This window comes from Perognathus longimembris, chromosome 14, assembly GCF_023159225.1.
Source record: "Perognathus longimembris pacificus isolate PPM17 chromosome 14, ASM2315922v1, whole genome shotgun sequence".
NCBI lineage: Eukaryota > Metazoa > Chordata > Mammalia > Rodentia > Heteromyidae > Perognathus > Perognathus longimembris.
In genome coordinates, this window is record NC_063174.1 from 21,490,137 (window position 1) to 21,634,315 (window position 144,179).

General features: G+C 42.4%; 1 protein-coding gene across 10 annotated transcripts; it reads right to left on the minus strand.

Moving 5' to 3' along the window:
• Positions 1–1,792: 1,792 nt before the first annotated feature.
• Nin (ninein) lies at positions 1,793–115,755 on the minus strand. Of its 10 annotated transcripts, none has more exons than XM_048361763.1 (32): positions 115,560–115,755; positions 115,086–115,139; positions 98,280–98,483; positions 80,323–80,404; positions 69,600–69,689; positions 67,212–67,381; positions 53,372–53,411; positions 51,193–51,383; positions 48,444–48,590; positions 47,268–47,435; positions 45,238–45,374; positions 44,755–44,895; positions 44,365–44,539; positions 41,011–41,121; positions 40,555–40,644; positions 39,332–39,470; positions 36,996–37,117; positions 34,768–35,273; positions 31,482–33,647; positions 29,258–29,383; positions 29,076–29,145; positions 27,432–27,647; positions 24,499–24,612; positions 21,880–22,002; positions 20,862–20,975; positions 19,853–19,999; positions 16,752–16,928; positions 14,822–14,968; positions 13,674–13,775; positions 8,458–8,655; positions 4,948–5,061; positions 1,793–2,652 (listed from the first exon to the last, which is right to left on the minus strand). In XM_048361763.1, exons 3-32 carry the CDS (start codon positions 98,460–98,462, stop codon positions 2,443–2,445), a joined length of 6,516 nt encoding a protein of 2,171 aa, XP_048217720.1. In that variant the 5' UTR covers positions 98,463–98,483; positions 115,086–115,139; positions 115,560–115,755; the 3' UTR covers positions 1,793–2,442. The 10 variants fall into 10 exon arrangements, with proteins under 10 accessions (XP_048217720.1, XP_048217724.1, XP_048217721.1 ...); XM_048361767.1 differs by lacking the exons at positions 115,086–115,139; positions 115,560–115,755 and adding exons at positions 99,152–99,224; positions 113,459–115,016; XM_048361764.1 differs by lacking the exon at positions 115,086–115,139.
• Between the last annotated feature and the right edge of the window lie 28,424 nt (positions 115,756–144,179).

Below are 144,179 nucleotides of genomic sequence, written 5' to 3' on the forward strand. Positions count from 1 at the left end.
TCCATGGATGCTTAGTATATTTTTGACCTTAGCCTAGGCTTAACTAGTTTAAAGTGAGGTTTTTCTGTGAAAGCTAGTGCCATACAAGTAGCTGAGTTTATACTAGCGAAACATTAGGAAAGGCATGAGAGCAGATGTCCAATATTTTGAAGCAGTTACAGAGAAGGATCAAAAGGAATTCTTCAGGGCAGAATTAGGATTCTATGATTAAAAACAAAACAACTGTGCCAAACTTTTAAGTGTGTGTCACCGGTGTGAACTCTCAGACCATAAATAGCAGTGTTTTGTCAGGGCCCTTAGAAAATGGATGGGCATCGAGGAAGTCTGTGGTTCCTTGATGGGAATTATTCTGTTGAGAATGACTTTCTGATATATGGACTTCTTAGGAAGTTTTCTTTATCTTTCATGCCTATTTGTAAAGCAGTGTTTGATTTTTGTTTCACCTCTTAAGAACTGAGGGTGTGGCCTTTCCAATCTATTACTGTTGCATGAAAACAAGCAGGCAACTGTAGTGAGCTTTGGAAGTGCCCCTCACCTTGTATGTACTCCACATAGCTGAAGTAGGCTAGAAACAGAGATTAAATGAGGTTGGCACAAGGCTTGGAGTGTTACTCAGTCTAACAGGTTTACTGTTCCATAAGTTCTGATCTTAAGACAGGACAGAAAGTCCTGTTGAGTACTTTACCTCAGCTGGCATGGCAATACTTATCTCAAATCTGATGATAAGAATTTCTTACTATAGAAAGGAGGAATAAGAAGCCATGGAAGAATTGATCTATAGTAAACAATCCATAGAAACTCTTCTGTAAATTAAAGGGTTAACTCTAAAATTGAGGCCCTTTCAAACAACTAAATGCATTAAAATATAGAAAAATTCTACAGCTGTATATATAGAAGACAAATAAATAAACTCATATGGTTTATACATTTCAAATCTGAGAGGCCTGACAGTAGTTCAGGAAGACAGTTTCTAAGATTGTTCCCTGGGTGGGAATATGGCCTAGTGGCAAGAGTGCTCCCTTCATATACATGAAGCCCTGGGTTCGATTCCCCAGCATCACATATATAGAAAATGTCCAGAGGTGGCGCTGTGGCTCAAGTGGCAGAGTGCTAGCCTTGAGCAAAAAGAAGCCAGGGACAGTGCTCAGGCCCTGAGTCCAAGGCCCAGAACTGGCCAAAAAAAAAAAAAAAAAGATTGTTCCCTGAGTTCTTGAGGCAACCTCAAAGGTAAGTTTGTGAACTTTAAGACTGCAGAGCTACAAAAACCCACTCTTCCAAGAGTGGCCATCTACTCCACAGTAGCTTGTTCTATGCCTTCGCTGTTGTCTAAAAGCTTTAAAAATGTGGCTTTAGTCGTCTTTTTAGATGACAAGGTCCGAAATGAAACTTCCAAGAGGAATAAAAAAGGCTGTTTAAAGAAAGTAATGCTTTGACATTAGTTATCAGGAGTAAATCAGTTCTATTGTATATATGCCTACCTGATCGAGGGAAGGGAAAGAAAAACGAGGGAGTAAGGTATCACAAGAAATGTACTCACTGCCTTATTATGTAACGGTACTCCATTTGCACAACACCTTGTCAATAAAATTTAATTAAAAAAAGAGTAAATCAGTTCTAAATCTAAAACCAAGAATAGTAATAGTGCTGGGTACGGGTGGCTCACACCTGTAATCCTAACTATGCATGAGACTGAGATCTTAGGATTTCAGTTCAAAGCCAGCCCAGCCAGGAAAGTCTAGGAGACACTTATCTGCAATTAACCACCAGAAAACCAGAAGTGGAGCTGTGGCCCAAAGTGGTAGAGCGCTAGCCTTGAGAAAAAATCTCAGGGACCATGCTGAGGCCCTGAGTTCAAACCCCACAACCACCACCAACAACAAAAATAGTAACAGTAGGTATAGGTTTTTGAAGGTAGAGTTCTTGGATATTTCTGACCTCCATGTTTACAGAGCTGAGCCTTCTTATCAAACAATTATAGTCCATCCATCAATTCAAAGAACCAAAACTATTACAAAAAGCATTTTTTTCAGTATTTAAATGTGTAACACCTAAATTTGATATAAAAATAAAGTACATAGTAACTATTCTAATTAGATCTCATACTTATCTCCACACATACATTTGTGTATAATGCAATTTTTTTTATAAAAGCAACAAGAACACAGAGTTTGACCTTCTTTGTAGCTATTACAATACTTATGAAATAAAATCTCAGCATATGAGTAACTTAGACAGTGAACTATATGATGTTTGTTTGGAACTTCCAAAAAGGTCTATTTAGAGAGACTGGTTCTGAAAGGAGACTCCAGTTCTGTTGCTGGTAGATTTTGGTTGTTTCACACCAAGTCATTAAAAGTTTGTAGAAAGAGGGTTAAGAGAATGTACTGAAATGTTCCATCCATCTCAGTAAAGTGCACAGACAGAAGAGAGGCTTTGGTGTGGCTATGATCTCAAAGGAGGTGTAGAAGTCAGGGGTGCTGGCGTCAGATTTCTGACTATAGTACTGAGGCTGGCAATCTTCTCTTCTAGGAGATAATTTTTCTTCTCTGCTGTTTTCTGTCGCTGTTCAGTCATTTCCAGAGCTTTCAACAACTGAGCATTTTCAACATACAAATCCTTCACCATTGCATCTGCTTTAGTGTTCTTGCAGAGCTAGAAACAACCAGAAACATCTTGATTCCATTTCTGTAAGGTCTGACAGGAGGCTGGTTATAAAGACAAGCCATTTCTACTATATATATTATTTTACAATACAACTTTAATATTGGATTTGCAATCACAGATGCAAGTGTAGCAAATCCACTTTTTTCCCAAGCTGTCTTTTATATATTTGTAGAAGTTACTAATAAAGCAGGGCACAGTGGTGCATACCTGTCATTCTGGTCACTTGGGAGGCTGAGACCTGAAGGATTAAGATTTTGGATCAGCCCAAAAGTTTTTGGGAAGTGTAACTAGGAGGGTTATGGTCCAGGTTAATCTAGGTAACAAGTGAGATACTAAAGTAATCAGGACAAAAAGGGCTGAAGGCCTGGCTCAAGAGCTAGAGCACCTAGCAAGTGAAAACCCCTGAGTCAAACTCCAGTATGACTCCCCCATAAGCACTTAAAATATCAAAATTATCTTATCACTTAAAATTTTAAGCATAAGGCATAAACTGTGTTACACTGCTCTTAAGTGCAAGTGCTTTCCAATTTTGGCAGTTACCTTTCTTCAATTCCTTTTCTGCACAGGGCCTTCTCTAGAAGGTATTCTAGTCTGTATGGTTAGAATATAGTCGAGTTTGGGGTGGGAAAACTTGCTAGCAAACTTGAGATACTTTTCATTTGTTAGGTAAAATCTTCAATCTCCTTTCCCACATTATACCATTAGTTCCTCATTTAAAAGCCAGTTTTGAGCAGGGAATCTTTTTTTTTTTTGGTTGTTATTGGCATAACAAGCTAAAAACCTTCCTTCTCCCTTCCTGCCTAGTCTCTTCTCCCAAGCCAGGATGAAATGGTGATGCCCACGTGTTTACAGATGCCTATAGTCTACCATATTCCCCAAGCCCAGAATGCCCTTCCCACAGTTCTTTACCCATTCAATTTCATTTAACTCTTGGTTCAAGAGGCCTTTGGGATGCTTTCTCTAAACCTCTGGCTTGTATTGTTTCTTCTCCTCTGTGCCCCTCTACAGAGAGTAGAATGGACACATATGTTTTTAAACCTGCCATCTGGCAAAATGCTTGGAACCCTGTCAATGTGTTACACTTTACATTCCACATGGGCAAGGACTTCATTTTGTTCAGTGCTTTATCTCCAGTGCCCAGAACAAGGCCTGCTATGTAGTAACTATGTGTTGAACAAATTACTATTTAAAAGATTGAATGGACAACTGCTCGTTAACAGGATTTTCTCTCTTCTTAGTTTATAAGATAAATAGATCGAAAGAAAGTTTCTATCTACAACTGCATGCTGACCTCTCTTGAAATTATTATTCTTGGATTTTATGTATTTAGAAGACTGGGTTGAACAATTTATGCCTTCCTTTCTACCAATGTGTCTTAGTCTGCTTCCTACTAGGCTGTATCTTTCCTAGGTGGCAGTCTTCCTCAGGTTCTCTTCCTTATGTTCTATTGTTTAGCTAACTCTAAACAAGAAGGCCATTGCTGCCACTGGCAGATGAAGAAAGGTCACATAGCTTACTAGTCTGAAATCTTGGGTCCCGACTCCATTCAAAGCATATCCTTTGGTTCTAGTCATGGAATTAAGGCACTTTGTGTTGTTGTTACTATTTGGAAGAAGAAAGCCAAAATTCCATTTATTACTCCCTGATATCTTACCAATATAATTGTGTGCATGTTGCATGCATGTGTGTGTGTACATGTGCACACACACATGCCAGTCCTGGGGCTTCAACTCAGGGCCTAAGAGCTGTCCCTAGACTTTGTTGCCACAGCTCCACTTCTGGCTTTTTGTGGGGGGGGGGGGGTTGGGGGGAATTATTGGAGATAAGTTTCATGGACTTTACTGCACTTTGAACCCCGAGCCTCAGGCCTCAGCCTCTAGAGTGGCTAGGATGGTAATCGTGAGCCACTGGCACCTGCCATAATTTTTGTTTTATAAAGTAGGCACATTCCTTGTCTTGGGCAGAAAAAGGAAATCTATAAAGTATTCAATTTATACCACTGAACCTCATTAGAATTCTTAAGATTTATGTGAATCTGTTGGCAAATGCAAAATTTAAAATTGTGGACAAACATATGTCTTAAAAGGGCTTTGGAAAAAATGTAAAATTTAGAATTCCTTATTTGGGGAGAGTGAGGAGGATAAATCCTAAGCTAGTCTAGAAGCAATAGCAAAATCTTCCTTCATCAACAGCGACAACAGGAGTTAGTGGTGACAGGAGGATATAAAACTGGAGTCAAAACTGGAATGTGAGGTGGGTGGACAGAGGTGGAGGGAGGCTCACTTGTTCTTTGAGCTGATTTACTTTCTCTTGAAGGAGCCTTTTCACCAGTTTCAGTTTCTGTTCAACTTCTATCATTCGTTCCTCCATGACAGTTACCAGTTGTTCCTGGCTTCCCTGAAGGGAAGGAAAAAAAAAAGTGTATAATCATTTGAAAATCATGCCACACTGAAGACACTAACAGTTTATTCTCCTCATAAGATACCTAGGGAAAGGACAGCCAATGTTTGGCTGGATGGAATTCTGATGAAATGGGAGCGTGTATAGGTTGGACATACTAGAAAAGTAGCCCTATTAGAGAAAGAATCAAAGATAAAACAAAGTATCTTACCTGTTTTACCACCATTCCCTGACATAAAACAAAACTCTTAAAGGCCATAATTGAGTGCCTGTACCTTCCATCGTGAATTAGGTCTCTGCAATATTGAGGACTTCTCAACAACAAAGCCAACTCTGTGGTTAGTCATCTGGCCTAATGTTTCCAGTGGGCTTGTTTTTCCTTTGAAATGACTATTGTGAGGGTGATAGTGTTTTCTTCAAAATAATCAGCCTTTTCCTGCCAGCTATTCTAATCAGCTGTTTCCCAATTTGACTTGTTAATATGAAACAAACATCTGGGATGCAGGATGCATTTATCATCAAAACAGATTTCTCTTCACAGACAACTCCTAGAAAAAACCACAGGGTAGGGAGAGAGCCCTGCCCTTCTTCCTTCTCTCATACAACAAAGATGGGTAAGGAGTATGTGGGTTCGCAAGGCAGAGTGACCTATAGAGAAATTAAGAGTGTGACCGCCTGCACTCTTCCCCTTCTTCTACTGAAACATTCATATAAGGGATTTCAGAAGGTGATTCAAGTCTTGAAACAGTTATCAGATGTTAATGACTGGATGATGGTCCAGTCATTCTTAAAAAGGCATAAGTTAAAACACATGAAGACCAATCAAACATGACTGAATGCTAACATTTGCTTAGAATTAAATAATAATAATCTTAAAAGAAACATATGCCTAATTTAAAGACAAAAACTGTAGTAGACAAAAGTCTAATGTAGAAAGTAACTTTCAATCAACTGAAACATTCCACTTTTAAAAAGGTCTCTATTTTAAAAGATAATGGTGTTTTAAATTTCAAATATAAGTGAAATTGTTTTCACTTGCCCCCCCCCAAATAAAGCAAACCACAATAAGAGATAATTCAAGAAACATGGAGTATACCAAAAGAAAAGAGAGGAAAAACAAAGGCAGTCATATATTTAAAAGTTATTTTATTGTTTCACCAAAATTGTTTTCCTGTCAAAAGTGTCATACATCTTATACAAAACAGTATAAATAACCCTGATTTTCTTCATCTTCCATATATAAAAGTAGTACCTTTCATTAAAAATAATTACAACATATGGAATGAGAAAATATATAGGAGACATCCTTTCAAAGATCTTAAATTCATATTCTTTAAATGGTATAAATAAAATGAGTTGTAACAAGCTGAAGTTTGTGAATTTGATTCACAAAAGCTGTCATTTCTACATCAATAAATAAGAGACATAATACTGCAAAGGCTTAACAGTAGAATAATTTAAGAGAGCACTTGATTCCAACATGTCTGTCATGTCTCTGTGTGGTGTGTATGCATGTGTGCATGTGTGTGTCTGAGAGTCTGCCATTGTAATAAGTGCCATCAATAGTAGCCCAGTTTTCAGAGGTGCCCAATCCTTCTGTAGGAATCTGCATGCACTGCTCGCTGCTCCGGTAGCAAGGCCTAGAGAGAGAAGGCAAGTGGTATACTTCACCCTGATGTCAAGATTATGTTTTCTTAGGGGATTCTAAATACACATATCTATAATGCAAACCATTTTTTTAAAAGCACACACATTAACATAACATATACACAAGCAAAGCAACACAAAGAAGAAATTACATCACTTCACACACAGAGACAGACAACATGCAGATTGCAATCATATTCTGTACTCTGAAAATTAGTGTCAACTCAGCAACTGGTAGTGGCAGTTGTAGTGACAGTGCGCAGTCTACCCTCCCATCAGGATTTTCTTTTCTTTTTGATAGAAGAATATTAATATTTTTATATTCCTGAAGTAATTGTAGTAGGAGAATTGTTTTAAATTTTTCTCAAATGCTGGTGAGTGGGTTGGGAAGAACATGGCTTGAAAATAGTGAGTATGGGCCAGCAATGAGTAGAATCTTAGTCAAACTGTTAGGCTGAGAAGGTCCGCAGATATCAAAGTTTCATATTGCAACCAGCTAAGGAAGAATTGACTCATCATCACTCTAATTCTCTATTCTGCCAATTTTAATAAAAAAAATTGATACTGAGAAATTGAAGTGGCATGTAGAAAGTTTCCAAAAACATGGATTTTAAAGCACATAGAGGCGCTTTCATTGTTAGGAAGAGTAGGTAGCAGAAGAGCTACACGTGAGAGCAAAGCATGAGATACACTAATAGGAGAGGACAACACAACAGGACTTGTGGATATTGCGCATGCAACTTTGCCAAGCCACTCTGAGGGAATGCAGAAAGAGCTAGCAAATTCCTTCTCAAATACTGGGACATATGGCACTTGGAGAAAGAAAGGCATCGAAACAAGAAAAGCATAAATTTAGAATTCCACAAAGAAGTAATTCTATTTTTTTATTCCTATTGATGAACTAAATGATCAAGACTAAAAAGAAACCTATGAAAAGTGATGGTTTTGATAGATGCACTAAAGAGAAATTTACTATTTGAAGACCTAGGTAATATAAGATTGTATGTGGCAGTGAGCCAGGAGACAATGCTAATACAAAGGCCCTGGGAAGATCTTTAATTTCTGACTGGGCTAATAACAAGGAGGATGAAGGAGGTTGAATATAGTCAGAATAGATTTGCAACTAGGAAAGTAAGAATGAAGCCCACTAAAGTAGTTCTGGGAAGGGAGAAGGGATACGGGGAGAGTGGTAGAGGGGAAGTCTGCATACATTGTAAATGTGTGGAAAGTTAACACTGAAACCCCCATATACCTAATATAAGTGAATAAATACTATTTCAAACTAAATTATGCAAAAACTCAGTTAAATGAATTATATAAACCAAAAATAGTTCACCAATTCTACTGTGTCCTCCATCTGTGAGATGTCCCTATTTGCAAATTCCACTGAACTTGGTGGGCCCCATGTTTTGTTACTGGTGCACACCTGGAGTTATGCTTGAGTTCCACTGAGTAAGTTACATCAATTATGCACTACATTTAAGTGGCCGATAGATACATCCTCATCTGCTACAAGTGTGCGAGGGAGACCCAGAACATGGAATTGCCTGGCTTAGAAGCTAAGAACTCAAAAGCAACACCACACAACCAACACCAGCACCGCAGTCCTGTCAGACAGGGAAGCTGTGACTCACAAGATTAGACTCCTTATCCTCACCTTTGAATGGTTTAAATTAAAACAAAGGTAAAATGACCCAAGTTTACTGTGATCAGAGTTTACCAGTTCAGGAAAAGAGTACTTCATACCTGTGGTGTGTTGGTTTCCAAGGTCCTGCTGTCAAGTTCCTCCAGCAGGTGCTGGTTTCTCCTTTCTGCCTGCAGCAGCTGGTGTTGAAGCTGCAGAAACTGCTCCCTGGGCACCATCAGACAGGCTTGCTGCTGGAGCAGCTGCAGATCCCAGTGGGGCGATGGGCTAAGCATCACAGTGGACCTCAGGTGCTGCCTCTACAGAACAAGGGCAAAGGCCTGCTCAGCTCAGCACCTTCACTCACAGAGCTGCCCTACAAGGTGTCAAGCAGGGAGCAAAAAGGCTATGGATTCCTTAATGGCCCCATCCCCCCTGATAACTTGGAAACAGGATAACATGTGAGCCTGAATGAGATGTGAATGAGAAGAGACATTCTGCAGAAGAGATAATATGAATAAGCAGGCTTTCTTACAACATTTAGACTTATAGTACTTAGTAATGGATTCATAAAGATTCTTAATGACTATGTAATTTTCTAAGTTAGCAAGTGATTTTGAAGAATCTTTTACTTAAAATTAGTTAAGCCATCTTATTTCATAAATATATATTCATATCTCTAAAAAGCAGAGTAAAACAGGTAATTCTGGAACATAAAGGGATATCCTTGAACATCTGGAAATTTGAGTACATGGGATAGAGAACTATTTGTTCAAGGCAATGAGGAAATAGTACATCAGCATGCCAATCAAATTTAGGGAGAGACAAAGGATAGTGCACTACATTTTGGCCAATGGAACATTCCACCTTGCATCCAGCACACTCAGCAGACACAAGGCAAAGGAAAGCTAGGCAACAAACACGAGCAAATTCTGAACTCAAGAAAAAGCACCTCCAAGTGTGTGGAAAAGAAAACAAAAACAACCTCTGGGACTCAACTATCAATGTTATGAGACTTCAGAGCCAGTATCCATTTCCTCAATCTAAAGCTGGGCCATAATCCATTTTGAAATACTTCTCATTGTGGATTTGAAACATTCCATTTGTTTTCATGAATAAAGAATATGGAGAATCATGATCTTATGACTAGGTATCAGTGGGATAATCTTATTCATATACAAGGCTTTAAATAGGAAGGAAAACCCCAAGGTAACTATAAATAGAGACATTCCACAGTTAAAATAAAGTGAAAATGAATACTGACTCTTTCCTTAAGTATTTCTTAATATGGTCAACAAAAATGCTTATGAACAAAGAACTGAATGAGATGTCCCCATGCTATGAAAGGTCATTGAAAGAGAATGTTCTACCTTCACACACTATCTCAGGCAGAGAACTGCACCCTTCTCTGCTACTTCCAACCACTGAGTTCTAGGTACAGGTTAGCAACAGACAGAACAAAAACAAGCAAAAGAAAATTACAGGAGTTATACAAAGAGGAAGAAAAGTGTGGATTATAAAAAGAGAAAGAACAGTACCATTTGAATACATTCTAAATATGAATAAGAGCATATTCAGAAACAATACAAACATTTTTCTGCATGTAAATTATATATTACAATGCTTTATAAGCTATAACTCTGCATGTGCATCCTTATCACCTGTTATTTGATTGGATTGTGAGCTTGCCCCCATTCTGAGATTATAGCGGATTCCAGGTTCAGGATGGAATGGATCTGGCACTAACAGCCCCCTGTTGGGGTTCAGCTTTGGCCTTGAGGGGGAAGGGCAATGGAGAGCGCTCCCGAGACCACTGCCCTTCTTCCCAGCCCTGGGGGAATGTGGAAGCAGGCCACAATTCTCTGGGTCCGGAACCAGAAGAACTAGCTTTGCAACCAGCCCCCCAACTTTCTCGCCAGCCCATGTGCCCCCCATTCTCGCGGGCTTTCCCCCTGGGGTGGTGCTAAGCAAGTGACGTTAGCTCATGAGGTGGTCCTATGACAAGCTCGCCAGCCTATCGGCAGCTCTTTGGTTGAGCACCCCTTCTCTTGTCGCCCCCTACTACATCAGCTGCTAGCCCCTCCCTTATTAAATCAGATTTGCTCTTGAAGCATCTCCGAGATCCGCATACGCCTGGCTTTCTTCAAGGGTAAGGAGGGAGGATAAGTGATCTCGTACGGCCACGTGCACCTGAGGTCTTTCCTGAGCCCCCCACTCCACTCTGGCCTTACCTGCGGGTTGGGTGACCAGGGTAGAGGGTGAGAAAGGGAGCGATTAGAGTAGAGCCTGACCCCCCGCGCCAGGGGAGGTGACCCGAGCCCAGCAGCCCCCCACCCCAATCCCTTGAAGATACAGAATATAAACCCTGAACCATTTTTATTCACCTGTCTAAGCTGGTGGCTCCCACAGAGATCCACAACAGGCTTGAGAACTGCTGACACAGTCTGTCTCTACTTTCATGCGTGTCCAAAATGATCTATTAACTGAATACTACTGCATATCGTCAAAAAGTCCTAAAGTGGGAGTCAAATTCCTATTTCCTAGTGTAGTAAATTTGAAATCTTTAGCTACACTGGAGAAGGACATGTAGAGCAGCGACTTTTAGACTATATCTATGAGAGATTCCTCCTCCCAAGGAAGCATGTGTATTAGGTCAAAATCCCCCAGAAAGCTTTTCTCAAATTTCCTGGTCTCAAAGATTCTGCTGTAGAAATATTTTCCTGCTTATTTCTTGCCTCTCACCTCTCTAGGTGAGAACCGCTGCAGAAGTAGGAATATACCTACCCCTCAGGCGACCAAAAGTACAAACGATGATCTGAAAACCACCGTACCTTCCCTGGAGCAGCTTAACCCCCAGACACCACATGAATTCAGTTTAAAAGGCTGATAGGGAGAATAGTTAACACTCAACATTTAGAAGTTCTTTTTAGAGTGCTAATGAATGTAATTAATGCCACTGAGTTGCAACCTTGAAAACATTTCAGTGGCACATCTTATGTGTATATGCACTGCAGTTAAAATGATAATGTAATATATCCCAAACCATGGAAGTGTACACTTTAAATATGTGAACCATGTGTAATGTATGAATTAATCTCAATAGAGCTGTGGAAACATCCAATTGCTATCAATCTACAATCTCTTTTTCTTTCTTTTTCTTTTTGTGCTAGAACTTAGGGTCTCATGCTCTTGTTTGGCTTTCTTGCACAGCAGGTGTTTTACCACTTAAGCTATGCCTTCAATCTGTCATTTTGCTGGTTAATTGGGGGTGGAGTCTCATCTATTTTTATTTATTTATTTATTGCCAGTCCTGGGGCTTGGACTCAGGGCCTGAGCACTGTTCCTGGCTTCTTTTTGCTCAAGGCTAGCATTCTGCCACTTGAGCCACAGTGTCACTTCTGGCCATTTTCTATATACGTGGTGCGAGGAATTAAACCTAGGGCTTCATGTATACGAGGTAAGCACTCTTGCCACTAGGCCATATTCCCAGCCCCTGGAGTCTCATCTATTAGGCCTGTTTTGAACCTCAATCCTCCAAGTCTCAACCCCTTAAGAAGATAGTAATACAGGTATGAGCTACTTTGACTGGTTGACCAGTCTTATTTCTTAATGAACACCTCATTAGAATAATGCATGAAGTATTTGTTCTTCCAGGGTTACCTATAATCTAATCATTGAGGTGGCTGAGGCAAGAGGATTATGAGTAGCCTAGGCTACATAGCAAGATTATATCTAAAAAAAAAAAGTGTACGAACTGTTCTTTTCAGTGTTTAAGTAGGAAATCCACACTTTCCCCTCGTTATTCAATTCCATTTATTTTTATTGTTCTGTTAGCAATTATTATTAGGACATGAGGAAAATGTGGGGAAATTGCTTATGATGACTAATAACATAAACTGGGGCTATGGAGAGCAGGTGAAGAGCCAGCTTGGTGGGAGAGTACTTGGCGAGGATCCAATGCTTGATTAAGTATATGCTGCTGCTTTTCAATTTGTTATTAGACACACTGGGCTTAGCTACAGATAGCTTACTCATTAGGGTACATAATTATTTCATCAGAAAAGCCTGTCTACAGCTAGGCACAGCCTGCAAGGTTCTGAAATGCATTTATTACATGCTGTCAGAACAAATGGTTTGGATTTCACTATTTATAGTTCCACTAATCTCCCCATTAGCAAAGAAAGGAGAGAAAATAAATTGCCAAAGTCTTGGTGGTCATTTAAATGTCAATGTAATGTTTGCCTATATTTCATATTTCAAAGCTAAGCACTAAAGTTAATTTGGAGTGTATCCTGCTTTATAAAAGAGAATATTTAAAACATTTCTCTTCCTATAATTTTGGCTTAAAAATATTTGAATAGGTAGTATTTTTAAGAACATTAAAAGACATTTTCCATTTGTATCTTCTGTAAATTCCAGGTTCATTAATTTTGGATTAATTAATATTTCATCTGCCCCAAGCAAATATCTCTATGAAAGTTATTTCATATCCTATAATAGTATTTGGTATGTAAAAGAAATTGAACTGGTATAAACTGGAGCCAAATGTATAACCTGACACATTTTCCAAATCAATTTTATGTTTATCACATGTGCCTTGTAAAAGACAGTGCTAAATTACAATGTACCATTAAACAATGGCAGTTTTGTTTTTCTATCCAGCACTGGGAATTGAACCCATAGCCTCACACATGCTAGACAAATGTGCTACCACTGAGCTTTAATGGCAGCTGCAGAAAAGCTTATAAATGTGAATGTGCCCAGATTCTTCACGAATTTTCTAACTGAAGAGGTTGCTAGTGAGCATGTGTACAAAGCACTCCAATATGGGAGGTCCTAGGAAACATGAAAGAAATAATGGTGCAAGAGCTCTGGGCCCCTTGGGAGAGACTCTGCCACCTGAATTTGATGAGGTACAGGTATTTTGCATTATTTCTTCAAAACAATATAACTGTGTAATTAAACAAAAATGTCTATTAAACTTGGAAATATAGACTAAAGAATGCAGTGTGTTGGGGCTGGGAATGTGGCTTAGTGGCAGAGTGCTTGCCTAGTATGCACGAAGCCCTGGGTTTGATTCCTCTGCACCACATAAACAGAAAAGGCCAGAAGTGTCACTGTGGCTCAAGAGGTAGAGTGTTAGCCTTGAGCAAAAAGAAGCCAGGGCCAGTGCTCAGGCCCTGAGTCCAAACCCTAGGACTGGAAAAAAAAAAAAAAAAGAATGCAGTGTGTAGATTTTCAAAAGAGGAATTCAATACCATGTCTAGTCACTCCCCAAAATGGCTTGCTTATGGATTAAAATCCTCTTCATAGTTAAGGTCATTTGCTTCAAACTTACCTCCATTAGCTGCTCATCCAGTTTCACTTGTTTCTTTTTCAGACCTTCATTTTCCAAATGAACTGTGTCTAATTCTCCTTCAAAAGAATTCATCTGACTGACCTGTTAAAAAAAAAAAAGGCAAAATTCCCTTTTAAAAAACCCAAGTTGCTCAATTTTATTTTGATAAACTTGTGTCAGAAATCTTGGTTCTTGGAAGAAAGTCAAAATAACTCAGCAACAAAAAACAGCAAACAATGCAACTCAGTGCAGTGCTGGAATCTAAGTAATCCATGTTGTTTTAATCACCACTTCTCAAATAGAACAGATTCTTAGGGCAGCTGATTTTTTAAAATTTGATGCCACACCCTGCTGTCTGTGTGCACACATACACACACACACACACACACACACACACACACACACACACAGAGTTATGTGCATATACAGTGGCAATGAAATGTTTTTTAAATAATACTTATCCTTACCATGAGCCATCTACTCTGATATTTCCTAGTACATTTTATCTACTTAGTCACTCAAAGTAACAAATGAAATGACATTTCAGCTTGGAGCATTACGATAATGTGAATGATTATAATTTCCACAAACTCATAAAGTTCATTTTTTTTAACTTAAAGGCTATGTTCTTCTTTCTTCCCAGATTTTTAATCCACATTTTTGAAAAGAGGAAAGTAGTAGTTAAAACTTTTTTCAGTTAAGGAAAAAAGGAAAACGGAAAGAACCACTTCCAGAATGAGACAGTCTTGAAATGTCACTCTATCAGACAAAGTTCAGAGAGCAAATGACGTTTGACCGTGGTGAAGTCAGCCTCCAGCATGGTCCCCAGCACTCCCACACTTCAGCAGGGTCAATCTGCATAGAGACTACAGCAGAAATGATGCTAAGCCATTCTGAGGTTGTTAGGCTACAGCTTCTGTCTTGATCTTTCAGTCTTAGTGTCTTGTCTAGATCTCATCACTACCTCTAAAAGACACCAATAGTCACATCCGAAGGCCAAGGTGGCAAAGAGCTGAAGTCTCAAGCCCTGATGCTCAAAAAGGTAGAGTGAATGCAACCCCCAGCACCACAAAAACAAAAGCCAAAAACATAGAAGAAACATACTATTCAGAACACAGATATATGGTACATATTTTCAAAAAACTCACCTTCCTACTAATAGGTCGTTCTATCTGAAATTGTTCACATTCTCTCTTTAAGTTCAACTTTTCTTGCTCTGCGAGTTTCACAGTACCTGATGGGTTTAGATGTTTTTGGTGCTTAGAGGGAAGAAGGCTGGATTCCAGTTGATGGACCTAAGAACAAAATGGAAGGAAAAACAATTGCTAGGAAAAACAACAAATAAGGCAAGTTTTCATTCAGCCCCTTCTATTCAATGATAGGACAACACTTTCATAAGAGCTTTGGTAACAGCAGTTAATCAACAGGGGTTGAGAGGGCTGGGATAGCTCTGTCCGGGGATGGCATCGAGTAGTGGTGAGGCTAACACGAAAGAGGAAAGAGGATAAATATGGTCATCGTAGATTGTTTGTATCTACAATAATAGAACAATGGCACCCACTGAGACTATGTGGGAAAGTAGGGAAGGGCCAGTCAAAGAGGAATGGCCCTGGAATATACTGGAAACATGGGGAATATAACAGTGACACCCCCCCCACTGCATAACTAATGTAATGTAGAAAGAAAAAACTTTTTTTAAGCTGGGCACAGTAGCGTATATCTATAGTTCCAGCTACCAGGGAGACTGAGGCAAGAAGAGCTCTTGAACTCAGAAGTTCAAGATTAGCCTGAGCAACAGAGTGAGATCCTCATAACCAACAACAATAACAATAAAACCTTCTTCAATCTAGCCTGTCAATTCTGTTTTTCCCTTGTCTTTCTTTTTTTAGGTACTCTGGATTGAACTTGGGGCTTCTCCCTTGCTAGGGAAGTGCTCTACCATTTGAGCCATGCCTCTAGCCCCTTTAGCCTTGATGATTGTTGAGGTAAGGCCCTGCTTTATTCCCCAGGCTAGCCTGGGAATTGATCCTCCCCCTGCAGATGACGGGTGTACACCACTGTGCCCAGCCACTGGCTGAGCGAGAATCTCACAAATTTTTATGCATGGGCTGGTCTTAACAGATGTGCCCTGATTTCTGTCTCCCATGTAGCTAGGATTACTGGTTGAGCTACTCTCCTCATATCACTCAGTTCTGGAATCCTATTTTTCTGCTTTCCAAAGATCTTTTCTAGGTAAATCTACTCACATCTACAAAATACAATCCCATAAGAACAAGACAGGGAAGTGGTTCTTCGGGGTCTACTAAGTCTCCAGGAGTCAAGGGTGTATATGATGTGACTACCAAGAAAGGGACATAGCAGTCCAAGGCCCTTTGGCTATGGCATGAGCCAAACTCTGAGGAGTGGCGGAAATGACAGCATCACTGACTTGCATTAGACCACTCCTAAACTCATGACAGGGACCTCTGTCTTGTTCCCCATGCAGATGCAGCTGTCACTAAGTTCCTGCCCAGAGCAGCTATTCTAGAGCAAACCCTGACTAATCTACAGAGCTCTTTCTCTGTTAAAGGTGCTGACACAGGTCAGTATGGCTGACGAGGCAGAAGAGTGAAGAATTCAAAAGTAACATTAAGACCTTAAGAACATCATTCTCAGTTTGAAATGCTGAGTCTCTACAAAGAGGCACCAAAGTTTTCTCTTATAAGGAGTTAGCTAAGCCCATGAGATCTAAGTCGAGTTTTGCCATTTTTTGTAATTGCTGGTCTGGGCAGCTAGCCAAATGGAATGAGAATATATGGTTAACACAATTTCCATGAGTCGATGTTTTTGATATGAGGATTACAAACCCAGACTTATTTTAATATGGAACTGCTTATATCAAATGAGAAATATTTTTTAAATATACCAGGATAAAATTATAGGCAAGTAAATGATAAATGATACATGATTGAAATAAGTCTGGTATGACAGGGTACTCTACTCCATACCTCAGAATCAACTTCAACCATAACAAACATCCATTTCTACCTCAAGCCGATCATTTACAAACAGGCCGCTATGGGCAGTCCTTGAAGTTACCTTCTCTCGGGAGTGCATGAGCTCTGCCTTGGTGTTCTGCACCACGGTCTGCAGTCTCTCATTTCCCTGCCGGAGCAGCTGCGGTTCCTCACTCAGATGATCTAACTGATCCCAAGACAACCTTTGCTGCTGGTTCTGGGGTCCTGATGGCAGGCTGGCTATTTCTGCAGCAAGGTTCTTAAGAGAGAGTTGCAGAGTTAAGCCTTAAAACAAACTGATGGGCAAAGAGAAAGCTGCCTTATTTATAACCTGATGATAACAGTTTATTATTATTATTATGTAACAATTTATTTTTACTATTATATATTTTGGCAGGACTGGGGTTTGAACTCAGGGCCTCATACCTGCTAGGCAGGCACTCCCATAGGAGGTGAGCCATGCCTCCTGCTTTGAAATAGGGTTTTGTTTCTTTCCCCATGTGGAAGCCTGTATTGCAGTGTTCCACTGTAACTGGAGTAACAGGCATGTGCCACTATACCCAGCTTCTTGTGCTGAGATGCAGTCTCACAAACTTCTTGCCCAGCTGGATATTCAGGTTGGCGGCAATTCTCCCAATCTCAGCCTCTCATCTAGCTGGGATCAAAGACAGGTGCCACTAAGCCCAGATTAGTAGAAAAGGGGTCTCTTGAAACAGGATTGTCACAATTTCTGCCTTCATGCCTTATAGGCATGAGCTACTGGCACCAGGTATGAAAATTCTTAACAAACATCTTTTAATTGTTGTCTTCTAATGTATAAATTTATAGAGACACGAATAAAATAATACTTAGGATTTGACTTTAAAATGTTGGAAATTCTGTTTTAAGTGGTCAATGGCCAAAGAGCCCAGTCAAGTTCAATGGCAAATGTGACCATAGGGAAAGCTCAAGCTCTCCACAGAAGTCATATGCTTGGAGGTTGGTGGCTTAAGCATTGCAGCATTCTTATCTTTGAATCCAGATAATACTCTCGATAAGGCATACCCAGCCTGTAAGCTTCACAAGGTGACCTCTACTCTTGCTTTCAACACATGCCATCATAACCCTCCTTAGGATCTAAAGGGAGTGCTGTCCACAGAATTGAGCCCCTAGTTCAGGAATATGGATTAATCTGCTAAAGGAAACATTTTTTAGTCTTAAAAATAACTCTAAAAAGTTAAAAAGGTAACACAACTGCCTGATGAAAGCTAAACAAAAAAAGAACAAAACTAATATTTTTTCATTGAGAAACATTTCAGCCCAGAGATAATTTTAAAAACAGAAATAAGTTTTTTAAAGTGTCATGAACCAAGAGAGAAAAATAACTGAATTAGGGCGTACTTTTATCATAAGACCAAATCTTAACATCTATTTCAAGACTCATGTGCATAACATTGTTCTTATCTTATTTGTGCAGGTTAAGCATTGTTATATTTTAAGATGAACCTTTTTTTTTTTAATGATGCTGTTTGTGCTCCAAAGGCTTGAATTGAGCATTGAGCTGGATCAGTCGGGACACGCCTACTGGAGCCATGTACACATCCCTTTTGCTTTATTTTTCTAATAAGATTTTGTGGTTTGCCTGGGCCATCCTGGACTGCAATCCTCCTATTTACACTTCCAGTATAAACTGGGATGACAAGTGTGCATCATCATGCCAAGCTTCTATGGAATGAGATGCAGGAACTCACAAACTTTGTGCCCAAGTCAGTTTTAAACTACTATTGTTCTATTTTTTGACTGGCAAGGAATGTGGATAACAGGCAGGAGACACACTTTCTAACTGCACCATGGAGTGGCAGTTAACTGCCTCAAGCAGCAAGCCCTAGACTTTGTAGTATCACAGCAACAACTCACTTGGCAGGATGAATTATGCTCCAAAAGTCAGCACTACTATTTTATGCCTTTTTTGGCTTCAGCTTTACTTTTTCCTCAGCTTCAGTATGTAAGTATGTGTTCTTAGATTCACTTCTTTCAACATTTTTATTGTATTAATTTTTGTTAGTGTCATAAGATTTTTATTGTTGTTGTCAGTCATGGGGCTTGAACTCTGGACCTGAGCACTGTCGCTGAGCTCTTTTGCTCAAGGCTAGCGCTCTACCACTTTTACTCCCAGCACCACCCCTGGTTTTCTGGTAGTTGGTGATAAGAATCTCACCAAATTTCCTGCATTCTGGCTTTGAGCCACAATCCTCAGATCTCAGCCTCCAGAGTAGCTAGAAAAATAGGTATAAGCCACCAACGCCCAGCTATAAGATCTTAATGATCTTATTATTTAGCATCTGAAAATGCTTTAGTTTTATTCTTACAAAACTCAACTATGCCATGGTATTTTGACTTGTTCAAAACAAAAGACTATTGTTTTTGGTATCACTAGAGTTCTGTTTATAAGAAGTTGGGGGGCTGGGAATATGGCCTAATGGCAAGAGTGCTTGCCTCGTATACGCGAAGCCCTGGGTTCGAATCCTCAGCACCACATATACAGAAAATGACCACAAGTGGCGCTGTGGCTCCAGGGACAGTGCTCAGGCCCTGAGTTCAAGGCCCAGGCCTGGCCCAAAAAAAAAAAAAAAAAAGAAGTTGGGAAGCATATATATCTGATTTAAAAAGTGAGTCCTGGGCTGGGAATGTGGCTTAGTGGTAGAGTACTTGCCTAGCATGCATGAAGCTCTGGGTTCCACTCCTCAGTACCACATAAACAGAAAAAGCCAGAAGTAGCACTGTGGCTCAAGTGGTAGAGCACTAGCCTTGAGCAAAAGGAAGCCAGGGACAGTGCTCAGGCCCTGAGTTCAAGCCCTATTACAGGATTACCAACTGGAGGGGACACAATAGCCAGCCAGAGAAAATGAGAGAAGAGGTGACACTGTTCAAAAAGAAATGTACTCATTACCTAACTTATATAACAGTAATCCCTCTGTACAGCATCTTTACAATAAAAATTAATTTTAAAAAAGCCAGGCAGACATTTTCTATACTCTGATCCAAGTTGTGGTTAAACCAAAAAAAAAAAAATGAGAAAACATACCTTTATGTAAAGCAACCTATATATGTATAGATAAATACATGTAAAAATGAGCTTATCAACTTAAAATGGATGTACTTTATATAATCTATGCCTCAATTTTTAAAAAATAGAGAAATCACCTTGTCACAAGCATTCTGAAGCTGTTTGTGTAAAGACATCACTTCTTGTTTTAAAGCTTCTTTTTCCTGCTGAGTCACTCGGAGGTCAGATTTGATCCGGGACATCTGAAGGTTCACATTCTGCAGGGCGTCTTCTAAATCCCGAACCTGCAGGGGAATGATCTTCCACTGCTACACAAGAATGCTACACAGCATTCCTTCACTGTATCTACTTTTCCATTAAGTAGCTCAGTGAAAATACTTAGGAAAACACTAAATTTGCCTGCCTTTATTGCTGATATAGTTATCTTGTGGACATCTAACCGACATTTCATGGAACCAGTGAGAGTGGGCTGGCACGACATAAGGTATTGTCATTGCATCTTGTAGAAACTATGTTTTGGCCCATGGCACTGGTGTGTAAAGGCCTTTAATTGAAAATAACAACATATTTGTGGACTTGCAAGTATATCTTGATTAAATTTAATTTGTAAAAGGAATGTGGATAGAAATCTTTAAGTATAATAGGGTATGAACCTACTTTAGAAATCTGGTTTCTAAATTGGTAATACCAGTCATTTTTATATATTATCCTCAAACTTCCATAGTAAGCACTCTCACAATTAATGAACTTGAAGGGCAATATCATTTAACTTATTCTTCAGTACTGTGAATGTGTCTCAGACTCAGTCCCAAAGAGTCAATCAGTGGGGCTGGGAATATGGCCTAGTGGCAAGAGTGCTTGCCTCCTCCACATGAAGCTCTCAGTTCGATTCCCCAGCACCACATATATGGAAAACAGCCAGAAGGGGCGCTGTGGCTCAGGTGGCAGAGTGCTAGCCTTGAGCGGGAAGAAGCCAGGGATGGTGCTCAGGCCCTGAGTCCAAGGCCCAGTACTGGCCAAAAAAAAAAAAAGAGTCAATCAGAGCCCTCTTGGGCCATTCTCATCTGGAACATTCCACTGGGATGTTGTTGGAAGAGAGTTAAAAACATTAACTACCATAAAAAGAGAGAAGAATTGCCTTCATACCTTCTCCTGTGAAGCCACCAGCTGTGACTTTAAGCTCTCACTTTGGTGCTCCCAAGACTGCTGCTCTTGCTTCATTGTAGCAATTCTGTTCTCCAAAAAGCTAGACTGTGCCAGCTGTTTCAAGAGGAGAAGAAAGGTCAGAACATATTTGCAGATGTATCTAGTCTCAACTCATAGGTCTTCACATATACAGTCAAGAAAAAGTGTCATCTGTTTTCGTGTGTGTGTGTGTGTGTGTGTGTGTGTGTGTGTGTGTGTAGGGAGAGCAGGGTAAATGAAAGGAGTTTTTCTAACTCTGTTCTACTTCTAATTTTGAGGACTCTCTTCTTTGTTTTCTCTTTTTTTTCTTACTATTTAATTTTATTTTGGTTAATCAATTTTGGCATTGGTACTAGGACTTAAACAAGGAGCCTTGCACTTTCCTTCAGCTTTTTCACTCAAGGCTCATACTCTATCACTTGAGCCACTGTTCTACTTCTGGGTAAGAGAAGCCACTGTTCTACTTCTGAAGATAAGAGTCTTACAGACTTTTCTGCTTGAGATGGCTTTGAACTGGGATCCTCAGAACTTAGCCTCCTGAGTAACTAGGATTACAGGTGTGAGTCACCTGTGCCTGGCTTCTATCTCATATTTTGAGGGTGAGAAGTGGTCTGGAAGGCAATTAGAAATCTCAAGAGAGTACCAGGACAATACAGGCTGCCCTTAAAGCAGATGGAGGGTGGGGGGAAACAGAAATGGTTTGGGATCTGCTAAGAAAATACAATGGGAAAAGCATGTAAGAAATAGATCTCCAATTATAAAAATGTTTACCCTACACAGAAAGTGTAACATATCATCTATGTTAAGTAGGAATCTTGGCTTCTGAAGATCCAAGGTCACGTTACACCTGCTCAAATGTGGCTGCAGCCAGCTCTGAAGCAGTCAGGCTAACACCAGAGACCTACAGGCCACTGTCTATATGGAAATGCTCGTGAGGGTACAGACTCTACAGTGAAGGTCAAGTCTAGTAGTTTTGTACCTTATCCACACAGTTCTTTAATTCTGCACTTAGCGCTTCTTTTTCTTTCTGCAGTGTTTCATTGTAGCTTAGCACACTAGAAAGCTTTTGCTGGAACTCGGAGACATCAGGACATCTGTGCAGCTGTAAGAGAGACAAATGAGCCCTCCTCTCCTTCTGGCTGTGTTTATAAAGAGGTATTTATAAGTGGCATTGTCATGGCACTCAGATTGCCTATTCGTTGCTGTTTCACAGGACGTATAAAATCTATCAGACTATAATTAACTTTAACAAACTGCTCCCCTGCTAGCATCTTTCCATGCATCAGTTGACTGTTGAAATGTGTTCAGAGGGACTCAGACAGATGTTGTTAAATAACCATCCTAGCTTTCCATTTTACCTTCACAATTAAATAACATACTACAATTTAGCCATCAATTTAATTTGTGCTCATGGAGCCATGGTACTTTTTGCTCGTGCTTTCTGAATGAGAAATTTAAAAAAAAATTGATCATCTCAGCACTTGGGAGGCTGAGACAGGAGGATTATGAGTTTGAGGCCAGCCTAGTGTACCAAAGGAGATCCAATCTCAAGAATAGTGATAATAAAAAGACCATAGAATGGTCATATGAGGTTTTGGTTATCAGCATAAGGTCAAAGTTAAGGCTAAAACAATGAGTAGCTTCCAGTTTGCTCCATGTGCCCCCCCGCCCCCGGAAGATGTCTAAGTTGAATTGCAGTAATACGTTGGTGTGGACATGCTGCCTCCTCATGCCTGCTTTTAGGAATCTAGGCAAAGAAGGCTAACTCCTCATTGTGGAGGACGGTCCTGCATGGATACTGGGGAATGTTTCATGGCAACTCTGGCACCACAAGATAACAGGTAATACTATCCCTCAATTCGTGAACAACAAATGTCCCAGAGTCAGGAGCCAATCCTGATCTCCAGCCCTCTTGACAACCACTGCTTGGAAGAGGCTGATGGGTCCTTTGATTCTTAACCCTTTTCCATCACCTTTCCATCACTTTTAACTGCTCTCTCTTATGTTTGACTTTTGGCCCTTTCCCTTTCTCTCCACCTTCCTTTTCCCTTTCCCTTTTTCTTTTCTTTGCCTTCCTCTTCCCTTTCCTTCTGGTGGTCCTGGTGACACATTTTAACTTTTATTATACTGAGACATGGCTGTTTTTCTACTTTTTACCTTTACTTAGCTCCTAAAACAGTTACCCAGAAATGAACCCGCAGAACTATGCCTACTTAATCTTTGATAAAGGGGCTAAAAAAATAGGATGGAAGAAAGATAGCCTCTTTAACAAATGGTGCTGGCAAAACTGGTTCAACACCTGCAACAAACTAAAACTAGATCCTTATATATCACCCTGCACCAAAATCAATTCCAAATGGATCAAAGACCTCAAAATTAAAACAGATACCCTGAAAACACTAAAAGAAGGAGTAGGAGAAACACTTGGGCTCCTCCATGTATCTGGGATGATGGTTGTGAACTACTATACCATCTAGATTGTTTAATCTTATTGTTATTGTAAAGGTGATGTACAGAGGGGTTACAGTTATGTAAGTCAGGTAATGAGCATATTTCTTTTTGAACAGTGTTGTCACCTCTTCCCTTTGTTGTCTTTCAGTTTGTTCCTCCGCCCTGCCCTCCGCCCAAGTTGTATAGTTCATGATCAACACAGTGTCTAATGTAGCTTGGTTTTTGACTGTGCTGGCCTCAAACTATAATCCTCTTATTCCTGCCACACAGATAGCCAAGATTAGAGATGTGGGCCGCCCCTATCCAACCTAAAATACTTGTTCTTACCAAACCTTGTTGAGCATCAGTATTATATCAACTATTACATAAGACACAAATACCCTGAAAGTTTCATAATCCTATTAGGTAAACAAGACTGATAATGAGTCAAAGATAAAAAATACAACACTACCTGGTATAGGCCTAGTATAAACCTAGTCTACACTCAATGATTCTACAGTCATAACTTACAGTCACAAGCTGAACTGACACAAGAAAGAATATTTCCTAATCTGATGGTGTCAAAATAAAGTAACCTGAGGGCAAAGTAAATGAAAAATGAAACTATCCTGCTATAAATCAGAATTATTCCAACTGAGAGACTTTTGTACAGAATAGAAAAGAAGAGTAAATAGGACATGAGTTATAAGGTGTGCCCTCTTTCATACTCTGGAAAGGGCTTCATAAGGGAGGATTCATCCCCAATGATGCTCGATTTTCCTGCTCACCAATGCTTCACCCTGGCCGCAAGCGAGCAAGCCCCATGGACAGGTAGCCTCACAAACCACAGTGAACCATCCTAAATGTTACAAGCAAGAAGGTCACTTTCTCATCTAGCCATGAGGAGAACAAAACAACAAATAGACTGAAATGGCTGGGTGTCATTATTAACAATAGGATTTCAAAGTCTACAACATAAATAAGTTATATAACTTACAAAACTAGGGGAATTAGCAATAGGTTTGCATATAAATAGACTTGTACTTCAAGTCCTTGGCGTCACTAAGCACTATACTGGTTGCCAGGATTTAGAGCAAAGAACATTTGGAGGCTGGAAACAACAGACCATCAGGGTTCCATGAACCCTCTCAGTAGCATGCAAACTTACTTGGTTCATTTGTTCCAGTTCATCTTTGAGAAGGAGATTTTCCTGTTCCATAATATGAGTCTGAATTTTAACTTCTGAAAGTTCTGCCTCCAGAGAAGACACTAATGTGGAGGACTAGGAGAAAAACAAAGTCAAACAACAGACATACCAGTTGAGTTCACTCAACTAGGTTCACATAGTCAGTGTTAAGGAAACACTATCAATTCAATGCCACATTGTTTTATAACCATTTGTCCTTATATCCAATGCAGCTAACCCAAAATATCTTCCATTTTTACTTGGTTGTTTGTCTAAGGATGATTTTTACTATTTTTTCCTATAATTTATTGATGAGAACTGTTGTTACTCTAATTAGTTTTTTTGTTACTAAGTACAGGTATCAATTGTCTTCAGCACTTTATAACTATTATGTTCTATACTAACTTAATTTTGTTGATGAAATTGTTCAAGCTTTTTTTTTTTTTGCAGCACTGAGTTCGAACTTGTACTTGCTAGGAAGACACTTTACCCCTGGAGCTACACCTTCAGATCATTTTGCTTTTTGCCTAGGGCCAGCCTGGACAGCAGTCCACCTCTTTATTCTATCTTACTAGCTAGGATGACAGGCATGCACCATTATGTCCAGATTTTATGGGGCAAGATGTGAGATCTTGAGAAATTTTGCCTAGGCTGGTTTGAAATTACATTCCTCAAGACCTCTTGATCTCCACCTCTCAAGTAGCTCAGATTATAGGCAAGGGCTACCATGCCCAGCATATTTGGAGCTTATTTGAAAACTCTGAAATAGGCCAGCGGGTATAGCTCAGTGGCAGAGTGCAAACCAGGGTTCAATTCTCAACACTGGGGGGAAGAAGAAAGAAAGAAAAAGACCTTGTGAACATTATTATTGTTCTATCTAATAAGAGCTGCAGGCAAAGATAAATTAAGACAAGTGTAACTCCCTAATCTCTTCTAGCACTCTTGTTCCGCTGTCTATCTTTTTCTTACTCTCATAACTATCCATCAAACCATCTGGCTACCATTTTAATTTCTAGTTTATTATCCTTGCATTTGTTTTACATAAATGAGAAGATACATGTGTGTTTCTTTTGTGTGTGTGCTGGTCCTAGGGCTTGAACTCAGGGCCTAGGCACTGTTGCTGAGCTTCATTTTGCTTGAGGGTAGTGCTCTACCACTGAAGCCACAGCTTTTACTGAGTAGTTTATTGGAGGTAAGAGTCTATAGACTTTCCTGCCTAGGCTGGCTTGAACAGAGATCCTCAGATCTCAGCTTCCTGAGTAGTTAGGATTACAGGCATTAGCAACCAGTGTCCCACTCATGTGTATTTTCTAAGAGCCCCCACCCCACCCTTAATCTTACATGTTTAGATACTCTTCTTTTCTTTTTTCACTTAACATTATATCCTGGGATTCATTTCATAAAAATAAGAGATCATTCTCATTGTTTTCTTCTGCTGTTTATCCATAGTATGCATGAACCCAAAACACTTATTCAACTGCTCTCAACTATTCTCATATATTCACATCTAGCTTGCTTCCATTACTTGGCAATTCTGAACAACTCTGTGCACATAAATCATATTATTGCAGTACATTTTTAGGGTAGATGTGTAGAAGTGAGACCTCTAGACAAAGGCAAGTAAATATGTGACTGTGTGAGGGAGCGCCAAATCCACTTTCACAAAGATGGTACCAGTATGTTATACATGGTCAACATGGTTTACAAATGCCTTTTCCCACAGCACTACCCAAAGAGCACATTGTTGTATGTATAAGTTACTGTTCATTTTTTTAGGTGAGAAACCATTTACCAATGTCAAATTTCCATTTCTGTAATTATGAGTGATTTTAAATATAGTTTTATAGGTTTGAGAGCCATTTTTATTTATTTATTTTTATGTATTAAAAAAATTTTTTTTGTCAGTGGTGGGGCTTGAACTCAGGGCTTGGGGGCTGTCCCTGAGCCTGTTTGTGCTCAAGGCTAGCGCTCTATCACTTGAGCCACAGTGCCACTTCCAGCTTTTTCTGAGTAGTGTATTAGAGATAAGAGTCTCACAGACTTTCTTGACTGGGCTGGCTTCAAACCATGGTCCTCAGATCTCAGCCTCCTGAGTAGCGAGGATTATAGGCATGAGCTACTAGTGCCTGCTGACATTTGTTTTATATCTCTAGAAATACCGATTATTTTCTCTGGTATATGTTATAAACATTTTCTTCTAGTTATTCAGTTGTCTTTTGACTTTTTTTAGTCATTTAAAAATTGTAATCAACTTTTTATTTTATTACCTCTTTTTTGAATCATTCTTTAGGCAAAGGTTAAAGACAGATTTGCTCATGTTTTCTTCTAGTATTTGTACAGTTTTTTTATATAGGTAATTTCCATTCTAATTATCTCAAAATGTCTATCCAGCTGTCTAGCTACCACTTGCTTAAAAGTCTATCTTTATTCTAGAAGTCTGAGAAGCTACCTGTGTCTACAAGTAGTCATCCTTTGGGATTCATGGGAGATTGTTCAAGTCTTTTATATACAAGGGCATTGTTCTACATATACTCATATTCTCTTACATACTCATCTCTAGATCACTTGCAATTCCTAGTAAATGTAAATGCTACAGTTATTTTACCATATTGTTTATGGAAAAATAGCAAGAAAAAGAAATCTACATGTTTAGCATCGATGCAATTAAAAAACTATTTTTTGATCAGTGGTTGGTTGAATCCACAAATAGGGAAATCACAGTTTCAATGTGTCTCTGGGCCAAACCAGACTTATTACATTCGTCTCTCCAGAATACATACTAGTAATGTGCCAGCACCATACTGTTTTAATTATGAAGACTTTATGTGTAAGAAATTTAGTACGAACATTTCTTCTATTTCTTAGGACTTCTTCAATAATAATAATAAAAGCAGTAGGGTGGCCATGGAGCATACCTGCATTTTATAGAGTTCCAGTTCTTTTTTCAGATCAGCCCTTTCTCGTTCCCATTCCTCAAATGAACTCTCCCCTGGCTCTTCTTCCTTCTGGCACAGCAGCTCTGCCAGACGCTCATTAAGGTCCTGCAGTTCTTCCTGGTTTTGAGAGTTCTTTTGGCGAAGTTCTATATTCTCTGAATCCAACTGTTGGTTTTTGATTTTTAAATCTGAAATCTAATTAAAATGGAAATAAGTTTTAAAAAACTTGCTATGCTACTTCAGTTAAAAAACATATTTAGAGACTAATTGTTGCTTCTTTCTCTATGAAAGTTTAAAAATACATATAAGTAGTAGCAGAAATAGACTCATCATTACAAAGTCAGTCACATCAGAGGAAGATGAAGAAGTGAGGCACAGTTGGCCCAATCCCACTTGACAGGGACCCACTGTGTATGTGGGGTACTAGAACACAAGACCATACACAGCACCCAGAAACATATTGCTTCTTCTTTCTTTCTTTTTTCTTTTTTCAAAGTGAAAGATGAGATCGTTTCATCTTTGGACAGCTGGCTTTTCCACTTATCATTGTATACATGCTTATCTTCCCAACTTAGTGTGCTCAGAAGCCATCATCTGCTAAACTTTCAGCGTCTGTAGGGTATTTCATATTGTAACATTTTCCATAATGCATTGACCTATAGCTGCATTCTAGGTTTGATATCAATACTTTATTTATGAACTAACAAAATGATATACGTGAGCATTTTAGGATCAATTTATAACAGCAGGATTTCTGGTTTAGAAGGAATGCATATACATTAATTTATTAGTTAAGTATCTCCCAGATGTCTATCCTCACAGTGATAAAAACTTATAAACCTATCAATAATGTATTTGTCATTCTTCACACCCCTTGTAATCCTCGACATTATCTATGCTTGTGTTAGTTAAATGGGTCAAAAAAAAGTTACTTAAACTTCTCTAGCTTTTATGAGGATAACCATCTTCTTACATGCTGTGTTAAAAATGATCATATCAATTTTCTGTTTTTTCAACTGAGTTTTTTGATTTATCTATAACAGTACAAGATACATTTTAGATGTTAGCACATGGCTATTTCAAGTACTAAAAAATATTATTTAATCAATATGTACTTGTTTTGGGACTGGTGCAGACATGGTCGTTGGTGCCCTTCCCAGGCTTTACATGCTTAACGATTACACAAAATGAGCACTGAATGGTACCAGCAATCTGCATAAATTGTAATCTCTGAAGTGATATGCTGATTAGCTGGCATCCTGTATCTGTGAGATTCTATCCTTAGCTCTCTGATTTTAATCATGGTGAGGAACAGGAAGGAGCTAAAATTAATCAAAAGGACACAAGGGCTAGAGCTAGTATTCACAGGTATCGCCTATATGTTCCTGCAATTCCTAAAGCTGGTATTGAGCTTTAAGATCTAAAATAGCATATACATTGTTTTCTTAAAACAAGGAACTTAGTTTAGAGTCATTATAAGGCAAATTTCCATTTTCAAACTCAGAATTCACAATCTTACTATCATTTATGATGTTATTTGAGTAAAACGTTCATTTATGCATTTATGTGTTGCAAATAAAAAAGATCTCAGAATCAAGCAACATTTGGAAATAGTCTCCTTACCTGTTTCTTTAAATTTTCAGCCATCGTTTGAATTGCAGCTTTTTCCTGTTCTACAGTTTCTATTTTTTGCCTAGAGGAACAATGAAAATATAATTTCAGAGGTAGGCTTTGACAGCTGAAGTTAAATAGTTCTTTAGTCTTTATAAACTGTCTACAGAAAATTTAAGTATACTATGCCTTACCACAATTCTTCCTGAGATCCATTTAATTTCTCTAATTTCAGGCTAGAAATGCTATCTTCTTCATTTAAGGTAGTAATTTCATTTCTCAAAATAGAGTTTTCCTCGTGAAGCTTTTCAGATTCATATCTGCAGTCCAGAGATTTAAAGGATGTTATAAGACTGTCATCAGAGTGTTGTTGGAAAAACTATCTAGGAACTTCCAGTAAGTTAAAAAAGTCCAAATTAGTAGTGTCTTAGTACTTGAAAATGAAGTCCTAGCATACTAATTCACTATGGGGGATGGGAAGAACATCACTAAAAGCTGTTAGGGAAGTCAGGCCTAAAAAGCAGGAACACGAACACAGAAATGGAGACACGATGCCAGTTCTGGTTGCTGGGTTTCTCAATGGCAGGCACACTGCTTCAAGCAAAGGATTCTATGGATCTCTGTCTCAATTTTTCCCTGCCCCAAAAAGACACAGGTCATGTTACTAAGTTGCATGAGCTTTGGTTTTAGACCACCCAATACCTACAGAAAGAAAATTTATTACATAAACCAAAAGGGCCCCAATTGAGATTTGTACTGTTGACTTTGTGATTTTATTCAGCTCATTATATTTTGATGTTATGAATAGAAAATGGCCTGAGGGAGAGAATCACACTCATATTATTTTGCTTTATATTAATAAAGTATATCAGACATGATACAGTATCTTTTATATTTTATTTATTTATTTTTGGTGGTACTAGAGTTTGAACTCACAAGCTAGTACTCTTACCACCAAGCCATGCTTCCAGACATGGTTCTACTGGTTACTTTTTGTTTGTTGCTATTTTGTTTTGCCAGTCCTGGCACTTGAACTCAGGGCCTAAGCACTGTCCCTGGCTTCTTTTTGCTCAAGGCTAGCACACTACCACTTGAGCCACAGTGCCACTTCTGGCTTTCTATATATGTGGTGCTGAGGAATCGAACCCTGGGCTTCATGTATACAAGGCAAGCACTTTACCACAAGGCCATATTCCCAGCCCCTACTGTTTTTTGTTTTGTTTTGTTTTGTTTTGCCAGTCCTGGGGCTTGAACTCAGGGCCTGAGCGCTGTCCCTGGCTTCTTTTTTTTTTTGCTCAAGGCCAGCATTCTATCACTTGAGCCACAGGGCCACTTCCAGCTTTTTCTATATATGTGGTGCTGAGGAATCGAACCCAGGGCTTCATGTACACCAGGTGAGCATTTTACCACTAGGCATATTCCCAGCCCCCCCTTATTTTCCATAGGCCATATTCCCAGCCCCCCTGGTTATTTTGTGAGACAAGATTTTGCTTTCTGCTCAGGAATACACTTGGACACAACCTGCCAATGTTAGGCTTCTAGTCTAGCTGAGATAACAGGTATGTGCCACTCTGTCCTTGTAAAAGGAATATAGTAGCATGTACCCCTTTTCCTCAAGAAGGGACCTCATGAACTTTTCTGCCCAGGCTGGCCTTGAACTAGGATCTCCCCAAACTCAGCTTCCTAAGTAGCTAGGATTACATGCTGGCAGCTCATGCTACCAGCTATATTATGTAGCTATCATGTAATATTTTTACTAGTTTTTAAAACCAATATCGCTAGAGGATTAATATAATTCTCTGTTATAAATTCAAGTGGACAGTCATTAAAATCAGTCGTCATTCTTTTGTCTTCATCCTTAAGCACATGTATTAGAATCTGGTAACTCCTTGGTAAAGACATGTTCTAAGCTAAATTCATCATATGTATAGGATATTAGCACACACTATGAATAATATCAGTGAAAACCTATCAGCCACAAACATTTTCCTATATTATTATGAGAAGAGAGTTCTTAGCTACCAAATGAGTTAAACAATACTCAAAGGCATCTGCTCTTGGATAGTGTGTTTCATCAAAATGAAGAAAGTAATGTTGAATGACACAGCATCTATCCATTCAAATGAAGAAAGTGCTAGAAAAGGACCTCTGTTGATGATGTGTATGGCTATGCAGCGAACACTGGCCATTCTGAACTTTCACACCCAAACGGGCATCATTTATTTGCTATGAGGAAGGGAGTGCCTACGAGGCAACGTTATTCTACTTGTTAATGTGATACAGAAGCAGAAGGAAGTCTAGGGTACGGCTCACTTCTTGGAGACAAGTTAGTTTCTCTAGGCAGGGCAAGCAGCAGGAAGTTAGATGGGCTCGGGTGCTCTGCGGGCTGCGGTGAAGTCTAGAAGGCACATACATTACCTCAACAGTTCAACTTTCTGTTGCATCTCACTGCATGTGACCTGCAGGTCATGCATCATGGCTTTCAGCTCTTCCTCCTTCTCTCCCTGAGAAGGGACACCTTTCTGCTTAACTAAAGTAGTGACTCGCTCCCTTAGCTTCCTAGTCAGCTCCTGTAGCTTCTGTTTCTCCAGTTCTAACTCTGCTAGTGTGGCCTGATGCTGAAACTGAGGGTCTTGAAGGCCTTGGAGGGCAGTGTTTTCCTCCAATGGAACTCGGTTTTGGACTCGAGGCTCTTCTTGGTGAGTCTGCACCAAGAAGAACTCTGGGCTTTTCTTGGTTCTGTGTAACCAGGCCATTTCATGGGCTTTTGCCAAGAGCTGTGTGCTCCCCTGCTCTTGGCACTGGGTTTCTTGTGTCCATTCTTCTACAAGACGGTGTATGCTTCTAACCTTGGGAATGCATTCTTCCAGCGACTGACTTAGTTCAAGCACCTTCTCATGGGGCTGGAGCTCCAAGTTATCTGACCTGGCTTCCCACAAAGAGAGGCTGCAGTCACTGTGCACCGCTGCTCTTTCCTGAAGCTCGTCAATCTGCCCTTGTAGTCTCACCACCAAAACGTTCAGCTCCTCATTTTCAGTCTTGACATCATGGTAACTCTTTTCTAGGCTAAGGAATGTTCTCGTCATTTCCTCCACTTTCTTTAACTCCGCCCGCAACCGGAAAACTTCAGCAGTGAGTTCTTTGCTGTTTTCTCGGGCCTTGTCATAGCGGGTCTCCATCACTCTCAGCTCTTCCTGAAGGCACTCGTTTTCTCGACTGGCATCCTCAAACAGCAGCCTATACTTGGGAGAAGCCTCAGGGACTCTCTCAAGCATCTTTAGTTTCTTTCTTAGCACCGAGATGTCAAAAAGCAGGTCCTGTTTCTTTTCAGAAGCCCGGTCGCAGTCAGCACGTAAGATCTCTAAGTGTTCTTGGAGCTGACAGATGTGGTTCTTCAAGTCCCAGGATTCAGTCCTGGTCTCATCACTATTTTCAAGCTCTGAGAAACACTCCACGGAAGTTTCCGACTCTTCCATCCTGACCCTGTGTCTCTGATGGGAGCTGGCCGCTGTACTCCTTGCATCCTGAGCCTCATTTTCCTGCAGGTCGCTCTGGATGTGCTGTGTAGTGACACTTGCAGCTTGCTTCATTCGGCTTTGCGATAAGAATGGCTGTGAATGTTCTGCAGAACTCCCCAAAAACTCTGTCGCTGGCTCTTCTAAACATGATGACATCACTAACCCAGGCTCTAATTTCTGCAGCCTCTGTTGCAATCTAGAAATCTGAGTAGCCATTTTCACATTCTCCTTCACTGCACGTTCATGAGCTTTCTGTAGACTGACAAGGACATCTCCATTTTCTTCCAACAGCTGCTCCCCTTGTTCAAGCAGGGACATGCCTCTATTTCCTTCTACCTCCTCCTCCCCTCCCACTGCCTGGCAGCCCCCGTGAAACCTGGATGGAGATGCTGCTTGCTGGATGGCCTTGATTTTATTCTGAAGCCTGGAGATCTCTGCGCTCATCTCAGCCCTGTCTCGATCGGCTGTCTCACGTGTCACCCTGTGGGCATTCTCTACGGCCAGAAGTTTGGCCATCATGTCCTGCCTCTCTTGGTCATGCTCCAGCTGCAACCTTTCAAGCTGCTGGCTGGCTAGCTGCTTGGAGGCCCCCGCCTGGCACAGGACCTGCTCTTGCTCCTTTAGTTCCTGTGCATGGGAGCTCTTCAGCTCGAGTATCTGGTTGGTCAGGAGGCTGTGCTGGCTCTCGGATGCACTGCGCAGGTCTTCCAGGTCTTGGAGCAGCTGTTCTCTCTCAATGACCATGCTATTCAAATGTTCTTTGTATGTCTTCTCCAGCATCTCCCTCTCCTGGGTCAGGACCAGGGAGGTCGCTTTCTCTCTCTGAAGAGTCTCCCCCAGTTTCTCCTGGGCCTCGGCACACTCCTGGGTGAGCTCGTCCTTCTCAAATTCCCACTGGGCTCTGTCCTCCAGCCGCTGCTCCATGAGCTCCTTTAGCTGTTGAAGGTGGTGCTCCTCCAGGCTTCGGAGAGTCTGTTCACAGCGCTCAGTGACTTGCTGACACGCAGCCTGACACTGGGCTTCTATTTCAGAGGTTCTTCTATTACACTCTGTTTCCAATTTTTCCCTAAATGTAGTCAACATACAGCATTACTGAAACTGTTGCCAACTCCAGAAGCAAGCACAAACATTTTCCCATGCACAAAGGAGGCTGCCAAATAAACAGTTGAAATACTTTCTAAAAATGTTGTTAGGTCCTACATGATTCATGTGAACTGGGATGGGATCTTTCCTTCCTTCCTCCCTTCTTTCCTTCCTTCCTTCCTTCCTTCCCTCCTTCCTTCCTTCCTTCCTTCCTTCTTGGCACTGAACTTAGGGCCTCCCTCTTGCTAGGCAAACACTCCACCATTTAAGCTATACTACCCAATTCTTTTGTTTTTAATCTGTTTTCAGATAGGATCCTGCTAACTTTGCTCAGGCTGAACACGGACCATGATCTTTATACCTCTGCCTTCTGAGAAGCTGGGATTTCAGGCCTGTGCCATCATACCTGCACCTAGAATTTCCTTTCTGAGTGCTAAAACTGGCAGCAATAATTAATTTGGAAGACTTACCTTTCTCTGAAGTTAGAGGGAAAATTATGAAATTCTTTGACATACTCCTAGATTTGAGAATATGTTTTGAACCAAAGGCTTAATTAAATTGGCATTTCACATTACATGGTCAAATGCTTAATAAGCTAACTTGTAATCTGGGAAATACATAACATTCTTTCATTTTAATTAATCAAGCATTGTAGGACATCAGTCACCTACATCACATATTAATACATTTATTTTGTTTTTGCTTCTTCGTTAATAAAGTAACATTAATCGGGATGTGAAGCAATGGAGCTCAAATGTAGCCGGGACTTCACCTGAAGAAAGCGAGTACAATGTGCTATTTCATAACTCCAGCAAGAAATGTAATTCTGCCCACAATCTATCTTCTTAATTGCTTTCATCAGAAAGCCATGGGACTCAACTTTGGAGAAAGGAACCATGTTTGGGATTATTCTCCCATCTAGACTCTTAGGAAGTAAAATCTCAGTATCGAGAGCACATTTCTTTTTCCAACAATAAAACCATTCCAGTGACTCGCAGGCTGACTTATGTGTAAAGCAGGGCAGAATTGGCTGAAATTTTTACAACAAATCTTCTGGTATCCAGAGGCCGCACCTAGTTGCTTCTACTCCCCTGGCTCCTTACCTTCCTTCTTGCAGTTCCCTTTGGTGCTTTTCCAGGAGCTCCTTCCTCAGCCCCTCTTTCTCAAGAGCACACTTCTCCACCAGGCTCCGCAGCTGCTCCTGGTGAGCCTGCTCTAGGTCCTGAGTCAGGCCTCTCACCTTCTCTTCCGTCCAGGCGCTACTCTGAGCCAGTCCTTCCCGCTCCCGGCTAAAGTCTTCCTCCACCTGTTCCAGCCTGGCCTTGAGCTCCCGCTCATGCTCCAGCCTCAGCTCCTCCTGCAGGTGAGTCTTTTCCTCCTCAAAGGCCACCTGCAGTTGTTTCTTCTCCTCCTGGTGCCTGCAGCTGGCCTCCGGGTGGGCCAACTTCAGCACCTCGGCCTGCCCCTGAAGGTCTGCCATTTCACTTTTCAATTCACTGATTTCTTTTTCCAAGGTGTGCACTTCATGCTCATACTGCTGCCTCGTGGTCTCCTGCTCCTTTTCACAGGAGACCCTGGTTTCATCCAGCTGCTTTTCATAATGATGCACCTAAAGTCAGACAAGGAGATCACAGCAGGTTACTCCATCTAAGTCCATGGGAAAGGAGGTAACAAGGGTGACAAGCATTTCCATCCTGAGACACTTCTCAGGTTGCTCATTTACTCTGAAAAAAACTTAAGACACTGAAAATCTGACCTGGTACCTGGTTGACTTTTATTAGTTTATGAAAATCTATGAAGCATTATGCAGACTTTCACATTGTTTCTAGCTGTAAATGTCGGGTCTCAAAATCATTAAATAAATTCAAATGTTTATTAATTCCTAGAAGGTTCTCTGCAGCTCCCAAGGGAACACACAGCCAGGTAAGACACAGCCCTGCAATCAAGGAGAAACTAGTCTAGAGACAGGTATGATGATGACGACGAGTACACTGCAGGGCAAAATGCAAAATATAAGAGGGACAGAAGAGAGAGTTAATAGAACCCAGGAAGACAGAAAATGTGCATTTTGTTGGAAAAGTCAGGGGTAGCCTCATAGATAGCATTTGGCACAAACTTCGAAAGGCCAGGAGACTTTGAGAGGTGGAAAGAAATAGTTCGTATTAGCATGAGCAAAAGAGGATGAGTTTGATGGGGAACAGCAAAAGAAAAGACTGGGAAGGTAAGATGCAAGGAGTTGGACACCAAGGATCAGAACGTGTACCTAATCTAGTAGGTAATGCTACATCAAAGTGCTTTTTTTGATGGCAGTGGTGGGTGCCTGGAATCCAGCTAGGTGAGAGGTGTAACGAGGATTACAGTTCTGGATCTACCTAGACAAAGTAAGACTTACCTGAAAAACAAATTGAAAGCAAAAGGATTCAAGAAGTAGCTCAAGTGGTAGAGTGCTTGCCTAGCAAGCGAGAGACTTGAAGTTCAATTTCAAGTACACACACACACACACACACACACACACACGAGAAAAAGGTTTTTTAATTATAATAGTCAAATAAAATTTTGTAACTGTATTTGCATAAACTGCATTTTCTTGAGGCTTGCAGAGTACCTTATGGGAGGTTCAATTAATACTTAATTTTTGTTGTAATGTTTTTTTTCAACATGCTGGAACTAATGCATGATGCTGTGAGCATCATGTTCCAGGCATGCAGGGAAGAGTGATTACATTGTGGAGAATCTCTCAAGAGGACAAGGCCTTGCTCCCAGACTGAGGAAGTGAGCTCCTATCATCCAACAGACACAAGAAGAAATGCACAAAGTACTGCTCTGTGAGAACTGAGAACTGAGAATGTGCCACATTTGAACAGCTATCAGAGTTCAAAGAAAGAGCACTGAGCCAGGAGCTCACACTTATAATCCAAACTACTTGGAAGGCAGAGATCTAAGGATCTTGGTTCAAAGCCAGCCTGGGCAGAAAAGTCTGTAAGACTCTTATTTCTAATTAATCAGCAAAAATGTCAGAAATGGAGGTATGGTTCAAAGTGGTAGAATGACAGCCAAGAGTGAAAAAGCTAAGGGCACAAGACCCAGAGTTCAAGTCCATACTAATACTGCCACAAAAAAAAGGAAGAAAGGAAGGAAGGAAGGAAGGAAGGAAGGAAGGAAGGAAGGAAGGAAGGAAGGAAGGAAGGAAGGAAGGAAGGAAGGGAGGGGGAGGAAGGAAGGAAAGAAAGAGAAGACAGGGCAGGAAAGGAGAGGGGAGGGGAGGGGAGAAGAGGGAGGGGAGGGGAGGTGGAGAGGAAAGAACTTGTTTGATCATGGTAATAGGACTTACTTTGTCTTCAAGCTCCAGTCTTAGGCGGCACATTTCCCTGTGGTGTTGCTCTTTCATCTGTTCGATGACCAGCTCTGCCTCAATACTCATGTTCAGTGGGTTACATTCTTCAGAACCAAGCCCTGAAATCATAGGAGACCCATTGATCATGCCTTAGCTTCTCTCAGTAGCACAATGTGGCATCTGAGGACAGGCAGCCAGTCTCTCAAGAAATAATTTCAGCCTCAGTTGCCACAGACATGAACTTTTATGAAACAATGGGAACTAAGAGAGATCTCTTTCCAAGAATTAGGGCAAATAAGAAATTAAGGTGAATAGATTCACCCATGTATAGGCAATATGCCAAACAATCTGGACAATGGATTGGAGGTAGATGAAAACAGTTGATCTCCTCTCAGTGAAAATGCTAACCGGTGAGGGGAGAGCTTGACAAATGAACCTGTCTCCATCCAACAACTACTTGGAATAATGAATCTGAATGACAAATTTGCAGAGGGGCAATGTGGTGGGGTGTGTGTCTGTGAATAAACCATCATATCTGCTGCTATGTCTTAATGTTTTAATTTCATACATCAAGATGTCTGTCTCACCACTCAGATTAAGACTGGCAGGAGTTGCAGGAGTTTCATGGAGAGAGGGTGTTTAAGCTATGAGAGGAAAACTAGGTCCTAGGTTAGGAACTTACACATAAACACTTTGTGGGAAGGGAAGGAGATTCTGAACTCATCTATATGAGTCTACCTCTCCATAGGGACTGAGAAAAATATTGAAAATGTGAAGCAGAGTTGAATTCCAGTGGCTCATGCCTATAATCAATCCTAGCTACTCAGGAGGCTAAGATCTGAGGATCACAATTAGAAGCCAGCCCAGGCAGGAAAATTCATGAAACTCCAATCCCCAGTGAAGCACCCCAAAAGCCAGAAATGCAGCTGTTACTCAAGTATTAGAGTGCTAGCCTTGAATACAAAAGCTCAAAAGCTCAGGGACAGTGCCTAGACCCTGAGTTCAAGCCCCAGGACTGGCACCAAAAAAAAAAGGGGGGGGGGGGGAAGAAAATGTGAAGCAGAAGTTGAGGTCTAAGGTAACACAAAACCAAAAGTTCATGCCAACTGTTTCATAGCTATCTCTTGAAGAAGAGTACCGAAGTGGTAGTGGTGTAATTTTTCTTTGTGGAGAAACAAGCAGATGGAGAAAGGGACACTTCTTTGGTCTAAGAGCTGAATGGAGTCTTGCCTTGGGCTTTCTCTTCATACATTAAGGCACCTTCCCAATTGAGAAGTAGTGCAAGGGTGTATGCTAGCCTCATGCATCCACAAGGAACACATCGGTGTCATCTAATCACATGGCTTCAGCCCCTCCCTACAGAACAATAAGGCAAGAATGAAGGTACTTAGAGCCCTTACCTTCTTGCTAGCTCCACTAATTCCACTAGAGCAGGTAAGTGAGATGAGAAATGAGCCACCTTGGTAGAACATTCTCTTACTAAGTAGCAACAGGGAAGCTGTTCCTGAAATTCTAACCCAACACACCCAAGGAAAGAGGTAGGCATCTGAAGGGAGGAAAAGTCAGCAGTGAAAGTAGAACCCAGGGCTGCTGGCTCACACCTGTAATCCTAACTCCTCAGGAAATTGAGATCTAGATGATCATGGTTTGAAGCCAGCCTTGGCAGAAGAGTTCAGTAGATTCCATCCCCCAAATAACTAGCTGGGCTGGAGGAATGGCCCAAGAAGTAGAGCACCAGTGAGAAAGCAAGCCTAGCAAGCTCAAGGCCCTGAGTGCAAACCCTGATAGTGCCAAAAAAAAAAATGGAGTGAATGTAGCAAAGTTCCCAAACAACTATGCCTCCAACCTTGCCCCTGCACAGATGACCAAAACTTACTCATTTGCTGTTGGCAGAGGCAATGCACACGTTTAGCTTGACCAGCACAAAAAAGTTATGAATTTTGTGGTTTGTGGCTCTGCCCATGGCATATCTCCGACCAGGCACTGGTAGAAAGGGAGGATTCAGCAAGTGCTCACTATCCAAATTCTAACTCTGTAGAAGCCTAGACTCTGAGATTTGCAACCATATGTTTGCTTATTTCAAGCCAAGAAAATACCCACATGGCTTGATCTTTTTTTTTCATTCCTTTGCTGATGCCTACAAAGATCACATGGAAAGTCTCAGAAGACTTCAAGGACAACTGAACACCACCCACACACGACATAGCTCAAGGAGAGAATATGTCTGGAGTCGTTGTTTACCCAGGTTTCCAGAGTTCTGGAATTCTGCCTTCAGCATGGTTCTAAACCAAAGGTCAAATACATCTGGAAAGATTATGTCTGGCCGTGCTCACCCTGGTCAGGCTCAACACCCCTGCTGCTCACATCCAGTTCTTCACACAGCGAGTTCTTCAAGGGAAGCCTGAACACTTTGCCTTGTGCACGATACTCTTCCAGCTCTGACTGGAGTTCATCCACTTGGTCTTGTAATACCTGATGTTGAAAATCCAACACAAGTCAGATATGTGACACCATAAGAATAAGCAACCACAAAAATTGGATGCTGGTCCTGAGGCTTGAACTCAGGGCCTAAGGGCTATCCCTGAGCTTTTTTTGCACAAAGCTAGTACTCTACCAGCTGAGCCACAGCTCCACTTTTGGCTTTTTTTGTAGTTAATTGGAGATAAGGGTCACATAGACTTTCCTGCCTGGGCAGGCTTTGAACTGCAATCCTCAGATCTCAGCCTTCTGAGTAGGGTTTACAGTCACCAGTGCCTGGCTTGATAGTGTCTTTCAAAGCACACACATGGCTGAGTGCCAGTGTTTTGTACACAATTTTTTACTTAAAAGAGAACTCAGTTCTACCTTATTACAATTTTTTTAAGTATTTTTGGCTTAAGAAAAAAACAAAACCCAAATTCCTAAGCTTAGGGGAGTTAATTGAAAAAAACAAGATTCCTGCTGGGACCAGGAATGTATGTATCTCTACTAGTAGGAATAGTTTCTAGTTAAAGACGAGTAGTCTCTAGTTAATCCACATGCTGTAAATAAAAGAATGTATCCGGAAGAAGGAAAACAAAGCCCAGCACAAGACAAAATTACATGACATTATATATAAGGTGTGCATAAAGAAAAAAGTTTAATAAAACTATATATAAGGTGTGCAATGGTTAATTGGGAAAGGCTAATTTTTGAACAAGTGCTTGAGCATGAACACATGTTTCTCCGCTCAGTATAAAAAAGCACTAGTGATTTCTGACCATGAAAAAGCAGATGTGAATAGTTTGGGTAACTGCCTTATGGTGCAGCATACTGAAGATTACTGATATTACTAACTAGCATTCATGTTGATGCTTACTACAGCCCTAACTCTTCTAAATATGTTGCACATATTTACTTGTTCCCTGAACCAATGGTACTTTCTTCATTGAACAAGTACCTGATTTTTGCATCTTAAAAAAGGGTAGTTATAAGCACAGATTTAGTGACTTCCTTATGATCATCCAGGCCGGAAGAGGCAAAGCTGGCAGTTGAACCCAGGTCTTTCTGGGTCACTAAGTTCTCTTCAGACACTTACCCGGCACTGTTGTTCATACTCATTTCTCATCTGTGTCAGCCTCTCTTCTTGTAGAAAGAATTCAGCACTGCTAGGATCAAGGTCGCCAAACTACAAGAGGGAAAAGACAAAGCTGACATTATTTTTTCTCCAAGTGCCCTCTAACCTATCACATACCAAAGTCCTCCAATTTTGGTGTCACCCAGGCTCTTGAATCTGAAAGGAATGTGGCATTAAAGGAGAAACACCACAAGCCCATTTGAGAATGATGTGTTCAATTCCGGCTGGGATCAATCCTTAGCACCAGGAAATGTTTTCCCTCATAACCACACCACTAAATGACATCCCTGCAAAGTAACAACTTCCTTTAGGCACCCAAATAATTCACTAATAAAAATGTCCTTGGCATTGCTTCTGTTCGCTTGAGTAAATGACATTTGGAGGACACACCAGGCAATTGGAGTTTAACAGATTTACCTTTTCGGCTAACACATTTTCCAAATTTCGCTGAAGTTTGTTTGTCAGATTCTCATACTCTGCCAACTTCTCTGCATTTTCCATAAGCTCATTTTCCAGGCGACTGTTTTCCTAAAGAAATTTGGGGAAATTAAATGTGGCTCAGATTAAGAAACAGGCAAACAGTTGCACCACCTTGTGTGAAGGTGCAACAGTGCTCTAGATTAAGAAAATGTGCCTACCTTGAAAGCTGCAGTACACTAGAAACAAAAGTAAAGAGGAAAATGTTGGTATCTATCCTAGAATTCCCAAGATTTCCTCTTTAAAAAAATGCCTGCACAAGTGTGTTATTCAATTGGCCAGCCACTAGCAGGCAATGTAGACACAGAACACTTGAAATATATCTAGAATAAACAGATGTGCTGAGTATAAAATACACACTAGATCTCTCAGAGTACAAATGTACATTTTAAAAAGTGCTTTCAGTATACTGATTACATTTCAACATAATGCCTTCTGCTACCAGGTTAGGTAAAATGACTTGAAATTAATTTCCCCTTTCACTATGGCTATATGTAAATTTGAAATCACAAATGTGGTTTATGTTGCATTTGTACTTGACAGCTCTAAAGTAGTGTATTTTACACGATAGGAAAATACTCTCAATATATTGTGCAAGGAAAGAAATCTGGTTGCAAAATGCCTTGACCAATTGTCAGCAAAAGAGAAAGCTCAGAAAAACTATAAAAAAGTAAAGGAGGGTGTTAGTGGCTTATGCCTGTAATCCTAGCTAGTCAGGAAACTGAGATCGGAGGGTCAAGATTCAAAGCCAACTTGGATAGACAAACCCAAGAGATTCTTATCTCCAATAAGACAAAAAAAAAAAAAAAAAAAAAAAAAAAAAAAAAACAAGCCAGAAGTGGAGGTATGGTTCCACTACATAGAGCACCAGCTTTAAAAGCTAAATGAGAGCATGAGGCCCAACTTCAAGACCTAGTAAAGGCACACACACAAAAAAAGGACTCTAAAATTGATTTTATTTACTGATATTCCACTTTAGTTCATATTTAATTTATAAATTTACTTTGGTTTAAGGAAGCAAAAACTATACATATAACTTATTTATAATTTATATATGTGTGAGCTATTATAATAAAGTAACACACCAACTGAAAGTCACAAAAGGTTTTGCTTTTTTTTGGCCAGTCCTGGGCCTTGGACTCAGGGCCTGAGCACTGTCCCTGGCTTCTTTTTGCTCAAGGCTAGCACTCTGCCACTTGAGCCACAGCGCCACTTCTGGCCATTTTCTGTATATGTGGTGCTGGGGAATCGAACCCAGGGCCTCATGTATCCGAGGCAAGCACTCTTGCCACTAGGCCATATTCCCAGCCCAGGTTTTGCTTTTTTCATTTAAAAGAATCCAGATATATATAACCTTTTGGGGATGATACTCACCCACATTAAAAAAACAAAACATATAGGCATGCCATTTGACATATTTCCTTCTCTTAAGTTAAAGGATGATTGAAAGAACATTATTTTCAAAGTGCATTTGCCAAAGGAATACAGAGCCAGGATCATTTTGATATGTTCTAGTTCACACTCTCATCCAGCAATATGGAGCGATAAAAAGATGTACTTCAAGCATATATATCTATATATATCTATATGGATCTATATATATCTATATATATCCTCCCTTCCTTAAAATGACACTTCTATTACTTTAGTTATCTAAAATCCCTCTAATGTTAGATGCTACAATAATGAGCAGTCTTGCAGTCTCTGTGTATCTGAGTCCATGCAGCTGTCTGACCCCAGGCTGCAGTTTGGACTACCAGGCAGGGGGCGAAGGTGGCTACAGTCAAAAGAGCAATAGAGTAAATGCACTATCTCTGGGCATCCGGAAAGTAGATGCGAAGGGAATGATCAATTCATCAGATCCACAGTGCGGGAATGGTGAAGGAACAGAGAGAGGCTGGAGTGGTGATCAGGAGTAGTTGGTCAAGCTGATGTTAGATAAGATGCCAGGCACTGTTGGCTCATGCCTGTAATCCATGCTACTCAAGAGACTGAGAGCTGGAGATTGCAGTTCAAAACCAGCCTGGGCAGAAAAGTCCATGAGACTCTTATCTCCAATTAACCACTAAAAAAGCTGGAAGTAGAGCTATGGCTCAAGTAATAGAACTCTAGCCTTGTGGAAAAAAAAAAAGTCCAGGGACAGCACCTAGGCCCTGAATCCAGGCCCCAAGCACAAGAAAGAGAGAGAGGAAAGAAAGAAAGAAAGAAAGAAAGAAAGAAAAAGAAAGAAAGAAAGAAAGAAAGAAGGAAGGAAGGAAGGAAGGAAGGAAGGAAGGAAGGAAGGAAGGAAGGAAGGAAGGAAGGAAGGAAGGAAGGAAGGAAAGAAAGAAATTCCAAGCTTGATCAGAAGGTGGGGAAATGCAGGGCAAGGGATAAGTCTGAAAGGTGTTTCAAGGCTTCAACACCACTGAGAGAGACTGATGAGTGAGGATGAAGCGAGACCACTGAGAATTTAAGTTCTGAGGCTTACAGAACATGGTGATGATGCTGATAAGGGAGAAAACTGAGGAGCTGACACAGATGCATGATTAGGAGCAGGTAAACAGGCTCAGTGTATCATGAGTAGTCTCAGGAACAATTCATAATAGCAACAGTAGCAAATACCTCATATGTACTTGTTATTTTCCAACTTGATACATATCATCTGATATGATACCCATGAGGTAGGTCATCTGATATGACACTCAGGCCAAGTCTAGACAGTATCCTTATACTACCCACCTGTACCTTATGGAACAGGTTTGAGTAACTTGATCAAAGGCTTTTCCCATACTCAATAGTACTGAGATCAGAGCCAGGCAATCTGCCTCTAGCACCCAGCATCCTATTTAATCTGGCGGGAGCATCCAGTAAGCAAAAGACCTCTTCCCTCACTGGGGCAAAGGAAAGAAGGGAACCTGTAGGTAGAAAGGCATGTTTGGAGGTTCAGAGAAACACTCTGTGGCAGGGAATGAGCCCATCTGTGCAAGCAGGGGGCCAGACAGAAAAGGGAACAAGAGAGCTGAGCAGGACAAGCCTCGAGGAGCGTTTGGAGAATGAGGGTGTCAGCCAGCTCCATACCACCCTGAGGACCCAGTACAACTTCAGGGCAGAACTAGCTACCCCAGTGAGCTTCATCAGCATAGCAGGAGGATGGATACCCCTGAAAGCCATGTCCTAGCAGGGTCCTCGCCACGTCTGTGTATGAATTGCTGGGGCCAACCACCAAGCGAGCCCTGTGCAGACTTGCTGTCTCACAAAGCCAGAGTTTTCCATGTGTATGCCCAGCAGGGACAGAACGAGTAGGAGGATTACCTTTAAAGAGAGGGCAAGGCGATCCCGGATGAAGTTCTCTTCTGTTTTTGCCTTTTCGATTTCCTGTTCCAGTTCTAAGCGCTGCTTGCCCACCTGCTGCAGAATCTGCTCTCTCTCTTTGCACAGTTCATTCTTTAATGCTGTGATTCGCTCCTTGTATTCCTCATCCAGTTTCCTGTGAGGAGGGGAAAAAAAATCAACAAGCAGCAGGGTCAGGTCCCTCTGGGGGCCCCTCTGTGGACCCACCACAAATGGAAACAGAGTTTCAGAGATGGAAAGTGCTGTGAGAAATGGCCTCTTGGGTCTTGCCTATGGCTTGGCCACACCGAAATCTCTCCAGCCAGATATAGCCAGGGCAGGCAGGTAGGCAACGCCCGCTGCCAGTCCCACCTGAGGTTGTACTCATTCCTCCGTTCTATGGCTGCGTGGTGATCATCCACCTCTGACGCCATCAGAGACTTGAGCTTCTCAGCCTTGTCCAGGTCTGATCGGAGTTTCTCTTTTTCTCTGACTACTTGATCGACCCGTTCCCTAGAATCAGAAATAAACCGAGTTAATGGGAGACTGTTCCTAAGCAACAAGTTTCTAACAAAAAACAACCTTCTTGTCTGGCTTGCTTCAATTCAAACTCCAAACCAAGACAACCAAAACCTTCCTAAAGCAAAAAGGGCAGGCCATGGTTTCTTTAGAAACTCAACAAGCCAAGTTCTGTTTTGTTTCCGCACAGTTTAAGGGAGATGTGTGCCGTGGTAGATACAGAGGAACAGCCACATTTGCACATGGGACGGAAGGGTACTCATAGAAGGCATCGCGACCGACACTTGTGGACGGTGGGAGAGGAAATGGAGCAGGCACAGCTTCTGCTCAACTCACAACAAATGCCGGATCTCAGCCTTGAAGCTGGCCAGAGCCGCCTGGTGAACGCCATTCTTGGTGACCAGAAGTTCATTTTCAAGAGCCAGTGTGAGTTCTGTCAAGTTAACACTTCCATCCAGGCTGAAATCCAAGGCCTAAAAATCAAACATGACAGAATAAGTTCCAGACAGATCACATATTCTAGCTTCTGAGAGCAGAAAATGTGAAGGTTATATAAACTCTGAGACCTGAGTGCTTACATTTCTTTAGTGATTGCTCAGGAAGACTCTTCAATCTAGAAGGTAACTATTTTTTTTTTCAAATTACATTAATGTTTTTTCAAATGCAAATTTTTTTTCAAAATTCAAATAACAGGAGTACTTGTATTTTCAAAAACAATATTTGGGAAGGTAGCTTAGTGGTAGCATGCTTGCTTAGTATGCATGAGGCCCTGGGTTTGATTCCTCAGTACCATGTACACAGAAAAAGGCAGAAGTGGTACTGTGACTCAAGTGGTAGAGTGGTAGCCTTGAGCAAAAAGAAGCTCAGGGACAGTGCCCAGGCCCTGAGTTCAAGCCAAGGACTGGCAAAAAATAAAATAAAATAGGACTGGGAATATGGTCTAGTGGCAAGAGTGCTTGCCTTGTATACGTGAAGCCCTAGGTTCGATTCCTCAGCACCACATACATAGAAAAGGCCAGAAGTGGTGCTGTGGTTCACGTGTAGAGTGCTAGTCTTGAGCAAAAAGAACCCAGGACAGTGCTTAGGCCCTGAGTTCAAGCCCCAGGACTGGCAAAATAAATAAATAAAATTAAAATAAAACAATACTATCTGAAGTTGAGCATGGTGGTACAAGCCTGCGATCCTAGCTGCTTGGGAAGCAGAAGAGGCCAAGTAATCAAGTTCAAGGCCACTCTGAACAAAAAGAAGTTCATGAAACTCCATCTCAACCCATTCCCAGATAAGGTGGTGGGGCTGATTATGCCAGCTACAGGGAAAGCACAATGGCAGGTGCCGTGGCCAGTACTGGCCATCCCTATAGACACAGGAAGCACAAGCAGGAGGGTCAAAACCCAGACTGGCCCAGTCATAGAGCAAGACCCTACCTCAAAAATAACCAACACAAAAAGGGGCTAGAGGTATGGCTCAAGTGGTCGAAGATCTGCCTGGCAAGCTTGAGGTGCAGAGTTTAATCTCTACTACTGGGGGAAAAAAATATCTGGGATTATAAATAAGCACATTGGTATAAACCTAATTCTTAACAACCAGTGCTTAGTTAAGAACATTTCTCATGTTAATAATTTGGGTTAAAGACATAGAATGTGGCCAACAGACCCCTGGAGAGACTAGGCAGTCACTTCTTTTTTTTTTTTTTGGCCAGTCCTGGGCCTTGGACTCAGGGCCTGAGCACTGTCCCTGGCTTCTTCCCGCTCAAGGCTAGCACTCTGCCACTTGAGCCACAGCGCCGCTTCTGGCCATTTTCTGTATATGTGGTGCTGGGGAATCGAACCTAGGGCCTCTTGTATCCGAGGCAGGCACTCTTGCCACTAGGCCATATCCCCAGCCCCTAGGCAGTCACTTCTTAATCTCTGAGATCTTATGAACAGAATAATCATTAAGGAGAAATGGAACTAAAAAGAATTAAAACAAAACAAAACAAACATATATATATATATATATATATATATATATATATATATATATATACTGGTATTAGAACTAATAAGGGAAGGGAAAGAGAATATCAAAATTGAGAGATAAAGGATAAAAAGACAAATGACTCCAAAAGCAATACTTACAAAACCATTTGGTGTAAACCAACTGAACAACTCATGGGGGGAGGGGGGAAGGGGGAGGGGAGGAAATGAGGGAGGAGGTAACAAATTGTACAAGAAATGTATCCACTGCCTTACATATGAAACTGTAAGCCCTCTGTACATCACCTTGACAATAAATAAGTAATTATTTAGAAAACAAAACAAAAAACAAACCAACAAAATTTTCAACCCTTCTCCAATTAGCTACTTGTCTCCCCTTGCGCAACTCACTTTTAGTATCTCCTGGCTGTTCTCAACGCCCTCTTCCTGCCAGCTGTCCAGTATCCTCTCCACAGACGCATGGCCCATCCCATCATCCAGGCAGGAGAAGACCCGAAAGCCAATGGTACCTGTCTTCACTGATGGGGTCATGGTACGACGCCCACTCTCATCAAAAGACTGGAGGAAGAAAGGTGAGCAAGCTTAGCTGGACTGCAGGCATTTCACCTAGATGCTGGTCAAGACTGAAATTGCTCAGTCCTGACCTCAGAAAACAAAGGGTGCCTTTGATGGATCCCTGTTTCCCAATGAGTCAAGCCTAGAAAGCTTATTAAAAAGAACTATTCTGGGCTGGGGATATGGCCTAGTGGCAAGAGTGCCTGCCTCATATACACGAGGCCCTAGGTTCGATTCCCCAGCACCACATATACAGAAAACGGCCAGAAGCGGCGCTGTGGCTCAAGTGGCAGAGTGCTAGCCTTGAGCGGGAAGAAGCCAGGGACAGTGCTCAGGCCCTGAGTCCAAGGCCCAGGACTGGCCAAAAAAAAAAAAAAAAAAAAAGAACTATTCTAATGAGAGTGCTTTTCCATAGAAAACAACATCAGGTTTCTTCTGACCCTGAGTTGATGTCAAGAAGCATAATTATAAACCAGAGATACAGTTCAAACTCAAGGCTACAAGTTCAAATTTTGATAAAGGCAATAAATAACAACAGCAGCAACAATCAGAAGTATTTGGCTGGGCACTGGTGGCTCACACCTGCAATCATAGTTACTCAGGAGGCTGAGAAGTGAGGATCTTGGTTCAAAGCCAGTCTGAGCAGGAAAGTCTATGAAACTCTTATCTCTAATTAACCACCAAAAAGCTGGAAATGGTGATGTGGATCAGGTGGTAGAACACCAGCCTTGGGAGAAAAGGCAAAGGGCCAGCATCCAGGTCCTGAGTTCAAGTCCGAGTATCAGCACACAGGCAAATACATGTAGACACAGCATAATTAGGGCTGTCCTACTCTAATTTATGGTAATTTCTTCAGCCCAATCTTTCTTTCCTCATGGGTTAGTCTCTCTTATTCTCCTTGCGTTTTGTTGTCTTACCTTGGAATTTTGTTCAGGCAACAACTGAATACATTAGCAATTATTAAATGGGTTGAATTTTTCTTTACAAAGAAAACCCCCACTGGCTTCTCACCTGCATGGAGAGATGTCTTTTCAGTTGTCTGTAAGGAGTAGATGCTGAAGGTGTAAGAGATTTTCCATTTTTGAACAAACCATAGAAAAAATCTTCAACACTCATTGTACCATCAGGATCAAGGTTGTGAAATACTTCTTCAAGCATCTAGAAAAACAGTAATCACATATTTTAAATACTTCACTCAAAATAACACATGTCCAAAGTATGTTTTGATCAACATAAATCAGAACCACTGTTGTTCCTAAGACTAAAAATTATGATTTGATGTCCTTTTATTCCCAGTACATTGAATTTATTTCCCTCTACACACAGTAAAGAAAATAATCCCTTGCTAACATCTCCAGAATCTTAATGCTAGGGATCATAAGCCAATAATACCCCTAGATACCTACAAGGACATTGGGAAGTGGTAAGAGGACCAGCAAGCTCAATACAAATGACCTAGCCACATCTCACTGCCTGACAGATGTAGCCAGATATAGGGATTTATTTTGCCAGTCCTGGGACTTGAACTTAGGGCCTGGGCACTGTCCCTGAGTTCATTTTGCTCAAAGCTAGTACTCTACCACTTTGAGCCACAGTACCACTTCTGGTTTTCTGAGTTGTTAATTGGAGATAAGAGTCTCACAGACTTTCCTGCTTGGATGGCTTCAAACCACAATCCTCAGATCTCAGCCTTATGAGTAGTAGAATTACAGGCATGGGCCACTAGTGCCTGGCTGGGGATTTTTAGAAAATTCTCCCATTTGAAAATCATGTGCCACAAAAATCCAATTTGTATGACATTGTGCCAATGTGTGTGACATTGGGGTAACAGTTTTCTCCTACAGCTCTTCAGCTGTCCTTACTTCTGGGAAGCAGAGCTGTGGTCCTAAGACAGTGATCCACCTCCTCCCAAGGAACCATGGTTACAGTGACCTAACTGAATCTACAAAATGAAGGGGGACAGAAATTTACACTGCTTTCACTTGTAAAATTCTTAGATCTCAAGTTCCATGCTAATGACATCATTTTGAACTCCCAGTCCCCTGGTTTACAGCTAATAATGAAAAGTTCTACAGCCTTATGATTTTTTTCTTGAAGACAAAACAACCACACAGAGTCAAAGGTATGCTCAATGAGCAATCCTTTATGCATATTTAAACCAGAGGAAAAGAACTAAATGTGCTACTTCTTACCCTAGGTTTTAGGGCAGCTCTCTTGTGTTTGGTTGCCATTTATTGCAAGAACTGTTTTTAGATAAATAATCTAAGTTTGTGGAATATTTCTTGGGAAAAAAAGATCTGTGATTCTGTGGACTTCCCAGGTTTATAAATTAGGAGAACAATTAATTTTGTGACTCAACAGCAACCACTGAAAAATAGTGGTTGCTGAGCCCTCCATTGCAAAAAGTAGTCACAAAATATATGATGGTCAACTATAATGTGAGAACAGGAAAGCTTAAAAATCTTTCCTTTCAGCCAGGCTACTTAGAAGCTTTTGAAGATAAAACTTTCTTAGTTAGGAAAATACTGCCCATTATCACCTGAGTAGGCAGACAGTGCAGTTTCAAATATCATTATAATCAAAGATCTCAGAGCTTCAACTGTATGTAGCCCCAATCTCTAACTCTTTCTGGCTTAGCTTTTTGAAAAACATACTTTAAAGTTAGTTGTTTTCCTTGGTTTTATGGCTATTCATACACTCATCCCTTAATTTTTCAGAAAATTTTAGCTGGCCACCAGTGGCTTATTCTTGTAATTTTAGCTACTCAGATTGAGATCTGAGGATAGAGGTTTGAAGCCAGCCTGGGTAGGAAAGTCTGTGAAACTCTTATCTTCAACTAACCACCAAAAAGCTGGAAATGGATAGAATACCAGCTTTGAGAGAAAAAGCTGAGGGACAGTTCCCAGGCCCTAAGTCAAATTCTAGTACCAACACTATGAAAGAGAGAGAGAGAGAGAGAGAGAGAGAGAGAGAAAGAGAGAGAGAGAGAGAGAGAGAAAGAGAGAGAGAGAGAGAGGAGAGAGAGAGACAGAGACAAAAAATATAAAGTGAATAAAACAAACAAAAAAAAAGGAAATGTAAAGCAGTGAGTTTCACCAAATAAAATTGTTTTGGGGGCTCTTCCAAGATTCTTTGTGTTTTCTAAACAACCAATCATCCTTTTCCATCTCTAAATGATCAGAAAATGAGATTTAGAGTGCCTGGCTGCTCTATATGTCCAAGGCTCTCTTCGGGTCATATATGAACAGCTTATTTAATCCTCAGTGAGGCAGATTGTTCTCTATGTCCCTCCATCTACCTAAGAACTAGAGATGACACTGATCTTTCCAAAAACCTAAACTTAGTAGCCTGGGCTTCAAAATATTCCAACTCAAATAAATGTATGGCATACCCTGCTTAATTCTTCCTCCGCATACGCCCACATCTTGCTTTGTGACTGATACCTCCATAAATACCTCTGATGTGGTAGATGTGCTGAGCTAGCATCTCCCGGCTTCTTGTAACATGTCAGCACAGCTGTGTGCTCCAAAAGGCTCAGCTATTCTAAACATTTATCTCCACAACACAACATGATTTTTTCAGAGACAAACTCCTTTAAGAGTGACTTCTTAGGAAAAAAGAAACTGGTCTCAGAAGCGACAGGAAGCCATGATATGGCCATTCCTAGCCTGTGGCCTGCTAAGCTTTCCTTGTTATCATCAGCCTGTTAAGCGTTCCTTCCTCATTGGTACTGCAGAATCAAACCCATAGTAGGCCTCACCTCTCTATCGACACTCTGTAAGCCATACTGCTCGCAGATGGAGACCAGCTTCTTCCGGTTCAAGTGGCCATCGCGGGTGATCCCTAGGTCTTCACAAACCTCTTGCAGTTTCTCTTCTATCCAGTCTTGAGGAGGGGAAGACCCACTCTGCGAAGCATTCAAATCATCTGGGTTCCAAAACCTTAGCTGGCCTGAAATAAAAACATACACTATGTGGTCTCCCAAGGAATTGCAAAGAGAGAGCTTATTTGCAAAAATAAAAAACGTTTGGATGAAAAAGAAAACCCACTATAAGGTTGATCTCATTTTGATTTGATCCTGAGGTCCCAATATCATGGAATCATTGGGGGTTTTTTTGGTGGTAGAGGGTACAGGCACTTTTTTGCTGAATGGTAATCATACCTGAATAAGAAGCACTTCCTATGCTAGGCACTGGTGGCTCATAATCCTAACTACTCAGGAGGCTGAGATCTGAGGATTGTGGTTCAAAGCCAGCCTGGGCAGGAAAGTCTGTGAGACTCTTATTTCCAATTAACCATCAGAAAACCAGAAGTGATGCTAGGGCTCAAGTGGTAGAGTGCTAGCCTTGAGCTGAAGAGCTTAGGGACAAAGCCCAGGCCCAGAGTTCAAGCCCCACAACTGACAAAAAAAAAAAAAAGAAAAGAAACATTTCCTCCTACAGAACAGCACACAGGGCACCTGAGAACAAAAGCTTAGGCTGCCGAGTGATTATCAGTTATCCTCAAGCTTTTTTGTGTGTGCATGTATATGTGTGCCAATACTAGGACTTGAACTCAGGGCCTAACTCTAGCATGGCTCTATCACTTGAGCCCATACCTCCACTTCTAGCTTTTTGCTGGTTAACTGGAGGTAAGAGTCTCATGGACTCTCCTGCCAGGGCTGGCTTTGAACCATGATTCTCATATCTCATCTCCTGAGTGGCTGGGATAGTAGGCATGAGCCACCAACTACTGATTATCCTCAAGACTTATATGCCCTGCCTCAAGTATAATTTGTAGGCTGTTTGATTTCTACTAGTGTTAAAACTAGACCTTTTTTTTTTTGATTGATTGATTAGTTGTGGGGCTTGAACTCAAGGTCTAGGTGCTGTCCCCGAGCTCTTCAGTTCAAGGCTAGCACTCTACCACTTTGCGCCACAGTGCCACTTCTGATTTTCTGGTGGTTAGTTGGAGATTAGAGTCTCACACACTTACCTGCCCAGGCTGGCTTTGAATTGTGATCCTCACATCTCAGCCTCCTGAGTAGCTAGGATTATAGGCGTGAGCCACCAGCACCTAGCATTAGAGCATTTTTTACTGGGAAATAAATAATTTCCTCATGAATGCCTCCAGATTTTCTCTCCCCAAATCTTTACATATGAACATTCTGACCTCCAGAAACCAAGCAATCCAACTTGAAAAAAGAATGAAAGATTACAAGCCGCAAATTCCCAATTTTATATGAGGAGTAAGTTTTGTATAGGAAAGCTCCTTATCTGTTTGTAGACAAGGATCAAACTATTTAAATGCCCTCATTTCCAAATTTTCTACTTACTTATAATGTTTGAGTAAGTCATCACTTAAGCATTAGTAAATTGCCAGCACAATTTTGTGTGCCTGGAAGAACTTTGAAGAGTTGAAGAGAATGCTTAGTGCCATTTCTGTTCTTTATAAGCAGAAATGAATCCCATTACTGCAGTGTCTTTCCACACTGGAGATATACAGACCATGTTGTAATCACACTTAAAGTGAATCGCAGCCAGGTAGGCAACAGTGGGCTGTGAGCTTGTTAGCTGAACCTCATCTCCCTCTAGTGGTCACAGAACAGACACGTTCTATTTCTTAAGTACAGTTGGTAACAACTTGCAAGGGACACATTTTAGTACACTGCCGCTAGGTTAGGATTACTTACAAATTCATTTGAAAGTCTATAGAGAGAAAATTTAGCCCATAAATGGAATGCTACGATGAAATTGCCACCTCTTATGTGGTGTTGATGGGTGGATTTTAAAACTATGAGTACTGATTGGGAGTGGATTTTGTGTTGTTGTGGATCCTAATGTTAATTCCTACCTAGTACCTAAGATAAGGTGCGGGAAGGAATCAGAGTGCCCTAGGAATGGTGGCCCCGCCTCCCCTCCCCACAGGTACCAAGGAATATCCTACAAGGAATATCCTACCTTCTGCCTCATACTCCTCACTGTGTTGTGTCTTCCAGCGCTAGAAGAGGCAAAAGAGGTGATTAGTATGCTTTTGACCTTCTTGAGAGGAAAGTCCTTGCAATTCTCACACCATTCTGTAGCTCTGAAATCATTTTGGTGAGGCATATGATTTTAGGACCCACCAGTGCTTTTATCCAGGTGGGTTCACATCAGTTACCCAGCCAATCAAGAGGGAATACCTACAAAACACACAGCCCTCTGCAGGACCTCACCGACACACCACAGTCTTATCGGGATCTCAGCAAATGCATGTCCTTCACATGTGTGAGGACATGTACCCCACAGAACAACCTGTTCACAACCTTATTCATGGCCCAAACCAAGAAGGATGCGAGCTGGGGTTCTTTTGGCCTCCTAATCACATCTCCTTTCTCCTCCACCTTCTCAGTACTCCTACAGCTCTTCACTTTACTTAGAAGATACTGAAGACAGCATAGATTCCCCTCCCTTGCACTGAAACTCCAATGAAGAACGAATGCTCAGATGACTCTAGCCACCAAGAAGGGGCCACAAGACTGTAACTCAGAAGTTTAAGTTCACCATCACATAAACAGATTAGAAATGCCAGTCACTAACATATATGGAGTCCTGAATCAACAGAGCCCAATGTGAACTTTATTTTCCATAGTTTTGGTTTTTCTGTGGCTACAATTTCATCAGTTCGCTCAGATTACATTTCTACACATTTCCTAGACTGGTGGACCAGGGAGGCTTGGGGGCAGGGAGGGCACAGTGGAGTCAACAGACACTTCTGGTCTCTTCAAATGATCAATTCTGGTCAACATCTGAGTACTTTGATACAAAACTTTCAGGCAAAGCTGGGCACTGGTGGCCCATTCTGTAATCCTGGCTACTCAGGAGACTAAGAGGTAATGATCACATTCCAATCCAGCCTAAACAGGAAAGTCCATAAGATTCTTATCTCCAATTACCCACCAAAAAGCCAGAAGTCGAGCGGTGGGGTCAAGTGGTAGTGTGCTAGCCTTGAGTAAAAAAACTAAGGAACAGTACCCAAGTTAAAGGCCCAGTCCCACTAATAAAAGCACTCTAACAGTGTGTCTGTCCATGTGTCTTTCTTTATCCAACAGAGCAAATGAAAAATGATTTAAATGTCTACCATAGTTTGACAATGAAAATTGTGAGAATTTAAATAATCTAGAGTTAAAGATACCAACAAGTAAAACAGTTTATTCACTAGACACTATGTTGAAAGTGAGCTACACAATAACCTGTAGGTAGGGACAGGAGGAAAAAACTGGGAGAGAGTGAAGAAAGGGATAACACTGTCTAAAAAGAAATATGCTCATTACCTAATTCATATAACTATAACCTCTCTATACATCACCCTTATAATAACAATAAAAAAGAGCTTAAAAAAGTAAATAAAAGACTCAATAGAGTTTATTATCTAACAACCATTGAATAAAATAAAATATATCAAACTACAAGCAGCGATGATGATGATGATGATGATGATGATGATGATGATGATGATGATGTGTGTGTGTGTGTGTGTGTGTGTGTGAAATCTGAGGCTTGAACTCAGGCCTAGGCACTGTCCCTGAGCTTTTGTGTTCAAGGCTAGTGTTCCACCACTTGGGCCCACCTTCACCTCCGTTGTTACTGTTTTTAGTGCTAAGTTGGAGGTAAGAGTCTCACAGACTTTTTGCTCACACTGGTATCTAACTGCAATCCTCAGAGCTCAGCCTCCTGTGCAGCTAGGATCACAGGCCTTTTAACTGGAGAAATAGGTAGGAAAAAATGGCAAGAACACAAACTTAAATCCTAACAATTCCTATGGCAAAGTCAAAGTTGACTGTTGTTTGCTCATTTATTTCTCAATATGGTTAAAGTAGTAAGGAGTGAGTTTGGAGAACCACAATTCCCTTAGAAACTATTTCCAGGGTCTGATGAGTCTGTGGAAATGGGCACACATTTCTGATTCACCGTCTAAGACAATCCATTCCTGCTTCTTTCTTTGCTCAGTTCTTACCCCTAAATAAGAGACGCAGTGTGGAGAATGGTGCTGAATCTTTGCTAACCTATCACCTTGGCCTTAGGCAAAAGTTTCTGACCTCTTTTGTCTCCATTTATTCATTTATAAAGTGGGAACAAAGTAGCACAAATTTAGTAGACAAAAGTAAAGTGTTTAGAGTTGTGTGCTTGGCACATAGGAAACATAAAATATTGTGATGTTTATTGGACATATGTGTATCTAATATAAACTAACTTTACAATTGCAGAATGTTTTTTCATTGCCGTTCTTAGACTTAAAGCATTTAATTGGTTAAGCCTGGAGAAAGTCTCTATTAGTCATAGAAATTTGTAAGAAAACCCACAATTCTCCAGCACAGAGGCAAATAAAAAGGATGTTATATGAGAGGTAACAAAATTAAAGCTGGTGGTATGGTCCAACAATAGAGCACGTCCCTAGTAAACATGAGGCCTAGAATTCAGATTCTGGAAGAGAGAGAGAGAGAGAGAGAGAGAGAGAGAGAGAGAGAGAGAGAGAGAGAGAGAGAGAGAGAGGAAGAAAAAGAAGGAAGGAAGGAGAAAGGTAGAAGAAAGGAAGGAAGGAAGAAGTAAGGAGAGACAGAGGGAGGGAAGGAGGGAGGGAGGGGAGAGGAGTGAAGGAAAAGTTAAGGGAAGGGGAAGGGGAAGGGAAAGGGGAAAGGGGAAAGGGGAAAGGGGAAGGGAAGGGAAGGGAAGGGAAGGGAAGGGAAGGGAAGGGAAGGGAAGGGAAGGGAGGGGAGAGGGGAGAGGGGGGAGGGGGGAGGGGAGAGGGGGAGAGGGGAGAGGGGAGAGGGGAGAGGGGAGAGGGGAGAGGGGAGGGAAGGGAAGGGAAGGGAAGGGAAGGGAAGGGAAGGGGGAAGGGAAGGGAAGGGAAGGGAAGGGAAGGGAAGGGAAGGGAAGGGAAGGGAAGGGAAGGGAAGGGAAGGAAAGGGAAGGGAGGAAAATGCAACAAATTTAGGGAATGGTTCATCTTAATACCAAAGTAAGGTAAATTGAAGCACCAAGGGAATCACAATTATTCTTATTAAATTAACAAAGTCTTTAGGATATAATTCCTACTATGATTACAAGTTTAAAATAGACCCATTTTTATGTGATGACTAGCAACATAAATGGATACTATACTTTTGGCAATGAAATGGCTTTATGTATCAAAAGCAACAGAAATCTTTCATTCATTAACTCCACTTGCTATCCAAAGACAAGAAAATTAAAGAAAGAAAAATGCCATATGCACAAATATGCACACAGCAACACTTTCTTAAACAATAAAGCATTGAAAACAACTTAGCTATTCAACAATGAATGGCACATAAAGCATAATGATACATCATAATGAAGTCATTAGAAGTATAATGAAAACATCATGTGGAACCATGGGAAAACATCCTAATAAATGAAAAGGCCATAACAAAACGTGATCTATGATTACCACTGGCAAAAATATTTATACAACCAGACAAAGACTGGAAGGAAATAGACTTAACAAAAATGGATACCTTTTCATTGAGGAACCTTGGGAGATATATTCCTTTCATTTCTTCTATAGTTATAAATGCTGTTTGTACAACACAAGTAGGCGTGGCTTTTACTAGTTCTTTTGCCTAATTGCTCTCAAAGCCTAACCTAATTCTTGTGATTTGGAGGTGAAAGGCGGGGGGGTGGGGTGGAGGCTCTCTCTCTCCCCTTGGGAAGCCCCATCCTCCAACACCTGCAACCTCCTCCTGTCCTGTGATGGATGGAGAAGCCAGGATGGGAAGCCCAAATGCGGCTCAGGTGGGCGAAGGGGGCCTGAAGCCAAGGTCTCCAAGAATAGTGGAGTGAGGCCAAACCAGAAATGATCACCCGAGACCTGCCTTGGGGACCACCTTGAGACAGTCCAACCCCACAATGCCAGGTATGGCACAGCCTTTTAACCTTCAATTAGCACTTTAAATTAAATTAATTCACACCAACGCTTAAGGCAAGTGGAAGTGGCCAGACACATGTTAATTAAATATATGCTAATGTCCAGCAGTAACAGTTTCCCAAACATTCCCTAGGACTGTAAGAAATACAGATCTATGCTGGGAATGTGGCTTAGCAGTAGAATGTTTGTCTAGCATGTAGGAAGCCCTGGATTTGATTCCTCAGCACCACATAAACAGAAAAAGCCGAAGTGGCACTGTGGCTCAAGAGGTAGAGTGCTAGCCTTGATCAAAAAGAAGCCAGGGACAGTGCTCAGGCCCGGAGTCCAAGCCCCAAGACAGGCAAAAAGAAAAGAAAAAGAAAAGAGAAACACAGGTCTAGTTAGGAGCATTCTGCTAGAAGCAGCAAGCTTATGTTAATGCCTCCATTTTCATTCCAAGACCACCCCAGTGGGATATGGAGGGTATCACCCAGATATGCTTTTTCCTTTTCCACTGAGGGTCTGTTCCTTTAATAATTGGGATTGGGGGAAGTGCATGGTGGCTAAAGGTTTATTATTAAATTGCTATTTCAGAGGAAGGGGGATGGGGAAGATTCAATTCATTCATGGCTCATTTATTTTCATTCTCACTGCCTGGAGCCCTCGGTTCCAATTAAAAAGCTGAGGGAGAAGGAGGGGAAGGCAGGTTAGGAGGCTGGAGGAGTTAGATCATTCGGCTACTGAAACAGTGCCAATGAAAGGAGGTGCCACTCTGGAATAGGCTCCTTTTGATTACCCATGTCTCCCCCACAGTGGGAAAAGCTGGCAGGTGGCCTTTAGACAGGGATCTGCCAGGAACCCTGGAAGGGATGCAATCATGAACATCTCAGAAAGAGTGGGTGCTAGGGTGCCCTCACAACGCTGAGTACAAAGAAAAGATTTTTCATTTCTTCCCTTAGACACAAATGCAGGTACATGTTACCCTGCCGACTAGCTTCTCTTGACTCTGGAGGAGAAATCATCAAGTAGCTGAGCACTGGGCATGCTGGAGTCTGGCTTAACCACTTCCTGGGATCTCCTTGGTTCCTAACTTCACCTGTGAGACAGGGATGGCATCTCCTAAATAGGACAGGGAGGTGCACTTGGCATTTAAGAGGCCAATTCTTGCTATTGGCTCAGCCATAGGAGGTACTTAGGGTTGGAACGCTATAGCTGGATTCCTTGGTCCATTTTCACCTTCATCTGTAATCAGCATGGAGACTGGGACAAGTAACTGAATCTCATGTGCTTCAGTGTCCCCGTGGGTAACAGGATAGCAATGCCAAAAGTGCACTTTGTATCTGGAAAGTACTTTGTATCTGGAATCATGCCTGCTATGACTTAAGTGCTAAGCATCTGTGAAGGAAGAAGCATTAGTTACTATTCCTGTTATAAGCATGTTAAAAAAAACAAAATGAGTTCAAAACCAGGATGAGGGCAACAGAAGGAAACAGCAGATAGTCCAGGGTCAGCCTGAGAACTGACCCAGAAGAGATTCTTTTAAAAAACTATAGCTTTGATACATTAATTGACTTGATTTAATCATTTCACATTGTACTTATTATCAAAAGCATCCTGTTGAAAGTTTCTGCTGTATGTATTTTTTTGTGTTATTGGCCTTAGCCCTGCTTTTTACATAGACATGGTCCACAAATTATTGGTGGCTTTCCTGGGAGTAAAAGTCCAAATTGTATTCATACGACTGGCATTCTAGAATCTTTTTTTTAATCCTGTTGTTGCCAGTGAAGATATACTTAATTATACTTTAGTAAATATACTTTGACATGGTGGAGATTATGAAGTGATCAACTCTGGAGGCCATGTAGGACTCTGCCTCCCCCGGGGACCATGCTCTCCATACAGACAGTGTTCCCTGGACAGCCACAGCTGGCAGGGGCTGCCCTGTGCCGTCTTATTACCAGGCCAGGTGGACTAGCTAACTGCCCCATTGAGGGCAACCCCAGCAGAGGGTCAGAGGTTGCCAAGCTCCAAAGTGGCTGCATCAGAAAGCAGCTCCCCTCCCCCTTAGGCAAACAAAGGGAGTTCCAGCATCCACCGCAAGGGTGGAGTCTCTGGGTGTCACACTGACCATTGGGGCCAGCTCTGGAGTTGACCTACAGCGGTCTGAGAGTGCCCTGCCACACACTAGCCACGCAGGCGACACTAGCTTTGGGAATACTTTCTTTGGAAGAACACCTGCTGTGGTGGACTTTGGAGCAGATGGCCCAAGTCTCTCCAGACCCCCAGCTTCCAGTACCGAGGCCAGGTCAGCATCTGCAGCCTTTGGACCTGGCACAGCCCTGGCCCACAATAGTCCAGCCGCTGCCTCCACAAGCCATCTGCTCCAGTGGAAACCTTTGTGTATCACAGAGTGTATGGCTAATTAAAATGATTATGAGGGCACAGGAGAGGCCATTCTTCCCCCAGCAGAAGTGGCTGAGCTGACCTCTGCAGCCCAGAAACCTGAAGCAGACTTTTTTTTTTTTTTCCTGAAAGGGCCTTGCAAGCCTGAAGAGAAGGAAATTTGCTAGAAAGACAAAGCTCCTCCTCACATGTACTGAGCTGGGGTGCTCCTTTTGAAAAGGGGAGTGCATTTTAGCAAAGAATAAAAAGTCTTTGGAAAAATAACTATGTTTCTGATGGAAACTGTAGGATTTTTAAAAACTGGACAACCACGATGTGTTTGGCTCACAGTGGAAAATACTGTGGAAACCCCCTCCCTGGGGGTGGAGGGGTGATGGGAGCTGAATTCACTCAGGAGGGCTGGCTATTGTTTCAGAAACACACTTCTCTGGGTAGGAACTCATTTACCACTCTGCTGCTTTTGAAGGCAAAGGCAAAGGAAGGCCGGTGGACCCAGCTCCCAGTCTCTCTATTCTGAACTCAGGAATGGCTGCTCCCCTGTGATGCAAATCAGTGCCTTTATCTTCTAAAGCAATTAAATGCTACAAGTGAGGGCTGGGCTGGGGATAACTGGAATTAAGGAATGATTTTTTAAATGCACATACATTTACATGAATCCTACTATACTGCCCCCAAACACTCCTCAAATCTGCAGGAATGGGGAATGTAGAATTTAAGTGGGAAATATCAAGTGGGAAAATGGGTCTGGGTTTACTGGTTTTTAAAGTTCTTAAAAGAAAGGGGCTTTTAATAATAACTTTAAATAATATTATATATTACACACACATATATGTGTATATATATATTTCTGCTCATTAGAGTTGCTAAATGGGTAGTTTATTTAAAAATTTTTTAATTGTTAGAAAAGTAATGTACAAAGGGGTTACAGTTATATAAGTTAGGTAGAGAGTACATTTCTTTCTGGACAGTGTCACCCCTTCCCTCACTGCTGAATCGACAGTTAATACTACTTTTCCATGCGGAACAAATTTTAATTGATGTCATTGCAAAATGTTATTATCATCATGAGAATAGCCAGTTAATGTTTGCTTTGCTGTCTTCATTTCTAGTTAGAAAATAAAGATGAGGAAGTTGTTTTGTCGATCCGGAAGGCAATGGGGGGTAGGGACCGGACAACCAGAAAATTCCCTCTGGGATCAGGCCAGGACACTATGGTGTGCAAGTCTTGTCAGAACAAGAGGCATCTTATTAGCTTTGAAGCAGTGTCTTAGATCACATCCAAGCCATCTACAATTGTATCTTGACTGAGTGCTTTCTCCCTGGGAGTAGCCAGATGATCTAATTAAGATTTTACAACTATAAAGAGAAAGACTGAAAAGTCATTAATAAAAACAGTGGAAACATGTACCAGTACTGCAACTGACTGCTTTATCAAAGACTGGGACAAAAAGAAATCAAATGGGGGGCTGGGGTATGGCCTAGTGGCAAGAGCGCTTGCCTCGTATACACGATTCCCCAGCACCACATATACAGAAAAAGGCCAGAAGTGGCGCTGCTGCTCAAGTGGCAGAGTGCTACTTGAGCAAAAAGAAGCCAGGAACAGTGCTCAGGCCCTGAGTCCAAGGCCCAGGACTGGCAAAAAAAAAAAAAAAGAGTCTCACAGAAAAAAAAAAAAAAAAGAAATCAAACAGGAGTAATGGAGGCATGGAGTGTATTCTAACTATAAATTATCTTAGCAGAACTCTCAGTTATTAAGAAGTTTGTTCTGGGGGATGGGAATATGGCCTAGTGGTAAAGTGCTTGCCTCATATACATGAAGCCGTGAGTTCGATTCCTCAGCACCACATATATAGAAAAAGCTGGAAGTGGCACTGTGGCTCAAGTAGTAGAGTGCTAGCCTTGAGCAAAAAGAAGCCAGGGACAGTGTTCAGGCCCTGAGTTCAAGCCCCAGGAATGGCAAAAAGCAAAACAAGAAGTTTGTTCTGGAATTGGCTCTTGACTCTACACAAGTGAATAATTCATAAGTTATGCACACATGGAAATGTAATAAGGCAACTTCACACCTCCTGGAGAAGTTTGATCTCATATAGGGGAACAAAAATCAGTTTATTTGGATTTTTTTAGGGGGAGGGGGACAAGACCACCCCATCCCTAGCCCCAGAGTCTCTATATAAGGCTTGGGTTTGCTTGTTCATCCTTGTCAAGTGTGGCAAATACTCCTCGTTTTTCTCTCAGGTTTTCAAAGCCAAGTGTTCAAGCCAATGGTTTTGACTTACACTCCTACTGTCTGTCCACAGCAGAAGAAATCATTGTTCAAAGCCCCTTGTTCTTGATAAAGATCTTACTAGTCCTGATTTAGTCCCTGTAGAAGAAAACAGTTAACAACGTGTTCCCTGTTTTCAACCAGGTCAGAAAGTAAAATGGCCCTGCCCCAATTGTATTAATTACACAGTCTTTCCTACCAGCTCTAAAGAATGGAGAACAGAACTGAAAAAAATGTGTTTGGTTTTCCCCTTCCATTTGAGGTCATTTCCATGGACACTGCGTATAGGAGAAGGAAGGAAAAATAGAAGCATCCAAAATTAAAGGCTCACCAACAAAAAAACCAGAGACAATGCCAACCTTCCCACCGATCACACCTTGGGTCAGAGCAAAGACTGTGTCCCTTTGTTGGCTTAATTCAGAATCGAATGTCTTGTTGAAAATGATCCCATGGGAAAAAAAAAAAAAAGAAAACTGGCCACTTTCCTCTCAATAGCACCTGAGAGGTGGGCCTCCCCAGGGAGCCATCGGCCAGATAAACACACCAGAGTGGACAGCGTGCACTGTGGCCCGCAGGTGTGGCTTCCCCTGCCTCCCCAGCCCGGTGAATTAGCACATTCTGCTGCAGGCTTTCCAGACAAAATTCTAAGTCATCACCCTTTTGTGCTGAAAAGTTCACAAGATTACTATAGCCTTCCCCCTTCCCAGTCCTGCCACAGCATGTCTTGTAAATTAAACCGGGGGCGGGGGGGGGGGGGGATGGGGGAGGGAAGGGGGGACAGATGACAAGCTTAATAGCTAGGGTAGATATTTTCTGTTTCAGCAGGAATGAATCAAATTGCCTGATGAAAGCTCTAGGGGTACAGAGGTGGGGAGAAGATGGGGGAATATTAAGATATTTGTAATTTATGGGGGGGCTCACAGGTAGATGGGCTGAAACGAAAGTCTCACATGACTGAAAACACTTTGTATCAAGGTTTATTTCTGTAGTGTCTCTGTGGGGGAAGAAACCTCATGGCAGGCCGTCAGCAACCTGCAGGGGCACCGGGCGGCCCTCAGTCACCGCATGAGCTCCAAGTGGCGCATGACTAATGAAGCCTGAAGCCTCACAGGACTTACATGAAATATGAATTGAGCTGCCTCAAAGCAATCTGCATAAGAGCCTTGTTGACCCTCATCTGCATTTTTAGATGTTTTCTAGAAAGGGAAAGAAGGAACGGAGCTCCAGAAAGGCTCCAGAAAACCACCAATCAACATTGTGGTGTTATAAAAGGAGAACTCTCAAGTAAGAATGCAGAAAACAGCACGCGCGCACACACACACACACACACACACACACACACACACACACACACACACACACACTTGTAAACCAGTCACCTAGGAAGGAGCCTGGGGATGATTTCCCATCCTATAGTAACTGCTACCATGGAGGGGAGGAATTATTACTTTGTCTTTCTAAACTGTTTGCTAACTTCCCTGAGAGAATGAGTTCCTAGCTGGAATCAAGCCATCTGGAGATGGCTCTGATAGGACCTCATGACAGTTTCATTCTACCTCCCACCCTCCTTAAAAGGTACTATTTGCAAAATTGAGCTCCCTGTTGGGTAGCAACTGCCAGATTTCCCTCTGTTTAACTCCTGACAGCAAATCTGGTCTTTTTATTGTCTTTACCAAGAAACTACAGGCTGGTGTGGTAGCACACACTTCTAATCCCAGACATTGGGAGGAAGAGTCAGGAACATCATACATTTGAGGCCAGCTGTGTTTTTTTCACATTACCTTTCTCAATTCGAGATGGACTGGGAATGTGGCTTGGTGGTAAAGTGCCTGCCTAGCATATATGAAGCCCTGGATTCGATTCCTCAACACCACAAACACAGAAAAAGCCAAAGTGGCGCTGTGGCTCAAGTGGCAGAGTGCTAGCCTTGAGCAAAAAGAAGCCAGGGACAGTGCTCACGCCCTGAGTCCAAGCCCCAGGACTGGCAAAAAAGAAAAGAAAAAGAAAGAACGAATTGAGATGTATGTGCATATGATCATATAAAATTATGCTTATTGAACTCCAAGAAATGGAAATAAGAGGGTTTTTTTAAAAATTTTATTTTACTTTCTGTGGTTCTTTTTTTCCTTTTTGTCACTGGTTTATATTTCTGTACCTTCTGTCTTGGATGTTAGTTTATCTGATTTGGGGAAGGGAAAGGGAAACAGAAACAGAAGGACAAAGGGTGAACTAATTCAGCAGTGATACTCACTAGACACTATGTTGGAAATGAACTATATAACTTGTGGGGGCTGGGAGGGGGAAAATCTAGGAGAAAATGAGGGAGGGGTGACATTGTTCAAAAAGAAATGTACTCAATACCTGACATACATAAATGTAATCCCTCTGCACACCACCTTTACAATAAAATATATATTTTTTAAGAATCAAGATGAGGGGCTCGCAATATGGCCTAGTGGTAGAGTGCAGGTCTAGCATGCATGAAGCCCTGGGTTCAATTCTTCAGCACCACATAAACAGAAAAAGCCAGAAGTGGTGCTGTGACTCAAGTGTTAAGAGTGCTAGTCTTGAGCAAAAGAAGCTCAGGGACAGTGCCCAGGCCCTGACTTAAAGCCCCAAGACTAGCCAAAACCAAAACAAAACAACAGCAATCAAACTACTAAGTAACTATGTCAGTTCTTAGCCTCAAATTATAAGAAAAACTAGAGAATTGACATTTTAGAATTCAAGTGATTTCCAAATAATAAAACTTACCTCTTAAAGTCTTGAGACATTATAATTTCTTTTTAGAAAGAAATTTTCTTGAATACCTTTCACACTACCTGGACTATGAAACAAACTTTATGTAAGAAAATGTCATCTTCCCTGACAGCTAGATAAACACGGTATTATGAATACTGCATGACCTGAAGTATGTAAAATACTTGGCTCACTGATATCTTGGGTTTAATTAATTTTTGTGCATGTGAGTGCAGTGTTTTCCTGAAAAAGGTTCCTGCTAGAATTTGTCCAAGGGACCCAAGAATGGAAGGGATTACTAAAAGTGACTGTGCCTAAGACGGAAGTAGGCCCTGTCCTCAACCAACCAGCCAAGGGCACTGGAGGATCCAGGCAGCCTTCTCCTCTTTTCTCACCCTCAGGGTTCTTTCAATCCCAGTCCCTGTGTTAGCAAGACCCAGGGGGCATTATGACTCACGCCTGTAATCCTAGCTATAAGAGGGGTAGAAATGGGAAGACCAAGGTCTCAGGCTATGCCTAGACAAAATCCACAAGACCTTACCTGAAAAAGAACTAAAGCAAAAAGGGCTGGGGCATAGTTCAAATGGTAGCAAAACTGCCTTGCAAGCTGAAGCCATAAGTTCAAACCCCAGTTCTGCCAACAAAAGAAAGAGTGGAGAAAGGAGAGAGAGAGAGAGAGACAGAGAGAGAGAGAAAAGAAAGAGGAGAGAGAAAATGTGGAGAGAGAGGAGAAAGGGGAGAGAGAAGGGAGAGGAGAGAGGAGATACACACACACACACACACACACACACACACACACACACACAGATCTGAGAACATGAGAACATCTGGAAAGTTGAGGATACCAGATATCTAATTGCAGGGAACATGATTGGTAGCAATCCTACAGATTTTAGTAAACTCATCATAGATGTTAGGTCATCGTAAACATAGGTGCACACACTTGTACACACACACACACACACACACATACACATATGACCTCACACACGCAACAGCCTGTAATCTAAAGATCACTTTTAGAAAGTTGAAGTGGTTTGTCTCCTTTCCAGTTAATGTCAAATATCTGACATAAACATATTTGCAGCCCCAGTCTGAGCTGGGATTTACAAGGAATATTTACAGCTTGCTCAGCAGGGTATTTTTAATCATGTTCTATAAATAGGATGCTGTTAAATGAGCTATCAAGAAAACAAAGAAAATTTTACTGCTTGGTCTTTATTGGTAGATGATGATGGTGTGTATAGAAGGGCATGGAGCTGGGTATGGTGGCTCATGCCTGTAATCCTAGCTACTGCGGAGGCTGACTTCTTAAGATTGCAATTCAAGCCCCAGCTGAAAAGTCACTGTCAGAGTTTTTAATTAACCACCAGAAAACTGGAAGTGGTGCTGTGGTTCAAAGTGGTACAGTGCTAACCTTGAGCAAAAGAGTGCCCAGGCCCTGAGCTCAAGCCCCCCAACTGACCAAAAGAAAAGGAAAGAAGAAGGGCATGGAAAGAGGCAGGTTGACCTGCCATTCGGGGTCCATGGTGGATGGTGAGCTGCGCCTGGGTGTGGAGGCCTAGTAAAAAATGGGCACTCCTGTTTGGTAGTCTGAGGCAAGAGCCATCATGCAGGCACTCACAATGCTTGAACACATGGCTTTCATTTCCAACCTCTCATGCATGCTGTTTTATCGTTTGGAATGAGTAGAGAGGTATAAACATTTGCTTAGCATTTTTCAAAACGAAAAAAAATAACCATGACCATACCATAGGAGAAAGATCTATTCCCAAGAAAAGATGGGAGACAACATAAAAATAACTGAAATCTGAACATGTAATCATAAAGCATGCATAGAAAAATCAGTGCTCCTTTGGGGCTGGGAATGTGGCCTGGTGGTAGAGTGCTTGCCTTACATACATGAAGCCCTGGGTTCGATTCCTCAGCACCATATATAGAGAAAAAGCCCGAAGTGGTGCTGTGGCTCAAGTGGTAGAGTGCTAGCCTTGAGCAAAAAGAAGCCAGGGACAGTGCTCAGGCCCTGAGTTCAAGCCCCAGGAATGGCAAACAAACAAACAAAAATCAGTGCTTCAAGTTTTCCAATAATATAACAGGATTTGCTTCACTTTTTATCATCTCAACTGCTAGGGGTCAACACACATCTCGTATTTTATTTTAAGCACTATGGATGCTATTTTGATGTTTTCTTTATTAATATCAGAAGCAAATATGTTGGCCAATAAGCACTACAATTCCCTTCTTGGTAGCTAGGATGCCATTAGAAAAATCATGCTAAATAAACAATGACATCAATTAAACATCAAAAAAACACAGTGCTCTAAAAAACCAAATCAGAGGTGGAAATAGCCAAATATGGGTCCAAAAGGCAAGTGACAAGATTGGCAAGAAATTGAAAACAGTCCCCACAGCATCATTAAAACTGTTACCACACTGATTTGCAACCACTGACATTCATAATCCGCACTGGGTGTGACCATCCCGCTCCTTACCTCACTGCCGTCTCCCACTGGGCCGTGGGATGGCTGGGCTTCTTCATCCAGTGGCTCAATCACTGTCACCTCGGCAAACTCCTCCACAGACTCTTGGAACTCTGGCAAAGACCTTCGTCCATAACGCTTCCCACCTCGGACATATTTGGGCTGAGCTTCTAGTGAGCAGTCTGGATAAGGAGACAAGAGTTGAGGCCACATTACACGAGAAGCTCAGCCCCAAAATTTTGCCAGCCAGCAGACAAGGTCTCTTCTAGTTGTCCCAAAATAAACGGTCACATTGAGCCAGTTGTGGCTGTGGGCGTCAATGAGCCATCGGGTCAGCAAGCCACACGACTTCCACTTCTGAACAATTTACAGAAGTCCAGCTATATATATAAAACTGCACATTATATGAGAGATCCAATGATGAGATCAAAGGACTTGATTCAAAAGTATGAGAGTAGGGGCTGGGGATATGGCCTAGTGGCAAGAGTGCCTGCTTCATATACATGAGGCCCTGGGTTTGATTCCCCAGCACCACATATACAGAAAATGGCCAGAAGTGGCGCTGTGACTCAAGTGGCAGAGTGCTAGCCTTGAGCAAAAAGAAGCCAGGGACAGTGCTCAGGCCTTGAGTCCAAGCCCCAGGACTGGCCAAAAAAAAAAAAAGTATGAGAGTAATCTCAGGAAAAGAAAAACAGGGAATCGTATTTGTCTTTCCAAGTATGAAGCTGATGTTTAACAGATGCAGGAGGGACTACAGAGTGAGAAGAACCTAACTATGACAAGTCTTGGAAACCTAGTCAAGAAGTCTTGGAAAATTGGTTTAAAAAAACAAAAACAAAAACACCTAGACTCTCCCTCTGAACACTATAAAATGAATACCTATTGTAAGTGAACTGAACAACTGGGGGAGGAGCGAAAGGGGGGGAGGGAGAGGGGCATGAGGGACAAGGCAACAAACAGTACAAGAAATGTATCCAATGCCCAACGTATGATACTGTAACCTCTCTACGTCAGTTTGATAATAAAAATTTGAGAAAAAAAATGAATACCTATATCAAGTAATATAAAGCTGTCAGTGCCTTCAGTAGTTCCTTTATTAATTAGTCTACTTTCTGATCTATCAGGACAGCAGGAGGCCACAGCAAAGAAACTGACACAGTGATTCTCATCATTAATGACAGAGCATTGCCTCTGTAAAACCAGGCATCAAGAAGTCACTATTGGCTGAATGCTGGTGGCTCAGGCCTGTAATCAATCCTAGCTTCTCAGGAGACTGAGATCTGGGGATCAAGGTTTGATGCTAGCCTTGGCAGAAAAAGCCAAGTGACTCTTCTCTCCAATTAACCAGCAAAAAGCCAGAAGTGGAGGTGTAGCTCAAGGGGTAGAGTGCTAGCCATGACCAGAAAGCTGATTGAAAGCATGAGGCCCTGAGTTCAAGGCCCAGTACTAGTATAAAAAAGTTGTTTTGATATCATTATAAAATTTTAAAACACTAGGAAAAACACCACAAATGGACCACCTCATTAACAAAAACAGTATATTGTAGGCTTGATCTCTATGTTCTTCAGTTATATACAAAAGAAAATAAAAAGCTATGTATATAACAGGAGTCATCTCGACCTTAAAGAAGGACTTCAGCATTTTGACATGACATGTCAACATGCATCACCATCACCTTTATTACCACCCACCATCGCCACCATAATCACTGCAATCAGCACTGCCACCTCTGCCACCAAAGCCACCACCACAGCCACCGCTAAACACTACCCTTTTTGCTGCTACAGCTCTAAAGCACTAAAATAAATACTTCACTCCATTCAAATGTCATCTTAAAGAGTTCTAAGCACCTTGCACAGTAGTAGAAGTTTAAAATATTTTAAGATGGGCAATGTTTGTTGCCCTATCATCTATAAAGACACAGCATCTCCAGAGAGCAAAATAATAGGTCCTGCTTGAACATGACAGTCTTAGCATGGTATCTCAGAACTCAGATATATAGATTCTTAGATGAGGTGTGTAAACACATCATCAAAGTGGAGGTAGATGGTTAGATAGGAGCTGAGAGAACAAAACCTCTCCCACCATAGAAGCCACAGTGGACAGCTCTAATTTTACAGCATCCCAGGGGGGCTAGTGCCCACTCCATGCTCTTCTCCGGGTACAAGCTCAGATTTCATGATAGTTCCAAATGTGTCCAGAAGCATTCTGCAAATGCCCAGGAAAAACTCAGAGTGAAGCATTTGTGCTAGCTATGCAATTACCAGCAGTATTTATATCCAGCTTTTCCTTTTTTGAAAGTCACAGCCAAGTCATTTTATTAGGTCGAGCGATTCTCTTACAGGAAGTGTTTAAGCATTCACAATTTACATTGAAAATGGCATGCACATTTGAAGGTACCTTTCATCAGAAGTGCATGTGTCAGCTTGTGGGTATCCAGGAGCGGCACAGACACCCGAGCTACTTGTTGGCAGCTGACACCCACAGATGCTAGTCAGATAAGAGGCAATGCAGAACCATCCTTAATTTATTAGGTATTCTTAAATTTTCATGACAGATAACAGGATCTACCATCAGTGACTGTGGGGGCTTGGGAAGGATTAAAAGATAACATAGCTTTGGAAACTCGACCATGAGATTTTCCCAGCATGAGAGGGAAGGCACCTCCTGGGGATGGAATTGGCAAGGGAACTCCTGTGGAAACTGTCCATCAGATGAAAAGAAGGAGTGGGAGGAAGCAATGGTCCCCAAAGTCCTCTCTGTGATCTAGTCCTAAACTTACCTGTGGATGAAATGGTTCCCCAGTTATTTCCCACTGACCACTCCACTCAGTGTGGGGGGCAGGGCTGGAATGCAAGCAGCCCTCTTCCTAAGCCGCAGAGCGCTATGGGATGCTGGCTTTATTTAGCTCCTTATTTTTGCGTGGCCAGTAACGTAAAATCTTTTACATTCTATCTTATTAGAGTGACCAATTTTCAGCTGATTTCAATATACCAAAAATTTTTTGATAGCTACAGAATGTATACACATGACAATCAATAACTATGTGTGAACTTTTTAGTCAATATCAGCACCCACAAGAAACATGGCAGTTTCCTCAATCAATCTCCCAAATGATGCATGGAATCAAGAATTAAATTCATTATACCATTTAGAAATAGTTACACATTCACCCTAGGGTGTGGCTAAAGTGGAAGGAGTCTGCCTACAAATATACACTCACACATCCTCTCTTTTATTCACAGCATCATTATCAATGAATTTACCTAAGCTGGAAGGAGAGACCATCCATAGCCAACAGTTATTCGTGTTAAGCACTTGAGAACTTGTGATTATTCTTCTTAACATCAACCAAGGCTTTCCCGTGGAGAGCAGCAGCCCACCAACAGGAGGGATGTTCTTCCACACTCATATGAAAGAATGCCTCCTTCCTACCTTCCTGTATCCAAAGGAAGGGTTGCAAAATGGCAGCCAGAGGCCAAGTTGATTTATTTCATGAACATAGCTCCATTCAGTAGACCTTTGTTATCCATAGTTATGTTTCCAAGGAGACCATCCTTGAGAAAAATGACGCATGCTCATGAGGCAGAGCTCAGTACTGTACTACAGACACTTGATTTGTTTTTCCCACATTGCCCAACTTCTGTTACCTTTCAATGAAGCTCAAAATTTCACTTTATCACTTTAATAAAGCATGCTGCCTTTTGTTTTGCTTTTGGGTACTATTTCACAAAATAAGGACAGGGAAACACTCCATAGATCATCCAAGGCATCAATGAGGGACTGAGAACACACTTCTTTATGTCAGCTGAGCTGTGTAATACACGCATGGGATTCTTTTTAATGATGCTTGGTCAAAACCACATGTAAAGCTGGTGCTGGTGGCTTGTTCCTGTAATCCTAGCTACATGTAAGGTTGAGATCTGGACAACTTGGTTCAAGGAGAATCTATACAGAAGAGATTGCTAGACTCCAAAATAACCAGCCAAAAGGAAGCCTTGAGACATGACTCAAGTGGTAAAGAACCGGCTAAACAAACATGAAGCCCTGAGTTCAAACCCCAGTACTAGGATATGGGGAAAAATTATTTCCCACATCTAATAAATAGTGAATTAAGAGAGGCTTACTGCATAGCATATTTTTTTCAGAGTTTCATTCTGGAGCACCTTTACCTATGATAGATAATACTGGGTTACTAGATTTATTAAACAATGAAACGATGTAAATAGTTTATAATAACTGTTCCAGTTAACTGTTCCCATCATGAGCTCCAAGAAGAGATGGGAAATGCCGGTGAAATGAAGTATGAACTGTCCAGATTTTGGTGTTTTAGTTCCTTAGACATACATTTATGATTTTGTCTAGAGTGTGTCAATTCTGAGTCATCTCTCCTTTTCCATTTTAATTTCTCCTACCTGGCATTATGACATAAAAATACTACTAGAACCAGGTGCCACCAAAATATGGAAACAACCTAGATGCCCCTCCACAGACGAATGGATCCAAAAAATATGGTACCTTTACACAATGGAATACTACATAGCGATTAGGAATGGTGAAATATTGTTATTCGCAGGGAAATGGTCAGAACTCGAACAAATAATGTTGAGCGAGACAAGCCTAGAACACAGAAAACAAAGGGGCATGATCTCCCTGACATATGACTGTTAAGAAAGGGAGACAGAGAGACAGTAGAGACCAGGTCTGTGAAACAAAAAAACTGCTTGTCAAATGGTATTTCCCACAGGATTGGGGCAGCGACCCAACAGTATGTAACTAAAACCAAACAAGTACTCAACACATAAGGGTCAAAAATCGACCCCTCAGTGGAATACAATAGCTCAAAAGCTATGTATGTACATTCATATAAGACTACTGTCGACATATTGTCTAATATCGACATTACATTTAAAGCCCTAGGCGAATTTTCTTGGGCTTGGCCACGTGGCTACTGTATATGTTCTTGATACATTGTATATTGTATACATGTCTACCTGACCTAGAGAAGGGAAAGAAAAACAGGGCGTAAGATATCACAAGAAATGTACACACTGCCCTACTATGTAACTGTACCCTTTTTGCACAACACCTTGACAAAAAAATTTGTGTTCAATTAATAAATTAAAAAAAAACAAAACCAGGTGCCAGTGGCTCACGCCTGTAATCCTAGTGTCTCAAGAGGCTGAGATCTGAGGATCAGAGTTCAAAGACAGCCTTGGCAGGAAAGTCTGTGAGACTCTTATCTCCAATTAACCACAAAGAAAGCTGTCAGTGGAACTGTGGCTCAAGTGGTAGAGTGCCAGCTTTAAGCAAAAAGGCTAAGAGATAGCACTCAGGCAGAGACAGACAGACAGACAGACAGACAGAGAGGAGAGACAGAGACAGAGATTGCAATGCTATGCTCCATAGAACAAGGAGAACTAGTTGTAGAACACTAGTCTTGGGGAAAAAAAAATAGCTCAAGGATAACACTCAGGCCCTGAGTTGAAGCCCCAGGATTCACACACACACACACACACACACACACACACACACACACGCTTTAAAAGAAAGCAGATGAGCCTGGCCAGTCTTCCAGAGTTCCAAACCCATCCCACGAGAGCTTTTTATAAGATGCAGAAAGTACTGTAAGATGGCTTTGAGGCAAGCTCACCTAGCTTAGATGGCAGAGGTTTTAGTCCATAGACCACCCACACACTTGGGTTTCTCTTTTGTCCCTTGCTGATGGCCAAGTCAATTCCCCAAAGAAGCTAGCCTACTATGGAAGAAACCAACAGGTCCTACACAGCAGATGGGAGACAAGCCAACCCAGGAATTCAAAAGCTAAACAAACCAACTATCTATCCATTTTCATCTTAGAAGTTAAAACCCAATTGTTTGTTCTTTACTTTACATCTCATCTGTTGGGGCTGGGAATATGGCCTAGTGGAAAGAGTGCTTGACTTGTATACATGAAGCCCTGGGTTCAATTCCCCAGCACCACATATAAAGAAAACAGCCAGAAGAGGCACTGTGGCTCAAGTGGCAGAGTGCTAGCCTTGAGCAAAAAGAAGCCAGGGACAGTGCTCAGGCCCTGAGTCCAAGGCCCAGGACTGGCAAAACAAAACAAAACAAAACAAAAAAGTTTCTACATCTCATCTGTTCTAAAAGAGAAACTGCAAGCTGGGGGATGGAGGGGCTCATGCCTGTAATTCTAGATTCTAGCAGCTCACAAGACTTGACATAGGAGGGTTGAGGTACGAAGCCAACCCAAGCAGCGAGGCCCATGAGACTTTGATCTCCAATTAACCAGCAAAAAGCCAAAAGTGGAGATGTGGCTCAAGTGGTAGAGTGCCAGCTTTAAGCAAAAAGGCTAAAGGATAGCACTCACAGAAAGACAGGCAGATAGACAGACACAGACAGAGACAAAGATGGGGATACTGCAGAGCTATGTTCCATAGAACAAGGTTGTGGTCTGCTCCAAATGTCCTGTCCTAGGAGCTCCTACCATACTCTGGCCCTTCTACCTAGATTCCTGTAGAGCCACTGGTAGCCAAGGCTATAAAGCCAGGGAGAGGCACCTAACACTGGGAGAGCAATGTCAGGAAAAGTGTCACAGGCTGCAAACCCACAGCAGACTTTCTCAACCCCATTTGTTGTGAGAGGTGAGGTCAGTGGCAAATGTTTAATGACAATATCCAATTGGTCACCACAGAAACTGGAGGTAGCCTCATCTCAATCTTGTGTTTGTCCTACTTTTCTCCTCCTTCTTAGTCTTCTTCTTCATCAGTGGACATACCAGTTCTCCAAGACTCCCTGTAGAAGACCACTACCTTCATACCTCTGTGTGGTAACAGAAATAAACTAAATATAACGTTCAAGCAAACTGCTCCATTACCAAAATGGTCACAAGTACTATTTAAGTTTAAATACTATGAATACCTCTTGGACACAAACATACACTTTTAAAGACTGCTTTGTATCCTTAGTAAAATTATCATAACAATAAGTAATCTTCCTTTTTTTTTTTTTTTTTTAACCAATCCTGGGGCTTGGACTCAGGGCCTGAGTACTGTCCCTGACTTCTTTTTGCTCAAGGCTAGCACTCTATGTCTTGAGCCACAGCGTCACTTCTGGCTTTTTCTGTCTATGTGGTGCTAGGAATCGAACCAAGTGCTTCATGTATGCAAGGCAAGCACTCTACCACTAAGCCACCTTCCCAGCCCAACAATAAGTCATCTTTTATAGCACAGCTTATGGGTTGCTTATGTCTGTGCAGTCTTTGATTATACAGATACATTATAAGTTTGTGCATGGATACAGTGCGATTTTTTTCACTTGCTACACAAATACATCTCCCCCCTTCCCCTCCATAATCTGAACTAAGTGCCCTTGCATAAAATCTGAGATTGGTGTTGACTAATCAAATACACTGTTAAACTTCATGGCCTGTGTATCATGGAATTCTAAAAGTTCTATGATTTGGCAGGATAATTAGCAGGCATTCACTCCCCAATTATGACCTTATTAACACTCTTAACACCCCTTTCATTTTAGTGATGGTTTGTTTTGTTTTTAACTTTTGGAGGAAATTTCTGGTCCTCATTATTAATATTTCATGGACACTAAGAGGACAGGGTCTAAGCCCTTACTTATCTTACTCAGTCAGAGAGAAGACACTGTACATAAAACCTCTAACATGACCCAGACTTCAGAGCCTGGTCCAAAGCCTCTGGATGTACTTACAAATACAAGTCTTCGATTATTGCAAATCAGGATCTCTAGCCCGATGATGTGCCACAGAATCTACTTTATTGTGCATTTGCATATGTTGATTACAGTTGTGGCTTCAAAGCATAAAGAAGGTAAGTACAGCTGGAGTGGTTCCTGGAATTGGGGATGCCTATTATACAAAACAATCATCTACATCAGAACACTGCTTGGGCTGTTTTCCTAATGAGTTGCTTTTCTAAACCCAAGTTTTCCCCTTTCTGATAAACAAAGGAAAGACCTTTCCAATGAACCACACCAGGGAAAGCAAAGGTTTTCTATTCTATGCTAGTGTCTACTACACAACTGAAATCTAATGTAAGATGCATTAAATGAGGGAAATAACAATCTCTGAAGACTGGATGCTGCCAGCATGCCGATGTCACATAGCTTAGAGACTGTGCCAGCCTTTCCAAGACAGAAATCCAATAACTCAAAGGCACCACAAATTGAATAAATAGCAAATGATTTGTTTCTTATTACAGAAAAGTCATATGAAAATTAAACGGCATAAGCAGATATGAGGGAGTTATGCCACTGGCAATTTACAAAGGATTCCCAATCCACTTTCTATCCTTATCTGAATTTTGGTATTTTTCATTGTTATTGGTGGTGGTGTTAAATTTAAGGGGGGGAAAACCCTCAAGGGGTCTTAGGATTACAAATACAGAGTTACAAAGATGCTGAAAAGAATCTATCTAATCCACCCACACCCCTTCAGTTAAGAATACAAAAACCTTGAATCATAATAGTTATTATACATGGCAAAACACAGGGCTATGGAAATGATGACTTCATTTCAGATTCTCTCAAATCCCACTAGAACTTTGCTTTTGTATTATGTATATATAACTGCCTCTTACTAGACGAATGCAAAAGCATGGAGTAGATAGGCATTTGTCCTTAGGATACACTTTAGAATGTCAATTTATGTTAGATAAATTATTTTTCAGATTGGGTGGTATCTTACAGAGACACAAAGCTACTTTTTTCCCCCACAGGTTTAGATAATGTCATTTAGACATTAGAAGACAACAAAATTGAACTTTGGAGCATAAGGGATTTTAAGTATTTTCCAATACACCCACTATTGGGGGAAGGGTACTGAGGCTTAAACACAGGGTCTGGAAGCAGTCTTTTGGCTCTTTTGTTCAAGGCTGGTACTCTACCACTTGAGCCACAGCTCCACTTCTAGCTTTTTGCTGACTAATTGGAAATAAGAGTTCCATGGACTTTTTTGGCCTAGGCTGGCTTCAAATCATGATCCTCAGGTCTCAGCCTCCTGAGTAGCTAGGATTCCAGCTATGCTGTGTGCCACCCGTGCCTGGCCCAACACAACAACACAATCACTTTTAGCTCTGATCTGATGAAAGACTACAGAGGTATAACATATAAGGTCGTACTATTAAAGGGATGCGGTCAGTATTTCTTAACTCCTCAATTATGCTTCTTCCTATCCTGTCAACCTGACTTTGTACTACAGCTTGGAAGTGTACCTGACATGACTCTCTTCGTACCAACTCTCCCATCTTTATCACCTGCTGTAGTTTTAAGATAACTTTTTTTTCTCCAAGTCTGCCAGACCTCTGATTTCAAAAGGCAATGCAAAAAAATACCACAGACCTGGTCCTCTGTAGTAAAAGATGAGTTAAGTAATGAGTAGCCCAAGAATGCAAAGGACACTGGCAGCCCTGTCACCAACCGCTGGACACAGCTGCTCTCATTCATTCACTACTCCTTCCAGCCACGTTGTAAGTCTCTGGGCTATGCTATCATGGCTGAGGACCAGCTCATAGTTCTGAAAGATAAGAAACTTAGAACTAAGCCCTCGGTATCCCTGTATGACAGTGCTAGCACCTTCCTCAGACAATAACTGTGAGATATCTGCCCTTTTTTGACACCCCCCCCCCCTTTCTGCAGTAACAGGGTTTGAACTCGAGGGCCTTGTGCTCCTTAGATTGGTGTGATACTTGAGCCATACCTAGCCCTGTGTTTCACTGGTTGTTTTTAGAACAGAGTCTCAATTCTGGCCCAAACACACACTGAGCAAATGCACAAGCCACGACCCACCTATTTTTTGGCTTCCTCAGGTGTGCACTGCCTTGTCCACTTCCCTTTCTATGAAGATGGGATCTTGCTAGCTCTACAATCCTCTCAATCTAAGCCTCCCATGCAGCTTGGGATGGCAGGTGCATGCCACTGCACTCAGCTATTGGTTGAGAAGGGAGTCTCACTCACTTTTCTCTCCATGTTGGCTTCAAACCTCAATTCACCTACTCTCAGCCTCTTAAGTAGCTGGGATGGCATATTCTTGTGCTTCTTGAGGTCTCAATTTGTGTTCTAATAAACCAGCAGAGTTCTTCCATGCCTAAAATGCAATAATCTATAACTTAAGCGATAGTTACCTGAGAGAGAGAGAGAGAGAGAGAGAGAGAGAGAGAGAGAGAGAGGAGTTCGGTGGCCTTCCAGTATACTATGAGTGCTAACTCTTCTGCCTCTGTCTCTGCCTACCCAAGCCAGTCAAGAGGAGGGAGTAGAGAGGTCAGATTTAGAATGAGCAGAAGAATGTTTGTGTGGAAAGAATGACTCAATCACCATGAACAACTGGACAGGCCAGGAGGGAGATAGGCGAAAAACAGACAAAGCAGAAATACTCAGAATAAAACAGGGAATCAGGAGGTGTTGACTCATGATTTATAACAGATAAAACACTCTTAAGGCACAGGAAATTTTTATCTTGCCAGGCCCAGTGTTAGGGAGGTCACTTCAATGCTGGCCAAAATCCTTTCAATAAGTATGCTGCAGTGACATGACCCTGATTTAGGGTAGTTCTGACACAGAGATTTTGGTATAATCTACCCAAAGGACAGGATTCACAGAGACACTGTAAAAATTCCTAATATGTGCTATCCTGGAAGGCTACTCCAAGTTCCAGTCTGTGTTGCATGGCTGTGAAGCTCACAGCTGACTATGAAGTCACTGTCTGGAGCTAGGTTTATGGACTTGTTTCCTGGCTGTTCCCAAGCTCAACTGGCTATTGTTTAGCTTATCTTCCTGCCCAACTCCAGGGGGCGCCCTCTGCATCTGTCTCTTGCAGGTGATAGGACAGGATTTGAAGAAAGGGCAGCAAAGGCATCGGTGAAGTCATTGCAGTGCTGAGCCTTCCAAATCTACACAAAGCACCGCCTCAGCACATGTAAGGACACGGAATGTCTATTTCCTGTGCTCACAGTAAGCCCTGGATGGTGTCCCCATCATTCTTTCAGGGTCCCCAGACCTTGTGTAATTGTTATCAGGATGACAGACAGACTAAAAAAAGGCAAAAATAGCAATCAAATGCAAGTTCCTACACATTATAAAGTCCTATAGAAATTCTACTATTCGTACAAAAACAAAAACCACCTCAAAAATACAATAACTTCTCTCTCTCAGGCTCAGTGTGGATTCTGGAGAGGTCTGACAAGCCTCAGAGTTTAGCATAACCTTCTTAGGGGTGGTCACCAATTAACAGAAAATAGAGATCTGATCAGAATCTAAAACACTGTTGAAAGAAATGTGGAGGCATTTGACCCAAACCTGGAACATTTCAGGATGCATAACACAGAACTAGATGAGCAGTGAAGATTACGAATGAGTTCCCATCTGTGTTTAGTCTAAATTGGTCACATTGAACCATTCCTGTAGTGACAAAATGTTCCTGATTTCTCCTGTCTCAAATTCTACTCTCTTTCTCTCTCTCTCTCTCTCTCTCTCTCTCTCTCTCTATATATATATATATATATATATATATATATATAATATTTTTTTCTCACTCTCGCTTTCTCTCTCTGGTTCTAAGGTTTGAACTCAGCCTGGATGCTGTCCCTGAGCCACAGCTCTGTAAGATAAGAGTCTCACACACTTTCCTGCCTGAGATGGCTTTGAACCACGATCTTCAGATCTTATCCCTCTGAGTAGCTAGGATTACAGGCATGAGCCTCTGGTGCTTGGCCTGATACTATCTTTTTTAGTCAAGTTTATTGGGGTATAACTTAGAATGAAATTTACCCATGTCATGTACAATGTACAGTTTGGAAAAATTCATAGAATCACATAATTTCTATTCTACTCAAGATAGGAGAGTTTCATCATTTCAGAATTTCCTTGTGCTCCTTTAGAGTGAATTTGTACCTCTTGCCATGGCCACCAATTTAATAAACACAACTGTATTGTAATATAAATTTCCACAGTGTTTAGACTTCCCCTTAGACATCTACCATATTCCCTTGATTTGAAGGCACACACAATACCTAAGTGCCAGATTTGCATACATGGAAATTAGAATATATTTTATAATCAATTAAACTTTATATTATATTTGGCAAAATAAATGTCTTTTTAGAACTACATAAACCAAGTGCTGGTGGCTCACGCCTGTAATCCTAGCAACTCAGAAGGCTGAGATCTGAGGATTGTGGTTTAAAGCCAGCCCAGGCAGAAAAGTCTTATCTCCAATTAATCACCAAAATCTGGAAGTGGAAATAGGGCTCTAGTAGAGCACCCGCCTTGAGAGAACAAGACAAACACACAGGCCCTGAATGCAAGCCCCAGTACAACACACACACACACACACACACACACACACACACACACACACACACACAAATTATGTCTTGCAGTACATAGTGCTCAAAAAAAATTGATGAAGCGTAGTATGAAACCTTTTCATCTCATAACATTCAGTGAATGCTTACCAGATGCTAAGCCTTCTTCTAAGCACCGGAAATACAAAATGAATGACATGGTCTTCAAAGAACTATCACTAGAGTATGAAGGACAGATGCTCGTAATATCATAGGATCATGTCTATAGCAGATAGGGACTAAATCGAATTGTCTCGCTTGACCACCTTCTTCTTGCAGGAAAAAATAATTTCCTCACGTCATATGCTTCCATGTACAGAGGAAATGAGGGTGCAGGAGCCAGCCCTCAGCTTTATTGCGCTCATCCCTAGGATAAGTTATTGCCACACCATATGACATATTGCCTTCGAACAATCCGATTACTCTTTCCACAATACACTGCTGTGTTTTATGTGAAACAGCTGCAAGTCTTTTATGATAATACTGGGAGAGAAGGCTCTGGAAATAACCACGCAGTCTGTGAAGGGCAGATGTCCAAATCCTTCACACACATGTTCCTAGGTCTCTACATTTTCCCCTGGACAACTTTTCAGACTATATATCTTTTTTTCATATATATATATATTCTTGTTTGCAGTACTGAGACTGAACCCAAGGTCTCAGGTCAACTAGAAAAGGCTCTACCATTGAGCTCCACCTCCAGTCTTCCTTAGACAACTTTTAAGAAGGAACAGAAAAGTTAGTACCCTTACCTGGTTCTTCAAAGTGTTCTTCATTGGACAGTGTTCTAGACAAGATAAGGATTAATGCTTCTTTAAATTGGTCAAAATGCACCTAAAAAACAACAATTAGAAATAAATGTGAAATCATTTCTGAAGCCCTAAGAATGCCAATGTATCTACAAGGTACCAGAACCATTTATTCCCACCCTGACAGCTTTGAAGTGAAACATTCATCACCCAGGTTAGTTCCCCTTTCCTTCATTTCCATAAAGCACAAAAGGGAAAATGGGCTGATCATTCTTGAAAACACATATCAGTATGGCTATTTATCCAGCCCCCATGGAGAAAAGCTACATTCCAAGACCCTCATGGGGTGGGGGGGGGGGAATGTTTTGAGCTCTTATTCCTTTTCTTTTTCTGATCAGAAGAAGAGTAAGATGATAGGATAGATACTAGAACAATCTTCCCAAGTAAGTGATCTGTTGTCTTGGTACTCTGCAGACCCTTTCATCACTTAAGACACTAAAAGAGAGATCGTCTCTTTTGAGAATAACTGGAATAATGTTTTGCCTGGGGAAGGTATATAGTATTTATCTTCTCGGGCTCTTATGAGTCTATAAACAAGCAAAAATCAATAACAAAAACAAAAGATAAAGAATCTTGTTATACATTGTCATGAATTCATAAAATTACAATTAGACTGAAACGGAAAAAAAAAACACCATGGTTTTATTTCAGAAAATGATCAAAACTTGGATATTAGTTAGTTGTTGTTGTTGTTTTAAAAAAAGGTAAAATAGCTGGGCTCCCACCTGGGCTCACACCTGTAATCCTAGCTACTCAGAAGGCTGGGAGCTGAAGATCATGGTTCAAAGTCAGCCTGGCCAGGAAAGTCCATGAGGTTCTTATGTCCAATAAACTACCAACCAGCTAGAAGTAGAGCTGTGGCTCAAGTGGTAGAATGTTAGCCTTGAGCACAAAAGTTCAGGGACAGCACCCAGGCTTAATTCAAGTGAGTTCAAGACCGAGGACTGGTGCGTGCATGCACATGCACATGTGTGTGCACGCACACACACAGTTAAAACAGTTTCCTTTATGAATTATCCAAGAATATATAATATATCCAGTACAGATAAATATACTTGTACAACTTTGATTTATGATCTTGCTGTAAGACAGGGAAGTGAGATGGTATTTCTTCTTTGTAATGTGGCACCTATTTCTACAAAACCCCACAGGTAAACACAAAATCAAAGTTAGTAAATGTGTAATTTATACTGCTATGGCTCTTTCTGGATGTCATTATAAAACGCTGCCTAGAGGTTTAAATATAGGTGACAAATAAAAAAGACTTCCAGATTAAATTTGGAAAAGCAATAAATAGTATTAGCTATCTAAACAATGGAGAGAAAATTTGTATAGTTTACCCTACTCTCACTAAGTATATGTGATCTCGATCACATTCATTTTGGCTCATTGAAATTTCCCCAAATCATATGGATGTTTTCTTAATAAAAATTTTAAATTGCATATATACTTGCAATTTACTATCTGCTATTTTGCTGTACATGTACCACAATCAAGCTAACATACCTAACAGCTCTGTGTGTGTGTGTGTGTGTGTGTGTGTGTGTGTTAAGAACACTTCAGATCAACCCTTTAACAAATTTCAAGTTAAAAGTCAACATATTAGAAGGAACAGAGCAGAAACCTGTCAGGGGAGATAGGGTATCTGCTAATGAGGCAGGGAAGTACAATCCACGAAAGGGTTAAACAATTACAGACATGTAAGCTGTGCTAATTAGGGTTTCACAAATCATCTCAAAACCTCTGGGAGGGAGGAGCCTATAGTCCCTGCTTAGAGCTGAGCTTCAGGCCTGTGAATTCCACCTCCTATTCACAAAGCCAAGGCCATTTCCTCACCAGCCAATACACAAGCATCACATGCCCACTCAGATGCACTCAGGCCCAGTTGCTACCACAATCATTCCTTCTCCTTCCAGCAGGCAGCAGAGGCTCTGGGAGGTCACACACAAGCTCTAAGCCTGTGAGGCCAGGTCCTAACAGGGATCTGCCACTTATTTCCGGTTGTGACTGGGCCCACTTGCTAAACCTCTCTGAGCTTTCATTTGCTCATCAGCCACAATCAGGATATCTAGCAAATGATAAACATGGCTCATTCCACAAATGCTTACTGAGCAATATCATGTGTCAGCCATGGTTCTAGGCTCTGGTGACACAGCAAGGAATGACAGTGACAAAATAACCCAGCTGTCATGGAGCTACTACTCTCAGGAAATGTCACCGGCAGTCAGACAGGGACTGGGCCAAGAGTATTAAACGTATTTCATATTTTAATTTAATTTATTTATTTTTATGCTGGGACTTGAACTCAGGGCCTGGACATTCTCTCACAGCTTGTTCCCTCAAGGCTGGTGCTCGAACACTTGACTCACACCTCTACTTCCCATTTTATGCTTTTTTTTTCCTTTTTGTCGATTGTGGAGCTTGCACTCTGGGCTTGGGTGCTGTCCTTGAGCCTCTTTGTGCTCAAGGCTTGCACTCTACCACTTGAGTCACAGTGCCACTTCCGGTTTGTGCGTAGTTAATTGGAGATAAGACTCTCATTGGGACTTTTCTACCCAGGCTGTCTTTGAACTTAGGTCCTCAGATCTCAGCCTCCTGGGTAGCTAAGATTACAGGCGTGAACCACTGAGGCCCAGCCCATTTTATACTTCTTAGACTACCTGTCTTCCTAATGAAATAAAATGAAAATTGTGTAAAGAATCTCGATACCCTACAAATGGTAGTTAATACTAACCTGTACAGCAATGGAGTGACTGACTGTTCCCACCACCTTTACAGAGAAAACAGGGCCATAGGAGTGACTGAGATAGCCCAGTGGCAATGAGATGGCAGTGGGCAGTCTGAAGACCTGTCTACCCCAAAGATCTGAGGAATTGCTCTGAATCAAGAGAAACTGCCCTAGGGCTGGGGATGTGGCCTAGTGGTAGAGTGCTCGCCTCGTATACATGAAGCCCTGGGTTCGATTCCCCAGCACCACATATATAGAAAATGACCAGAGGTGGCGCTGTGGCTCAAGTGGCAGAGTGCTAGCCTTGAGCAAAAAGAAGCCAGGGACAGTGCTCAGGCCCTGAGTCCAAGGCCCAGGACTGGACAAAAAATAAATAAATAAAAAAAGAGAAACTGCCCTAGTGGGCAGTACAGAGAGATCCAAGCTTTGAGTTTGGGGCTTTCTTAGAGTATTTGCAGAGAGGCCTGAATAAAACCTATCTTCTCTCGTAGCAGTTATAAGCAACACAGGAGGAGACTCCTGCTTCAAAAGGAAGGCATCTGTCCTGAGCATTTCAAATCCTTTATACCTGACTTTGAAAGTCTCTCCTGGGTTTTCTACACTTTAAGTTCTGGTAAGCCCTTCAGAATCTGCTCCTGACACTTCAGTTCAGTGGGTAGTAGTTGAGAAGGTCATCTGGCTGTCTACCTTTCTACATTTTACTCTCCTTGATAAGTGACAAAGAGATCTATAATTGGGAATTACTTCCAGTTAACTCCCAAAGCTTCCTATAAGGCCTGACTCTCCCTTCAATAAAAGATAACAAAGTCACAGGCATTTGAGATGGTATCCACATAATTTGTATGGCTGCTCTGTATCTCATAGCCTCAAATATCCAGAGCACAGCCAACAATGAGGAAAACAGCATATGAGGTCCAAGACTGTAGTAGGCATAGTAGAACCCAGGCACTCTCGCCACAGAAAAGACCACAGGACCAAGTCAGGGTCACTTCATTCCTATTCTGCTTACTTGTGGTGCTTCCCAGTCCACTGCAGATCAGAGGGAATGAATAAAAGATAGCACAACTACAGAGTACGTACAAAATCAACTATTAATAAAAGGAATGTAAGTGAACTTAATAAAGTCTATATGTAACAAACCTATAGCCAATATCACATTAAATACGGAAAAGTGAAATCACTCCTTCTAAAGTCAGGAAATAAGCGATAGTCCATTCTCCTCACTCTTATCCAATATGGTACCAGAATTTCTAGCCAGAGCAATAAGGCAGGAGAAAGAAATAAAAAGGCTTCAAGTAGGGAAAGAAGAATAAAATTATCTCTGTTTGCTGATGGTATCCTATACTTAATAGGACCCTATAGACACCACCAAAATACTTCTAGGACTGATAAATAGCTTTGAAAAGGTAGCAGGATATAAAAATAACACTACAAAATCAGTAGCTTTTTCATATACCAACAATGAATTTGAGGAAAAAGAATTCCATTCATAATTGCCTCACATACAATAAAATACCTAGGTATTAACTAGCTGAAAGATTGCTACAAGGGGGCTGGAAATATGGCCTAGTGGTAAAGTGCTCGCCTTGTATACATGAAGCCCTGGGTTCGATTCCTCAGCACCACATATATAGAAAAAAGCTAGAAGTGGCGCTATGGCTCAAGAGCTAGAGTGCTAGCCTTGAGCAAAAATAAGCCAGGGACAGTGCTCAGGCCCTGAGTTCATGCCCCAGGACTGGCAACAAAAACAAAACAAAGCAAAGATTGCTACAAGGAAAACCAGAAAATCTTGGACAAAGGAAATAAGGAAGACATCAGAAGATGGAAAGACCCTCCATGCGCCATGGATAAGCAGAATTAGTATTGTGAAAATGGCCATACTCAAAGGGCATAGCTAGAAGATAAATAGAAAACCCACAGAATGGGCGATTTTTACTAGCTATGCATCAAAGAAGGGCCTCATATCTAAAAGAGCTAAAAAAAATTAACCTCCCCACCCAAAATAAACCCTCAGAGAAACAACAACCCAATAAATAAATGGGCTAAAGACTCAAAGATAAACTTCGAAGAAGAAGAAGAAGAAGAAGAAGAAGAAGAAGAAGAAGAAGAAGAAGAAGAAGAAGAAAAAGAAAAAGAAGAAGAAGTAAGAATGGCCAACAGACACATGAAAAAATGTTCAGTATCTCAGGCAATAAAAGAAATACAAATCAAAACAACATTGAGGGCTGGGAATATGGCCTAGTGGCAAGAGTGCTTGACTTGTATACATGAAGACCTGGGTTCAATTCCCCAGCACCACATATATAGAAAACGGCCAGAAGTGGCACTGTGGCTCAAGTGGCAGAGTGCTAGCCTTGAGCAAAAAGAAGCCAGGGACACTGCTCAGGCCCTGAGTCCAAGGCCCAGGACTGGCAAAACAACAACAACAACAACAAAAAAAAAAACACCCCACAACATTGAGATTCCATCTCACCCCAGTTAGAATGGCCATTATCAAGAAAACTGACAATAACAGATGCTGGTGGAGATGTGGCCAAAGGGGAGCACTGTTGGTGGGAATGTAAGCTTGTCCAGTCAGTCTGGAAAGCAGTTTGGAGTTCCTCAAAAGAATAAACATAGAGCTTCCCTGTGACCCAACAATTCTACCCCTGGGCATTTATCCAGTAGACATAAACAAGGCCACACGAAAGCAACCAGCACAACCATGTTCACTACAGCATTGTTTGCCATAGCCGAGACATGGAATCAACCCAGATGCCCATCAGCAGATGAATCGGTCAAGAAAATGGGGTGTTTATATACACAACGAATTCTATGCTTCCATTAGAAGGAATACTATTGTACTACTCATAAGGACATGGAAAGTTTCAGGAAAAAGCTATATTAAATGAAGTAGGCCAGACTCAAAGAAATGTAAGTTTCATGGTTTCCCTCATTTGTTATAACTAGAATGTGCCTATTAATCTACAAGTAAACACAATGGATTGTTGTAAAAGACAAAAAAATACACTTGCAATGATAAATGAAAGAGGATTTTAAACATTCACATAGTGAGACTACAGGAAGATATTCTTAGAAGAGGATCACAAAGGCTCAATAGCTATGTGCATATGATGTTATAAAATGATGTTTATCAAATGAACTCCAAGAGATGAAAACAAGAGGGTTTTTGTTAGTTTGCTTTTTGTTATTTTTTCTCCTTTGTCACTGTATTCGTTTTTCATACCTTTTGTCTTATATGTAAGTTCATCTGTTTTGGGGAGGGTAAGGGAGGGCACAGAAATGGTGGGACAAAGGTTGAGCAAATGCAGCAATGATACTCACTAGACAGTACATTGACAAGAACTATACAACTTGTGGGAGAGAAGGGGTTGGAAGGGAAAAACTGGGAAAAAAGGAGGGAAGAGGTGATACTGTTCAAAAAGAAATGTACTCATTACCTGGCTTATGTAACCGTAACCTCTCTGTACATCATCTTTACAATAACAATCAAAAAGAAAGAGAGAGTCAGAGAGAGAGAATGGCTATACTGCCAAAAGTCATCTACAGATCTGAAGCAATATTACTCACTAAAGCCCCAACATTCCTTACAGAATTAGAGAAATCAATGAAACAATTCAAATGGAAACGTAAAACACCCCCCAAAATGAAAGTAATTCTAGATAACAAGAGAACTGCTAGAAGTATCACAATATAGACTTCAAATTATACTAAAGAATCTATACTAATTAAAACTGTCAATAAGGACAAATATTTTCTAAATAGGAAATTAGCTGCCCAGAGGATAGGAGCAAATTTTGAGAAATGGGATTCTATCATGTTAAAGATGCTCTGCCCAGTAAAACAATCACCAGAACCATAAGATAGAAACTGCCATTGAATAGATAGGGATTGATATCCACAGTGTACAAAGAACTTAAAAAAGAAAAGCAAAAGAACAAATAATCCAATTAATAAAGGGGCAAATAAACTAAACAGACATTTCTCACAAGAAATACAAATGGCTAACAGATACATAATATAAGGAATGTTCAACATCTTTATCCACAAAGGAAAAACAAATCAAAATCATATTAAGATGACATTTTACTCCACTCAGAATGGCATTTCTCAAGAAAACAAACAGCCAGGTACTGGTGGCTCACACCTATAATCTTAGCCGCTCATAAGGCTAAGATCTGAGGACTGAAGTTTGAAGCAGCTCTGTTCACAACTGTCTAACAATGGAATCAGCAGAGGTGCCCAGTAACAGGCCAATGAATAAAGAAGGTATGATATATGTATATTCTTGGATATTATACAGCCATAAAGAAAAATGAAATCAGGTCATCTGCAGGAAAAATGAATGTAATTGGAGGACATCATATTGAATGAGCCAGGTTGAGCTAAAAAAAACACACACCAAGATATTGTTTTATGATATTGTTTATGTATTCACACACACACACACACACACACACAGTATATATAATTATATAAATGAATGAACCCAAAACATGAGTCTAACTAAGGGATTACTTAGGAGGAAGGGGAAAGGAGAAAGGAGACAGTGAATAATTTTGAAATATATGCCAACTATATATATGAAAACAGCATAAAGAACCTTGCTGAAAGCTGGGGATAAATAGGGGTTTGGAATGCATGGAAACGGGCTGTTGGGGGGGGGGTTACTAGCAGGAGAGGGCTGGGCTAACAGAGGGTGAATGAGAATGAATACGGTCAAAATAGATGGCTTGCATGTATGAAAACAGGGCAATAAAAACTGTTGAAATTACATTAGGAGATGGGGGACAGGGAGAGTGACAGGTGTGGGGAGATTGACTGGAATATGCTTCACACATGCATAGAAATGTCACAACAAAATCCTCCATTGTATGGTTAATGTATGCTTTAAAAAGAAGCAACTTTTGATACCTGTACTGGCGAGAAGACTTCAAATAAAGTAATGTACAATAATTTTATGCTTTAAAAGTTATTTGTAAGATGGCCACAATGGCTCAAGTCTTAGTTACATGGGAGGCAGACGATTTCATCACCAGACTCCATCTCAACCAAAGGCTGGGTGCCATTGTGTGGGCCTGCAAGTCTGGCTTGCATCCCGACTACACAGCTGCATCCAAGCTGTGGGGAAGCACAATGGCTGGGCACTGTGGCACCTGCCTGCCATGCTGGCAACATAGGAGACAGAAGTAGAAGGATCACAGTCCAGGCATAAATCAAGACCTTGTTTCCCAAAAAATAACACAAAAAAGAGCTGGTGAAGTGGCTCAAGTGGGACAGTACCTGTCTAGCAAGTACAAAGCCCTCAATTCAGTACCTGGTACCACCAAAAATCAAATAGTAATTTAAAAAAAAAAACACCAATTTTTTAAACTCAATTTTTAAAAAATCTGTCTTTGAAAAGTTGACATCTACATACTTAAAAGCTAACTGAACCTATGCAAGTGTCATCCCTCTGTACATCACCTTTATAATAACAATAAAAAGATTTTTAAAAAAACAACTAACAGACTGGGGTCAAATGTGGCTAAGTAAATTCTGAGGGATTCCTCTGCTACAGAAGAAAAGCTGAGAGATCAAGATTTTAAGGGATCAAAGACAATCTAAGTATGTTTCATATACTCTTTGGTAGGATAAAAATTTTAAACATGTTAGTGAATCCCCAATAGTCATCTTTTCTTATTCTATCATCCACAATTAGGAGTCACAAATACAGTTCTTATCCACACTCTGTCATCTGAATTATACAACAGCCACATGAGACAGTCAAAGCAGAGATGGTGCAGTCAACTGAGGAGCCGGTAGCCCAGAGAAGGAGTGTGTCTTGTTCAAGGCCACATGCCTTGGTAGTGACAGGGATACTGAGAAAATGGAGTCTCTGGTGGGGCTCTTCCAGCCACTCTGCCTGATCAAAGCATTCTTCATCCTCAATCAGGTCTCTCAGGGAATCCCTGCTCAGCAGTGGGGCCCTGACACCACCCCCAGTCCCAGAGGCAGAGCACACATGGGAGGAAGGCACTGGGTGGGTGGACAAGAGAACAAGAGGATATGCAACCTCTGCTCTGATCGGCCACGCCCGAGATTCTAGAAAGTAGGAGTGGAATGTGGAGAAAGAGAAGAAACAACTGTATTAGTTAACTACAACACAGAATCTGCTAAGTGCCTTAAAAGAGAGAAAACAAGCTGGCAGGGGACTCCAATAAGCCAGCAGGTCCCTACTTGGCCAGTGGGCAGAGAGGAAATATGGTCTGCTTGGGAACACTGACTTCTCAAAGGTCTTCACAAGCAGAGTTTAAAGTTTCTATAGTAAATCAGCCTCAATTTAGGAGAGGGGAAAAGAGTATCTACATGATGATTAAGGCCTTCTTCATAATCTATTAATATCAACCTAGTTGAAGATCTCGTTCCTCAAGAACAAAAACAAAACAAAAAACAAAAACTTGAAGTCCAGACACCATCCAGAAGCTGATCAAAACAACTGGAACAGCTGGAAGTCTGTATTGATCTTTGTTTCCTTCTTACAAGGCTATGGAGACTTTGGGCTCTGGGATTTAAACAGCAGTAAAAGCTACAGCTCTGATTCAAGGAGATAGTTCTGGCTGAGGCAGGTGACTGTTATTTTCCATCAATGCTCATGAATACTCATGGGGCAGAAAAGTCCCTTAGGGGGGTTGGGAATATGGCCTCGTGGCAAGAGTGCTTGCCTGGTATACATGAAGCCCTGGGTTCGATTCCTCAGCACCACATATATAGAAAAGGCCAGAAGAGGTTCTGTGGCTCAAGTGGCAGAGTGCTAGTCTTGAGCAAAAAAAAAGCCAGGGACAGTGGTCAGGCCCTGAGTTCAAGCTCCAGGACTGGCAAAAAAAAAAAAAAAAAAAAAAATGAAAGAAAAGTCCCTTAGGGCTCAACTCAGAACTGAAACCCTGAGAAACACCCCTATTGTGAAGAATCATGAAGAGGAAGAACAAGCTGACTATGTTCAGTAACTAGAAATTTTAAGTTCTATTTTTCTCCCCCAAGGGAGCTTGAGTATTATGTTAAAAATTTAGAGATCTCCATAAATACACAGGCAATTAAATCTCACCAGAATCAAGCTTCAGGTTGTGCATACCCTGGTTGGTATGCCTTCATTTGAATAATAATTGATACCATTCACTTTATAAGAATCCCTATATCTTATATGCCTCAAAGGGCAGTTGGCTGCAGTAGGAAAATTACATGACTAACTAAAAACACATATGACATTTAAATGAAATTAACAGGAAGACTAATCGAGTCTGATATTTTTTGTCATGTGTCACTACTGCTTAATAGAATTTACCTCATCCCTCTTCCCTTCCACATTTCATATGAATGCTTTTATAGAAACACATTTGCCTTTCTGGAAGAGAGAGAGAGAGAGAGAGGGGAGGGAGGGCGAGCTGAGGCACTACCTTAAAATGCCATTTCTACAATAGAAAGTAGAATAAAGAACCTAATGTTGCATAAAATTGCCTCATGCAATCATGGAGATCAAAAGTGTAGAGATTTTACAGGCACAGGCAGTAAGTACTTAGAACAGACCCAAGGTGAGAGAATTCCAGCCAGTGCTTAAGGAGGTAAGAAGGGGAGCTTCTTAAACAACACAAAGGTCTATACAACTGCCATTAACATTAGTGGGGTGGCATCTACTAGTGCAAAAGGAAACCAGTGGGAGTCTTTAGAGCATTAAGAGCTGGATAAGTTGAGAACAGAAACTGGCTCAACAATGGACAAACGGGATGCCAATGGCTTATGCCAATAATCCTAGCTACTTAGGAGGCTGAGATCTGAGGATAATGGTTCAAAGTTAGCACATGCAAGAAAGTCTGTGACACTCTTATCTCCAAGTAACCAGCAAAAAGCCAAAAGTGGAGCTATGGCTCAAGGGGAATAGCATCAGCCTTGAGTAAGAAAGCTATGGGAAGTGCTCAGGTCCTGAGTTCAAGCAAATGATATGGCACACACAGAAAATTATGGCCAAGGGGGTCAAGTGTTGATAGCATTATGCACAAGGAGGAATGACATCATCCAGCAAAGAGATGGAGTTTCATAATGAAAGACACAATGATAAAAATGTTTCATTCTAAATAAGGCATTTGGGTTATTGCAGCTTAATAATCATTTACTGTTGACAGCGTAGATGCCAAGAGCATTTTAAAAGGTGGATAGTTCAAACTTATAGAAACTATAGGAAGGTCTACTTCAAGACTCATCCATGAGGTCTTGCCTAAGGATGGAACTGGATGCAAAACCCCACCACACAAGAGACTTCTAACAAATCTGTTTTCTCCTCTAACAAGCTTTTCAGAAATCCATACTGGGAAGCTACTGTTTATCAAAGACACATGCTGGGGGCTGGGGATATAGCCTAGTGGCAAGAGTGCCTGCCTCGGATACACGAGGCCCTAGGTTCGATTCCCCAGCACCACATATACAGAAAACGGCCAGAAGCAGCGCTGTGGCTCAAGTGGCAGAGTGCTAGCCTTGAGCGGGAAGAAGCCAGGGACAGTGCTCAGGCCCTGAGTCCAAGGCCCACGACTGGCAAAAAAAAAAAAAAAAAAAGACACATGCTGGGCATGCAGGGAAATAGAAAGAGTTAACTGTATCAAAGGCTGCTATGACAGGACTTTAGTGTGCACCATCTTCGTCATGTTGTAAGGAAGGTGGCATACTTGGTGCACATGAAAAAACTGAAGTTCAGAGTGTTTAAGATGTCTTGCCCACAGGACTGAAAAATGGCAAGAGGGAGTACTTCAACCCAGGTTTGACTTCAAAGACTGCGCTCTAACAGTCGACTGTCTCTCCGTGTGTTCTAGGCCCTGGAGAGGGAGGTGGTGATGGTGGTGGTGTTTGGAGAGAGATGGAAAATGAGATTTACTTTTGCATACTTGGAGTTTGAAGCAAGTGTGAGCACATGCATTCAAATGCAGGAACTGGCAACTCCATTACTGCATCCTGGCACTGCCTCAAATGAATCCTCTGACCTTGAACAAGCCTTTGCAGGTACCACAAGTAATTTCATATAGATGATCCCTGATGACTAATATCTGTGATAGACACCAGAGAACACTAAGTTCCCTTTGTGCAGATAAAAAGCTTCTCACAAGAGAATCAGTAGAATATTGCCACAACCCAACGAGCATTCCCCAAAAGAAATTCTAGCAATGGAGATGGGCATTTCAGAAATAAAGCAGGCAGAAGAGAATAGCCATATAGCACCTCTCTCTACAGCCTCTACCTACTGTGTAGAGAATAGAAGTAAGAATTGGAGGTCTTTTCTAGCTGAGCACTGGTGGCTTGCATCTAAAATCCTAAACTACTAAGGGGGCTGAAATCTGAGGATTGAAGTTCAAAGCCAGACTGGACAGAAAAGTCTGTGAGACTCTTTATCTCCAATTAACCACCAAAAAAGCAAGAAGTAGAGCTGCGGCTCAAGTTATAAGAATAGCAGGTGTGAGTGAGAAAGCTAAGGGACAATGCTCAGGCCCCGAGTTCAAGCCCTAGGTCTGACAACCACAAAAAGATCTTTTCCATAAATGCAGAACCATAGACCCTTAGAGAATAGTAACTTGCCCAAATTCACAAGACCAACATAAGAGTTTTTTTTTTTTTAATCCAATAATCCTCACCCTTATAGGTTTATCTGTGGTGGTTAAACAGGGAGCTAAAGCAAATGGTCAGACATTTGAGAGGATGCCAGCCCCTGCAATAGGTCAGAAAGGCTTCCATCATGGGCTGGGGATATAGCCTAGTGGCAAGAGTGCCTGCCTCGGATACACGAGGCCCTAGGTTCGATTCCCCAGCACCACATATACAGAAAACGGCCAGAAGCGGCGCTGTGGCTCAAGTGGCCGAGTGCTAGCCTTGAGCGGGAAGAAGCCAGGGACAGTGCTCAAGCCCTGAGTCCAAGGCCCAGGACTGGCCAAAAAAAAAAAAAGAAAGGCTTCCATCAATGATTGCTGATCTCAGGGTAGCTATAAATAGGCAGTATTTAATGATCACGTAGAATTGTGCACACAGAGGACAAGTCCAAACAGTCACTGCAAAAAAAATTCTCGATTTACAGTTCAAATGAGTAAATATAAATAAGGGGAAAGAACCCTGAAAGCACTTAATGAATTGAAAACAAAGAAGCAAATCTATCATTTGAAATCAGTCATGACATTTATAAAAGAACCCCAAACACTTTGAAAGGCAGAAAGCTGAGCCAAACTATATATCCGTACGACAATCAAAATTTCATACTAAAGCTTGCAGTGGGTGGGCCATGTCTCAATATCTAGGGAACTGTGGAAGCCAATCATATGTCCTGATGCCATGACTCATCCCCATTGTTAAGAGTATCAAGAACATGGGGTAGCGTTGCCTCCAACAGGAATGAAAATCTCACAATATCAGAGGGCTATTTTGTCTCAAAACTGGCATATATCACATAAGGAAAGGAAACTACCTATTAAAAACTGAACATAGTGGGCATGCTGGCTCTGTGATCTAGCTAGTCAGGTCATAGAGTTCAGGATTGTGGTCAAGGCCAGTCATGGGGAAAAAAAATAACAAGACCCCCATCTCAAGAAATAAACAACAAACATGGTAGTGCACAACATCCCATTCCAGCTATATAGGATATAAAACAGGAGAATTGCAATTCAGGCCAGGGAAGGGGATGTGAAAGATCCAATTCAAAGCAAGACAAAAACGACATGCTGGGCACTGGTGGCTCACACCTGTAATCCTAGCTACTCAGGCAGCTGAGATCTGATGATCATGGTTCAAAGCCAGGCCAGGCAGGAAAGTCTGTGAGACTTGTATCTCTAATTAACCACCTGAAAACTGGAAGGGGAGCTGTGGCTTACAGTGGTAAGAGTGCTAGCCTCGAGCAAAAGAGCTCAGGATCAGAACCCTAGCCCTGAATTCAATTCCCACTGCCAATGAAAACAAATTAAAAAAACAACACACACACACACACACACACACACACACACACACACACACACACCCCACAACTATAGCAAAAAGGGCTGTGGACATGGCTCAGGTATCAGAGCACCTGCCTAGGAAGCATGAACCCCTGAGTTTTACAAAACCAAGGAAGGAAATGATCTTATGTCCTAATTTCTAACCAAGGAAGGGAGGGAACTTGTAAAAACACTGCATTAAAAAGGCACAAGAAGCCAAGCATCTGTAGCACACAACTAAATCCTATCTACTCAGGAGGCAGAGATCTGACTATCTTGGCTCAAAGCCAGTCAGGACAGAAAAGTCCCCAGGAGACTCTTATCTCCAGTTAACCACTCCAAAACCAGAAATGGAGTTGTGACTCCATTGTGGGAGAGCACTGGCCTTGCTTGAGCAAAGGAGCTCAGGGACAGTGCCCAGGCCCTAAGTTCAAGTCCTATGACTGACATTAAAAAAAAAAAAAAAAAAAGAGCAGAAAGTAGAAATGTAGTTCAAGTGGTATTGACATCCTAGAGCAAAAAAGTCAAGTGAGAGCACAAGGCCCAGTGTTCAAGCCCCAGCACAATTTTTAAACAAGAAACAAGCAAACAAACAGATGACTATATTCAGATGCCATGCTACTTTTTCTCTTCTATTATTACATGAAAATGTTAACCCTCCCAAGTTTGTCTGCTAACAACTTCTACAAAAAAGAAAGATGATTAGAAATTTAAAAAAAACAACTTACAGAATAATCATAGTTGACAATTAACCAAGTATTTCAAAACAGCTAGCAGAGAAATCTCATGTGATAATGGCACCAGTTACCCTGTCTTGATTAGGACTCACTACAGACAAGTACTAAAAGCTCACACTGCTCCCTCTATATACAATTACTATGTGTCTTTTTTTTAAATTAATTTTTTCAAAGAACATAGGTCTTACAATTTATGATCTCTACTCAATATCCATGAAGGTGATGGCACTGGGGTTGTGCCAGTGAATTCTAAGGAATTTTTTCTTTATAATTTATGATGATAAACCGTATAGAAGATCTTAGCAGCATATGGCCAAGTTTCTGTGATCATCTGAGGAATAATTCCATTTCATAAAAAATGCAAATTGAACAGTATTGCATTAATTCATGCCAATACTGTTCTCAGGACCACCACCAGAGACATCCCACGGGAAATTAATATGCATACATCTATTTAACTTTTATCACTAGCTCACTAAGTAAATATCATGCTATAGACCACTTAGGTATTCATTATTCAGGCAAATAGCAAATGGTAAAAGGCAAGCTGGCAGTGTCAAGTCGTTAACAAATCAATCGATAAGTGTTCCCTGGTTGACAGTTTACCAAGTGAGGGTGAAGCTGGGTCACAGCTGCAGAAGACATGGTGAACTTGATGCCAGGCAGAAGACACACATATACCTGACTCTACACAAAGCTCTTGAAGGACTGCCAGGCTTTCAGAAACACAAAAACAGGTGCAAGCAGTCATACAGCAGTCCAACAGTAATTGTAGCTATTCAGGCGGCTGAGATCTGAGAATCAGGGTTCAAAATCAGCCCAGGTAGGAAAGTCTGTGAAACTCTCATCTCCAGAAAATCAGCAAAAAGTTGGAAGCTGAGTAATACAGCACCAGCTTTGAGGAAAAAGTTAAAGGACAGCACCTAGGCCCAGATTGCAAACCCTAGTACCAGGACATAACAAAACAAACGAACAAAACAGATCCAATGCAGTCATTTTATTCAATGTATATTATATAAAAATTAAACTCCATTAACTTGAGAGTAGGGATGAGTTGGAGAAAAATGGAGGAGAATAATTGAAGAGGTGGCATCAATCAAGACGCACTGTACTCATAACCTCACTTATGAACCTGTAACACCTTTGTACAACTACTTATTTTTTTTTTAAAAGGCCAGGCACAGGTGTCTTGTGCCTTTAATCCTAGCTACTTACTTAGGAGGCTGAGATCTGAGGATCATAGTTTGAAGCCAACCCAGGCGGGAAAGTCCCTGTGAGACTCTTAGTTCCAATTAACCATACAAAAATGGAAGTGGCACTAGGGCTCAAGTGGTAGAGCGCTAGCCTTGAGCACAAATTTTTGCAAAGAATTCTTATTTCTTTTTCTTTCAACATGAGCTTGTTTGATGCCACAGTCATGGTGCCAAGCCTCAAAAACATCATCACCTCTGTATATCAGCACCAGGGAATACTACCACCTCTCAGATCAGACAGCCAAGACCTGGAAGTGTATTTGAAGCCATTTACCCATCTTCCCGGCTATAGGCAGTGAAAATGAAACAAAGAAAAGGAAGTTCAGTCGCTAAAGTTAAGCTTCATGACTGTGTCCTCAACTCACACCACATGGTACAAGCCACTGACTGCAAAGTGTCAGCAATTATAACAGCCCTGCTCAGAAAGTACTGCCTATTTTATCCTCTTACCAACCAACACCAAAAGACTCTGCACAAAGCCAGAGAATTGATGCCATTAGTAAAAATTAGGAGAACTAAAGGCAATCTCAGGCTGTGACAAGATCAAATGTCCTGCCCACTATCAGCCAAGAAATAAAAATTCCCTCTTACTTGTGTCTCACATCCATGACTCCGTCCATGGGACAACATGACTATCTGTTGTCAAATGCAGGCAGAGACCATTAGCAGCCACAAAACATCCCAGCTGGAAGCAAGTCCTGCTGGGTTTTATATGAATCTGCACTGTATTTACTTTCTCTCCTGCTTTACTTCCTGGGTAGAGAGTTTAATTAATACTTCATCCACAAACAATCCACACAAGAAATAGCTCTATTAAGAATAAAAGATCAAGCCAGGTGCCAGTGGCTCATGCCAGTAATCCTAGCCACTCAGGATGCTGAGGATCTGAGGATCATGGTTTGAAGCCAACCCCGGCAGGAAAGTCTGCAAGACTCTTATCTCTAATTAATCACAGAAAAAAAAATGGAAGTGGCACTGTGGCTCAAGTGGTAGACTGTTAACCTAGAGCAAAAGAATCTCAGGGACAGTGCCTAAGCCCAGAGTTCAAGCCCTATGACTGAAAAACAAACAAACAAAAGAACAAGCCAGGCTTCTGGGGGTTCACACCTGTAATCGTAGCTACTCTGGAGTCTGAGATCTGAGTATTGCAGTTCACAGCCAGCCTGGGAAGAAAAGTCCCCAAACTTATCTGGAGACTCTTTTAATTGGTGACTCTTATCTTCAATGAAATACAGAAAAACTGGAAGAAGAGCTGTAGCTCAAAGTGGTAGAGTGCTAGCCTCGAGCAAAAGAATTCAAGGACACCACTCAGGCCCTGAGTTCAAGCCCCATGACTGACAAAAAAAGAAATAAAATAAAAGATCAAAGCAAATCTCCTTTTCCTTTGAAGGGTAGGTTTCTTTTTTTGTTCCCTACTGTGTCCATAATTGAGACGATCTCTCTCTCTCTCTCTCTCTCTCTCTCTCTCTCTCTCTCTCTCTCTCTCTCTCTCTCTCTCTCTCTCTCTCTCGTGTGTGTGTGTGCCTGGCCTTTAAAAAAAATAAGTAGTTGTACAAAGGTGTTACAGGTTCATAAGTGAGGTTATGTGTGTGCGCGCGTGCACGCGCGCGCTGGTATAGAGACTTTAACTTGGTGCCTCAGTCTTGCTTAGCTTTTTCTGCTCAAGGGTGGTGCTCTACTACTTAAGCCATACTTCCACTTCCAGCATTTTGCTGGTTAACTGGAGATAAGAGCCTCTCGAATTTGTCTGCCTGGTTTGGCTTTGAACCTTGATCCTCAGATCTCAACCCCTGTGTAGCTAAGATTACAAATGTGAACCATCAGTGCCCGGAAAAGGCAGGGGTTTTGTTCTTTTTTTTTTTCCCCTGCCTATCCTTTCTCTTTCATGGAAATCTCCCCGCTCCTTTCTGTCTCCATGATGCATGTGGATCCCGAGTAGGACCACAGAGAACAAGAAAAGAGGTGATGAACATTCTTTCTTTACTTAACAATATTCAGTGTACCACTTAATTGCAGAGCACAAACTAAAGTATGTCCTTGTCACCTGGGCAAAAAGCAAGAGTTATGCCACCCTCACTACATTCTCTTTACCAAGCTAACGGCCAAGCTGCTAGAAACAAGTTACAACATGTGGCTTGCGCCATCCCCAGCATGCCAACAGAAGCCACACCTTGCTTCCCACAGCCTGGGTTCCGCCGCGCCTTACCCTGCCCAAGAGGTTGTCCTGCAGCAACGTCTGGTGCAGCACCGGGGCCACCTCCTCCAAGCTCAGCATGTGGCACAGATCCGTGAGCTCCTCCTGTCCCAGGGACCCAGTTCCCGTTGTGTCAAAACTGTCAAACAGCTCCTTGAGTCGGGCCTCATGCTGGTCCTGCTCCACCTCATCCATCCCATAGCCCACAGCGCTCACCTATGCAGGAGAGAGACAAGGACAGGTGGAAAGGGTCATCATCATTGTTAGACACATTCATGGCCCCCAAGCCCTGCCCACAGCTTACAAGTACTTTGACTGCGTGCCTAATACTCTATTCCTGGCACACCCTGGAGCAGAAGCATCAGCTCCTGCGGACCGAACCCTGGCCAGTAGAGTTCACAATGCACCCACACCGGGAGCTCATCCAAGGGCTCACGTCCACAGGGGCTAACTTTACCAGAAGGAAGGCGTCAGGAAGCCAGAAAGGCAACTCCTCTCCTGCCTGGTCCTCAGATGATGGCCAGTCAGTCAAACTCAAGCCCAAGCCTGAGTGCTGCTCTCTCCTTCTCAGCACATCTGACCGGACTTAAAGGTCCCTGTTGATAGTCAGTGGGTCCAATCAGCTGTTAGTTCCAGCCAGCACTAACCTCCAGGCAAGTTGAAGAGCAGGAGACAACCTGCCCAGATGCTACAATCTGGCCATGTGGGTTAGTCCCACTTTGTTTGGCCTAGATGCTTCCCAGAATAGCTAGAGCAGAGAGCTACAGCAAGAGGTCTGGGCTGAGCATGCCTGCTACCAAACTACCTCCTGTTTACATGAGACCAGATGCCTTTTACATGAGTCCTTCAAAAAGCAACTCAATTAGCTGCCACTGTGCAATTACCTGTGCTGTGACAGGAAAACTATTCCCTGGAGCTCACTCTCATCCCAGGGAGCTTTAGGAAAAGCTTAGTTGCCTAGACAAGAGGAAAATACAACTCCAACCTTTTCCACAGAAAGGTTTGAAGGAGCACAGGCAGACTGGCTTAGGTTGATCGCATAGCATCTCAAAGAACCTTAGCATCTCAAGCACCACTTCCCCTCCTCCTGGCTCATCTGTCCTCCATCTCCCTGATGCCTCAAATTGAACTCCAAGCTTTCCATTTGTGTCATATGCCAAAGATCAGTAAAACTCTGCAGACATAAGTACCTCTGAGTCATCTTTTGCTAAAAATATACCTTATATAATTCCAGGTACTTCCCACTGGAAGATGTTCTTTCTCCTTGCATACAGACTGATTTTTAATGGAGCTAGCTCTTTTGATGCAAGCCCCAAACCTGTACCATGATGCAATAGAAGCCAAATATATATATATATCAGTATACCCTTGGGAGGGTGACCTCAGCCAGCATTGGCAACAGGGCTCTCAGCCAACCCCTTGACTTCAAAAAAAAAAAAGAAAGAAAGAAAGAAAGAAAGAACCAAATAACAACATCAAAAACAGCACTGTTAGCTAGGGACTGGGGGAGTTGCTCGGTGGCAGAGCATGGGCTTAGGCCCCTGTGTTTAATCCTCAACATCACGACAAACAACAAAAGTGGCACCTTTAAACCCTAGATCAAAACCCTCTAAATGTGTGATATTTCAAGGAGCATATCATTACAATGTGGGGAACACAGGATGTAAGATGCCAGAACTGAAGATAAAAGAGCCTTAAGTGACAAATTGGTGCTGTCCTAGGCTGTGTTTGCTTTCTCTTCATACACAACTGCTCAAAACATGACAAGACAAAACAGAATCACAACCTTAGCAAAACTAGGTGGATTTGGAAGATGATTGTGAACAGCCCTGCCAGGGAGTTCAGCAGGTACAAGGAGAAAGCCACTTATGAAAACAACACAGTGGATTGGGGGTCCAGGCCCCCAGGTCTCTTCCTCTAGCAGCTTTTCCCACCACTAAGTTGCTGATGGCTCTGGCTGCTATCCCAGGGTTAGTCTGTTGGGTTAACTAATCAGTATGCAAATGTTTTCAAAATAAGTTAAGAGTGCTATATAAACATCAAAGCATCAGAAAAGAAACATGAAGGTGTTATGCAAAGCCACAAGAGGTAGGAATTTAGACAAGGACAAAGCTTTTTAAATGAGACTCATCTGGGTCTGCCAGTTAATTATCAAGGAAGATCTGAGACACACACACCCCCCCACCCCAGGTACACTGGTATTTTGGATGTCACCACAGCTCTCAGGCTCACTCAAGGTTTATGGTCCCTTAGGCTGACATCAGACTAACTTTGGAAAAGCCAGACTCTTTTTTCTTTGCTTGATTTTTTGTTTTTATATAAGTTTAAAACTCAAAGGCAACGGCATGCTAACACTTCCTTTTTGTTTTCTGTTTTGTTTTGGTTTTGTTTGGTTTTTTTTTGTTTTGTTTTGTTTTTTATTTGCCAGGCCTGGGGCTTGAACTAAGGGCCCGAGCACTGTCCCTGGCTTCTTTTTACTCAAGGCTAGCACTCTAAAACTTGAGCCACAGCGCCACTTCTGGCTTTTTCTATATATGTGGGGCTGAGGAATCAGAACCCAGGGCTTCATGTATACAAGGCTAGCACTTTACCACTAGGACATATTCCCAGCCCTAACACTTCCTTTTTCAAAAAAAAAATTATTTTTGAGAGGTGGCAACTTGTTCATCTAAGACAGTGGAAGAGAACAAAACAAAAAATTCAATATATTGAGAGGTTCTGATTTTAGTGACTTTTTTGAATTTGATAGGCTATCCTGTCCCCTTCTTAGGTGTTGCAGCTTTCATGAATCTCTGGACTTTAACTCTAGCCTTCCCAAGACACAAACTCTAGAATGCTCTTGTGACTGAAAGGGGCCAGGAGCCCATGCCTGTGACCACACATGCCTCACTGACATACCCGGGAGACACTACGCAGAGTGACAAGTTGTCACTTCTCATCTGGCACAGAATGCATTTTTTGATGACTGATATAATTCTCCAAATGTTCCTTGGTAATTGCATGTGCAAGAATTTTTTTTTTCTCCTCACTTGGCAGAAATTTCCTTTAAGGATAAAGTCCACACCCCTATTTCTTTCATATGTCCCACCTAAGCAACATTTATAGTCTGTTCTTCACATGAGGGACTCGGCAAACATCCTGGCCTGACTTACTGTCTGGGTGTTCTGTGGAGGGAAACTTACCCAAATAGGAAATATAGAAATGAGCACAGGAGATTTTGAAATACTCATACCCGCATACCTATCACCATTTCCCACATCCCTTCACAAGGGCATTTTCAGTCTTCAACATAACCAACCAGAAGTAGAGAGCCAAGAGCAACTACCAAACAGAACTAGAGAAGCCATGGCAAACTGGACCTGTATTGTTCTGCTGTGGAATGAAGCTTTGGAGAAGAATCTGTACTAAAACACTCTCTCAAGTCCTTCATTTATATAACTGGAATAACAACACTCAAATGTACAGATAGTTCTAAGAGTTAAATATTGAAAGCAAGAGAGAGAGGCTAGTTAGTATAAGAGAAACTGATACAAGAGAGGAATTGAAAAAATGAACAGGAAAAAACTGAAGCCTACAAAGGAAGCAGAAGCTTAGAATAAATTCAACTGGAGGGATACGGCTCAAGTGGTAGAGCACCTGCCTAGTCAGTATAAGGCCCTAAGTTCAAAACTCAGAAAAAGAAAATAAGGAAGAAAGAAAGAAAGGGGGCTGCGAATACCTAGTGGTAAAGTGCTTGCCTCATTGTATACTTGAAGCCCTGGGTTCGATTCCTTGGTACCACATATATAGAAAAAGCCAGAAGTGGCACTGTGGCTCAAGTGGTAAAGTGCTAGCAAAAAGAAGCCAGGGACAGTGCTCAGGCCCTGAGTTCAAGCCCTAGGACTGGCAAAAATAAAAATAAAAAGAAAGAAAGAAAGGGAGAAGAGTAAGGTGCTGGTGGCTTCTGCTTATAATCCCAGGTACTCAGGAGGCTGAGATCTGAGGATCACAGTTCGAAACCAGCCCAGGCAGAAGAGTCCATGAAAATTCTTATCTCCAATTACCTAACAAAATACTAGAAGTGGAGGTGTGGCTCAAGTGCTAGAGCCACAACCTTGAACAAAAAGATCAAGCAAGAATGTGAGGTTCTGAGTTCAAGCCCTAGTATAGGCACAAAAAGAAAAAAAGAGATGAAGAAATAAAAGGGAAGAATAACAAAAGACTTAGCTAGAGCTACCTTAGAAGCAGAGATCATCACAGAACAGGGCATAAGAGTGGACAACGGCTGTATCAAGTACAAAAGCATGGTTATAGGTCTTCCTCCTAACCTCCACTGCGTCGGAGTGTAGCAGGAGGCCTGAGCTGCAGCCCGCCTGAATAAAGCCTTGCTTTTGCATTTCGGAACATCTGGCTCTCGGTGGTCTTCTTGATGGTCATCTTGCGACTTGGGCATAACACTTGGGGGCTCGTCCAGGATAGTCCCAGAGACCCCTGAGACCCCAGACCCCAAAGCCCTGTGAAATTTCAGCTTGGGGCCTTCCTCCTAACCTCGGCTGCGTCGGAGTGTAGGACGAGACCTGAGCTGCAGCCCGCCTAAATAAAGCCTTGCTTTTGCATTTCGGAACATCTGGCTCTTGGTGGTGGTCTTCTTGGTGGATGTCTCACGACTTGGGCATAACAGTCCCTAGAAACAGCAGGCTTAGGCAAGGTAGTGAGCCTGGAGAAGGGCAAACCTAAACCGAATAACAGGATCCAAAAGCAACTTGAACTAGAGCTGCTTAACCCCAAGAGAAAGGAATGAGGAAGACTACTCAGTTTAGGAGAAGTTCCAGGAAGAGTAAGATTTAAGGTTAATTAAGACCAGTCAGAAGAGAGAAAGATGGCGCCGAAACAATAGGGAGGCACCCCGACTCGCACCAACTGAATAGCGAGCTGGGAACTCCAACACCCAACACTCCACCAAGAACCCAGCAAAACCAGCATCCAGAAGCAGTGGAGAAACGCAGGAAAACAAAAAGGAGCAAAAAAGAAGAACCGAAAACCTACACGGAGCCGGAGATTAATCGGGGCACCCTCCCCCCACCAGCCGGCCCTGGCCCAAACAGGGTCAGGCTGGGAAAGGGAAACCCGGCGATCGGCAGACAGGCTGCCAGGAGCGCAGAATCCATATAGCAGGAGACCCCACGGACACAAAGCAGGGTGCGGACCAAGACACACCCGGCAGCGACGAGAAGTTCGGGTCCACACCGGATTCGGACAAGGGAACCCAGCGCGGCAGAAAGAGGGAACGGGGGAGCCACCACGACACTTCGCCAACCCCTGAAGGGCCAACGGCGGTGCGGGACACACACACAAAGCAGCAAAAGTGAGTCCCCCATAATCCCTTCCCCCAACGGGAGACCCAAGCCCGACAAAGAAGCTATAGCTCCCTCCCTCCCCCTCCCCACTCCCGTGGGAACAAAGGACCCCCAAATCAGGCGGGAAGCTCCCATCAGGCGCTGGGAAGCCAGTCTAGCAGGGGAAGGGCGGAACAGCCCCAAGCCCCCAAAGGTTCCTGAACTGGCAGAACCGGCCCCGTCCCCTTCCCAACAGGGGCCGGGACGGCCGGCAGGGCAAGCCCCACCCGAGGCGCCTGGACCTTGCGGACTCTTACAACTAAAATCACAGGCGCTGGTGGGCAATACCAGCCCAGCAGGGTCACCTGAGCCTGATCTCGTTCCCCCTCCTCGCAGCGGAGGCGAGGTCTGAGAGTGCCAAGCCACACCCGGACAGTCGATCCCACTGGGACCCACACATACTGCCTCCCCCCCCCCAACGGACTCGCGGGAGGGCGCAAGCACAACCCAACAACCCAGGGCTCGCTCTGGGAGGCAGACCCCACTTAAGTGCCTGTTGTAGGGGACTTACAGTGCACAGGAGGGCGGGGCCCCGGCGAAAGCGCCCGCTCTGGTAGGCGTGCCCTGCACTGGTGGGCGGGGCCACAGCGACAGCACCTGCTGACGCAGACACGCCTACACAGAAGGGAGGGAAGATCTACACAGACTTCCAGATGCGCAAATCACAAAGAAACATAACTCAGTTCATCAAAGGACAAGCCAACTCGCCAGCTCCAAAAAGCAGCACGACTGGAGAGGAGATGGAGAATAAAAAAGCAAATGAGGACATGTTAACAGGAATGATCGAAACCGTCAGAAATGAAATCAGAAAACAATTCCAGGAGTTTAGAGCGGAAATCTGGAAGGACACCCAGGAAGCCAAGAAAGAAATGGAAGCAAAACTGGATACAATGCAAGCCTCGTTTAAAGAAATGGAAGCAAAAATGGATACAATGCAAGCCGCCTTTAAAGAAAATCTCCACACCCTGAGAATTGAAATGCATGAAAAAATAGATTTAAAATACAACTCTTTAAAGGAAGAAATTTCCACGATCAGAGCTGATATGACAACCATGAATAGCTCTCTGACATCCATAAACTCCGCAATTGAAACCATAACACAAAGAGTGGACCATATGGAATCCAGAATCTCTCGCCTGGACGATGAAGCAGCTGACAACAACCAGAAAATGACCACACTCCAAGAAAAGGTGAAGCTTCAGGGAAGATTACTCCAGGAACTAATGGACAAAGACAAGAGATATAATCTGCGCATAATTGGAATAGAAGAAGGAGCCGAATATCAGAGCAGAGGGCTTAATCATGTTCTCAATAAAGTTATTGCAGAAAACTTCCCCAATCTCACAGGGGACCCCATCCAGGTAACCGAAGCCTACAGGACACCTGGCAGGCCAGACCCCAGGAAAACCACCCCAAGGCACATAATATTCAAGACTACAGACCTCAAGATTAAAGAGCAAATTCTGAATTCAGCCAAAGCGAAGAAGGAAACTTTTTTCAATGGGAAGAGGATTCGAATAACATCCGACTTATCCACACAAACTTACCAAGCTCGAAGTGAGTGGAAGAACACCATCCAAGTACTTCAGAATAACAATTTACAACCTCGGATCAAATATCCAGCGAAACTGGAGTTCACATTCGAAGGGAGAACCAGATCTTTCCACACCAAAGAGGAGCTAAAGGAGTATGTGAATAAAAAACCAGCCCTACAGCGAATATTAAGAGGGGAAGCCCACCCAACAGAGATCGTAAAAGACACACAGACAGAAGAATCAGAAAGAAACTTCAATAGCCAAAGTCCAGCAGAAACACAAGCTCACTAAAGACAAGAAGAAAAAAAAAAAAAAAAACAAAAAAAAAAAAACAGGAATAAACAGCCCAACAAGAAAATGGAAGGAGAAAAAACACCCTTATCCTTGATCTCTTTAAATATAAATGGCTTAAACTCCCCGATCAAGAGGAGCAGACTGGCAGAATGGATCCGCAAGCAAAAAGTTGACATCTGTTGTCTACAAGAGACCCACCTTACAGCAAGGGACAAAAACAGGCTTCGAATGAAAGGATGGAGCAAGATCTACCAAGCAAATGCACCCACCAAAACGGCAGGTGTAGCCATTCTGATCTCAGACAAGCTGGATTTCTCTTTAAAGTCCACTCAAAAAGACAAAGAAGGACACTACATATTGATACAAGGAAAAATCCAGAATCAAGACATCACGGTGATAAATGTATACTCACCGAACAAAAGAGGCCCGACATATGTCAAGCAAATTCTCACAGAATTACAGAGCAAGATAGATGCAAACACAATCATAGTGGGTGACTTTAATACTCCTCTCTCTCCAAGAGACAGATCCAACACCCAGAGGATTAGTAAGGGAGCTGAGGACCTAAATAACACCATTGCCCAAATGGATCTAACAGACCTATATAGAACCTTCCACCCTACAGAGACCCAATACACCTTCTTTTCAGCAGCCCATGGATCATATTCCAAAATAGACCACGTCATAGCCCACACAAAGAACCTCAGCAAATACAAAAGAATTGACATCATCCCATGTATTATATCTGATCACAGTGGATTAAAGGTAACCCTCAACAACAAAGGATACCACAGAGCCTATACACACTCTTGGAGGCTAAACCCCACGCTGCTATCCAACACTTGGGCCACAGATCAAATTAAAGATGAAATCAACGAATTCATAAGCCACAATGACAAAGAAAACACATCACAAAGAAACCTATGGGACACAGCTAAGGCAGTACTGAGGGGCAAGATCATTGCACTCAGTACCCACATTAAAAGAATGGAAGCAGAGCAGGTGAATACCCTCACGATGAAACTAAAACAACTGGAGAAACAAGAAATGACAGAATCTAAAACGACTAGGAGGGGAGAGATTACAAAGATTAAAGAAGAGATAAATCTGATTGAAAATAGAAAGACCATTCAACAAATAAATAAGACTAAAAGCTGGTTCTTTGAGAAAATAAACAAAATTGACAGACCCCTTGCAAGACTCACAAAAAAAAGAAGAGAAGAGACTCATATTCGTAAAATCAGGGACTCCACAGGAAAAATTACAACAAATACACACGATATTCAAACAATCATAAGGAGCTATTTCCAAAACCTCTACTCAACAAAAAACAATAATTTTACAGAAATGGATCAATTCTTAGAGAAGTACAAACTGCCCAAACTGAACCAAGAAGAAATAAATCAACTAAATAAACCAATAACTTACGGTGAGATACAGGAGGTAATCAAGAACCTCCCTACTAAGAAAAGCCCAGGCCCAGATGGATTCACCAATGAATTCTACAAAACCTTTAGTGAGGAGCTAATTCCAATACTCCTCAAACTCTTCCGCGAAATAGAAACGGAGGGAAAAATCCCGAACTCATTCTACGAAGCTAATATCATACTCATCCCCAAACCAGGCAAAGATCCAACAAAAAAAGAGAACTACAGACCAATATCACTAATGAACACAGATGCAAAGCTCCTCAATAAAATATTAGCTAACAGGATCCAGAAAGTGATCAAGAATATCATACATCATGACCAAGTAGGCTTCATCCCTCAGTCACAAGGATGGTTCAACATCCGTAAATCAATCAATGTAATTCACCACATAAACAGAACTAAAATCAAGAATCACATTGTTATCTCAGTCGATGCCCAAAAAGCCTTTGACAAAATACAACATCCATACCTATTAAAAGCTTTGGAGAGAACAGGAATAGATGGAACATTCCTCAAAACAATAAAAGCCATATACAACAGACCAACTGCTAATATCATATTAAATGGAGAGAAACTTAAATCATTCCCCCTAAACACAGGAACAAGACAAGGATGCCCACTCTCCCCACTTCTGTTCAACATAGTACTGGAATCCCTAGCCATAGCAATAAGGCAAGAGGAGGACATCAAAGGGATCCACATCGGCAAGGAAGAAATCAAGTTATCCCTATTCGCAGACGACATGATCTTATATCTCAAGGACCCAAAAAACTCAGTACCCAAACTCCTACATCTAATAAACCAATTTGGCAAAGTAGCAGGATACAAAATCAATCCACAAAAGTCAGCAGCTTTTCTGTACACCAGCAATAGACAAACAGAAAAGGAAATTATGGAAACGATTCCATTTACAGTAGCCAAAAAAAGAATAAAGTACCTAGGGATCAACTTAACCAAGGACGTGACGGACCTATTCAATGAAAACTACAAAAATCTAATAAGGGAAATCAAAGAAGACACAAGGAGATGGAAAGACCTCCCATGCTCATGGGTAGGCAGAATCAATATAGTGAAAATGGCCATACTGCCCAAATTGTTATACAAATTCAATGCAATACCTATCAAAATCCCAGCCACATTCTTCACTGAAATAGAGAAACCAATCCATAAATTCATATGGAACAGCAAAAAACCTAGAATAGCCAAAGCAATTCTAGGCAAAAAACATAGTGCAGGAGGTATCACCATACCAGACTTCAAGCTCTACTACAAGGCCATCATAACAAAAACAGCATGGTATTGGTATAAAAACAGATCGGAAGACCAGTGGATTAGAAATGAAGACCCAGAAATAAAACCGCACTCTTACAGCCAACTGATATTCGACAAAGGAACTAAAGACATACAATGGAATAAACATAGCCTCTTCAACTACTGGTGCTGGGAGAACTGGGCAGCCATATGCAGAAAACTCAAAGTAGACCCAAGCCTATCACCATGCACCAAGATCAACTCAAAATGGATCAAGGACCTCAACATCAGACCTGAATCCTTGAAACTACTGAAGGACAGAGTAGGAAAGACACTAGAACTTATAGGCACAGGAAGGAACTTCCTGAATAGAGTCCCAGGCGCACAACAAATAGGGGAAAGACTCAACAAATGGGACTACTACAAATTAAAAAGTTTCTGCACAGCTAAGGTCATAGCCACCAAAATAGAAAGACAGCCAACGATATGGGAAAGGATATTTACCAGCACAGCAACAGACAAAGGCCTGATATCTGTCATCTACAGAGAACTCAAAAAACTAAGCCCCTCCAAGCCCAATAAACCTATTAGGAAATGGGCAAAAGAGCTAAAGAGAGACTTCACAAGAGAAGATATAAAAATGGCAAAGAAACACATGAGGAAATGCTCAACATCCCTGCTAGTAAAGGAAATGCAAATAAAAACAACCCTGAGATACCACCTCACCCCAGTTAGAATGGCCTATACTCTGAACTCAGGAAACAACAAATGCTGGAGGGGCTGTGGGGAAAGAGGAACCCTTCTCCATTGTTGGTGGGAGTGCAAATTAGTACAGCCACTTTGGAGAACAGTATGGAGGTTTCTCAAAAAGCTCAATATAGACCTACCCTATGACCCAGCCATACCACTCCTAGGCATCTATCCTAAACAGCAAAACCCAAGATATCAAAAGGACATTTGTACTTCCATGTTTATCGCAGCACAATTCACAATAGCCAAAATTTGGAAACAACCCAGATGCCCCTCCACAGATGAATGGATCCAAAAAATATGGTACTTATACACAATGGAATACTACATAGCGATTAGGAATGGTGAAATATTGTTATTCGCAGGGAAATGGTCAGAACTCGAACAAATAATGTTGAGTGAGACAAACCTAGAACACAGAAAACAAAGGGGCATGATCTCCCTGATATATGACTGTTAACAAAGGGAGATGGAGAGACAGTAGAGACCAAGTCTGTGAACACTGTATATGTGCTTGATACATTGTATACTGCATATGGGTCTACCTGACCTAGACAAGGGATGGGAAAACAGGTTGTAAGATATCACAAGAAATGTACACACTGCCCTACTATGTAACTGCACCCTCTTTGCACAGCACCTTGTAAAAAAAAATTTATGTTCAATTGATAATAAAAAAAAAAAAAAAAAAAGACCAGTCACACTCAGAACCAAGAGTTGTATTGCTTTGATTGCTTTGTTTACTGGAGTTTATTGGAATTGTACTCACTAACAGCAATTCTGCTTCTGTATGTCTGCCTGCTTGCTACCTAACTTGTCAGACTACTTGCATGTGGTACATGTGAATTTTGCCTTTAAAATCCCAATCCTACTGAGACCCAGTGCTGTTTGTCACCATCCCAGTGGTGGCGAGCAAATGCTGTTCACAGCTAAATAAAGACTCCTAGCCCAAAAAAAAAAAAAAAAAAAAAAAAAAAAAAGCATGGTTATAGTGTTACATGACAATGGTAGCAGACAATGATCACAAATTATCAATAAATTTAATGTCAAAAGAGAGAGGCTGAGATTTAGTTGGAAACTCAGAAGAACTTAATATTATTTCTAAGCATTCACTACAAGTCTAGCCTACGTTCACTTAATTCTCCCAGCTCTTGTGAGTCAATAGTATCTTACCCCTACCCGAGAGAGAAATTGGGGCTTAGCAAATTTAGCAGTTTGTCCCCTTAGCACTAATGCAGGAAGGGGTAAAGTTGAGACAAGTGGCCTTAAGTTACAGATCCCTCAATCCTCACCATGCACATGGAGCACATAATGGGACCAGTGAAATGCCACCACCACCCTGCTTGCCTCCACCATTACATCAGACAGCTAAACAGTACTGAAGAATAATCACTACTGACACTCCCTGAAGTGTCATACTTCTCCAAACTGGAATGGAGAGATGCCCGCATCCCTTCCACCTCAATTCATCCATTTACCAAGTGATTACAGCCTACAAGTCTCTAGGGATACATGAATAGAGAAAATGCTTTTTTTTTTCTAAAATGGCTTGAGGACTTATGCATAAATGAAACAATTGAGTGTGTGTGTGTGTGTGTGTGTGTGTGTGTGTGTGTGTGTGTGCTGGTACTGGGGTCTGAACACAGGGCATCAAATCCTCTCTTTACTTTTTCCACTCAAGGTTGGGATTCTACTATGTGTGCCACATCTCCACCTGCAGCTATTTGCTAAATATTTAGAGATTAGGGGTCTCTCAGATTTGCTTTGCCTAGTCTAGCTTTTAACAATGATCCTTAGATCTCGCCTCCTGAGTAGGTAGGAGTATAGGCATGAGCTACCAGTGCCCATCTGACAAAATACATTTTTATGTGAAATGGTTGTGAAGAACTTTGTATCTTCAGTAATATCACAGCTCAGGAATTGGTCATTATCCCTCAAATAAATTCTTAAATCTGTATAATCTGTGCAATCTAATGCTTTCTAGAGTCAAAGCCTACATACCCATAGTGGCAAGAATCTTGTTCAGAGAGATGAAAGTTGCATTTTGAGTGATAAATCATCCTTAAAATTTCAAGGCACAGTATGGGTTTATGAAGACTGCCATACACCTGTACCTTTCTTCACCACAGGCCTTGCAGTCAGATGTCCAGACTCAAATGTCTGAGACTCATTTGGAATAAAAGAGCCTGTGTGGGCAATATTTGGGAGCTCTAGCAAGGCAAAGTTAAGAATCATATACAGAGAGCCATTAATCAAAACAATTACCACCCAATAGCCACCCATAATGACAATTACTTGGAGCATTTTCCTCCCAAATAACTCCAAATGAAGTTGCCAAAATGCCTCAGATTCTGACAGGATGTCCATTACAGAGCAATGCAGGGCCCAATAGGCAGCCCCAGCTTCTGAAATCACAGAGCCAGCTGGAACTGCAAAATAGGTGAAGGTGGGGCTAGAGTAATGAAGTCACCAATAGAAGGCCAGTATAAAGTGGCTGCATGAACTTATGAACTTCCCGACATCCTGGGTACAGAAAGAAGTCCGTAAGAATGGTACCCCAGCCAAGGCAGGCATCTGTTCAAGGTGGGAGGGAGTGAAAGGGGACAAAGTCTGGCAAGTGAAAAGCAAATAATAAATAAGCACAATGCCAAAGCCCCTAGCCCAGGCCTTTTATTTCTCCTCCAGATGGTCTAGCAGCTGAGCAACTCTGTAGAATGTTTGAACACCCCTATCCACTCAGCCTCTTTCCCTCTTCAGAGCATCATAATAGATGCTTTTGGACCTGTGTGCAGACAGAGCTGTTGGGGGTCCAGGCAGTGACCACCAAGCGACTCATTTAGTTACACTGGGATTCAAGTGATACACACATACTTTGCTTGTCATTTATCCCTTTAGCTGTCACTGGTTGGCAAGTCACAGGCTAATAATGTCTATGATCACATTACAAGGTTTCTTTTTCTTCTCTCTTTTCTGCAAACATTTTCATCTGCTGAAGAGATCTCTAGGCCTAGCATCTTGAAGTAGTTGCAGTATAAAAGGCAACAGTGAAAAGAATTCAAGTTTAGCAAGAAGCTCAACAGAAAAAGCAACTGTGCCGATTTGCATATTTATCTTGAACACTTCTGCCAAAAACCATTGCTGCTTTTCTGCAACAAATTGGTGGCTGACTGGCAGCCTCCTCCCTTCTCAGCACCTTCCTTCTAGCTGGATACCATTCCCCAAGCAGCACAGACCACCAGGAATTCCACTGCAGTATAGAAATGTTACATGAAAGCTTAAATGCCACTGCGGGGGGCGGGGGACTTCAATAAAATTGAAAGAGACTAATAACCTTTGCTAACTATACCATAAAATTTAATTGGACTAAGAGTATCTTATTGGATATCCTATGTTTATTCTAAACATAAACAAGCTTTAGGGTTTTACTACCCTGAAGGTTGTTGCAAATCTAGGCTTTTTGTTAAACCTAACAGCAGGTGGATTATCCAATCCAGGGTAGAAGAGAAAAATAAAACACACACACACAAAACAAGCTTAGCATAATATAGATCGAATAGCCTATAATCAACTACTATGCAGAAACCAGAGATGCGTCATTGTTACTTTCTTCTAAAAGAGAAAGCTTTATCACAACTTTCACTTCTTGAGCCATATTTACTGGAGTTGATGTAGGAAGGCTTAAGCTGAGGAAAAGAATGAGTTCCCCAGGGTATAAGTAAAAATCTTCTGTTGTCACATCTGTAAACAGTATTTTACCAACTTGATTTTAGGTGAGCATTACAGTATTGATACTTTGTCACCTTTCCTATGCAAAACCTCTAATACCTGCCTAGTTGTTTTTAACCAACCTCAATAAAGAAGTTTACTAATTTCTAATAAGGTTTCTCACTGCATAATTCCATTATCGTGTTTTCGTAATTTTTTTGTGCTGTTATGAGGGCTTGAACTCAGAACCTGGGAGCTGTCCCTGGGCTTCTTTGCTCAAGGCTAGTGCTCTTCCACTTGAGCCATAGCTCCACTTTCAGCTTTCTATATATTTTTTGGTAGTTTATTAGAGATAAAGAGTCTCACAAACTTCCCTGTCCAGGCTGGCTTTGAACCTTGATCCACAGATCTCAGCCTCCTGAGTAGTTAGGATTACAGGCGCGAGCCACAGGCACCTGGCTAATCCCAAAATATTTTTTAAATGCTGTTTTGTTTGGACATAGGGTAAAAATATCTTTTTGCAAGGTTCAATGAGCTTCACCACAAGGCCTACTCCAACAGATGCAAGATCAATAGCCAGAATTCAAACTGCATTATTTATTGGCTTACAAATGAATTGGCATCCATAAAAATGAGCCTTTTGAAAAAGGCTTTGGGCTATTTGAATCTCTCTAAAAGGCTCTGGCTAAACTTGCCAACCCCTTATCAGAATAAAACTGATAAAATGTATTTTCATTAGCAACATAAAATGGAAGCATCAAGATTGGTGAAATGATGGTTTAGAACATCATTTGCAGTGACATTTAAAACAATTTATGTGAACAATATCTGACTCGTGATAAGAATATTACCTATTAAGACAGTTCAGAATTCACTGGAATCCTATTCTCCCCATGTGAGTTAGTATCTTTTTTATATTAAGGGTCTTTGTCTACCGAAAATGAAAAAAAAAAAAAAGAAAACCCATGCCATTTTGCCAAAGTGCTTATTAAACTGACGGACTGACCCCTGACATTTTAGATGTCATAGTATGGCTTCCTCTCCATCACCCCACTAAAGCCTGTGTTGGCAATACCTTTGCTCAGGTCCAACCCAATTGCTTTTCAGAACACTGCGATTCAGAATACTTCCCTCTAATGAAGAGCCAGGTGAAAATAAATCTGTCATCCCTCTCTCCCTCAATTCACATCACCTCCCCACTAACACTAGGCATAGCTAAAAAGGCCACACAAACTCATTTTCCAGCCAGCCTGTAACATTCCTCTTACAGGCAGCCTATATTGCATAGCTGCTTTCAAACTATTGGTAGAGCAAGATCTACCAAAGATTCCAAATCAGCCACCATAGTCCCTAACAAATATACTCCACACTAGAGGAGAGACAAGATAAAACTACTCTATACAAATGTATTTCCTATTTGCAGACGGTCAAGCCTGGGGAAATGTGCAAACAGATCTCGATTTGTTAGCATATCTAAAGGAATCCAAGGGAGAAATCTTCCCCGGTCCCAGGAGCCTAGCATATGTGCCACAAGGCACTTCATCAGGATTCCTATCCTAAAAAGCTACTGTGTCAGTCTTAAAAGGGCAATCTGTCCAGATTTGATAACTCAGGATTGAACTGTATGGGAAATCGGTCTCAGTAATTCCTCAACACCAGAAAGGGATCTGTCCTAGTTCAGTGAGGAGAGCAAAAGATCAGTAATAATTGTAATTGTAATTGTAATTGTAATAGTTGTCTAGAAACAAGAGGTACAGGACAATAGTCCAGAGCTCGTTTTATTTGCACCTCAACCCTGAGTCTAGGAAAATTGTCCCTTACTGTCTGTCTGCTTGTCTCACATCATTTCCCAGACTTTTAAGCAGACTGTTTTTCCATCCGCTTTGCCTGTTGTGGGGAGCCGGTCTGATAGCTACAGATGCCCAGATTTGGAGTCTCAGATCCGGAAGCTCGCCCTGGCCACCCTGACACACTGCACGCTTCCCATTTCTCTGCTCGGGTGTCGGAACTTTTAGGTAGTGACCAAGTGTCCTGGAGTCTTCTTCCCCTTTCCTGGTGGTGAGTTGCACCCGGGAAAGTCTCCAGATACACGGATCCCACACGCGGGCTCCAATCTCCACTCGTAAGAACTCCAAACAGCTGTGCGCTCCACCGACAGCGCGGGCGAAGCCCTAGGGGCCCCACGGCCAGGGCTTCTCCCCGCTCCTCAATTCTGGGCTGTCTGGGTGACATATGCCAACAAACCATCACCCCTGCGGCTCCCGGTGGGGCTCAGGCAGGTCCGCTCGGATCACAGAAAACAGCAGCTTTCAGCTCCAGACTGGGGGCCACGGGGCTGGCAGAGGTGCCCAAACCGCGCGGCGCCCCAGGACCGGCAGTTGGAGGTGTGGCCGCTGGGAAGGCGGCGGGCGAAGCGCCCGGGTCCCAGGCAACCTAGGGCGCGTCTCCCACCCACGGGCCCCCGCCGCCCTCGCCTACCTTCTGTCAGTCTCTCCTGAGCGCCCGCACGGCCGGCCGCCCGCCTCCGATGCCCTGCAAAGCCAAGGCGCGCGCTTTGTTAGGGCTGGGGACGCGGGACAATACTCCGCAGCCCGCGCCGCGGTTCCGGGAGGGCGTCCTTCAAAAGGGCGCCGAGGGGGACCGGCGCGGGCGTCATTTCCATATGTAAGGGGCCAGCTCGTACAAAAGCGGCGCGCTCCGGGCTGCGGGCGGGCAGCCGCGCGCCCCCTCCCGCCCCTCATCCCCTCCCCTCCGCCCGCCCCCGCCCCCTCCTCCCTCCTCCAGCCCCGGGCCCCCTCCCCTCCGAGCGCCCCCGCCCCGCCCCGCCCCGCGCGTCTCGCGGGAGCCCCTCCGCCCCAGCGCCGCCGCCACCGCTTCCTTCCTTCCGATCGGCCGGGACAGCGCCCGGCCTGGCCGCCCGCCCTGAAGGGGAGCCCCCGTGGGTTGCAGTACCCGGTCTGTCCCCGGAGCTCAGGGCCTCGCGGGCAGCGCGTGGACAGCGCGAGGCCTCCGCGCACCACCACCACCACCCCCAGGCCCGCGGGTCCGGGGTCCCCGGGCTTTCCGCGTCCTGGGGCTCAGGCGCCCGGCGCCGCCACGGGAAGCATGGCCGCGGGCGCACTCCGGGCTCGGCGGGGGCGGCAGCGGCACGGCCGCGCCCAGCGCGCTCAGCTCGGCGATCGGCCGCCGCCACCCGGAGCTCGGGTCGCCCGGGGAGGAAGAGCTGGGCCCGCGCGGGGAGGAGGAGTCAGGGCGACGCCGGCCGGGGCGCGCGGCTCCTCCTCCGCGGCCCGCGCCGCTCCGGAGGCCGAGGGAGGAGCGGGAGGCGCCCGCCCGATGGCCGAAGGATGTGGCCCCCGCCCTCGAGGCCCGGGATCCAGGATTTGAACTTGGCACTCTAGGGTTCTGCGTGCGGAGTTGAGGTCCCCGCGCCTGCACGCACCGGGCACTCTGGATGCCCACCGGGCCCTCTGGACGCCTGGCCAATCGAGTCTCCAGCCTCTTGTGCTTACAGGCAGCCCTGTCGCTCCCATCACCCGGGAGCCCCTTGGTGGTCGTGGACCGAAGGCTCCAGGACTTGAGTTTGAACCTCCCATCTCGTCCTCAAAGATTCCGCCCCCCCCCCCCCCCCCCCCCCCCGTGCAGCTTCCCGAGAGTACTGCCAGCACCCTGCACCTCTGCCATGCAGGACAACTCCTGGGAGCTGGTAGTCCCCGGGCTGAGTGCTTAGCATCTCCTTGCACCCCTCATGCACAGGCTACCTGGGTTTTCTCTTTCCTACCCTACACCGGTGGGTGATTGCAATGCAGTCAAACTGGATCCCAAGCCCAGGCTAGAGGTGGAGGCCGCGGAGGGCCCCGGGCAACATCCCTGCTTCTCTTTGAGCCTCTGGGTGAAAAGTGTTGCCCCTGAGGCAGGATCGGCCTGGTTTCTTCACCATCCACGGTCTGGTTATTTCAGCGAGAAAAAAAAAAGCTAGCCCCCTTGAAACTGAGGACAAGCAGTAGACAGGCAGGAAACTAGCAATGAGTGAGAGCCCAATGAGCTGGAAACAACAGAAATGTTCTAATCCTCACGCCAACACCCTTAAGGAGGCAGACATTATAGCATTTTTGCAAATGAGGAAACTGGATCTCCCAGAAGTCAGAGTATGCTCTGGCTTGTACAGCAAGCCCTCAGCAGAGCTGGATTCAAGAGCAGATCATACATGTAGGAAAATAGCACAGAATAAACATGAATACATACATACACACACAACAGCATGTGAAACTGGTGAAATCTGAATAGAGCCCTTGGATTGTATTCATGACATTTTCCTGTTTGTGATATTGTGCTACAGTTAGCCAAACTGTTACCAGGAGGAGAAATTGGGTGAAACATTTAGGAGACCTATTATTTCTTACATAATATATGTATCCACAGTTATCTCAGAATTTAAAACAAAACCACATAGAGGAGCTGGGAATGTGGCTCAGTGGTAGAGTGCTTGCCTAGCACGCATGAAGCCCTGGGTTCAATTCCTTAGTTCACATCAACAGAAAAAGCTGAAAGGGGCACTGTGGCTCAAGTGGTAGAGTGCTAGCCTTGAGCAAAAGAAGCTCAGGGACAGTGCCTAGGCCCTGAGTACAAAACCCAAGACTAGCCAACAGCAACAATAACAAAAGCATAAGATGGACTTGGATTGTTCCCTCCCATTATTCTAGCTACTCAGGAGGCTGAGATCTGAGGATCATGGTTTGAAGCCATCTTGGGCAAGAATGTCCATGTGAGTCTTATTTCTAGCTACCAACAGGCTAGAAGTGGAGTTGTGACTTAAGTGGTAAAGCACTACTCTTGAGGGGGAAAAGCTAAGAAGACAGCACCCAGGTCCTGAGATCAAGCCCTAGTACTGGAACATAAATGGTGTGAGGAAAAGTAAGCAATAATTATACTCAGTGTATATTATGTAAAAACTGAAGTAATAAACTTGAGGGAAGGGATGGGGGAAATGAGGGAGAATGATGGAAGGGGTGACATTGATCAAGATACATTGCACTCACTATCTGGCTTATGAAATTGTAACCCCTTTGTAAAACTACTTAATAATAGAATAACATATAGCATGCCAGTTGTTTTATTCTGGGCAAATACTATGATTTGAACTCTGGCCTTGTACTTGTGAAGCAAGCACTCTACCACTTGAGCCAGTCCTCCAACCAAAGGTTAATTATTTTAAAACCTAGACTCTTCACACATATTCTTATTGTGTGCCTAGAGAACAAAAAAAAGAGTTGTTCATGCATCTTGCTTCTCATATACTTGCACACTCATATACTATAAGCATGGTTATTCAGTTATACAACACACACACACACACACTATTCATTAATCTGCCACCAGAATACTTACATAGAGGTCATAAATGAGGGAATAATGCTTATTGAATATTCAAAGATCCAATGGTCTTCAAAGGCAAGAGTGAAGAGGTGGTTTTGTGTTTTTGCCTAATCTCTGCCATGGCAGCCCAGTTCTACTGGTTATCTCCCCCACGTGCCCCTTTTTACCCTGCAAGAAGCCTTAAGGATGAGATAGCCCATTAGTTTACAGTAGAGCTTCTTGGGGCTTGGAGATCCTGGAAGGGCAGCCGCTCCCTGTGGAGGAACACCAGACTTGCTGGGCATAATTAGAAAAACACATCAGGCAGTCTTTCTTGAGAGGAGAGGATGGGGTGGAGCTAGTGCTGGCTGGGATGGGAGTTGGGATCATCTGAGCCCAGCTACAGAGGAGAGAGAAGCATGGTCCCTGATATGCCAGGTGTGGATTAGAGAAAGCAAGTCCCCCCTCCCCCCATCCTTCCCTTAATGCCACATGCCTGTGATGTTTAGTCCTGACCACAGACTCTGGGAGAAAGTGGGGCCTTCCCTTACAACCCAGCATCTGAACTTTTCTCTGTTAAACACACACACACACACACACACACACACACACACACACACACACACCATAGAAATGGCAATCAAGCTTCTATTCTACATTACATGTAATATAAGGAAAAATAAGTAACATAAATATATTCCAGTAGCAAACCAAATTTTATTGTTATTTGTTGCCATTTATCTGTTTCTGATCAAAGAGCTTTATTAAGGAAACCTTGATCCTTACCCATATTTGCACTTGACATTTTTGAGTGGTTTTGTCTACACCTCCCAGTACTTCACTGGCTTTCTTGGATGGTTAAAGAATAAGCCAGGGAAGTCATGTGTTGGTGCATGCCTGTACCCCACAATACTTGGGAGTTTGAAGCAGGAAGATTCATGACCACACTGATTACAGAGTGAGTTCTAGGCCAACCTGGACTAGTTCAGAGCCTGTTTCCAAATAAATCAGAACTAGGACAACAAAAATGAATTGGAGAAGGAATGAGAAAAAGGAAAGGAAGAGAGGAGACAAAACCTAAAAGTTAACTCTTTTTTTTTCTTTATTTGTGCAGTACTAGGGCTTGAACTCAGACTCTCACTGCTCTCTCTTAGCTTTTTCCCTGAAGGCTGACACCACTTGAGCCACAGCTCTGCCTCCAGCCTTTTGGTGGTTAATTAGACAAAGAGTTTTATAGACTGTCCTTCCTGGGCTGACTTAGAACCAAGATTCTCAGATCTCAGCCTCTAGAGGAGCTAGGAATACAAGCATGAACCATCAGTGCCTGGCTTAAAAGCTATCGTTATTTCTAATCAAAGAAAGGCTACAGCTCTAACCAAACAACTCACTCTCCCCTAAGTTAAATTGGTTTTGTTATTATTTGCAGAATCGCCAAAAATTCTTGTTTCTCTGGTGGCAATGATCAGTGCATTCTAAACTTCTTTAATGAATGTCTTTTGGTTCCTCACACCATTTAGACTCTGCTGAACAGTTTTGAGGTAAATCGAGGAGTTGTATCCAAGAAGGCTGATGGGGGGGAAGCAGATCATCAGCTTCAGTCCAGTTCAGGGGATGTGTGAGAGAAAGTGAGGCCCCACAGAGGCTGGAAGATGAAAGGAGGAAGGATATCTGGGCTCCACATAGTCATGTTGAGGACTAGGAGATGTTGGTGATAAGGATCCAAGAGGAAAAAAAAGATTAGACACGAAGTCAGCCACTGGTTGGGTCATGCCTGTAATCCTATCTACTCAGGAGGCTGACATCTGAGGATCATAGTTCAAAACTAGCCCAGGCAGAAAAGTCCCTGAGACTCTTACCTTCAATTAACCACCAGAAAAAAAATGGAAGTGGTGCTGTGTCTCAGAGTGGTAGAATGTTAGCCTTGAGCAAAAAAGCTCAGAGACAGTGTCCAGTCCCTGAGTTCAAGCCCTGTGACTGACAAAAAGAAAGAAACAGAAAGAGAAAGGAAGGAAGGAAGAAAGGGAAGGAAGGGAAGAAAAAGTGACAAACAGCCAACAGATTTGCACTTTGCTCCTGGTAGACTCTCATTAGGAATTAGAGCCTCTTCATTTTCCTCTGTGAAATATATGAAAGAAGACAAAATAGACTCACTGATTTATTTTTTTGTCAGTTATGGGACTTGAACTCAGGGCCTGGGTACTGTCCCTGAACTTTTTTGCTCAAAGCTAGTGCTCCACTACTTTGAGCCACAGCTCTACTTCTGGTTTTTAGGTAGTTAGTTCATTGGAGATAGGAATCTCACAGTGTTTCCTGCCTAGGCTGGCTTTGAACTGCAATCTCAGCCTCCTGAGTAGGATTATAGGTATGAGCCTCCAGCTCCTGGCATAGATTCATTGCATTTTTGAAAAACCACTAAGCACCTCTTTCTTCTAAGGAATCTCTTGGTGTCCAAAAGAAACATCAGTCTTGAGAATGGAAATGCATCAATTTCTCTTGGAGAAGCAAAATTACATCTGCCTGAGAATCAGGGAATGACTGAAGTAGCAGTGGATTTTTAAAAGACCCCTCTGCTGCCACAGCACATCCACAATGATATCCTTCAAACTCATTGGGCACTCAAATTGTTTCCTTTCACATCTGCGCTGATACACAAGTCTGCACTCGGTCACAGCAAATGTATGTGTCCTCAGTGACCATAGCCATCCCTTCCTCCACTCTGCTCATCTCCTCATGGAAGCCTCCCTCTCTGCTTCTCTCTACACAGAGAATAAGTCAGTCCTAAGATGGAGATGGTGTCAGGTCTCTGCCCAGAATTCTTGCTTTGGCCCAGAAGAACATGCCAGGAAGTCACTGTTGGATCTCATGAGTTGCACATTTAGGTGCTTTCCAAGCACTTGGCACTCACATGCGGATGAGATGAGGCCTGTGCGTACAGGGGGCAGCAGTGGAGGGCTGCTTTTCACATTTGGAAATATCCCTTTATCCTGTGGCTATAATCTGGAAAGATCCTGCTGCTCTCAAGGGTCAGTAAGTGCTATTCTAACATCACTGAAGAACTATGAAATGAAATTTTAGTTTGAGAAATGTTGCAGTGTCTTCCCCTCAATACTTAGCCAATACAACATAAAACCTTTGCTTAAAAAAAACCCCAAAACCTTTGATTGGAATACGATTCACTATCTTTTTCTAAGCAAGACTACTTTGAGTTTTCTAAAATTTTATCTTCACACAAAAGAAATGGGGACTCAGAAATATACCTTAAAAAGTTTTGTCCAAACCAGGCACTGGTAGTTTCACGCCTGTAATTCTAGCTACTCAGGATGCTGAGACCTGAAGGTCTGAGTTCAAAGCCAACTCAGGCAAGAAAATCCATGAGATTCCTATCTCCAATTCACCACCAGAAAAGTGGAAATGGTGTTGTGCCACTAGCCTTGAGCTGAAGAGCTCAGGGACAGTGCCCAGGCCCAGAGTTGATTCAAGCCCCATGACCTACCAAAAAAACCAAAAACAAATGAACAAACAAAAAAACCCCACCCAGTTCTGTCCTGTAGAAATACATTGAAAGCCACATATGTAGCTCAAATTTTTCTATTGACCACACTTTAAAGAGTAAATACAAGCACATATTGGTTAATATTTTACTTAACCTAATATGACCCAAATACTGTCTTTTCAACATAAATCAATATTAAAATTAAGGAGAGGGTTAGCATGGTGGTATATACCTATAATCCCAGCTGTGCAGGAGGTAGAAGTAGGAATATCAGAGTCCAAGGCCAGTCTCTTGGCAGAAAACACAAGACATTATGTAAAAACAGCTAAAGCAAAAGGACTAGTGGGGAGGGAAGGTGGGAGAAAATGAGGCAGGAGTAACAAGTATGACAAGAAATGTACTCACCATCTTACATAGGCAACTGTAACGCTTCTGCACATCACCTTGACAATAAAATTTTTAAAAAAATTAAAAAGGACTAGGGGCATGGCTCAAGTGATAGAGCATCCACTAAATATAAAGCCTTGAGTTCAAACTGCAGTACCATGAAAATGATGATGATGATGATGATGATGATGATGATGATGATGATCAGAAGGAGAGGGAGGAGGAGGAGGAGGAGGAGGAAGAGGAGAAGGAGGAGGAAGAGAAGGAGGAGGAGGAGAAGGAGGAGAAGGAGGAAGAAGAGGAGGAGGAGGAGAAGGAAGAGGAGGAAGAGGAGAAGGAGGAGAAGGAAGAGGAGAAGGAGGAGGAGGAGGAGAAAAAGCTCATTTGCATTTGTTTCTGTACCAAGTCTTTGAAACTTACTGTATGTATGTTTATCACTATAGCATATCTCAGTTCAGACTAGGCCCACAGGACTACTGTAAGTCAGTGTTAGAACAAGAAGAGGACTCTGAATTTGTGCAACCTAGTACTCTTATGCTGAAAAGAAATTTGGGCCTCAGAAGTTATGATGCCTTGCTCAAGATCCCAGAGTGTACGTGCCAGATCCTAGGTCTGGGCCTCCCCTCCCCCACCCCCCACTCACCTCCTGAGAGGCTTTATAATTGGCCCCAAAAGCACAATGTCACAAAAATACTTTTACATCTATCTTCTCACTCTCTTGGGCTTTAAAAATACTTTTTAAAAATAAGATTTCAGAAGGAAATAATCCAATATAGACTATTTTAGTTCTTGGAAATGACAACCTGCCAGACCATTTGGGAAAGCATGCCCCACCTGTTTTCTGCTCAGCTGCATCAGCATCTGCTGGGGATCCAGCAAGGGGGGGTGGAGAGAGAGAGAGAGAGAGAGAGAGAGAGAGAGAGAGAGAGAGAGAGACTGGAGCCCCAGGCAGTTGCTGCTGTCCCACCAGGGACGTGGGCAGGGAGGATTTCTGCATCCTCCATCCTCCATCCCACCCACACAGGCTCCTCCCGCATCAGAGGATCTAGGTTGTTTCCCGTGGTTACTTTCAAAGGCCTTGAGATAATGGAGTGGCCTTTCCTTTTCCACTCTGTACATTTTGCTCTGCTTTGTACTTTGAATTAAGCCAATGCTGGAATGGGGGGAAGGGAGAGGACAGATATGGCCATTTCAAAAAAACAAAAATGCTAGAAAATGAAGCCAGTAAGAAGAAAGCATTGCTTCCAGTACTGAGGACATGGGGGTATTGAATACAAAAGGCATCCTTCAACCTGGACAGATGGGAAAGCAATTAGGTAGAACATGACAAAAGCAACACTGGAGATCTTTGGTTTGCATTTGGTTTTGAATTAGAGGAGAATCTGTATGCTTTTCTAAGGATATAATTTAGACCTATAATGTCAAAGTGATGATAAATGCTTAAGGCAGTGACATCTCTGAGTTGCCTTCAATCTACATAAATCCCACCTTAGAGGCTGAAGGATTGGAACAAAGGCTGAAATCCCAGATGCCTTACCCAGGTTTTAATAAAAATGTGTTTTGTCTGCTTCTTGGTTGTTAAGGATCCCCTGTGATCTATCATGCAGTCTGTTTCTGGCCCCCAAAGTCAAACCAACAAAGTCAAACTGATATGGTAGAAGGAACAACTTCAGCAGAGAGAAAAAAAAAAGATGTAGATGTATAGTGTGTGTGTGTGTGTGTGTGTGTGTGTGTGTGTGTGTTTGCATGTGCTCATGCCAGTGCCAGACAGTTTCCATTTGTCCCTCCAAATGCTCTATATGCCAAGAGAACAACTAAGATGTGTGACATTAACAAGCTCCCTGAAGCCTGAACATCCCACTAGGTCCAACTGATGAGGTTGCTGGCAAAAAATAAAAGGGAGCTGCCTTTCAAATCCAGAGTTTAAAACTCCAGTGTGAGGAGGAGGAGGAGGAGGAGGAGGAGGAGGAGGAGGAGGAGGAGGAGGAGGAGGAGGAGGAGGAGGAGGAGGAGGAGGAGGAGGAGGAGGGGGAGGAGGAGGAGGAGGAGGGGGAGGAGGAGGGGGAGGAGGAGGAGGAGGAAAAGAGGAGAGGAGGAGGAGGAGGAGGAAGAGGAAGAAGATGATGATGATGAAGAAGAAGAAAAGAAAGGAAAAAATAACTTGAGAATTCCCACTGCAGTCAGAGGAGCTCCACTGCACAGTGAGTCATTGGTTGTTGGTCCCACAAGACCATCATACATTCTCAGGAGCTTCCAGTTCTCTGGACAAATCACTTAAATTCCAATAGCTCCAGAGCAGCCTTCTGAAAATGGTTGCAGGAACCTATCATTAGAAAGCAAGGCCCACTAAGCACTGGCTTCCCACGCCTGTAATCCTAGCAACTCTAGAGACTGAGATCTGAGGATTTCTGATCAAATTCAGCCTGGGCAAACAAATCTGAGAGGCTCTTATCTCCAACTAATAGAGCTGTGGCCAACCTTGAGTGAAAAAGCAAAGAGAGAGTGTTCGCGCTGAGTTCAAGCCCCAGTGTTGGTGTGTATACACGTGCACACATGTGCTTACACACACACACACACATATACACATACAGTAAGCACAGCTCACTGAAACTGGGCATGGATATGAAGAACTATGAAAAGAGATGGCAAGGTATCCAGGCATAGCATAATTAGTCACCAATCTCCCCTATAATTGAATGGTGTCTGGGGATGGTAGATACTGTGGCTATCAATAGACTTCACAATGGAACTATTGGTGGAGAAGGAAACATGATCTCAGATGGAAGGTGCCAGAGACTCTGAAAGGACACTACTGTGTGTGTGTGTGTGTGTGTGTGTGTGTGTGTGTGTGTGCATGCTAATTGTAGGGTTTGAAAACAGGGCCTGAGCACTGTCTTTGAGCTTTTTTTGTTTTTGCTCAAGTCTAGCCTTCTACCACTTGTGTTCCATGTCTGGCTTTCTTGGTAGTTAATTGGGGATAAGAATCTCATCAACCTTTCAGCCCCCACTGGCTTTGAGTCTCAACCTTCAGATTTCATCCTCCTGAGTAGCTAGGATTACAGGTGGGAGCCACCAGCTCCTGGGAGAACACTGCTTAGTCATTAAACAGTATTTGCTTCCAGTGTATTTGCATCCAGGTAGGATCAATCCAGAGTGTTCCTGAGAAGCAGAGACTTCTTTGTGGGAATCTTGGCTTCTGAGGCCAGGAATCTCTGTGCAGTGTGCATGCTTGTAGCTGGAGGGAAGGGGGAGAATCAACACTTGCCATTCTCCTCTGAAGCTTCTAACATTGGACATTTGTCATAGAAGCCCTTCTCCTCCACAGTTCAAACACTCTTCAGCAGGAATTCAGCTGAAGTTGAAATCACCATCTGGCATCTCATATTGAGCCAGCATCTCTGTGTGCCAAGAACGTCTTCTTTTTGGCAATGAAGCTGACTGTGATCTTTAAAAAAAAAAAAAAAGTGTCTTGGGTTGGCATTCTTGACTGAACTGAGCGAGCAGCCTGTCTTGGAATTTCAGAAGGAGGAGCATGTGGTTCCTCAGGCAGAAAATCGCAAGACGAAAAGTTGAACCTTAGGTTTTGAAACACAAGACATGGTATACTTTATCATGAAGCTATAAACACTTGGGGGTGGGGTGGGGCCAGGGGAACTCAGCAAAATGATTAGCAATTGCAGAAAAACTGCGCTAAGAATATTGGATTCGATCACTGCATGCTATTTGGGCTCCTACCAGGTACCCAGTCATGCTGCACCTACAGCAGGGGAAGAAGAATGATGAAGAAGCTGTCTTGGCCTCCAAGTGCCTTATCACCTATTGGCTAGGGAAGGAAATGGCTGATTAGGCAAACAGCAATGCATGTGTCAGAAACTGCCTCTTCCCCCGGCTCTGGGACACCCCACCCCCTCCATTTCTGTGTACCCCTCCAGCCTTTGTCTTCCCTTCAGTCATTTTGCTTGGGGAACACTTCCACAGAGAGCAGGAAGGACATGGGAGGGAATCCTTAGCTAGAAACCTCTCAAGGTGAGAGTAAGGAAATCCAGCCTTTACCTTAGAGAAGGACAGATTCCCTGGGGGATGGAACTGAGCAATTGCCTTGAAGCCTGGAGTTCATTCTCACCAGAAAGTCTCTTTCCTTCTCCTCCCTTGCTTTCCTCATTCACTTGCTAATCTTTCCTTTCCTCTCTCAGACAGTGCTTCTGGAAACTTTGACCCAAGCCAAGGACAAAATAAGGATAGCATGCATGGAGCACAGAAGGCTGCCTTGTTGTGTCTAGAGATCAAGGAAAGCTCCATAAAAGGAGGATTTTAGAGCAAGGTCTTGAAAGTAACTTTGGGTTTTGGCAGACAGAAGGGTTTGATAAATCAGAGGAAATTCATATGTAGAGAGATGAAGGAAATGGTGGGGAGGGGAAGGGGCTGAGGCTGGAAAGGAAGATTCACTGAAGAAAAGACTTGAAATGTCATTAGTTTTTTAAAAATAGGCAGTAGTGAGCTATTGTAGGTTTTTGAGAAGATACATGTAGGTATATGATGTGTGTCTTTGAAGGAATGTGTGTGTGTGTGTGTGTGTGTGTGTGTGTGTGTGTGAAAATGAAAGAGAGTGGAGACAAACCATATGAGTCAGTGTAAGAGTGGGGCTGGAAAGGACAGTGAGGGCCTGATTTAGGGTTCCAGATAGGAAGGCGATAGAGCAAGACATTGGCACCTAGAGATGTGGGTGGTAAAAATGAGAGATTAAAAATGACTCAGGTGATGGGCTGGGTCAGAAAGCGATGGTGGTACCATGAAGAAAGACAGGGAACCAAGAAAAAAGCCTTCTGGAAGAAGTCCATGAGTTCATTTTTGGGTATGTTGGAAGGAACTGAAACAAAACAGCCACCACCACAACAATAACTCAAAACAATCCAAATGAAATCAGAAAGCAATCTGAGAATGAAGAACAAACAAATAAAAACAGTTGAAAGATTCAGAGACTTACAAAGCTCTACTTCAAGGGTAGATCAAATGTCTTTTAAAGAGACACTGCAAAAAACTTAGCTCTCTGAATAGGAAGCCAAACAATAACACCAAACAGGAGAAATGTAGGTACCATTTAGGACAAGGACACTTAAAATTCACTTACAACACAAGGGCAATGCCCTCCTTCCCTAGCTAAATCTTGAGTGGAGAATCTATACCATCTAAAGGTGAAATCTGTGTGACTGTTTGGAGCAAGCCCTGAAAGCAGACTTCTCTATGAACCATGCTGAAAGGAAGAAGACAAATGGTGCTTTTAGTGTGCACAGCTATTATGTGTCCAGTGTAGCATGCTGCTTGGAAAGAGGCTCTTGGAGTGCTGGTCCCAGCAACTGGCAGTAGTCGTTTCCTGGTCTTTAATTATTGCCGTTCATTTACTTATGGCCTTAAAGGGATTTTTAAAAATAAATCAATATGCTCATGTGGGAATTGGCATCACTGTATTGCTCTGACATTTCAAACAGCACATGATTAGATGAAAAATACAAGTTGAAATTCTTTTTTCAAAAACTCCCTTTGCGAGGAAAAAAAAAAAAAAGCCTTCACATAAGACACATTGTTTCAAAAGCCAAAGGAATTACAAGGCAGCAGGCTGCCTTGCTACAATGTTACATGTATACTCTTATCTTTGAGAACCCTGAATGCCTAGTATATTCTTTCTCTTGTCAGAAGTAACTTTTAGTTTCCCCTAAGGAGTACAGAGGAAGAAAAAGGAGAGACAAAGACAAGCAGGGCCAGGTATAGTGGCTCAAGCCTATAATCCTAGCTTCCTGGGTGACAGAAACAGAGGGACAGCTTAGGGTAGCCCATGCATAAAAGTTCTTGAGACTCCATCTCAACCAATGGCTTGGAGGGGTTGTATGTGCCTGTTATCTCAGCTATGGAGGAAGCACAATGGCTGGCTGGGCATAGTAACATTCATCTGTCATGTTCAGTGACAAGCAGGAAAATCACAATCCAGATCAGCCAGGGCATAAAATGAGATCCTGTGCTGAAAATAGCAACATAAAAAAGGACTGACAGAATAGCTTAGTGGGTGAGGAGCTGCTTAATAAACACGAAGCCCAGAGTTCAAACCTTAGTCCCTCTCTTCCTTTTCTACCTCCAGGCATATTTGGGTACCTACTGTGTGCCAGCAATTGTACTAGGGGCTAGAGATACCAGACTGAGCAAAGGGAATTTGGGAAATGGGTCGATCATCGCTGATTTCAGATTCTATGTTCTTCACTTTTGTTCTCTCTGACCTTTGTGTTGTATGTTGAAGCATGTTCAAACATTTGTTGGACAAATGTACTAATAAGCATCACCCAGGGAGGCAATCTGTATCTGAACCCCAACTCTCTTCTTAATAGTTGTGTACAACTGGCCAAATGATTTTTATTTTTTTTATTTCTTTCTCTTACCTGCAAAATATTCGTAAGAGGGATATATGCCTTATAGAACATTGTGACAATTCCAATAATTAATTTATTCTGGACTGACAAAGGGAAAATAAGAGCTGGTAGCTCATGCCTGTAATTCTAGCTACTCAGGAAGCTGAGATATGAGGATCATAGCTCAAAGACAGTCCAGGCAGAAATGTCTGTGAGACTCTTAGCTCCAATTAACCACCAAAAAGGCAGAAGTGATGCTGTGGCTCAAGTGGCATAGCACCAACCTCGAGTGATATAGCTAAGGGATACCACCCAGCCCAAGTTTCAAGCACTAGTCCTGGCCCCTAAAACAAAACAAAGCAAACTTACAATGGGTTCTGTTATAATCAGTAAATTATAACAGTTACTCTTTAAGAAAATAAAAAAAGATGGGACAGGCAGTATTTTCAAGGGGCTTTTTACCATCTTCTAGATGGAGATGGACAAGTGCACAAATAAAGGGCATAAAGGGTAAAATGCCAACTGGCATTTAGGCTGGAATGGAGTAGAGTCACAAAGAAGGTAGGGGGAATTGTTTGGGTCAACTGTTTTGAGATGGATGTAATATCAGCCCAAAGCAGTTTCTTATTTCCCTGACCCCTTAGGTAAATGATCCTTCCCTATTAAATGCCTGCATAGCTTGCTTTATTTGCCCAGAGTTATTCTACTCTGAATAATTATGTAAGCATCAAGGAAGGCTTTTCATGAAGGGACATTGTGCTCTCTCTCTCTCCACTTCTACTCTGAACAAATAACCTTACCATAATTGGTGAAACTAGGTTCCATTTGCCTGACTGTTTATGTTCAGTGTCACATTTTTCTTTTTTATTTAAGATTCACTGACATATTTCTTATAGAAACCAGAATTGTTTGCATAAAGGAGAAAAAGTCCTTTCCTCATCACCAGGGAATGTTCATGCTATAGATACATTTTTCAATTCCGGCCAATGAGACCCCTAAGAAAGTAAGATTGAGACTCAGGAGAAGATTTTTTTTCTCAACAACAAAAGACTAATGGGAGGAAATGATGCTATTCTTTTCTGGATGTTGTTTGTCCTGCTGCAACTCTTTTGTGACCATGAGCAAGATACTGCTGATGACCAAATGAATGGCTAAATTTACCAGCTTGATCCTTGTTCTATTGAACCTTGACTTCTTTGTTACACAAGAAAATCACCCCTTGGTGATTCAAGCTACCTTTCAATAGATTTTCTTCTTTGGTTTTTGTGACTTCTTGTGCTAACCTGTGTTATTATCCCCAAATATCTGGGAGCATTTATACATACACCCTCCCCTGTCAGCCTAGACATGACCCAGTGAGCACTGACCAGTCCTTTGACCAATGGTATGCATGAGAGAACATTTCAAGGACAAAGACTCAATAGCTATGTGCATTTGTTCATGTAAAATGATGTTTATCAAAATGAACTCCAAGAAATGGAAACAATTTTTATTTTGTTATTTTGCTTTCCCTTCCTTCTCTTGCTGTTTTTATTTCTCCACCTTTTTTCTTATATGTAAGATTATCTGTTTGGGGAAGGTAAGGGGGAGCACAGAAATGGTGGGACAAAAGGTGGACAAATGCAACAGTGACACTAGATAGTATGTTGAAAAAGAACTATACAAGTTGTGGGGGAGTAGGTCAGGAGGGAAAAACTGGTGAAAACAAGGGAAGAGGTGACATTGTTTAAAAAGAAGTGTAAGTAACTGCTATCCCTCTATATATCACTTTTATAATAAAAATAAAATACAATAAAAACATTTCAGGGAAAACCTTCAGGAACCAACATGTTTGCCATGCTTGCCCTCTTCTGCTGGTGTGTCCAGGGCCATCTGCTGAGATGCCATTCTCAATGATCTCCATAATGAGGGCCTGTCTATCTCTGCTGTGGACCTGTGACCAAGCAAGGACCAACCTTTGTCATCTTTGGCTGTGGAACTTGGTTGTTGTTGCTATAGATAAATCGAGTCTGTTTTGCCTGGTAAACAGTGCAGCAAAGGCAAGAGACTGGCATGCAGAGCTCTGACTTGGGTGCTGGGGAACTGAATGTGGGCAGTGAATGGTGAGGACTACACAGTTACTGGAAAGGACAGACTTCCTTCCATGCACACTGCTCACTTCCTGGCTAGTGTGATGAGCTGGGGACAGTAAGTAACTGAGTCCAAATATCCTCACTTCAATGCATTATTCAGGGTCAATTATTAAGTACCTTCTTAGGTGTCTCTTTAGTATCTCTGACGCTCACCCCATCACTTAGTCCCCCACCAAGCTTGTTTGTTTGTTTGTTTTTCTTTTTATAATGACCTTGCTGTGTACCTCCCTAGCCTCCCTGACGTACAGGGAGGCAAAGGTCAATGATCATGTGGTTGAAGTATTATAAGCACTTTAACAAATTTTGTTGGTAGTTAGGCCAACAAAATGATAATGATGGTAAAGAAAAGGGTGATGAGGGTGATGAGGATGGTAGTGATGATGAAGATGATGGGGATGAAGATCATGGTAGTGATGAAGATGGTGGTGGTGGTAATGACTGTGATGAAGATGAGATCTGGAGGATTTCAGTTCCAAGTCAATCCCAGCAGAAAAATATCCAAAATAACCAGCTAGAGCCATGGCTCAAGTAGTTGAATGCCAGCTGAGCAAGCATGAATCACTGAGTTCAAACCCCAGAACCAGCAAAACAAACAAACAAACAAAAGAAATGAACAACAAAATCCCTTAGAAACCACTCGTGAGGAGTTCTTATTTTTAAAGTAATCTTTATTATTTTTATTGTTGTTGTTTATGTGGCACTGAGGAATTGAACCCAGGGCCTGAGGCATGCTAGGCAAGCACTCTACCACAAAGACACATTCCCAGCTGAGAAGTTCTTATTTTTAAATATTATAAAAATGTGAAATAGGTGTGAAGCCAGCCCAGGCAGAAAAGTCCCCATGAGACTTTTAGCTCCAATTAACCACTCAAAAACCAGAAGTGGTGCTGTGGCTCAAGTGGCAGAGCACTAGCCTTGAGCACAAAGAGGCTCAGGGACCATGTCCAGGCCCAACCAACAAAAACAAACAAAAAGACAATAAAATGCAAGCTATATTTAAATAGTTTTAAGGATAAACAATAGAAGGTTAAAATCTAGCTAATCACATTTTCTTCATGGATTTCATTAAAACACTTCCGGACACCAGATGTTTATTTAGAATCCGGTAAGACAGGAGCATGGAACCTGTGTATAAATTGCACGTGCTTATTTATCTTATTTCTGGATTCAGCTCAACCGTTTTACATTTAAAGATTCATAATGGAAAGGCTTCTGGGATAAAATCACTTTCTAGTCCACAGATAACAGAATTTAGATGTATTTACTGAGAAATAGCCATCGGTCCTGGCTGGAACGGAGAGCCCGGGCAGCTCTTCTTTCCCCTTGCCGTCGCCTCTGTGAATGGCTGTAACACTTGGGAAGTGTTGTCGCAGGCGGTGGTAGAATTTGGAAGAGGTTTCATTGACTACCCCAGATTGCATCCCTGCATTTGGCTCTGTTCATTGTGCTCCTTCTGTCTTACAGATAAGAGAAACTCAGCAGGGGGAAATTGGAAAGGGTGAAATTGTTTTCCTAGTCTCACCAAATGTCTAAAAATGCTTCATGCGTCAGACTTGGTGTATGGATTCCTTCACTTCTAACTTCCAAACATACCACTCAGGTGCCTGTAGCTCTGCAAGGCGCACGTGCAGCCCCGGGGCTCCAGCCATCCACAGCAGAAGGATGCAGCTTAGTTACTTGGCTTGGGAAATCTGCAGGTCTCTGTTCTAAAACCCTCTTCAGCCAGGGGCTGGTGGCTCACGCCTGTAATCCTATCTACTGAAGAAGCTGAGATCTGAGGATCATGGCTCAAAACCAGTTACCACCCTCTTACCTCCAAGTAACTGCCAAAAATCCAGCAATGAAGCCATGTCTCAAGTAGTAGAGCACCAGCCTTTGCTCAAAAGCTGAGGTTCTGGGCATTGGTGGCTCATGCCTATAATTCTAGCTTCTCAGAAGGTTGAGATCTGAGGATAGCAATTCAAAGCCAGGCAGGGCAGGGAAGTCCGTTAGACTCTTATCTCCAATTAACCATCAGAAAATTGGAAGTGGCACTGTGGCTCAAGGTGGCAGAGTGCTAGCCTTGAGCTGAAGAGCTCAGGGACAGCACCCAGGCCAGAGTTCAAGCCCCATGATGGAGAAAAAAAAAAAAAAATAGTGGCATCTGGGAATGTGGCTTAGTGGTAGTGCTTGCCTAGCATGCATGAGGCCCTAGGTTCGATTCCTTAGCACCACATAAACCAAAAAAGCCAGAAGTGGCGCTGTGGCTCAAGTGGTAGAGTGCTAGCTTTGAGCAAAAAGAAGCCAGGGACAGTGCTCAAGCCCTGAGTTCAAGCCGCAGGACTGGCCAAAAAAAAAAAAAGAAAAGCTGAGGAATAAGGCCTAGGCCTTGAGTTTAAGACCCACTATGAGCGCACGTGCACACACACACACACACACACACACACACATAAACACAAACAAAACAAAAAATAAACCTCTGTACAGCTTAGCACTTCAGGTGAACTTAATGAAACATATATTGATGTTTTTGTTATGAATTTCCTTAAAGAAAAATTGAATTGATTACTCTGTTGATTATGTAGTGGGTCTGGAATTTCTGAAATATTTCTTCAGTGTTTTTGACTAAGTGCTAAAATAGAACAAAAAAAACATGATAAAAAGAGATTTTTCTTTTAGCCTTTCTTATCCCCTGCCATATTGGACAATGAAGGAAGTTGAAATCTTACCTTTCATTGGACATCACACCCAATTCCAGGCTCCTCTTATCTTTTCTCGCTGAAGCTGCCAGACAATCGTTGGGATATGCTGTTTCATTTCTCTGGAAATCAGCTGATTACATTTGTAATTGGAGCACCTTAATTATGAGTTGGGCCTCTGAGAGAGCTTAGTCCTTTCTTTTCTACCTTACCATTGTTTAATGGTTGTTTGTACACTTACTTAACATTTTGTAGCTATAAAACATCAAAATTTGTATAGACTGGAAACTTTTTATGATGTATATACCTCTGAATAAAATACACTCTGGTATTATCTCAAGGCACTTTTATTTGGGCCTATAAAGTGGCACTCCTGGTGCTGGGAATATAGCCTAGTGGCAAGAGTGCTTGCCTTGTATACACGAAGCCCTGGATTCGATTCCTCAGAGCCACATATATAGAAAAGGCCAGAAGTAGCACTGTGATTCAAGTGGCAGAGTGCTAGCCTTGAGCAAAAAGAAGCCAGAAACAGTGCTCAAGCCCTGAGTTCAAGCTCCAATGGGCAAAACAACAACAAAAAACAACAACAACCAAGTGGCACTCCTTTGTACCTGTGTGTGTGTGCATGTGTGCACTTTCAGTTTTTAAACACAAGATCTCACTATGTAGCTCTGGCTGGTTTTGAACTTTCCATCTTGCTGCTGTAGCCTCCTTAATGAAGAATTATTAAGGTGTTTCATTGCAAAGGATTCTTCGAACAATCAAACCTTCAACAAGTAAACCCATAGTTTCCAACTAACAAATCTGCTGCTCTAAGGTGAGGCCGATTCCCTGGTTTGGAGGGTCCCTGGGGAGAATTTTGTTATTTTAAAATGGTCATAAATTAAACATCTTCAATTAAAAGAAAATTATTGGAAAAGGCAATGTGTAGACATCACGGGGTGTTTAATGCTGGTTGTTTACCTTGTCATTTGAAGCAGAGAAACCTACACTTTAGGACTTATGCCCCCAATATCAAATCTCCTTGGACCCTATGGTTTTGCTAGGTCTCTGCTCACTTGCTATCAGTGTCTTCTATCCTATTTCAAGACCCTGTCAGCACCTAGTGGCTGCGGTGTGGCTCAGTGGCAGAGTTCTTGACCAACAATCATGAGGCCCTGGTTTCCATCCCTAGTATCACCACCACCACCACCACCAACAACAACAACAAAAATCATACTAAGGTATAGAAGGTAAAAAGCAAAATGGCTGAATTCTAGTGTCCTACTCTCCATAGGTAATCTCTGTTTCAGGGAAGGTTTTTTTTTTGTTTGTTTGTTTGTTTTTTGCCAGTCCTGGGCCTTGAACTCAGGGCCTGGCTTCTTCAGTTCCCTGGCTTCTTTTTGCTCAAGGCTAGCACTCTGCCACTTGAGCCACAGCACCCCTTCTGGCCATTTTCTATATATGTGGTGCTGAGGGATAGAACTCAGGGCTTCATGTATATGAGGCAAGCACTCTTGCCACTAGGTCATATTCTCAGCCCCTTGTATATATATATATATATATATATATATATATATATATATATATATTTTATTAATTAAATTTTGTTGACAAGGTGTTGTGCAAAAGGGGCACAGTTACATAACAGGGCAGTGAGTACATTTAAAACATAAAGAGAAGCTTTGGAATCACATATCCAGGAAGAGCCTATACAATCAGCCTATGCAAAATGATGCCTAGATTTGTCTTGAGTGTTGACCTGAATGGCTACATTCTTCTAGAGTGAAAGAAAGCAATGATCTGTGAGAGAATACTTAGGAGTGACCGCAGGCCCGGGGCTGGGGAGGTGGCATTAGGATGTGACACTGGGCTCTGAGCTTTCTCACTGATCACTCAACAGGTAAGTGCCATCTAAAACATCAGAGAATGGCAATGGAAGACTCTGCACTCAAGGCTGCTTGATAGGATGAGGCCAGCCCTGGGCCAGGGTCTTATTGGGGTGTAGAGAGCCACCTGCTGCAGCGGAGCTCCAGCCGCATGGGCAGCTCCTCCCACCCCTCTTTGAGGCCAGCACCACTCCTGGGTTCCTCCAGGCAAGGGAAGGCCAGGCAAACCCTGGCACCTGTAGGCTGGGCCTTTGGAAAGTCACAGCAACCGCTGAGCAGAAGAAGCCCAAAGCAGAAGCACGACCCCTGCTCAGCTGAGTCTAAAAATAAACCCAGTCCATGGATCACAAAATGGCTCATGTGGAGAGGGAGGTGAGGGTTCAGCCACAGGGGCCAGTCCACAGTCCCTATGCGCCTGTTTTGGGGCCACGTGGACAGTATCTGACTCTCCCAGCCACTCTGGGTGTCAATCTTCCAGCCTGCCCCCAGTGAACACTCTCTTCCTGCTCCAGCCCCTTGTCCTTACCATCTGATACCTCTTCACTCAGGGCCTTAAAGGTGGATTGGCAGCTGCGCACTGGTAGCCAAGCCTGTAATCCCAGCAACTCAGGTGGCTGGGGTCTGAGAATTTGATTCAAAGCCAGCCCAGTCAGGAAAGTTAGTGAGACTCTGAGACTCCAATTAATTGCCCAAAAGCAAGAAGTGGAACTATGGCTCAGGTGATAGAACACCATCGTTGAGTGAAAAAAAAAAAAAGTTTAAGCTCCAGCACAAGCACTCCCCCCAACCCCCTCCAAGGTGGACTGGAACATTTGCAAACAAAACTTTCTGTCTGCAGTGAAAGCAAAACCCTGAGTGTGACCGCCTTGTTCTCCAGAAGTTGGAGGGCTAGAAGTTGCAAGGCTAGGAAAGCAGAGCTATTCTGTGTCCGAGAGGTTGGAATAGCTTGCCTCTACTCCCTAGGCGTCCGCTTAGACTGGCCAAAAAGAAGAGGGCGCTTCTCAGCTTTCAGAAGAATCAAATGCCTCACTAGATTAAAAAAGGAAATTATCAATAGAAAAGGCAAATGGAAGGGCTGGGAATACAGCCTAGCGGTAGAGTGCTTGCCTCACATGCATAAAGCCCTGGGTTCGATTCCTCAGCACCACATATATAGAAAAAGCCAGAAGTGGCGCTGTGGCTCAAGTGGCAGAGTGCTAGCCTTGAGCAAAAAGAAGCCAGGGACAGTGCTCGGGCCCCTGAGTCCAAGCCCCATGACTGGCCAAAAAAAAGGCAAGTGGATATCAAGAAAATTAGAAAATAAAACACTAATGGGGATAGAAAACATATGTCAGAAGAGTGAATCATTTAATATTTAATCTAAAAAGTTTATAAAAAAGGTAAAAATGATTTTAAACAGAGCCAGCCAACATCTCCATGTTTACATGCCAACTTCCTAGCTCTGAAGTGTTCATTGTTCATGTTCATCATTGGCTCCCTGCTGCCCTCCAGTGTTAAATATAAAAATCACAATGGAGCTTGTTTTATGCATTGCAAATACACAAGCCAAACTTCATCAGTCCATTAGCACTCGAGGTAATAAATGGTGCAGAATTGAAGCTATGTTTCAGTAAGAGGTGTATAATCCAGTTAGCCTTTTATTTTAAATTATCTCACTGTATTCTGCCCTTCTTTCCCCATTCACCTGGACTTGGTTGAGGGATAAATTTAATCCTTAGAGGGAGTTATTGAGATTATGTTATTAATCTATAATGTAAGTCCTACTACTGATATTGCCTTCTCAAGAAACCTCATGACTTATTCATTGATGTGCATCAGATGCTATTTGTAGCATTCAATAAAAACTTTGCATCTACATCCAGACGTGGGTGGCCTGTGTTTGTAATCCTTGCTACTTCAGGAGGCTGAGACCACAGGAGCTCACTTCAAAGCCAGCCTGGGCAGGAAACTGCATGAGAGTCTTTATCTCCAATCAGCCACCACAAAACTGGAAATGGACCTGTGGATCAAAGTGGTAGAGAGCTAGACGAGCAAAAAAGAGCCCTGGAACAATGCCCAGGTCCTGAGTTCAAGCCCCATGAATGAAGAATAAAACAAAGCAAGCAAGCAAACAAACAAACCCAAAACACCCAAACAAACACACAAAATAAAAAACTGTATCTAGGATGTGAGATAATTTGTAATAGTTGTTCAAAGTATGCACATCAAAGCATGACTTCCTTGTGCCTACCTAGTGTCTTTGCCATTTTTTTCCTCCAGTACCAGGGATTGAACTTAGGCCCCTGTGCATTACAACTGAGTGCTCCCTAGACTTAAAAATATATTTAAAAATTTTAGGTAGGTGCCTGTGGTTCATACCTGTAATTCTAGCTATTTAGGAGGTCAAGAGCTAAGGATTATGTCTCAAAGCCAAAGCAGGCAGGAAAGTCTGTGCGACTCCTATCTCCAATAAACTACTACTAAAACTAAAAAAAAAAAAAGTCAGAAGTGGAGCTGTGCATCATGTAGTTGAGTGCTAGCCTTGAGCATGAAAGAAAAAGAACAGTGCTCAATCCCTGAGTTCAAGCCCAGGTCTGGCATACATTTTTGATTTTTAACATTTTGAAATTGTCTCACTAACTTGTTCAAGCTGTCCTTGAGCTCACTATATAGTCCAGGCATCCTCTGCCTCAAGACTCCTGAGTAGCTGAATTACAGGTGTGTGTCACCAGGCCTGGCGAGATACCGTTGTTTGTAGTAAAGATGGGCTCCCTGTGTTTATGGATACTAGATGTCTTTGTGGCTTCTATTCAGCACAATTCTTAGTGTTTCTTGCTCCTCCATGTAGTTTCTATGCATTGCTTGCCTTTGGAGAAAATGAGGTTTCATAGAATAAAAAGTTCCATCTCCCTGAACAGATCAAGGGGCCTGCTTCCTTATGCAGAAAGACGCAGGAACCTCCATTCAACATCACCAGGCTACTTGTTTCCAACCCATCCCCCAACCCACCCACACTTAAGGTGCCTTTCTCCCCACATAATCACCTGCTTGTCTGTGGATCTTACTGATCCTTCATGCTCCAATCTGGAAATAGCTCTAGGGGTGCAGGCTCAGGTTTTCTTTCCTACCCAAGCAATCAATGAATGTGTTCAAAGTGAGTGATTACACAGCCTCTGTCCTGTGAACTAGGTCAAGACCAGCTTTATCATCCTGCCAGAAAAGGGAGGGATTACAGGCCACACCCTTGAGGTGCCAGTCGCTATTTCTGGCCTGTTTAAATTGCTCTAACTAAAGTCTTCCCTTTATTTATAATGTTCTAGGTTTGGGGCAGCCATTCAGAGAGACAAGGCTCTTGTCAATGTCTGTGAAGGCAACGTAGTATTTTTGCAGTAGCTGCTCCAGAATTTTTACATGGGAGAAGCCACTTGGATTTCAGCACCTAGAGAGTGTCTTGAAGTTGCATTAACACTTAAGTAGGGCTGGGAATATGACCTAGTGGCAAGAGTGCTTGCCTCGTATACATGAAACCCAGGGCTTGATTCCCCAGCACCACATATATAGAAAATGGCCAGAAGTGGCGCTGTGGTCTCAAGTGGTAGAGTGCTAGCCTTGATCAAAATGAAGCCTGAAAGCCAGGGACAGTGCTCAGGTCCTAAGTCCAAGGCCCAGGACTGGCAAAAAAAAAAAAAAAAAGAAAGAAAGAAAGAAAGAAAGAAAGACTTAAGCACACTTCTCCCTCTCTCAAGAGGGATTAAACTTACACTAGGCTGACACCCATACCACTTGACTTGCATCTTTAATCCTTTTGCTTTAAGTTTGTTTTTCAGATAATGTTTCACACTTTTTGATTGGACCAGCCTTGAATCATGATTCTCCTACCTCCATCTCCTGAGTATCTGGGTTTATAGGAATGCTTCATCACACTCACTTGGCTAAGCAAACAGTTTTCAATTGTGTGTACCTGTTTGGAATAGCTCTGGCAGTCATTGATAAAATCTCCCATAGGAACTACCATTGAAGAGAATTCAGTTGGTCAGTGCTTCAATATTTCATTGAAAGCTGGTGTGAAGAGTTTGCTTGGCCTAAGGGAAGTCTCTAACAGAGCAGGGATCTGTGGTTACTTAGTAACAGGGGAGGGTGTGGTGCCCCCTAGTGCCCAGGCTTGGCAGCTCAGGTGGTCCTCAGAGGGATCCAGCCGCCAAGGCCTGGGGGCCAAGCCTGCTGCTCTTCTAGCACTTCTGCCTTGGCTACTGGCCTCTGCTGGGGCTAGCCTCCTTGTGCTAGCAATCTAAGACCATGCTGCTTATATTTCTGTATGTATGGGACTGGAGCAGGCCAGGATTCACTCAGTAATATTTGGAGCTACAGGTTAAATACATACTTTACCTGCCTAAATTGTTGATTTGACTCAAAGGCTGGCTACACGCACAGTTGTATTAAAACCAACAATGACAACATAGGACGGGTTTGTTAGGATTAGATTCAGCTTTAAAGAAATCCAAAATAAGGGCTGGGAATATAGCCTAGTGGCAAGAGTGCTTTCCTCCTTTTTTTTGGCCAGTCCTGGGCCTTGAACTCAGGGCCTGAGCACTGTCCCTGGCTTCTTTTTTTTTTTTTTTGCTCAAGGCTAGCACTCTGACACTTGAGCCACAGCACCACTTCTGGCCATTTTCTGTATATGTGGTGCTGGGGAATCGAACCCAGAGCCTCATGTATACAAGGCAAGCACTCTTGCCACTAGGCCATATCCCCAGCCCCTGCTTTCCTCCTATACATGAAGCCCTAGGTTCGATTCTTCAGCATCACATATATAGAAAAGACAAGAAGTGGCACTGTGGCTCAAGTTGGCAGAGTGCTAGCCTTGAGCAAAAAGAAGCCAGCGACAGTGCTCACGCCCTGAGTCCAAGTCCCAGTACTGGTCAAAAAACAAACAACAAAAAAGAAATCCAAAAGACTGAAGTATGGCTCAAGTGGTGCAGCTCAAGGCCCTAGTTCAAACCCCAGTACCACCAACATAAAATAAAGAAAACAAGAGCAACACCCATGTTTTGCTCAGCACTAGACACAATAACCAAGCTGTGGGATCTGACTAGGTGCCCTAGAACCAATGAATGGATAAAGAAAACACACACACACACACACACACACACACACACACACACACACAATGTATAAAAGGAATAAAATTATGTTGTTTGTAGGAGATCACTGTGTTAACAAGATATATCAACCAAGTTAAAAAACCCAAATATTGCATTTTTCATACATAAAATCTAGACCTAAAATAATGATAATGATGATGAGACATAAAAGGGAATACTCTCTTGGGTGATCAGTGGTAGGGAGGAGAGAAAGGACGGGGAACTTGGTAAAAAGGATAGAAATATATATGAAATAGATATACATATTTGTATATATATACACATATCTGTATGTATGTGTATACCATATATATGACTATATCCATATATAACCATATATCCATATATGGGTACATAATGAATACATAGGTATATATGTACATAAATATGTACATGTTTATATAGTATAATAAAACCTACCAACAACTGTTTGAAAAGGGTGGGGAAGGAAATGTAACAAAGGGAGTGAACATGTTCCAAGTACATTGTGTGCATCTATGGAGTTATCACAACAAAAGCCCCTTGTATTATTAATATATGCTAATTTATTTTCTTTCATTTCTCTTTGTTTCTCCCTCCTTCCCTCACTTTCTTTTTCTTTTTCCCTTTTTCTCTTTCTCCCTTCCTCTCTTTCTCTCTCTTTCTTCTTGCTTGTCTGCCTTCCTTCCTCCCTCCCTTCCTCCCTCCCTCCCCCCACCAATCTCTTTTTCTTTCTTTCTTATCCTGGGGCTTGAACTCAGTGCCTGGATGCTGTCCCTGAGCCACTTTGTGATCAAGGCTAGTGCTCTACCACTTGAACCACAGCACCACCTCCATCTATTTCTGAGCAATTTATTGGAGAAAAGAGTCTCATAGACATTCCTGCCCAGGCTGGCTTTGAATCTCAGATTTCAGCCTCCTAAGTAGCTGGTATTACAGGCATGAGTCATGGGCCTTGAACTCAGGGCCTGAGTGCTGTCTTTGAGCTCTTTTGCTCAAGACTAGCACTTTACCACTCAAGCCACAGTGTCACTTATGGTTTCGGAGTGGTTAATTGGAAATAGTCTCCCAGAGACTTTTCTGCCTGGGCTGGCTTTGATGATCCTCAGATCTCAGCTTCCTGAGTAGATAAGATTATAGGTGTGAGCTACTGGCACCTAGCTCACTGGACAGTTTTTGAACTTGTTATTTCCTCTGGTTGAACTCTGAGATCCTACATAGTTTCTCCACTTATCTAGTTTAGCTTTATTGGCACTTATTTGGCTTTGGATTATTTACTGTTTGCATAGGTGTTTTTTGGCCTATCTCTTCTTATTATGTTTGCATCATAAAGTCCAGAAAGTTATTTATGTTGCTCAACTTTTTGAAAGTTAATTTCAGTTTTGGATTAGCATACATTTATAGTCTGAGAAAGTGATATTCCCATACATGCCCACAGTGCTTTTTTCTTTTTTTCTTTTTTTTTTTTTTTTTTGGCCAGTCCTGGGCCTTGGACTCAGGGCCTGAGCACTGTCCCTGGCTTCCTTTTTTGCTCAAGGCTAGCACTCTGCCACTTGAGCCACAGCGCCACTTCTGGCCATTTTCTGTATATGTGGTGCTGGGGAATCGAACCCAGGGCTTCATGTATATGAGGCAGGCACTCTTGCCACTAGGCCATATCCCCAGCCCACCACAGTGCTTTTTAAACAAATAACCCCTTCCACCATATATCCTTTCTTCTGCCTCCTCCTTTATCAAATAGCACTTAATGGTTCCATTATGCTGTCTTCATGTAAATGTATGTAACATCCCTCAAACCCCTTTACCCCTCAGTATTCCCTTCTTCCCCCTTGAACCGACCCCCTCCTAGACAATCTCCTTTTTATATTCATGTCTCATTACCACCTCCAACATCATCATTATCATCACCATTATCGGTCTATGCTATGGTCAACTTAGAATCAGCAGGACTTAGAACAATGCTTAGCACACAGGCTTAACACGTTTGTGTACAATGAATAGTACTAATGAGGGAGGCTCTCTAAGTGCCCTTTGAGTTCCTGAGGCATGAGCAAAGTCTTATATTCCCACTCTCCTCTTCAGTGCCCAGGGTGATAGAATACATGTAGTGAGCCGCCAATGAGTGTCTGTTGAGGGCCTTGCACAAGGGAATTGTTAGGTGGTTCGAGGTGGGATAGGTGATCCCACCTTTATGCATGGTATGTTGCCTGCCCTGAGCATGGAATTTCACGTGGGGTGGGGAGTTGAGGCCCCTTCCACAGACTGTGTGGGACTATTCTTTACAGCATTTGCCTTTGGCCTGGGTTCTTCTTTCTCATCATCCTATAGTCTAGAATTTCATAGGTGTGAGTCAGACAAGGCCAAAGTGGCCCATAAAGAATGTATGTGATGGAATCATTGGGGTTTCCTGCTACTGGGCTGGCTGCTATGCAAATTCAAACCTTTCAATTATTCATTCACTTTACAAAATATTTATCATGTGGCTGCTTTGTGCCAGATGTCATGCTAAGTGCCAGGAATAATCATGGCCTGTGTATGAAAAATTTTCTTCCAAACCCCACAAGTAATACAAAACACTATGATTCCTGACTTATGTAGGGCACAACTATATTATTGACTATAAACAACTACAACCCTTGTGTTTAAATGTGGTTTCAGCTGTCACCTGGCCTTGCTGCCCAGCACACGCATCTGCATTAATAAGCTGGCATTTGCTAACTCATTTCTGATTGCCGGGCTGGAAGAGCTCCTGGGAGAGTTCCTAGCGGCTTTGACTCAGGCAAAGGAGAGAGATCTCCCGCCACCCCTGCCCTGCCCCTATACATTCCTTTGACCTCACACAAAGGTGGTATGGGAGGGGAGTCCCTGGGAAATCAATTTTTAATTCTTATAGGTGTTGAAGTAGAAGAGAGTGACTGTATGAAGTCCTGGGGACTTTTCTCTGTTTGTATTTCTCACTAATTAAACTTCTGTGGTAGTCTCCAAGTCCTTGTGCTGACCGATCCTTTAAATAATGGTGGGTAAGTAGACCCAGGAGGCTGATGATACCCCTATCAAATACATCATTAATAAATAATATCAATATAGTTGCACTGAAGACTGAAAAGAAGTTTTACTTCAAAGGAGCTCTCTCCTGTCTATGATCTTGTTTCATGCTACCTATTATTGCTTTAGAACTTCTCTCTCGGGACAGTTGTTTCCCTGAGAGCTGGCCAGATGAAGATAGAAGGCGGGCCTCGGGCTCCCTGACACCCTGGCCCAGCCAGTCAGCATGTGGTCATCCCCGGGGCTCTCTTCCCACTTGCTAAAAAAAAACTAAAGACAAAAGAAAAAAACCACATGAATGTCCAGCTCGTCTGTGCACCCACATGTGGGGGAGAATGGAAGACCTAGAGAGCAAGGCAAGCTTCAGGGCTGGGCTTGGAGACTTGATGAAGATCGCAGGCACGCAGAAACTCGGGAGCTCTTGGTCTGGGCCACAGCTCCTGTTTGCTTTACTCATAGCTGGGACTTTTCCTGTTTTCCTAGTTTCTTCCTGTGTGAGCTTCCATTTCCGGAGGGGAGTTTTTCATAGTGTGTGTGTGTGTGTGTGTGTGTGTGTGTGTGTGTGTGTGTGCGCACGCGCGCGCACGTGTGTGTGTGTGTGTGTGTGTGTGTGTGTGCCAATACTGGGGCATGAACTTAGGCTCCTTTTTTTTTTTTTGCTCTAAGATAGTGCTCTACTACTCAAGCAACACCTCCACGTCCGGTTTTTTGCTGGTTAATAGGAGAGAAGAGTGTCATGAACATTCCTTCCCCCGTCCAGCTTCCTATTATGACCCCACCATCTCAGGCTCCTGAATAGCAAGGATGACAGGAATGAAGCCGCTGACCCCAGGCTCGTGTTTCATATTCTTGCCTAATCCTTCAATATTTCTAGTTTAGCTGCCTCTGGGGTAAAAACCTCAGGTTGTTATTTACTCTAAGGCTGAGGGGAGAAGCTTCCTTCCTTTGGGATTTATTAAAGAGGTGTAAAAAAACCAAAAGACCCCCCTCCCCCCAATCCCTCAAACTGCAGTTGAAGCAAGATAAAACCAAACAAAAAACAAAAGAAAACCTTGGTGGTGAGAGTAACTTCCTGTTTCCCTGTGTATATTGTCCTAAACATAGGATACCCTATAAAAAT

Excerpts from the sequence above, each read along its gene's own strand:
- Nin (XM_048361764.1), bottom strand. The coding sequence starts at position 98,462 with ATGGATGAGGTGGAGCAGGACCAGCATGAGGCCCGACTCAAGGAGCTG. Across the intron at positions 44,540-44,754 it reads AGGAATGAGTACAACCTCAG|GAAACTGGATGAGGAATACA; the intron begins GTGGGACTGGCA and ends CCCTCCTCACAG. Across the intron at positions 8,656-13,673 it reads TGGATGAGCAGCTAATGGAG|AGGCAGCACCTGAGGTCCAC; the intron begins GTAAGTTTGAAG and ends CTTGTTCTGTAG.